The 127,366-nt window shown below is 38.7% G+C and overlaps 1 protein-coding gene across 1 annotated transcript; it reads right to left on the bottom strand.

Annotated features, from left to right (window-relative positions):
* Positions 1 to 57,203: 57,203 nt before the first annotated feature.
* Positions 57,204 to 95,775, bottom strand: SLC28A3 (solute carrier family 28 member 3). The gene is made up of 18 exons (XM_009097991.4): positions 95,503 to 95,775; positions 87,899 to 88,003; positions 83,884 to 83,966; positions 81,271 to 81,362; positions 79,690 to 79,879; positions 77,725 to 77,869; positions 76,290 to 76,403; positions 74,829 to 74,906; positions 69,725 to 69,805; positions 68,823 to 68,903; positions 67,709 to 67,834; positions 67,264 to 67,394; positions 66,314 to 66,482; positions 64,488 to 64,685; positions 61,634 to 61,715; positions 60,722 to 60,820; positions 58,825 to 58,948; positions 57,204 to 57,335 (listed from the first exon to the last, which is right to left on the bottom strand). The coding sequence occupies exons 1-18, from the start codon at positions 95,557 to 95,559 to the stop codon at positions 57,233 to 57,235; spliced, it is 2,058 nt and encodes a 685-aa protein (XP_009096239.2). The 5' UTR covers positions 95,560 to 95,775; the 3' UTR covers positions 57,204 to 57,232.
* Between the last annotated feature and the right edge of the window lie 31,591 nt (positions 95,776 to 127,366).

Genomic DNA, 127,366 nt, shown 5'->3' with positions numbered 1-127,366 from the left:
ATCTCATGCTTTTCAGGCACAGGAAGTGAACTTGTTTGGGTTTTATGCGGAACAGATTTAGTGCAATTAATTATTTGTGGTAGAATTGGCACAGACTGACAATTGTTGGACATTGTGGCATTGGTATAAAGATGTGTAAGCTGATATAGTTTGTGTAAGCTGATATCATTTTTGCAGAAAGTCATGTAATAACCCTAGATAATAAAATAATGCCCATGTTGCACCTAAAATTTTAGGCAGAATTTGGCTAACTGAAAAAATATTAAGGACCTGATCACTTCATAGCTTAGTTCTGCATTTGCTTTAGATCTGTATAAACCATACTGGCCACTACAAGAAGGTATAAAACCCTTCCTGGCCCTGTCTTCATGCTTGCATGCCATCTTCTATGTCTGCATTAAAAACAATCAAAACCATCATCATAAGCTGCTGGGTTAAAAATTCTCTGTAGTAGTTGGGCTGGATTTTAGCTTGAATTAGTTCCCTGAGGTAAAAAGGAGGAAATGCTGCAGAGGGGGGGGAAGAAGCAGGGGGAGGGATATGGAGAATGCATACCAGTGCCAGTTTTTTGTGTGTGGAACCATAGCCACTGTTCTGTTGAAGAATAGCAACAGGCATCCTTGGAGTCAGCAGCAGGAAAACAGGATGAAAATATACAAAGAAGGAAGTCAAGAACTGAAGGGAAGGAAGCTAAGAGGTAGAGCTATGAATATCAAAATGAGAAAGAGCTTACTGTATCCTTTGTTTTCTTTCACAAACCAAATAATTAAATAATCTTTATTAGGAGCTGAAAAGAATAATAAAAAAGGATGTAAAAAGGGAAAATCAAAACTTTCTGTGATGTTGAAAACTATATGTGATTGTAGAAAGCTGAATTCAACTGTGAAGCAGCCAAGAATGAAAATCATACATATTAATACTGATTAAAGCTACCAGTGAAGGTATACAAAATAATTTGAATAAATTGCTTAATTTGAGGGAGCTTAGTATCTACAGTATGTTTCTTGTTGAAATTTTCCTATCAAAAGAGAAAGAAAGGCACAGAGAATCATAATTTTCTCATAAGTATTCCACTGAACTCTAATTTCTTAGAAGTGTTAAATGAGTACATTTTACATTCTAATTTCTTAGAAGTTTGTGAATGAGTACAAAAATAAGGTAAGAGTAATAATAATATGTTTGTCTTTTTGAGAGGTGGTAACACAGAGTCATTGAATTGTTTAGGTTGGAAAATGTCTCTAACATCATCAGTCCAACTGTCAACGTAATAAAACATTATCTTTAATAAACCTTTAAACAGTGTTGAATCATGGTGGTAACTTCTTTTTTCCTGTCAGAATTCAGAGGGGCATGCAATGCAGGTATTACATAAGCAAAGGGAATTGTATGTTTAAGACTTTACTCCCAAAGAAAAACAAAATGTGATGTGTCTTGGTATATTTTGAACCCAATTCTACACCATCCTGTTCACTCACTGGACTAAACTCAATGCAGGGTCTGTTGCAGCACTTCACCCATCCTTCCATTGGTTAGGAGCATAGCTTTCTTCTAGTTACCAATGTCCCAATTCCTCTAAGCTGCATAAGTAAATAATGAACTGGTTCTAATTAGAATATAGACAAGCATACTGAATTTTGTAGCACTATTTACAACAGTGAAGGGGGGCATGGGTGAAAGTTGAGGAAAGATTCTTGATGCTGATTTTTCCCCTGATGTTTTTTAAATAATGCATTTATCTGTTCTTTAATTCTCTAAGTATCTTCTCCAGCTGTGTAGTTGTAATTCAGCAGTGTCATGTGTTGTCATTTCTGCATTAGTAAATAGGTAGGACCTATTTACTGAGTAATTATGAAATAACTTCATAATGAAATGCAGGAAAGGGTTCTAATTAAATTTTAAAGTTGCTAAACAACTATTCAACTTAATGAGAATTTGCAATCCATGTATCCTAATTAGTTCTCAGAATACATACTAAAGTATATAAATGATACGGTAAATAGAAAATTTACCGTATCAAGTGATTTTCCACACTTCCAGGTGTAGAAAACCATTTGTAAACAAATATACTCATACACAAGAATTCATATATTAACTTTTGGTGGAATAGTAGGGCAACCACATGAAATTTTTAATATTTTTAAATATATAACTAACAATAAAGAAAGCATGTAAAGATTAATGTCAATAACCTATGTAGTCCAGTATTTTGTCTGAAAATGTCTAGTACTAGGTGTGGAGGGTAGCATGGCACGGGGAGAGTGCTACCTCCTGCATTCTTTCAGCAATCTTAGGCTTGTGGGCATCCTCAGCCAGAAGTTGTATCTTTGCACTTAATAGCTGGAAATCAAGAAAATGAGACCATCAGACTAAGCCAGATAATCAGAGGTTTTAGTGAATATAAAATGTTGTTAAAATATACTTCTTGTCTGTCTGATTCAGGTACTGCAACACTTAAGTGCAAAGAAAAATTATTTTTTGGATATAAGATCTATTCCTAGTTTTCTTAAATTCTTACATTTTTCTGGGTTAATTTGTTTTTAAAAAATCTGGTATGTGTGCAGTCTAATATAAGTACAGTTAATGCCATAATCCACATATCATTAGTATTTCTTAAACTGTAAAAAAAAACCCACCAAAAAACCCAGCAAGCAAAAATCTCCACACAAGTTAATCAAAGTATGAAAACTGATTTAAAACACTAATTGAATATTTATAAATAACATTAATCATCACAGTATTAATTAATAATCATTTGGAATTTGTAGCAAAGCTCCATGAAGTGGCTATTACAGTATTGTTTGAAAGATCTTTTTGATAACTGATAAATTCAGTACGAATAGATAGAGCTAGTCAGAGGAAAATCTTCATTAGGTTAGAAAAATAAATACACAGAACTAGTTATATTGCTAAGAATGAGTATCTCAGTCACACAGAAGCCTTACCAATAATGTAATCCTATCTTCCAGTTTCTAACTTTACCATTGTGTGTACTAGTCTTTCCAGATTTTATTCTTGAATTTTAAGTTCATTATCATTTGTACTATTTTTGTAATTGCCTTTTTTCAACTGAAGTGTCTTATACTGTTTCTCTATGCTCACTTGGAACTTTTAAGTAGGTAATAGTGAAAACATAAAACAATACAAGGAAACATAAATCAAACCTAATAACCCCCAATACAAAACTGTAATATCCTAAACCAAACTCCATAATCCCTAACCCTTAATTTTAACCCCAAGATATAAAATAATGCTTTACTTAGAATAATAGACTCATTCCAGTTGGAAGAGATCCTTAAGATCTTTGGGTCCAACCATTCATCCAGCATTGCCAAATCTACCACTAAACCATGTCCCTAAGTTCCACATCTAAACATGTTTTAAATGCATCCAAGGATGGTGACTCAACCACTTATTTGGGTAACTTGTTCCAATGGTTGACAACCTGTTCAGTGAAGGAATTTTTACTGACATTCAATCTAAACTTCTCCTGGAGCAATTTGAGGCCACTACCTTTTGTTCTGTCACTGGTTGCCTGGGAGAAGAGGCTGACACCACCTGGCTGCACCTTCCTGTTCAGGGAGCTCTAGAGAGTGATAAGGTTTCTCCTGAGTCTCCTTTTCTTCAGCTAAACACCCCCAGCTCTCTCAGCCACTCCTCAAGTTCTGGACTTGTGTTCCAGACCCTTCACCAGCTCCATTGCCCTTCTCTGGACACACTCCAGCCCCTCAATGTTCTTCTTGTTGTGAGGGGCCCAAAAAAAGGCACAGCTTCATCAGGGCAAAATAAATCTCTTTCCTAGTCCTGCTGATCACACCACTGTCATACTCGTTGAACCTCATATTGTTGTTCTCAGCCTCAGTCCCTCAGATCCCTCTGCAGGGCTATGCTACATTACAGCAGATCAACACTCCCACCCAACTTAATTCATCTGCAGACTTACTAAATATGCTCAACCCCCTCATCCAGATCCTTGATCAAGATATTAAAAGGCATGGTCCCAGTACTGATCCCTGGGGAGCACCTGTAGTTACTGGCCACCAACTGGATGTAACTCCATTCAACAACACTCTCAGCCCAGTCATCCAGGCAATTTTTAACCCAGTGAGCAGTGGACCAGTCCAAGACACAGACACCCAGATTCTCCATGAGAATGCTGTGAAAAATGTTGAAAAGGCTTTATTAATGTCCCGGCAGACAATGTTCGGAGCCTTTCCCTCATTTGTTAAGTGGATCACTCCCTTCATAGGGTGATCACAGGATGAGATCAGGTTGTTCAAGCAGGACCTGCCTTTCACAAGCCCCTCCTGACTGGGCTGTCCTGCAAATGCATGCAATGACACTCAGGATGATCTGCTCTATGCCTTTCCCTGGTACCAAGGTCAGACTGACAGGCCCATGGTTTTCTGGATCCTCCTTCTGATCCTTCTGTAGACAAACATCACATTGGCCAGCCTGCAGTCATCTAAGATCCCCCATTTGACAAGGGCTAATGATAAATGATAGAATATGGCTCAGACAGCACTTTTAAGAGCTCCCTCAGTATCCTCAGGTGGATTCAATTTGGCCACATAGATTTGTCTGGTTCTAAGCGTTCTAGGAAGTCATTGACCATATCTCCTTGGACTGTGGGAGGTTCATTCTGCTCCCTGTTCCACCTCAGGGGGCTGGGTACTCCAGCAACTTATTGCTTTGTCCAACTTATTGCCCTTTCAGGATACAGGAAATCAAGTAGATTAAATTCTTTGTCCAGGAAAGGCTGGTTTTCTACTTTTTGGTTCACAATCCTGAAGACAATTTGGGGTGATTATTTTACAAGCTGAAGATTATCAGAATGCAGCAGTTTTCTATAATGTTTCCTTCTTGTTCTAGCATTTTCAGTGATGAATAAGAAGTTAATAGGAAAACAATAGCAGGAGGTATTTCTGCCCCAAGAAGCAGAAGTAACTACTTGTGTAACTACTTTTTTGTATTTCATCTCAAAAATATTATGGTTTTGCTCCTGATATGCAAGCCTGAGGAGGCATACTCTCAAAATTTTTCTCTACACTCACTTTCCTCCATAAGTCAAGGATTTTGGGTTTTATTTGATTTCAGGTAACCACATAACAGCTAGAAGAGAGGCAGCACTACCATCTTACTCTGGTATACACTATGTTATAGATAATTACTGAAAGCAGGATCTGTGTTGGTAACCACTTTACACACACAACCCCTCCCTTTAAAGGCACTCTCCTTTAGCTAGATTGCATGATGTGGACTGCCTCTTAAACTGAAATGTCTGCTGAGGACATTCCTTGTAAATGCTGCTACTGGCACCAGTGACACCCTGGTGTTTAGCATAATAGTTAAGAGGATAGGAGTTTTTCCTGCACTGCAGACCTCAACTTCTGAAAGAGAGAAATGGGCAAATAAAGTGGAGAGAACTGACTCTTCAGAAGACACAAAGTAAGGAAAAGGCAGAGAGGCTAGAGGACAAGAAATCATGAACTCTACAACAATTTTTTTTTTTTTTTTTTTTTTTTTGTAAAGGGTTGTCCAGATGCAGAGGATGAGTACCTGGACATAACGCCAGGAAGTAAAAGCTGGAGATGTAAGAGGCAGACAAGGCCCAGATAGACAAGGAAGAAGGAAATTTGGTTATGTGGAGGCCTGCAGAAGAAAAAGGAATAAGCAACAAAGGTGAGAAACTTGAACAGCTATGGGAAAAGGTCTGAAAATGAACTGTAAGATGGTGATAAATGGGCAGATGCTAAAAGTTGGAACTCTAGAACCAGGCAGGGCTGGAAATAAATGGAAGTTTGATGGTACAGCACAAAAGAACAGGCAGCCAGGCTGGACATGCGGTGCCTAAGAACTTAGAGATAAGAAAGATAAAACAAAGGTAGATCCCTTCAAATGCATTTTCCCATGACTGTAAAATTATAAACAGCCATAAAGTTTTTTTAGGGCCAAAATACAGAATGTTTTTCTTTTGAAGAATATCAACACTTGAGATATTCCTAAAGCTATCCCAGGGTGGATGCAGTTAGATCTACAAAAAGTGAGTTTATTTGAAAGGCTTTTTTTTACCCTAACAAAAGTGGACTATGACCTATAAATGTGCCAATTTTGCTTATCTACAGCTGTGTAATTTCTGTATCTATCACGTAGAATCACTAAGGCACTTTTTGCCAGTTGAGTCCTGTTTATGGTAGGAACTTCTTATGACCCATCTTCTGTCCCTTAGCAATCATATCTCAATGCATCTCTGATATAAAATGGGCTTCTTTGCATAGTTCTAATTTTAGGTCTGCAACCTGTGCAATTCATTAGCAAGAAAAGAAGATATGGTCACAGTAGCAGAAAGGGAAACTTTTATGAAATCCACAACTGAATCCACATCCATTAAGTGCTGACAACTATCTCCAGCACTAAAAAAATGAAGGTTTTGTGGTCTTTAAAGTCACCATCTAATTTTAAAATACAGTATCTTTTAGTTTGCAAAAGTTGCTTCTTTAGTAAATTTGCTTCAAGTATCAGTATATGTTGATCTATAACTATCTATGTATAGCTATCTATGTATATGTCTATGTTGTCCAAATCTGAAAATTGCTTATCATAAAGTCTTTTGAAATTAAAATTCAAGTTTGTTCTTACTTGACAGTTTTTGGGATTCCAGTTCCTGCTGTTGAAATAGGACACCATAGCCTATTTTTCACTTTTTTCTTGGTTTTCCTGGAGCAGGTAATGAACTTTGGTTTGGAGAAGTCCTTTCAAGAGCAATTTACCTACCTCATTTTATCTGAATCATCAGTAAATCCTTTATATATAGTAGGATTACCAGCACATGCAGCAGACAGATCAAAATTACTGACCCCTTTTTAAGATACTAATTACTTTTAAAAAATTACTTCCCATGTTTAGGTATGTGTAACATATGAATTAAAATGTGTCTTTGCAAAATTTATATTTACTAACTCCTTTCTTTTTCCCTATCATCCCAATCAGGTAATTATGAGGCCTATTTTAAAAACCTAGGTACTGCTGAAATATCAGCAAATACTATAACACCGATGTATCTATGCTAGTCTTGCTCTTACAGTAGCTAAATAATGAATTCAAATCAGTATTTAGACAAGTAGCTGATATTTAACACAGGTTTTGAATTACTGCAGTTAAGATTAATACAGATTTCAGAAAGTTGCAGGTTTCTCTGATGTTTTAAAACAGAGCATTGTGCAATGAGACTGTTATTAGCTATACCAATGTTTTATAAGTAGAGTCTCTGTAATTAAAAGAAATAAGCTGGCATTTCCAGTTCTTCTGTTTTCTCTGTACAGATCTTAATTACCCTACCATAAAAGCTCTAACATTTTTTCACATTTCTGGGGCCTTTCTATGTGTAATGCAGAATTCAAGCTGTTATTCCTGCATAAATTCTTTAATTTAGTCTTGCTATAACATAGAAAATATTTTAAAGTGTCACAACACATTGCATTTACTGCATACATTCATTGGGAGGATCAGAAAACAATGTATAAAAGTACTTTGGTTTCCTAGGGAACCTGACACTGCTACTGATGTTGTTTTCAATATGAAATAAAGAAGAATACTTACTTCAAATATGTTTGCATTTTACTTCTGGTTATTTTTGAAAATACCTTTCAATACAAGTTCTTATTTCAATAAAAAAACTGAAAAGCATTGCACAGAATCAACTTCTGCTCCCAGGATTGTTTTTACTGATGTTATTCTTTTTAATGCAGTCCCAGCAATTAATAGAAATGGTTCTGAGTGGAGACATCTGGAACACAAAGATAATTATTCTGTGTACTGTAACTTGATACAATGAGTGGAACTAAGGATATGCTTTCTATCTCTCCAGCAGCAAAAAGCAATCTATCATCCCATGAACAGTACTAAAAGAAAATAAATCCTATCTTGATTTAAATAGGACTCTCTATTTCCTGTTACAAAACCCAAAGCCTCAAACAATACTAAAAACAAAATTTGCAGATCCTGGGACAACCCCAGAGTAACTAGTCAGAAAAGAATAGCATCTATTTTTTGTTCCAAAGGGATTACAGAAATGTTCTTTCCTGCTCCTGAAGATGAGAATTTATTAGACCTCTTAGCAGATAATTTAGTTTTACAGTAGATTACCAGGAATTAGTGAGATTGGTTATGTCCCTAATTATGGTTTTTTTTAAATGCCCTTAGTCTACTTTGAAAAATTTTGAAGTGGAACTTTATTATGCTTACAGAATTGTTTAAAGGAGCATAGAACTCTCAAAATAAGGGTCACAGGTGGAATGCAGCAAAGCCAATATAAAAGGTAATGGAAAAATCCACTATTTCTCTTTACTGCTTAAATTATATGATTGGGTAAATGGATTTCTCTACTTTCTAGGAGTGTGCTTCTACATTAGTCCAGCAGCAATTAGAGAGAAGTTGCTCTACAAATTGTCTCCATGAATCATGTAGTTCATCTTTTTATTGTGTAAAACATAAAAAATTACTCCTAATCAATGCACTTCAATTTTCTATCTCAAAATCATTTATCATCCCTTTTTGGCCTAGAGTACTTCTGAGATGTTTTCCTGAAATTAAATAAAAGGAGTTGGTATTTGTTTCAGTGAGCAGAATATGGCTATGTGAGGTAAATCTTACTGTGGCAGCAACAGAGACTCTACATTTTTACCTAAAAGCTCTTAACAAATTGATCAATGCATTTAGAATAATTAGGCCACATTTCAGATGTAATAGTGGTCTCTTATTTAATAAATAAAGATGCATCTCTTGATTGCAATAATAGACTCATAGAATAGAATCATAAAACACCCTGAGTTGGAAGGGACCCAGAAGGTTCATTGAATTCAACTCCTGCCCTTGCACAGCACAATCCTCAAGAGTCACACCATGTACCTGAAAGCATTGTCCAAATGCTTTTTGAACTCTGCCAGGCTGATGCTATGATCCTGATACAGGCTCTCTGGGGAGCCTGTTCCAGTGCCCACCCACAATTGAGTTAAAAAACCTTTCCTAATGTTCAGCCTACATCTCCTTTGACACAACTTCAGGCTATTCCTGTGGGTACTCTCACTGACTGCAACAGAGATCAGTGCCTGCCCCTCCTCTTCCCCTCATGAGGAAGTTGTAACTGCAGTGAGGTCCATCCTCAGTCTCCTCTGGGCTGAACAGACCAAGAAGCCTCAGCTGCTACTCACACAGCTTCCCTCAAGGCTATTCACCATCTTTGTAGCCTCCTTTGGACACAGTCTAATAGGTGTAGATCCTTCTCATATTATGGCACTCCAAACTGCCCCCAGCCCTGGAGGTGAGGCTGCCCCAGCTCAGAGCAGAGCAGGACAATCCCCTCCCTTGCCCAGCTGGCCATGCTGTGCCTGGTGCACCCCAGGACAGGGCTGGCCCTCCTGGCTGCCAGGGCACTGCTAGTCCATGTTCAACTTGCCAGGATCCCCAGGTCCCTTTCCATGGCACTGCTTACAGCATCTCATTCCCAGTCTGTCCATACATCCAGGGTTGCCCCATCCCAGATGCAGAATCCAGCACTTTCCCCTGTTGAGCTTCATTTGGCTGGTGATTGCCCAGACCTCTGATTTGTGGAGGTCTCTCTGCAGGGCCTCTCACTGCCATGGAGGGAGTCAACAGCTCCTCCCAGTTTTGTATCATCTGCAAACTTGCTCAGTGTCCCTTCCAGTCCTGTGTCCAGGTCATTTATGAAGCTGTTGAAGAGCAGAGGGCTGAGGATGGGGCCCTGTGGAACCCCTCCAGTGACAGGTTCCCAGTCTGATGTCACCCCACTCACTGTAACCTTTGTGCCTGGCCCATGATGCTCCCATCCCATTATGTGTTTATCCAGCTGTGGGTTGCCCATTTTTTTTCCAGAAGAAACCTGTGAGAGACAATAATGCAGGCTTTACTGAAATCCAGAAACATCACAACAACTGGGCTTCCTTGGTCATCTCCTGGGCCCTTTCAGAGAAAATGCTTAAAAGATGACCAGCACTAATGGACTGCAGCACCTTCAAAAGCTTTTTCCCCACAAGACCTTTCTCACTATTACTCTAAGCAGCCTGACGTCTGCTCTGCCCCTGTCCAGAGTTGAAGTTTTGCTGGCACTTCTCCAATTAACAGAGATTTCAAACTTGATTGCTTTATGATTACTGTGTGGAGCTTTCTCCCTGAAGTCAGGATGCCTACTTTGTGATTATTCTCCTGAATAAGGGCTGAGAGAAACGACTATCATCACTATTGTACCCTGTCATCAATTCAGTGGTAAGTTACATTGACTCCTAATCATCCTGGCTAGGAGGTCTCTAGTAGATTCTCACACTGACATCCACATTATTTGTTTGTCCCCTAATCCTTTCCCAAAAGCTCTCAGCAGTGACAACTGCAAGCTCCATATATTCCAGTGCTCCATTACGTACAATGTCACCCACCTTCACCACCTATCCCTCCTAAAGTTCCTGTAACCATCCAACATGGCACAACACTCACAGGGCTCATCCCACTGGGATTCATTTATGCCAGTGATGTCATGTCTCTGGGACTGGACCAAGGCTTTGAGCTCCTTTTGCTCACTCTTTAAGTTGCATATATTTGTGTAGAAACATTTCAAGTGAGATTCATTGTAGCTAACACCTCCTGGAGCAGACTGAGGATGTCTCTAGCACTCAGCTCCTCAAGTTTTGGCATGCCATCCCATTCCTTACCATTGGCAAGCCTGGTTTTGTCCCTTACCTACTAAAAAACTTGTTTAAAGATCTATCAATGAATGCTGTTAGCTCCTGTGTTAGACCCTTTTCCCTCTCTGAGAAAGGTGCATCCCATCAGATGATGGTAGACCAGATGTTAAAAACACCATCCCACAGTCAAAACACTCATTTTTCCAGTTACATCAGACTCGTATCCATGTCCTGGACTGATCAGTCTGCCTATTCCTTTTGTTATTCTTTCTTGCTGCTGAAATGACCAAGAAAAATACTACCTGTGTTCCTGATCCTTGAACCAATCATCCAAGGTGATGACTCAACACTGAACTGTCTTATTTTTTTAAAGAGACTAAATTATTTTGAACTTTCTGACTTACAGATAGCAAGTTGCTTAACTAAATAAGGGTTCTTTTCAACTTATATTCCTCTGAGAATTACAGAGATTTCTTTTGTGAACAGTAGTGTTTTGTCAGCTTAATGACAGTTATTGCTCCTAGAAGATAATATTCATTGTGTTCAGGTTAAAGAACAGTTAGGAGATATGATGATAGGCTACTACTTTGTCAGGAAATTATTAAATCTCTGTATTTTCTGTAGCATGCAGGTATGATATTCATGGCTGGAATATTGCAAGGCTTCATTAATTGCTCTTGAGATGCCCTGGCAGAGGGGGTTCTAAAGAGTAGTGTTATCCGAATAAATATTTTGAGTCTAGTTTTGTAATCCTCTGGAAAACAATGATATTATTACAGCTGGTAAAAAGCTAGAATTCCATGTCATTATAACAGTCAAACTTCTGAAGTTTGTTTCTCTTCCGTGCTGGAGTAAAATCAAAACTTTTAAAGAATTTTCACAAGAAAAATTGCATTGTAATAGCATTTTCTGAAAAAATTATTCAGTTCAGTTTCATCTTCTCTCAGTGGAAATAACTGCCCAACTTAGGATGTTTAAAACCTTTCTAACAAAAACTCCATAGAGCTGACAATGTCTTATATACACGTCAGCTTGGACAATCAAGATACTGTCTCAAAAATGTGTTTTTTGAAAATGCTGCAACCAGATTTACTGATTTAAATATTTTCTGATCAATTTGATCTCACTTGTGATGTACCTGTACACAGAAACTATGATCTAAGGTTATTAAAATTTGACTTCCATATCCATTTTTAGTTTTGCTGAAAGTAGTGGTGCCACAAATAAATCATATTCAGAATGTCATAATGTTCCTATTGGTACGTAATAATGATACTTGAAAATTTATTAAGATAGCAAGAAGTCTTCTCTACTTGTTTAAGTGAATCAGTGCCATCATTCTGTACAGCACATGTGAAACTCTAATGCCCACTGCCTATTATGGCATGTGGCACCAGAGAACTGAGCAGTGAGCAGGTTCAATTCTGACTCACAGATGGATATGTGCATCCAAAATTCTCATTTCAGTGTATTCTGACTCTTGAATGGCTATGTGCAAACCAAAATCACATGGTTTAATTGGCCAACAGCATGCAAATATAGGAAAAAAACTGTTCAAACTCATAAATTCCAGGTTGAATTTTTAAGGCTAAAAGATAGACTGGAAGTCTCTTCAACCCTATCAAAGTTTGTGCTGGAAATTTTCAGGGTCAAATTTTTAATTAGAATGTTACTTTATGGTGAGTTATTCTTTTTAGGTGAAGGTGTCCTAGAACAACAGCAGGAATTTCTACATGCTTCCAAAATTACCTTCACAGCTGGTGAAAGCTGGCTTGGAAAACCAGAAAATAAATTCTTATCTCTGGGGTCCTAATATCTAATACTGATAAAACTATTATTACTAGTGCTCGACAGGATTCTCAAAGATTTGCTGTGTTAAGCAAATGTGTCTGTCTGGTTCTTCAGAACACTGGGAGGAGGGATGCAGGCTGTCTTTCAAAAAAATCTTCTCATGGTGCTTGCTTATTATATCACATAGCCCCTGAATTTGGGTTTCAAAGAGCAGATGTCCATTTACTGTCCTTTAATGACTGTGCACGCAGTTCCAGATAGGCTACTGTACTGCTTGTAAGTAAGGGAAGAGGTTTTTCAGAAATATTTGGAAAAATGTGGTGCTTCTGAGTGCAGATAAAGGGTTGGTTGGAACAGAAACAGAACTTGTAATGCAAACAATAAGGTGCAAATGCCATTACTGGCACTAAGGTGGAAGACTGTAGGTCTAATTATCTTGGACCTACTTATTATAATCTAGCTCAAGAAAAGAAGGTATGTAGGTATAAGAAATTAGAATTTTGCTCCAGCATTACAGGCATTTTGAAGGACATTACTAGATCCTTTGAAACCTCCTGTTATATAGAGATGAAGACTTTTGTTAGAGGCCACCATGCTTATCATCATTCTCAGGGGTCAGGTTTCTTTCCTTTTATTCCTTTTTGCCTAGAGATTTTTTTTCCCCAGAAGTTGCTAGGAAGCACTAACAGCTGGATATTTAAGAAAACAAGAGAAGTGGCCAAGCTCAGAGGAGGAGGGCATCCTCTGTGGTTGGACATCCCTTGTCTGGGAGTTTCTCTCCAAGGGGCAGAGATACCGCAGGAATTGGGCAGTAAGGGACAGGGCTGGGGCAGCTGCTCTCCCTCTCCCTCTCCCTCTCCCTCTCCCTCTCCCTCTCCCTCTCCCTCTCCCTCTCTCAGCGGAGGGTGGTCAGAGCTGCTGTTTGGGGAAGGGAATTCGCTGCTGCCACCAGTGCCTAGCCCGGAGCTTCTTTTTCTGCCATGGGGGGAGCCTCTGCTCGTGAGAGCAGGCACTGAACTGAGACCTTATTATCACCCACCTCACTAAAAAAGGGACCCATCCCCGACTGCTCGGCTGCCTGGGATCCTGAGCTCGCCTCTCCCCGCCCTGCTGGGAGCTGGGCTGTTGCTGTCCCGCTCTCGTGGCCTCTTCGGCATTGCTCCAAGTTTTTGCTGCACTGCAGCCCGCACCCCCTGCCTGCCGAGACTCCTGTCCCGCCTCGGTGCTCCTCAAAGTCCTGCTGGGACAGCGGGACCGGCTGTCCCAGGGTTTGTGAGGCGAAGCCTCTCCGCCATCCCTTCCCGCCACAGCGCCCCCTGCAGCCGCGGGGGAGTCACGGCGCCTGCCCCGCCCCCCGGGAGCCAGCAGCGCCCCCGCTGGCCGTGCCCGGAACTGCAGCAGAGGGAAAGGGCCCGCGGCCGAGAAGGCGGGGCCTGGGCTCCGGGCTCGGTCTGGGGTCAGCGCCCGGCCCTGCGGGTTTGTGTGCTGGGTCATACAGCCAGGAAAGAAATGCTACTCCTGCCCTCATCTCTTTGCCTGAGAGCCCCTTCGTTTCAAAAATATAATAATTCAGTGCGTAGTATGTGGTAGAGATAATTCAGGCTATATATGTGTATAAAATCCAAATTATGTCTTTGACCACCCTGGCTGGGAGCAGAGTCTTATTTCTATTCAATTAGTTCCCGGACAATGTTAATATAATAGCAAGTCCGTTAACATATGAATGAAACCTTCCTAGGCCATGATTGCTGATTTCCCTGGAATGTCTAAGCCACTCAGGACAACTTGCACCTGGGAAAAAGTTAACCAAACTTTGACCTACCAAAGTCAAGCACCAGGGCCACTCTGCTACATGTGAATGCAGGCTCTTCCGAAAAGTTCAGACAACCATCCAGACATTTGGACTGACTTTTGTATATTTCTGCATCTGTATGGTCCCAGTTCTATGTGAAGGGACACAAAAGAACCTTCTGTCATTTCTGCCTCCGGCAGAATAAACGGGATATAAGCCAGCAGCCTGAAGCAGTCGGGGTGAACCTCTGAGGAGATGCTGGCACTCTGTCAGTCGGATCCAGGTTCACACAGCGCCGACTTATGGGGTTGACACTGCCTTGGCTGTGGTGGGTTTTCGAAATTCTATTTTTGTTATTAATCTAATAAATCTTTGTTAAATTTTATTATAAATTTGGCTGCCGATTTGATCATTTATAACAAGTGGGAGGGGGTTTATATTTTCCATTCCAAGGGAGGCTCTTGCCTTCCTTAGCAGACATCTGGCTTTCAAACCAAGACAATCATGAAAATGATGGTTCTGTAGATGAAAACATGAAGGTATATAGGTGTAGAGATTTTCATATGAATACAGATATGTACTTTTTTTCATTTTTGCAGAAAACCAGGAGAGGCATGGAACTGAGTTATTTACTTGTTTATTGATATGTGACACTGAAAAGTGTGACATATTTTGTTTCTTAAAGACTGTAGTCACAACCACAGGTTAATACCCCCTTTTAAACAGAATCAATGGGTTTTTTTCCATGAACTTCAAATACTGTCCCTGAGCCCAAGCTACAGCCCATGTAGCTTCCACTCAGAAGTGACTGCAAATGTGATTCTGTGTCTCCTTATCTGTTTCCCAAGCCCCAAAACTAACCAGGCTTGCTGGAGATTCAAGTTGATGTTTGAACTGCAGCCATACATTTCTAGTCTTCTTCACTGGTCTCACAGCAGAAGTATAACAATCTTTGTCAGATATATATCTTCCTATGGATTCCTGAAAAAGTAGGAATCAAAAAGGACTGTATTTTCCAGTCTCTCACACAGAAGAGCAGAGGAGGAACAAATCGGTAAATCCTGCCTTCAGGAAATTATTGCTCCAAATAATAAAGTCAACAGACTTTTCTGAAAAAAGGTCTGGAATTCCATGTGAGCTACTCTTATACCCTAAAAAGGATAAAAAATTGAGCTTATGGTCAGGCAGCAGAAGTCTCTGGCAGATCTGTGACAAAGAATTCAGATTCTGATTATATTTGTTAGTCCTTCAAGGTCTTTTTTCTTACCAATATGAGCCCAGTAGAAAGTAACTGAGCAATCACAGCTGTCACTGGCTTATATGAGGTAGGGTGAGAAATTGAACGGAAAGGATGAAAACTGAGGAAAGCAACATGGTCCCAGGCACTGGGCTTCAGACTGAATATTGTGATGACTTACTGAAAGTAGAGGTTTATCTACTGGGAATGGAAAACTAAGGTGACCAGAATATGATCATGTGATTTTTTCTGTGCAAATAAAACTTATTAAGGCATCAGGATCTTCCTCTCTGAGGCGATCCTCAACATGGGGCTAGGAACATAGGAATTGGGATGCAGGACAAAAGACTGTTGTGGTTTAGGAATGGTACTCCCCAATTTAGTGACTGTACTAAAACCACACCACCACTCACTTCCCCTCCCTACATCCCAATAGAGTGCACAAAAGTCAGAGATCATGGGTTGAGATTAGGAACAATTTACTGGAAGGAGCAATGAGACAAAAAAATGAGCAGTAACAGCAACAATATTAATGAGAAAAATGTACAAAAAGAGGATGATTTACACGTAAAATGCTCACAAAGTCCAAGACAATGAAACATCTGCCAATGAAACATCTGTTTTTCTCCATCTGGAAACCATGCCCTTCTTCCCAGAAGCTGAAGGGCCCCTAGCCCCACTCCCAGCAATGATGTGAGGTGGCACAGAACAACCTTCTGCTTACAACAGGGCTCCACTCTGTCATGGCTACAGCAAAAATTAACTCTGTCGTAGCTGGGACTAGGACATTATCCACCCTGTATTCTAGACCATATACGTCAAGTCAGAATCCTACACCTTCCAGCTATATGCCATACATTTATATAAATACATACCAAGTCAGACATAATTCGCCCTTTTGTTGCCAGTACAGCTCCTCCTGAGATTTTAATCTTGGCAGTTCAATCCACCCATCCATTGTTGCAACGTTCTTCAGCAGCCCAACTCTTGGGCACACGAGCATCTCATGAGGTACTTTTACAGCCAACTTCCCTACCCAGTTACATTTTAATCCCTCTCTTTCATGTGATACAGAGCAAGGATGATTTCATAATTTTATTTGTATTTAAAACATACTCCTTTAGATGTCTTTCTTTTTTCTTCCTTGGTAGTCTCTAATAAGAATTTCTTTTAGTTTCCTTCTCTGCTTATTCCTTTTTGAAAAGCATTATGGGTTACTTTGACATAAATGGGTCAAAAGTTCAAAGTTCTTGATAAATATACTACTTGGTATGTAAAGGTTGCATTAGTTTTAGTAAACCATCCAGAAGTTCATTAAATGCTGAGAAAAACATACTCCTGCACACATTAAAGAAAAATAATCCACAAATTTGTGAATAATCTTCCTTTATTTCATGAATTGTAGTCTAACTAATCTTCACTAATTAGTATTTTCATCTGTGCCACTTGTTTCATTTGCAGTCTTAGATGTGAATTTATGAAGGTTCTTATGGCTGTTCTTAACATAATCTATTCCTCTTAATTCTGTTCAACATTTCATTTCTTTAAAAGTTACTGGTGATTTCCAAACATGACATGTCCATATGCTTCTTTCAAATCTCTAGCCTGCACATTAAAATGGGGAGCTGTTAAATCTGGAGGCCAAAGACACAGAACAAATCAACAGCCAACACAGGTCAAACATTATCAGGCACTCATAACTGCAATTTACAGAGGGGGCTGCTTTTGTTTTTTGGGGTTTTTTTTTTCCTAACTATATTTGAAAATCACCATGATTCAGCTCTATTGGATAATATCAGCTAGACAAAACAAAATTATTTTTATCTGGCTATATTCACCTGCAGTGTTATACCTCTTGTTATTCTGTAAACTTGAGATAAACTGACCTTTCACAATCCTTGTTAGTCTTGTTTCAAGTCCATAAAGAAATGTTGTATAAATGATACTTTAAGAAAAGGTATGTAATACACAATCTTTAAAGATAACATTTAAATCTGTATCTTAATATAAGTTATATTATTTTTGTTTCACATTTGCCTCCTTTTAACAGATGAAAGTGCTGTGCTTGTGTTGCCTGCTGGAAATCAATATTAATACAGATGGTAAGTAAATAAGCATCTCATCTTCCCTATGCCAGATGTTCAATAACTGCAGAACTGAATAATGGATAGTAACACATCCTAATGGATTTATTATTCCACGTATCTTTTTTACAATGCAAAAGAAGTCATTTGAGACTTTTGTAGGTTTTTTCAGCTCTTGTTATGTACTAACAAGGAGCTGTCTGAAAAGGCTGCTGTGTGAAAGAGAGGCCACATTACCTGGCAGCAATAACAGAGCATGATACCACATGAAATAGAAATTCACTTTGACAATGGCTGGGATAGGGTTACTATCATCATTATCACTCAGAATTAAAGTTACGCTTACAAAAAAGATATGAGGTGAGTTTGATTTAACAGTAACCAAGCTAGCTTGTTTTGCGTGAACTCCAAACCTTTGAAAGAAGAGGAGGGAAAACCAGTGAGATGGTCACCATATTTTCAACATCCCAGTTAACAGCTTTATTGCCTTTAAAAAATTGCACTGGCATTTCAGTTATCTTTAAAGGGAACAGTAACAGGATAATTTTCTTCAGAACACATAAACCACTGTATTGCTCACTAGAACTTCAAGGTTAAAACCAAAGTTACAGCACTAAAACCATTTTTTAATCCCTTCAGGAACTTCACAGTGAAAACTAGAATAATGCCTGTGAAAAATGGAATCTTCATTCTGAAGGAACTACAGTGCAGTATTACAATAACCAAAGAGGGGAGGGAGGGAGTTTAGTGTGAACGCAGTTAACAGACAGAAAGGCAGTTAAGCTATCCAGCTTTGCCATGGCAAACTAGCTGTCCATCACTGTTTGATGACTTTGCACTGCTCCTTGTCCTTGATTTTCCACTAAAGTAATAAAAATGTTCCTGTTTTTCAGCAGTAGAAAACCAGCTATTCAGCATATCCTAGAGTAAGCATTGTGCCTATTTTTAAAGATTTCTATTTAGAAACAGTAGACTCTTGGAATTGCTGGTGGGAGGCTAAGAGAGACAAGAAAATTAAACATGTTTTAGTGGAACTGTTATATCAAGTGTTATTATATTACACTTGGCATCTGTTTGTCTCTTTTGTTTCTCTTTTCCAGTCTCCTTGCCAAGTGACTGCTAATAAATAGATTTAACCTGTGCCATCTGTTGTTTTACTGTAGACCTATGTGATGTGGCCTCCTGTTTACTATAGCATTACATTTAATAATTTTTTTGCCAATGACATTTAAAATATATACACATACAGGTTAACCAGACAACCACTGTTAAGAAGCAAAGAGAACCGCCTCAAGCAAATGCTATACTTATATATATATAATATTTCATTAACAAGATCCACTTAGTCCTGGAGTGCACTTGGAGTGCATTTTGGTTGTGTTTGTTTGAAGTTTGCTATTTATTAGTGCACTGTACTGGAAAGGGCAGGGGAATCCCCATATGGTATATTGTATAGCTGATTAAGTAACTGAAAATTTGATCATTATGTGCTGGCTCTTTGGGTCTTTTCTATTATTAAAATTCTTTCTTGCCTTGCAGCATTTTTCTTTGCAAGGGGCAAAGTACTGCTGTCACTTCAGCTCCTGATAAAACAATTCTGACTTTCACGAGAGGAGGAACTGGTAGCATTGCAGTTTCTTTTGCTGAGCAGAACAGTAGATTGTAACTATATAACATTTCTATTCTCATCATAGGAGCAGAAACCCAGCTGATACAAGTGCTGTGCAAGCGCTGAAAATGGATCTGTCTTGTTGTCATATGCACAGAGATTAGGCACAAATGAGTAAATACTCAAAACCTCTTTTTTTTTTTTTTTTCTTTTCCATAGATTTTAAGAGCTATACCGCTCTGCATCATGAAACACAGCTATGTTCCTGTCTGATAAAAAGATGAAACACTTCAGATAAACCATTTGGGCAAGGTATTGCCATCATAACATTAAAAACTTTTAAATCATTTTAGTGTGGTCAATCACTTCAAGTCTGGATGTCTGGGGAGTGCTCAAATAGTTGGGTTCTTTTCCCTTCTGTAAAAGTAAAGATGGCCTGGGTTTAAGAAGTTCTAAATATGTGGAGGTATTGTATGAATGAACTGAAAAAGAGCTGCAAGTACTAAGTGTTATTAAACAGTGAAAATCAAGAGATGAAGTTGCAAACACTGTTTTCCCCACCTTTTTAATGAAAATCCATTGAAGAAGTGATGCTTCTTAATTCTTGCTCATTTCAAGGCTCAAAACTGACCATAAAGAGATTTGGCAAAGGATCTTTAAAGCAGGTGGCCAGAATGAGTAATACCCTTATGCAACAGCAGATTTTTCTGTGGCATTTCTGAGCTTATGGAAGCAGAGAGGTTAGCAAATTCTAATCCTAATTGCAAATAATAAATTTCTTTATGCAAAATGTAAGTTTATCTTAAAGATTTTGTTGCTCATCAGATGTTCTTCAAAATGATACTTCCAGCGATAATAATATCAATTCAATGTGTGAGTTGTACTTACAGCACAAAACATAAAAATATAAATTGATATTTTAAGATACCTCAAAAATATATTTACATCATTAAGTATTGGTTTAAATCAAAAATTCCACATATTGTCATATTTTTTTTAACATCACAGTTTCTTAGCATTTAAATTCAATTAGGAGTGACATAAAAACCTCATAAAACCCTCAATTTCTTTAATGTGGTAATGCACCATGAATCATTGAATTGTTAAAGTTGGAAAAGACCTCTAAGACCATTAAGTTCAACTGTCACCTCAGCAAGACCACCATGTTCACTGCTAATTTATGTCCTCAAATGCAATATCCACACACCTTTTAAACACTTCCAGCTATGGTAACTCAACACTTCCTTGAGCAGTCTGCTCCAATGCTTGACAACATTTTCTCAATACTCATTCTAAACCTCCATTGGTGCAACTTGAGGTAATTTCCTTTTGTTATGGGAGAAGATAGTAACCCCCACCTGACTATACCCTCCTTTCAGGCAGTTGTAGAGAATTGAAACATTTAATTTAATTTAATTTCTTTTCAGATCACAGAACATTCTGAGTTGGAATGATAAGGTTTCCCCTAAACTCCTTTCTCCAGGCTAAAAACAACCCCAGAAACCCCAGCCGTTCTTCCTCGCAGGATCTGTGCTCCAGACCCTTCACTAGCCTTGCTGGCCTTCTCCGGACTCACTCCAGCTTCTCAATGACCTTCCTGAAGTGACGGGCCCAGAGCACTTGAAGTGTGGCCTCACCAGTGCCAAGTACAGGGGAAAGCCTCTTCTCTGCTCTTGCTGGCCACACTGTTGCTGATCCAAGCCAAGATGACATTGGCCTTTGTGGCATTGTGTGTTTTTAGAATCAGTTATTCCTTTTGTAACTCAATAATGGTTTGGTCCTCGGTTCCCCCCATGTATTTCCCTCACAATGGTTTCTCCCTATTTCCTCCCTTTTGGAGCTGCCCCGCCCTCCCCTGCCTGTCATGGTAACCACCCCCCCCCCCCTTATCTCGAGAATTCTCTGTGTCAATCATCCCTTATTCGATGTATGATTTGCCCCTGGGGTTTTTCCCCTCCCCTGTGTGATCCTCAGTGGCTTAGCTGTAACTCACGTTCCTCCCTGAGTCCTCGTTATTGGTTAGCTTTGCATCTCCTCCCATCACACCCACTCCCTTTATCAGCGCCTCCCGCCCCACCCTGAGACCTCCCCTTTATCACCAGCCACTCCAACCGCGTGGGAAGATTAAAAGATCTTTTGTTCTTATATGGGTGTCCCTCCTCCTTCCTTTGCTTCGGTGCCTCATAGCCGAGATTCCGCCTATGCCACCCACGCTGCAGACGGTAACCAGGGTTCCGCGAGTCACACTTGCTGTGGCCATCTTCGGCCGGGCCGCGGGCACCCAGCTGGGCTCCTGTACACCCCCGCGGCCGCGGGAGAGAGGCTACAGGCCTTCTTGGCCACCTGGGCACACACACTGGATCATGCTCAGCCACTGCTGATCAGCAGCTCCGTGTCCTTTTCCATTGGGCACTGTTCAGCCACTCTGCCCCAAGCCTGTAGCCCTGCCTGGGGCTGTGTGACCCAGGGGCAGGACCCCACACCTCACCTTGTAGAACCTCAAACAACTGACCTCAGCCTATTGATCCAGTCTGTGCAGGTGCCTCTGCAGAGCCTTCCTGCCCTCCAGCAGAGCAACACTCCCACCCAGCTTGGTGTCACCTGTGAACTTGCTGAGGGTACACTCAATCCTCTCACCCATGTTGTTGATGAAGATACTAAACAGGGTTGCCCCAAGGCTGAGTCTTGGGGAAAACTGGGAGCAGGAAGGAAACTTTTTATTTATTTACTGCTTGATTAATGTATTTTATTAGTAAATAGCAACTTTACAAAGTTCAAAATACTGCACAAACTTAAAAGTGAAACCTTACAATTTTTCAATTTTAAAAATTAAAATTTTGAAAACTACTACATTTTTAAGTTTAATAAATTTTTTAAAATATGTAAAAAAGTTTAGCCAAGAACAATCAAGACTGCATCAAATTAAAAAAAAAGGAAAAAACCTCTGAAATGCAGACCTTTTTTGGTGTTTTAATAATGATATGGATAACAATTTTGCTGGTGTTCAAATGCCATGACCATTTTCTCTTTTTTCCTTTATTTAAAATGAAAAAAACCCTAATGTCTGTAACAAAAACTAACAATATGCAAGGTAACTACAACACCTATATTGGCTGATGCCCAGGGATTACCTCAAGAACATACAGGAGGAATTAAAGCATAGATGGTAGGATACCCAGAAAGAAGAGCAAAGAACTTGTTAACAGAACTTAGACATAAGGGAAGAATTCAATTCAAGAGAATGAAGAAACTGCCCAAGTGTGCAGGAATGAAATTAGGAAAGCCAAAACGCACCTGTTCCTTGGCTTTGGTCTTTACTGGTAGAGCTCATCTTCAGGAATCCCAGGCCCTGAGACCTGTGGGAAAATTGGAAGCAAGGGAGACTTACCTTTGGTGAAGAGGATCATCTTAGGGAGTGTTTGAACAGAGCAGACACGTGCAAATCCATGAGGCCCTGTGAGTTGCACCCACAAGTGTGGTGAGAGCTGGCAGATGTTATTATGAGACCACTCTTAATTCCCTTTTAGAGGGTGTGGCAAGTGGGAGAGGTTGCTGGAGACTGGAAAAGAGAAAGTGTCATTCCTGTCTTCAGAAAGGGCGGAACGGAGGACCCACGGCACTAGAGGACTCTCAGCCTCACCTCAGTCCCTGGAAACCTGATGGAGAACATAATCCTGGAAATAACTTCTATGTATGTGAAGGACAAGAAGGTGACTTGAAGTGACCATGCTGGCTTGTGAAGGGGACTCATGTGTGACCAGCCTGATAGCTTTCTAAACCAAGATGACTAGCTCAATAGGCGAGGGAGGAACAAAGAAGATTAGGGAGCAGCCTTCTCAGTGGCATCCAGAAAAAGGACAATGGCCAGGTATTTAAATACAGAAAGTTCCTTTTGAGCAAAGGAAAATGCTGCCTTTTTTTTTAGATCTTTTTTTTTACAGTAAGGGTGGTCAACACTGGAAGAGGTTTTGAGAAAAATTGTAGCATTTGTGTTACCTCATTCACAGGGGTCTCGGGATGAGGGAAGAGACGACAAAGCTGACTCCATGTATCAGAAGGCTTGATTTATTATTATATGATAGAGAATATATTAAAACCATACTAAAAGAATAGAGAGAAGGATTTCACTACCATGCTAAGCTAAGAATAGAATAGGAATGTAAACAAAAGTCTTCTCCCAGACCGAGACCGGCCGGACAGGTGAACTGTCATTGGCTCTTAATTGGAAACAGCTTGACGGGGCCAATCAGAGATTTGCCCTGTTGCATTCCACAGCAGCAGATAAGAATTGTTTACAGTTTGTTCCTGAGGCCTCTCAGCTTCCCAGGAGGGGAAAAATCCTAAGGAGAGGATTTTTCATAAAACATGTCGGTGACACATTTGCATCCCTGACCTCATTCAAATCTCAACTGGACGGAATTGTTGGGTAATCTGCTCTAGCAGTCCAGCTCTCCTCTTTCAGCAGGGGGTTAGACTGTACAGTCTGCTGAGCTGCCTGAGAGCCCCCCAGCTATGCTGTGATTATTAAAGGTATATAACATGACCTGCACTATGACCAGTGCAAGAAGAAACAACAGGAAGGTATGGTATTGGAGATGCTTTGTGGTATGGACTGGAAATACCTGTTTGCAGACCTGATCCTCTGTTGATGGCAATATGTGGCCTCCCTGGGACCACCAGACCTAGCATGACTTTCAGAGAGGGATCTGAAGACATTGGAGCACTGGGTAATTATCAATGGCATGAAATTAAACCATAACAAATCCAGATTCTGGGACGCAGTTAATCTGGGCACAGGTATAATTTGGGAGAGGAGTGTGTGTAGAGCAGCCCGGCAAAAGGGATCTGGGGGTGCTGGCTGGCAGCAGCTCAGGGTGAGCCAGCAGTGTGTGCCCAGACAGCCAGGAGGGCAAACCCCATCCCGGGGTGCAGCAGACACAGTATCACCAGCCAGCCAAAAAAGGGATGGAAGGCATGTCCTGTGAGGAGCAGCTGAGGACTCTAAGTTTGGATAGAAGGAGGCTGAGGAGTGGCCTCATTGATCTGTACAGCTTCCTAATGAGGGGATGTGGAGAGGGAGATGCTGACTTCTCCCTGGGATCTGGTGACACATGAGAAGCCATGTCAGGGTAGGTTCAGGTTCAGAGTCGTTAGTCTGAACATTAGAAAAGTGTTTATTTACCAGGAAGATAGGCAAACATTTAAATAGACTCATAAAGTGTTGGTTGACATCCCAAAACTCTCAGTGTTTAGGAGGCATTTGGGCAATGTCCTTAAAAATATGTTTTAACTGTTGGTCAGCACTGAAGTGGTCAGGCAAGGGGACTAGATGATAGCTGTAGGTCTCTTCCAACATAAATATTCTATTGTATTTTATTGGCAGATTTTGGTTCCTGTAAAATTAGCAAATCATATGCTGATATATAAGATAATAGCTGGTGATCTGTGCCTTCAAATTTCAAACTAAAGTGGATTTCCCAGCTCAAGCACGAATCTTGGAAGTTTTGTCAGCAAGACTGTTGTGTTCTTAGTGTGCTCTTTTGCTGTGGCCCCACGGATCTGACAAAAAGACACTTACCTTACAGGAAATCTTTTTTATTGTTTTGAAGACAGAGTCAAACACACTCATATTTAGCTTTGTTTTGGTGTCTTTCACCCATCCTATAATGCTGAAATCATGCCAGCTGAAGAACAATCTAAAAATAACAATAGCTATAAACTGCTTTCTGGCTTCTAGCTTCAAAATAGCACCACAACGGATGTTATGCAAGGCTTTTTTTCACCAGCTTTGGGGTGGGAATTTCATAATTTCTTGCATACATGCTAGGCTTCTAAAGAAAAGCATTATTCATGTGGTCACTCAGATATTTCAGACCAACAGAGCTGAGTTCAGAAAAGCCAGTACTCAGCCATCTGAAGTGCCCAGACTAGAAATGGCTCCTGAGCTGGTTTCCACCATGCCGTACTGTGGCGCAGTACAAATAAATTACTGTCTCGGTTTTGAACTGGGCACAATGCCAGTGCCTCCATGAAAACACATCCACGTGGTGCCTACTGTGAGATGTGACCAGAAACAGAGCAAGCAAACACCAATTTAGGAATAAAAGGAAAAAAAACTTTATTAACACACACACACACACACAAAGAACAGAATGGAAATCTTTCAAACACATTTCTCCTCCCCCTCTCAACCCACATTACAACATACAATACAAACTCCAATCTTCCTTCAGTCCCCATCTCTCAGGTGTTAATTCTCAGTCCATTATCCTTCTTCTAACAATCAATACATTCTATTAAAGAGGAAGGAGTCTTCTCCTTGTGCCATTTCTTGACTAACCCCTTTCCATATTCCATGCTCTCACCATGGAAATGGACCAGAAGATTGCTTTTGGGGTTTCTCTTTTTAAGGATACTTTGGTCAGTTCCACAAAACGACAGTCTCTCCATTTTGGGATAACAAAATCCCCCCCATTTCCCCCGGGGCAAGGGCTTCACGACAGAAATCTTCTCATTTCTGATTTCTGCCTACCACTACTCTTCACTGCCTTTCTTGGGTCTGAGCCATTGCTTTCCCCCCAAAACCGCAGTCTCTGTGTTACAATAGAAAGTTAGTCCGTCCACAGCCGAAAAAAAACCTGCTCCTCCGTTTATCTCTTCCCAAGTAAATTCTTCTCATTAACTCCACTACTCCCTACTCACACAAACCTCTCATTTCACTTGTCCATTTCTTCTTCTTCTTATCTCTGTCCTCTGGGAGGATCAATGTCTGGAAGGTTTCCATCGTGAAGGAAAAAAGTTAAAATCATCTTTAGGTGCCGGACTCTCTTCACACTCTTGGCCGACTTCCACGAGCTGCCCGGCGCATCTTATCTCTTTTCTCTCTTCTCTCTCTCTCTCTCTCTAGGAAGCGGGGTGGGGGTGGGGGGGGATTTGCTCAGTGCTTTCACTACTTCCACCCCTCCATCCTTTCACTTCCCTCCCCCCCCGGTCTCTCTCTCGCTCTCTCTCCAAGATCCAAGGCCTGCGGCCTAGCTCACGGCGCCTCGTGGCCTTTTCCCCTCCCCCACCCGGCCTACAGCCGGAGGGGGAGAGAGAACTGACCTGATCCCTTTGCTGACCGACAAGCGAGAGAGCGTCACTTCCTGGGAGTTCTACCTTTATACCCTGTGTTCTCAGAGGCGGAACCATCTCCTCATTGGTCCAAACAGGTGCCAATATTCACACCTGAGCCCCCACTGGGCTAACCACTGTCTCCAAAAAAAACCCACTTCCTTTCAAACCACGACAATTACTTAAATAAAAGCCAGGAAAGCAAGCAATTTTGTCTTCTACATTTTCTACATGAAAATGTAGAAGACAAAATTCATTTTGGGTCTCCTTTTCTGGGGATGTGCTCTTTTAAATATTAACAATATTCAGCATTTAAACATGCTACTAAACATGAAGTTCTATTTCTGCATGCATTTGAATGCATACAGACTTACTGAGCCAAAGACTGCTCCCAAAATATCACTGCCTTCAAAAATATTGGACACTCCTATTTGGACAATTTCTATCCCCTTGAAGCATCCAGCACAGTGAGGATATAGCGGATCTGGCAATTTTGACAGCAAGGTGATTTGTTACACTCAAAAATGTTTATGTGCAAAAGAAGTGGATAGATTAAATTCTCTGTGATGGGATGTAGATCTGTTGCCCTCCATATGTGTGCTGGATCTGGTACAGCCTGCCTGGAGCTGAACTTGTGGTTGGCTGTCTAATGGGAAAAACTGAGGCAGTCTTATTTGAAGTTCTAATGACAAATACACCTTTTAGAAGTAGCAAGCCATCTTCTCTAGAGATATTGGCCTGCTGCTCAAGGATTTGTTCTGCATATGGGTGGAAAGGGGAGTGAGGTGAGAGTGAGCCAGTGAAGGGACGTTTCTAAATCTCAGTGAGAAAAACCCAACATAATAAGGTATCTGCTTTGTTAAGACAGAATAAGAAGAGGATTATAGGTAGTGAGAAGCACCCTACATCCCCTGGGGTGGCGGGCACCCCACGTTTGTGCAGCATCAGGCAGGGTCCTGTGGGTCTTGCCATGGTTGCCATGGCTAGAGCAGATGCTGTCCACAGGGAGAACCTCTCCTTTTCTGTCAGTCACAGTCATGTATAATTTCCTTACAGGTAAACAAATCTGGGGATAATGATAAAAGTATTTAGCTGTGTTATGGATTCTGTCTATCATGCTGTTATCAAGCTCTCCCTGTGGGTAAGTCATTACTGATACGACAGAAAAATTCTTAATTTTTTTATTCCAAAGCTATACCACAACACTGTTAGACACTCTGAAGCACAATGTCATGTCCCAAAGCAGAAAAAGGGGGTTGTTGTTGTAAATAAACAAGATGTAATTGCTAAGCACTGTCAGCAATAAATACGCGGCTTTTCTACTTCAGGTAAACTCTAATTAATTTCTAATAATGATTTATGCTGAAAGACCACTGTGTTGACTTTGAAATTTTCATCTGTCTTACAGGTAATATATTTGTAATATATTTAGGGTAATATTTTATAGCTAAAAGAAATGAAAATCAAACTGGCTGGAAATTTTGTGCTTGAATTTGTAAGAGTAAAAGAGAGTTCTTATTAAAATGCAGGAAAAATTTACATACTATGTAAAAGACAATAATAATTTTTAATTCTGAGAGACACACTAATGGTAAGGACATGAGAATTTTGTAATTAAATTACAAATCCTGCAGCTAAAGGAGAGAAGTTGTGTAAGTCATCTTCCAAATCGATCTTTTATACAAAAAAATATCTGGGAACAGTAAGTGTCAAAATTATATATAGTTAGTTATAGCTGGAATATAGTGCTGCAACTTTGGATTTCTGAAGGTTCTGAGGTTTTGGTGGTTTTTCTAGGCTGTGAACTGTAATCCTGACAGGCCCAATAGTCCCTATACTAAGGGTGATTTGCCAGGACACCATAGCCAGGTCCTATGAGTGAAGGCAGGGATGGAGAAGGCTGGCTTCTTCTATAGACAAACAAGGTTAAGGGTCCTTGTGAAGAGTAGGGATGAGAGAAAGAATATAAATTTCACAGATATGATCCAGTGAGGTACTGCATGGCCTTGTTTTTCAGCCACTTCACAGGAGCCACTTTAAACTGGCATTAGGCCCCTCTCTGCTGGGCACAGCAAATTTACTAGGTCACTCATGCCACAGAGGAGTGGTTAGGATAGTTCACTAGAATAATACTTGATTTCCTGACAGGTTTTTGGGCAAGAAATACGTGGTCTGTGGCAGAACTGACCTGTCAGAATTTTTCTTGCATCTCTGCAGTGGTTGAAGTACAAGGACCATGCTATGCAAGCAAAATCACTTTATTACACTAATCACTAATATTTATAGTTCTCAAAATCTGTACAAAATTTTCCTCTTGGATCCCTTTGCCCCTGTTCCCTTAGCAACACAGTCTTTTTGGTTATCGAGTTGCTCTTACATTCTTTTGTGCCATCAATGTCCTTCATACGTCTTCTCTTGTCAGAGCAGTCAGAGTGACCAGACATGATGTTTTCATTTCTTGTTCTTGCCTTGAGCTTATCTCTCCCACAGTTTCTACTTCAGCAGGGCCAGGAAGTCTGCGGCGCTACCCAGCTCAGCTTCTGTAGCTGTCTGATCTCTCACACTCCTCTTAATTCTCAGTGGTCCAGTTCTCTGAAAGAATCTGTTTCCTTCTTGCACAAGTAAAACTGTAGTATTTGTAATAGTTAAAAGAAACATGATGACATGTTTCTCCCTTCTTCTTTCTCCCTTCACACACTCTTTCTGTGAGCATGCCCCCCTCCCTGGGGTAAAGAGTGAGCTCTCACCCTTGAATAGTCTCCCAGACTCCACTTAGTTGCTGTGATTGTGCTAGTGTTCATCCTTCATCCTACCTTCAGTTTCCTCTTCTCCCATGACAGGCTGTAACTCAGAGATGAGCTCTTGCTGTTTGGCATCCCCCGCCTGCATCCTGCTCTCCTGTTACCCAGAGCTGCTGCTGATGACCCTGATCGCTACAGACTTGTGTGGTCTCTGCCCTTCTTTGTCTCACCCCAGAAGAAATGGCCCAGCAGAATTAGAGGTCGTCACTGAAGACAGCTCTCCAGCTTTCTCTCCATGTGATGCCTTCTGTAGTGTCACTCTGGATCATTTTTATAAAGAATCACATGGTATCTCCTCATAGTTATTATCTTAAAAGGCTCAGTCCCAGGATCTTTAAAGCCACTATCAGTTATTCCCGTGCTTTACCAAAAGAGCCACAAGAGGTTACCAGAATCTTCTTGATTATCAGCAAAAGCCTTCCCAGGCTCTTTGAGAAGAGAGGGTCTGAGCTCCCAAAGGTTGCTGAGCTACACTATATAACCTCCTTTGTAAAAACTGGCTTTGAAGTCAGAGACAGAAAGAGAAAACATGTAGAAATGTATACTCTAGAAACTCTTTCAAGAGCCAGCTGGTGACATTTGTTGAGTTGTGCTTCATCGCACTTGGTTGCCATTGCATTATTACCATTTCTTTTTGCACCAGTGAAAGAAGGTAGGCTGCATACAAAATTGCTTTCCTAGAATTAATCTCACTCATTTTTCCTGTGTTACAGTCCTGCTGAAGATTGTACAGAGGAAGTACATGGTTACCATAACATAAAAGTAGTTAAAAATATTGAGAGTTAGTAAACTTACAAAGTCTTTGATAATGCTCTTTGCTAGAATTTTCAGAACTTTCCTAAATACTGTGACCTATACAACAAGGATCCCACTTAAAAGATAGCCAGCAGTGATTCAGAAAAAAATCCAGCAAGATGCAGACTCCCTATTCCAAAATTATTAATTAATCAATTAATTAATTCACTGCTGGAGCACTAAAGGGCTCTTTCAAAAGCTTTTATAGCTCCTATCCAAACTCAATATGATTTGAGAAATCATGTTCTGCTTTAGTTTTACCAGAAGAGTAATTTAGTAAGCCTTAAACGATTTCAGTGAGCCAGGAGGAACAGCCTTCTGCTTAAAATTTTAAACATTTGAAAAGAAAATACTTTTCTTCTCTTCCTTTTTCACAGATTACATAAAATCCAGGATTTGACTTGAATGTGTTAAAAGCTAAACAGCTATTAAGTAGTTTGTCATTGCAGTTTACTTATATAACTTTGATGTCTACAAGAGATATGAAACAAAGCTAGACTTCATAATATGGAAACAAGAACATTATGCCTCCTGGCAATAGTGCACGAAAATGATCAGAACATGCTGCCAATGTACAAGTACCTATGCAGCTAATTTTTGTCTTCCATTATAAATAAGAGAGATTAAGAGTTTATGAATGATTTCACCTTCTGTGATTAGAATGTGCAATAAAAAATTTAGATTAATTCACACTTGGGTGAACATACTGTATAAACTGTATATAGATAATTACTAAGGTATTTACTTAAAAATCACTGATTGCCTTCAACATATTTCTATTTTTAATAGTAGCCTGACTGTCAGGCTAATCAGTACTAATCAATACCGTGAGAGTGTGAGAACTCTCTTGGCTCTTAGCTTTTGCTAGTGTATGCCACACTCAGTCTGGCTTGAAACACCAATTATGTACATAAGTACAGACAAACTGATGCTGATACACCATGTCCCTGGGGACCACTTGTTCAGGTCAGAAGCAGTTTCCAAAGCATTGTTTCCTCCTCTTTGAGCCCTGACATCATTACATTCTAATGCCAGGTGGTCAGACACCTAACAGACCTTCTACCCATACGCTAGCTCTTATATTTTAATCTTTTCAGTGGTCATGGCAGAACCCTTGGTTCAAATAAATTAATTTCCTTTATGAGCAGACCCAGCACCTTTAGTCTGGGAAGCATCATCATCAAGTTACAAAAGTCACCCCACCAGTAGCTTGGTTAAATTTCATTAAGCCTGGATCTCATGTTTCTGGTCTTGATTTCCTCAGACTCACGTTCAGTTGGATGGACACATAATAAGGTTAAACATTATGCAGCTACTAGCATTGCATTAAGCAAAAGTTTCAAACCACAATTTTTTAGTAAGTATAGTGCTCAGAAAAATAACATGAGGGTTTTGATTGTAGTCTAGATGAAAATTAATCCATTACTGAAGATAAGGACTGTTGGCCAAAGCAAGGCAAGATAAACAATTGTATAAGAGCAAATAATAATCCCTGAGATACACTGAAGTGCACTTTAGAAAATCATAGTGAACATGTAATTACAGAGATATGAGTTTTTTTCCTTCTCTCTTCCTCATTTATCTAGAAAACAAATTGGTATACATTTTGTTTGAGAAGTTTGCCTTATTTCACACAGTCCAGCTTTTTTTTTTTTTTTTGACTTTAAAAAATATAGAGACAGGTTAGTTCCCTCTGGTAAAGTTGAGCAAGTTCTGATGTATGGGTCTGCTTGGAAACTGAAACAGCTAATGGTCAAAAGAAAGGTGCAATCCCAAGCAGCTAGAGTGTGGCAACCTCGCAGTATGTTTGTCTCTTGGAGAACAAGCACTTGATTATCTATGACTGAGACAATCCTTTCAAACAAAAGGCTTTTGGAGCAAATTACACAATCTTTGCCTTCAGGAAACTTGGGAGCTGAATACCTGGAACAAACTCTCTTTGGTATCAATTTCCTTTGTTTCGTGGCAAGTACTTCTTAATACAGCAAAATTTATAGCGTACCTTTGCCTTGCCCATTTGAGTTCTATTTCTATCCATGCCTGCCACCTATACAGATTCCACAATTAATAGTTTAGAACCCCAGAGTAGTCAATATTAATTAGGCACTTAAATTATTGTTTTAAAACAGCTTTTGTGATCTGGACAACAAGTTTTTCTGTCATCTGCTCAATATTTGTTTTAAGCATTTTAAACCACCTCAGGAGTATTCAGTGCACAAAAACCTTTTTATGTTTGAATGTATTAAATTTTCAAGTCCAAATTAAAGATATAGATTGCATTTACATAGTTCATTCTCCACAAAGGGGAATTTGTTTTGCATGTGTAGCTTTTAATATATGCAAATGAAGATGAAAATACAACACACATTGCTAACTTGAACCAAGCAGACTTTTTAGACCCCAGGCTGATGATCTTTCTGTCAGTAGCTGTGTTTCACAATTATGCAGCATGTACACGTGCTCTCAAATAAAAATGGTCGTACAAAGTAAACTCAAACAGACCTCACTTTAGCTCATAGGAATATAATAATGCTTCAAAAACTATTATTAGGAATTAGGTTTTTAGCATAAATAGGAAAAGGGAACTGGGGATAAGCAACACAACTAAACAGAAGGTTAGGCACTAACTGCCTTTCCTTGTCAATTTGAACATCTGCAAGAAAAACAAAACCAAGATCAGATACTAATTAGTATTGGGCTTTGATTTAAGAAACACTAAATGTTTCCTAGAGTTAATCAAAGCACTTAACCATTTTGCCATGTTTGAAACTGGTAGAATTTAAGTTTATCAACCCATCTGTCATTTTGAAGTCACAAATCCCACTATTATTTTGAAAAGATGAAGTGACTTGTACATTTTGGATAGTTGATGTTGGCAATTTTGCAAAATAGAAAAACCCTTAAAAAACCCCCAACCTTAACATCCTACTGCTCAGTTTTAGTAAAACCTGCCTTGTATCATACTAACAAGAAATAGTGTTAATAAAGTATAAAGTATGGACACTTGATAAGGTGTTTGATGGCCCAATCTTAAGTGATTTGTGTTCATTTAGATGTACTTAAGAAATCAGACTCCCATGTTTTTCCTCTTGTCAGCCAGTGCTAGTTTTTAGGTCTAGGTTTTTTCAATGTATCAATGGAAAGATTGAAATTATCCTCTTTCTTCTGTGTTTAATATGTTTTTTCTTTGATGAAGAAAAGAAACCAAATCCAAAGCTGCCTACAAGCACATACTTGGCAGTCACATAAAATAATTGATGCCTAGGCATTATTTGAGCGAATTTGAAAGCAATATTTAAGCAGCTCAAATTTTTTTTAAGTTTGCTGTCTCTTTCAGCACAATATATGTACACAAATTCAATAATTTGAAGAGAGAATTATACTACTTTTACTGATTTATGTCCTATTAACTCTCACAGACACATAAATAAAGCTTAAGATCATTGTGGACAAAAGTTCTCGAACTGTAATTATTAGTAGTCTTATTTGTTACCTGAGCACATATTTCTAGAATGAAATATGAATACTCCAGCATTGCCTTGCTTCAGTGACAGGTCAGCTTTCATTTATTAGTGCCATCTCATAATATGTAATTTCAGCTTTCATTCCAAAAACTCCCTAAATGCTCATGTCTCACTAAAATTAATGCAAATTCATACCAAATATATAAAAGAAAAGAAAATTAGACCAACACTACAGTGAGGATACCAGCTGGTACTTTGGCACATAATTTTGTATCCTTGAATGCCCTTACACAACACCTCAATGGTCCACCTTACTGAGGCCCTTCTTGCAAGGATGCTTACCCATTGGTCCTCATGGGAAACAGCTCTCATGTTTAAACACATTTCCACCCTGTGGAGGACCTCCGGTCAGCAACTATGCTCACTACTGGGTTTTGTCTTGTTTGGAGAACAGCCGTGGGGATTACACTGATAAAGTGTGCAGACATTGGCAGCTTGGAGTGATCTTAGAAAAGATACAGAAAACAGAAAGTAGATGTGCTTACTGCCTGTTAGAGACTGTTCAGCAATGTCTGCCTTATGTCAGAGCCTACCTCCTTCAGGAAATGATATAGTGCTTTCTGAATCTGTAGGAGCTATTATCAGCACAAAGCACATTTCAGTTTAATTTTTTTTGAGCTGATTGGGTGCAGGTTTATTCACTGTACTCCAATCCCTCACCCTCTGTGGAACTGTTGGTAGCTCTGGGTATGACATTGGTTTTATTGTTCATGGGCTTGGTCTTGTGGCTATTGCAGGACTTGTGCCATTCTTCTAGAGGGACCAAAGCGGTTTGTACTGCAATCCCCATAGTCACAGAACACATGATGGTGCCTACCTTTTCAGCTATGGAAAATCAGTCAAGGAAATTTGCAGTGGAGATAATGCAAAAAAAACCAAGAGTACTGAGTCTGGTTGGGATATAGTTAATGGTCTTGTAGCAGCTTGCACAGTGCTGTGTTCTAGATTTGTGGCCAATACAATACTGATAACACAGCTGTATTGGTGAACAGTGTTTTCCCAGCATCCAGGGCTTCTCTGTTTCTCCCTCTGCCACCCCAGTGAGGGGACAGGGGGTGGGCAGGATGTTGAGATGGGACACAACAAGGCGGATGAGCTGGGTTACCAAGAAGATATTCCACACTGTGTCATGCCACAGGCAGCAATGAAACAAAGAGGAGAGGGTTTTGAGACGTTGGCCATGTTTTGCTTCAGTCTGCCTGTGAGAGGCGGTGAGTGGTTTCACACAGCTTGTTTTGTTTCAATGTATTCCTTTCTTTTTCCACTTCTCTCACTGAATAATTTTTACCTGAATCTGAAATGTTTTTTGCCAATTCACTTTGCTCCTCCCCCATTCCACTGGGGGGATGTTTGTAGGGCTGAAGTTTCTGCTAGCTTTTATGCTACTGTTCAGACAGAGACAAGTGGACTTGGAAAGTACATCTAGGTCAGAAAATATGAAGTGTTGTGAGCACGTTGTCCTGAAGTCTGGCTCTGAGGGAAGTGCGACATGGGGCTAACAGTGTCACAGGCCCTCATTAGAAAGATGTGTAAGGTCTCTTTACAGCTGCCTGAAAGGAGGGTGCAGCCAGGTCAAGGTTGGTCTCTCCTCCTGGGAATCACTTACAGGATGAGAGGACACAGTCTTAAGCTGCATCAGGAGAATTTTATGTTGGACATTACAAAAAAGTTCTTCCCAGAGAGGGTGACTGGACATTGGAATAGGCTGCCTAGGGAGTGGTGGAGTCACCATCCCTGGAGGTATTTAAGGAAAGACTGGATGTGGCACTACAGTCTAGGTGACAAGGTGGTGTTGGTTCATTGAACGCAGTGATTTTCCAACCTAGTTGGTTCTGTGATTCTGTCTTCTTCCTTCACTCTTGTGTTGAAGGATTGTTTGACTGAGACTGAAGCTGTTCAAGCCCTTTTTTAATAAGCTGTAACCAACAAGCATATATTTTACATTTTTAGAGCTTAAAAATAGTCCATTGGATAAAAGATGGTTACCAACAAAATCGTGCTTTTGTTCAACTTGTACTGTCCCTCAAACTGCACAGAAAACACAGGCTGTGCTCTGAATGCCGTTTGGTTCTCTGATCCCCATGTCCTGCTGATGCACTCTCTCTCTTTCTCTGTCCTGTAATATCAGATGGCTCCCACTCCCAACAAAACTGCTAGCAGTCAGCTATTTGGAATACACAGCCACAGCATGCAGAGACAGTCTTGCTCAGCTTAGTAAATGGATTTTACTGGACAAAGAGTCATCAAAAACTGGAATTTACCTGGGAAGTGGAGAATTTGAAAGTGGTAATTTCCTCCCTTTTTTCCCTTTTATTTTTGCAAGGTACTGTTTGTTTAATAATCTATTTCTCAGTTCCTCCTCAGTTTGCAGGTTCACTAAATAGAGCTGCACCTGCACCATTATTGTTATAAAATACTTAGATTTCAGAGACAATGATCCCCCTGTTTGACAAATAAACAAATATACAAAGCTTTCAGTCTTACAGTTCTCATAAGAGGGAATGAACAATGTCAGTGTTAGTATTGGATGCAGCTTAGAGTAGTATTTGAAAAAGAAAATCAGGGAGTGTATAAACACTGGACACACAGGAGATACTTGGAGATTTGCTCTTTGTTCTGTTTGATTTACATTCTGCAGCAAATTTGCAGGAGCACAAGTACCAAAAGCAAGTAAATTCTCCTGGGAAAACTCAGTTCAGCAGATAGGCTGCAGAAATTATTGCCCTAGAAACCTCAGCAACAGATATTGGAGGATAGTTTGTATTAGGGTGAAGCAAATATATTTGAGTGCAAAAGTGTGAATTTCCTGAACATAATCACTAAGTTCAGTTTAGCAAACATCCTCATTTCTTTTATTTGCCATATCCAGGGCCGACATTTCTCAAATGCTTTCTATTCCAGATATGTTAAATCATTCAATGTAAAGAAATATGACCATGAAATAAATTATTCCAGCTGGATTTTCCAAGTCTTTCAGACTTCAAAAAGTTTTTGGTTTTGGGGTCTCTGGACCCTATTACTCATATTTTCAGCAGCTGTTTTCAAATCAAGGATTTAAACTAAAAAAAAAGAAAACATTTTCCTCCCTCTACGTTTCACTTTCATTTTTGTTTTTGGGATTTTTTCCAGCCATATCATTTTTCTTGTCATTGGATCAGCTTTCATTTGAAAGATCCCAATTAAACTTTTGGAGCTTAAATAAGTAAATAGAAATGCCAAGTAACTTGAAGCTGCATCTAAAAAAATAGTGAAAGGAGACGAGCCTTAGAAAATAACATACATATTGCATTGGTATACTATAGATATAATGAGAAAGGTCTAATCAAAGGATTCTTGCTGCAATAGTGTTGTTCAAACAAATAACAAGTTTTTTTTTACTTATAACGGCTTTTCCTTACCCTGCAACTGTTATATAACAAACCTGATCCAAAAGTCTCAGCTCTCCATCTGACCCAGGTGAATGCTTTCCCCCCTTGAATCCCACAAATGAACCTCTTCAGTCTTCCTTAGGTGCTGTTCAGGGACTGTGGACAGCCACATCTGCATTTTCTGTTCCAGTCGTCGTACTGCACCCAAAGTACGAAGACTTGCTTGTGCTGCTTTCAGTTTTCAAGTATGTTAATGTAGCCCTGCATGTGGGAGAAAATAACACACCACAGTATTACTAACATTTTCAGGGCATTCTCAGGCCTCTGGTTATGGGGGTTTTTTTAAGTGCTTTAAGTTCCTGAAATGTAGGTTGTTATAGAAATGCCAACAATTATTGATCCATCTCAAATTGTGATTTGTGAAATGTAAAACCCAAGGACAAATTATTGTAGTGGAGGAACAAATCTCCAATTTTACAGCAGGTACAGGAAAAATTGTCTCCAGACCCAATGTAGAATATGCTGTACATTAGCATTTAAAAGGGCAGCACTTAGAAAATAAAGCAACAATAATAAAGGTCCATTTAAATTCAAGATAAAAGGAAATAACTTTGAGTAATCAAAAAGATAAAATCTTTAGGCAGGTCTCTGATGATATATACTTGAAAAATCACTACTCTGATGCACATAAAAATAAAATTAATGCATTGCTTAACAGCCTCAAAGTGCCCCACATGCCTACATACACAAAGGGCTGACATATAAAAAGCATTAGTAGAGGAGACCATTAATTCACTGAATTATAGGAAAACAGCAGGATTGGATGTTTTTCCATGTAAATTCTATAAAATATTTAAAGAAACTCTGAGTTCCATTTGCTGTGCAACATTTGCCATGGTCCTGAACATGGTGACAAGCCAAGACATTTGGCACGATCCTCGTTGAGAATGTACATATCCAACATCCTGTCACCTATCTGCAAAGGCATTTCCAGAGAACTTAAATCTGTATTTCTGCATCACTGAAAACCACAAGTAGATAAAATTTTGTAACAGACATTATTAGTTTAATAATGAACATATTTATGGCTTTCCTGTATTAATCAAAGTGAGTAACAACAATCATTACTCATGGAGTCTATACTGTATTTGGTTACAAAGTTTTAACTTTGAAACAGCAGTAAATGGGTTCTACATCCATGTTAGCAAATTGCACTAGATTTTTCAAATGAGTTTTTGTTCCTTAGTATATAGAGCCTGGAATTATTCAAAGCATCCTTTTCCTCCCATAAAATGCAGATTTCTCAAACAAAAAAAATGTTTTTGAGGAAACAATAATTCCAACAAATTCTTGAGCTCAAAAAATGTTTGGAGAAGTTTCAGAAGTACCAGAAAAGTCTCTTCAAGATGCAAAATTGAGTCTTTTTCTTGGGTGTGCAAAATACTAGTTATAGTGGCAATTTTAATAGATTGTTGAAAGCGTGCCAAAGAAATACTTTAATGGACCTTAATCAATATGTCCCCAAGTTGAAGGGCAGGGCATCAAGACTGAACCCTTTCCCTGTATTTCCCAGTTAATAGTTTAGAAAGATACTCCTGTTACTCTGAGACAAGCAGCTCCTTCTGGCATTCTTACTTTGCAGATCTATGGATTGCTCATAGCAAAGAACTGAAGGTTTTCATCCACTTTGTGTAGGCCAGAACTGGCCCAGTATTTTCTTAATCTGGATCATCTGCTATCCTTTTGTCATTTTTTTTCTTCACAGGTAGATATACCATGGAAAGAGGTTTAATGCATAGGGAAAAAATTGATACCTGTGACTGTTGCTTGCATTTGCATGTTTTCCTGGGCTTTTGAATTATTTAATGTCCTAATAGGGTCTTCTCTGATTTTTATTTCTGCTCATCATCCTGGTCCTATAAATTTAATGCTCCTTTTCAATTCTACAACCTTTATTTCACTCCATCCACTTTGTTTCTTCCTTTGACCCCTTTCTTTCTAATCTCAGCCCAAATGACAGCAGACTGTTCAGTTTCTTTGGCAAGAAGAATTAAAAATGAAAGCAAGAACAAATTACAGTAAGACAAATGAATCAACCTGTGGAAATTATATCTACAAATCACATTCTCATATTAGAGGGAAGAGGGGACATGTGGTTTTAGGCCCAGCTGAAAATTAAGAACCACACAGGCACTTGCTCAACCTCCACTCTCTCCTCCTCACTCTCCCCCTGTAACATGGAGAGGAGAATCGAGGTAAGCTTTGTACACTGAGATAAAAACAGTTAAATAATGGAATAGAAATTTAATAAATTGAAAATAAAATACAGTAATAATAGTTAATAGTAATAGTAATAAAAAGGAAAAACAAAGATGTGATGCACAATGCAATTGCTCACTGACCACTGCAGGATGCCAGCACCGGTTCCCATACCCAGATCAGCTGCTCTTCTTGGTAACTCCCCCCAGTTAACACACTGGCTATGATGTTCTATGGTGTGGAATATCCCTTTTGCCAGTTTAAGTCACCTGTTCCAGCTGTGCTCCCTCACAGTTTCTTTTGTGCTCCTACTCACTATCAGAGCATGAGACACTGAATAAGTCCTTGAATCAGGATGAACCCAACTCAGTAGAAAACCAAAACATCAGTGTGTTATCTACACCAGTCTCATTCTGAATACAAAACACAGCATTGTAACAGCTACTGAGAAGAAATTAACTCTATCCCAGCTGAAACCAAAACAGAAAAGTATTTATTTTTAAAGGATGACAAAACCCATCAATCCATGAACTGCACTGCCGCTGAGGGTAGTAACAAGCATTCAGCCCTTCAGGGTTCCAATGCGGCAAGCAGTTTGAGAGTCACTTATGATTGCTATGTAATCAACTCCTCAGTATAATTTTACATTACTACAGCTCCCAGTAATGATTTTTCTCTTTCAATAAAACATAATTTTACGCTTTGAAAAAATTCCTTTTGAAAATCCTTAGATAGGCATCCCTTTACTTAAGTTTTAAAAGCTTCATTGTTCAGATATTAATGTCATTCAAGTTTCTTCAGGGAAAAAGAGGCAAAACCCATGGGTTTTATTCATTAATTGAGATGTAAATCATATAAGAGAAAATGTTAGTTGCTTAGTCCTGTATAAACACAGTTTTACTGTGGATATTTTCAATCCCACTTCAGAGTGACCTTGAAAAGACTGTGTCAAACATCTAAGCCTACACAGTATCTGTTACATGCAATCTCCTTCCCATCAGTTTCCCCTGACAGTGGCATCTCAAGAACTCACATACATTATGTTTTTTCCATTCATGTGCTTCAGGTTATAAAATGACAGATAACTCAATCAACGTTTTACATATACAGATCTATTACTTCATCATTTTACAATAACACATCACACCTCAGCTACTGTCAAACTCAAAAGTTCTCTGAAATTAGTGTGACTTCCTCTGACTCTGCTTGCATTTGAAACAGGCCCTACACTACTGTGACTCTCTCACGGAGCAGTAGATGGAAAACTTCCTAAGGCTTGGCATGGCCTTCTCCCCCTTTTATGGTCAGATATTAGTTACATGGACATTTAATTACATATATTACAGCTGTTCCCTATTCAAAAATAGACTAGAAAAACAGGAGAAGGATGAAATCCAGCAGTGAGTGAGGGAAGCCAAGAACATAGGAATGACTGTAACTGGATGGTCCTAATATGCTTAATTGTCAGAAAGGCTGAACTGTTCAACAGGTTTGTGAGAAGGGACTAGAAAATAGAATGTGGTGTAGCTGATGGTCTCAGAAAAGTATTTTTTAAAGTGGAGAACTACAGAAACAGCACACAGAACTACAGAACTACAGCTGAGTCAGTAGGACATGAGTGGATCAAAGCCAGCTTAAAACCAGCGAAAAGAAGCAAGGAAGCAATAGTTTAAAAAAAAGGAAATTTTAGAAGGTGGCAGAAGTTTCTAAAGTAGATGAAATTCCCATTTTTCTCAGAGAATGAAGAGGTTAGAGATGAGTTTTCAATCAGCCAGAGATGATGAAGTGACAAAAGAGCAAACATGCCTCTGTGAAAGTATAAACAAAATTTGAAGTGCTGGAATATTCCATTTTCACATTGAAGCTTAGATTTTTCCAGAAATGGATGCTTTAAGTAATAGGTCTCTTTGGGCTCAAGAATGATTACTGCAGACAACTCACTTGATGAAAAGTGAGTGCACTTGCTATTCTATCATCTTTTCTCAAATCTTGTGTTTGTCACTTTTCTGATGCTTTGCAAACCTGAGCTCAGAAAACTTACAATTGAATAACAGGAAGCTCAAAGTGAGATCAGTCATTCCCACAAAGTGGTTGGCCCACAGATACAAGCCAGTTTCAAGTCTTTCTTTCTAGAGTGTTTCTCATCACAGTAAATACACTCTAGCTGTGTGAAGAGATGTTGTGGTAGACAAAACAAACAGACAAACAGAAAAACACCCATCCAGGAAGTAAAGAAGTTGACAAAGTAAAAATTAATTCCAGTTCCGAAAAACATTTCCAGTCACTCCTCTGTTTTTAATTATTTAAAATTTAAAAGTTTTTTGGAAACCAGGTGACACAAGAACTACAGAAAATATCAGATAACAAAATTAAATATATACATTCACAATGAGATTCACAAATGAGAGATAGAGGAGTCAAATTTTCAGCATTGATGGGAGTTATTCCACATTTTTCTGGACATGCACATTGTTAAAATGTTGTCTGAAATCTAATTTCAAATTTAAGCCTTTGCCACTATCTGTATCAGAAAAAATACAGCTTTAAACAAATTGGTTGAATAGCAGCAATGAACCTATCACGTGTCAGTTGTGTAACACATAATAATTTTGGCAGGTTGGGAAGTCCAAACACAGAACACTAACAATAATTAGTGATGGTCTCAGACATCACATGGAAAACCAAAGTGTGTTCTGAAAAATCTGTTTTAGAAAATAATAGTTGCATGGAAAATGTAGGGAGGTTTTAATTTCCTACTATTTTGAATTTTGTATTTCAGGCCCACTTTCCAGGATTTCTTAACTGCTGTCATCTTTTACCTTTGGGTTGGTGAGAAATTTTAGGTATTTCTGCATATTTCCAGAGGCTACAGTACTGAAAATCCTTTTGGAGTATGGCAGTCCTCAGCACATGAACAGTGTTTAGGTTCTTGTTTTGCAAAGAGAGCTTTGAAATTGGGTGCTCCTCATGTGGTCAAAGCCCTGACTCCCATCCCCCCCCACCATGTGTCCCACAACTCTTCTCCCCATACCCCTTCCTCCTTGTGGCACCCCTTGCCCTCCTTCTTGTCCCCCAGAGGGAAAGCAGTCATCTAGGAGGCAGCAACGCACTCTAGCCTCTGAAAAGGAGACAAGGAAACATAGGGCACCACAGAGGTGAGAACAGAAAAGAAACAGAAAAGTGTCAGAGGGAGAATGGAGAGAAGAGCAGGGAAGTCCCCATTCCATGGATGCTGGGGAGACAAGCGAGTCCACTAACCTTTGGAAAGCTCCTTCACAAAAGGCTCAGAGCAGATATGAAGGACAGAAAAGAGGTTGAAAACCTTAAAAAGATGGCACAGACAAAGAAATATCTGCCAAAACCACAAACACTAAAGTAGGAAGAGGCATCCATGCCTTCTCAGCTTGGAGATGCATTCTTTCCTGCCTCCCCAGCTTCTTACTCCTCAGGAGAAGATTGATGCTCAGAAGCTTTCACAACATATGCTACAACATATGTCAGTATGTCAGCAATGCCATATGGATCATTACAGTCTCACAGTGTAAACAGCATGGAGGGGATTTTTCAAATCTGAGTAGTAAATGATGACGAGAAATGGCTTAAAAGCATACATATGATGAGTTGGTGGTTAGGATCCTTCAGTCTGAAGATTTCAAACTTCTTTTCAATTGTAGCATTCATCTATTGAGAGCATATAATTACAATAAACTCCATGGCATAAAGCTTTACATTGATTCCACAAATCCTGTGAATTGCTGCTTTGTCCTTGACTAGAGCTGAAATCCAGAGGAACAGGCAGTACTCTCTACCTAGAGTAGTAAGCATACTTCAGGATATTTCAGGATACTTTATTACTAATGGATGAGCCCTACAAAACTGTCACATAGACTTTACCCAGGGAACGTTTCTCATTCAATCCTGCATGCCCCATGCCATCATTGCTGGTTGTTTGCTGTTTTCTAAAATTATTTTCTTTCCTGACATATGTTTATGAAAGAATCATAGGATTCCAGTGCTCTGGCAGACTGAAGCAACCTTAAAGCCATTTTTAAGTAGAAAAATGCTGATGAGGGAGACACATTTGAAAAAAGAACCTTGGCTGATAACAGAGAGCACCACTGCTCACAAGCCTAAACCCCGTGGAAAGTCTTCTGACAAGCTTACCCAGGGAACACTGTTGGTACACAGTTTGGGAGGCGTGCAAATCCCAGGTCAGCATCAGATGTACAAGACTCTGGATTCTGACCTCTCTGGCCATTCTGGCCAGGCTGCAAAGTGCTTGATGATGAGCATGTAAAAGTTGCCTGTAAGTTAGACATGCTTGAAAAGCTGTCCCCAAACTCTCCTAACATGTTCAAGCAGCATGGCAGCTCTGAGCTTGGTCACTTCTATTGTGGTTGCACCTGGACTTCTTGGGAGTGGAACCTCAGGGCAGCCCTGGTGCCAGCATCACTGAAATGCCTAGGCAGGAGTTTTGGAGTGGGTGATCTTCAGAGGTCCCTTCCACTCCTAACAATTCTGTGATCCTGTGAGCTCTGTAGAAATATGTACAGGAAGAGAAGCAAAGCCTGCCTCTGCAGATGTCCTTTTCCTTCTTTAGACTTTACCAGGCAGGTTTTAGCTATTCAAGAACACATTGCAACTCAAGTAGCTGAAATGAAAAAAAAAATAACTTTATCCTTAAAGACCCTTAGAGTTTATATGAAAAAAATTAGCATAGATTATGATCACACTAATTAGAAGGGTCAGACTGGTTCATGTAGCCCCTTTTTTGTTAAATAATATTGTTAAACTGGCCTGTTCTGTATTTCTAGTGAGACAGAAGGGTAGCATAAAGTGTAATATTTACATTAGTTTTGTTTTTGTTATTTCTAACTCTTTATTAATAGACATCACTTGGAATTTGTTTACTGTTTTCTTTTTCATGTCCAGTCTGCTGGGGTATTCAGACCAATTTCATAACCTGAATATTTTCCATAGCTGCGCATAGACAGTCTGTGGAGGTATTTTCATATACTAAATATGTGGACTTATTTGGTGGGTCCATTTTGGAGTTTGCTGTGTCTGACATGTGGACAGCCCTTGTCTTTTCTCACAAAGGTCAAACATGCAGCCCCTCACTACCACAACCTTGCCACATAAAAAAGAATGTACCACTTCCTTTATGCTTGTGTACTGAAGTGCTCCAACAAGAGCAGCTCCATAACTTCTGACATTGATTTCAGAAGAGCTCTAATGGCAACACCTATACTGGTTTACAGTGGAGATTAGCCCAGAGCCATCTAGGCCTCATTGGCCAGTCCTAGAACTAATGTAGCACAGAACACAGAACTGAACAAAATATTGCAAAATCATTATATTCTTTCACTTTTGATCATTATCGAGCTGACTAGTTATAAATTCAGCAAACAAAACCTCAAAACAAAATTGCCTCTGTCCTCTCCCTTTACAAACACTTATGAAAAGTTTGCCTTCATTGACAGTCTTTAGGCCCCACAGATGCTGCCAGCAGCACCATGGGAGACATACGTACTCAATCCTGGTCTACCTAGACTTGTGGTGAAGTGACCAGGGCTAAGACTGTTTAAAACAAAATACTCACCCTGAGTAATCTTACTGATTCTACAGCTATGTATGAGTCTCTTCAGAAGACATAAGTATATAAAACTAAAGTTTCAACCCACTGAGAGGCAGTGTTTTTCTGTGGTGTGAGTAATGCCCCATGAGCCCATCTCTGATAATAAAAGAGATCTCTCTATCTAATGCATTGCCAGCAATGGATCTGACTGATACAGACCTAGCAGTGAGCTACTAAATGTTGTAAAAAGCAGAAGATTATCTGGTTGTAGCATATGGTTTTACCAGCAGTTGAGAACTACCCTGCACAAATAATATACAAATGTAACACATTCATACTTGTGCTTAGGAAAAGAAGCATGGTCATATTTGTGTTGTTCTCTGTATTGTATCATTACTGGCTGCTTAATTTGTACTGACTTTATGGTAGTGCTTCTGTGATTACCATTGCATGCACCACTTGTTGCCTTCAGCCCTACTCATGTTCTTCTGTTTGCTCCATAAAAATTGGATCAAAAGCTCTCTGTATTTTGGTCTATTTCTTTCCATAATGTAGACTAAAAAGGAGGGTAGTGCCTGTTTATTGTCCCTGATAAAGTAATATACTCAGAATTATACCTATTGTGTTTTAGAACGTGTTTTGCCAGAAAAAGTGCCATCAGACAGAACAGGTACCATCAACATAGTCTTATTTAGTAGCAGGTGTTTTGATTTTTGTTTTTCCCTTTTTTTCTGACGCACTGTTATAGTTTAAGCTCAGATGGAAATTAGGCGCTTGCTTGCTCAGCCCGTAATCTTTCCCTATGATGGATGCCAGACCCTGTTCCCACAGCCAGGTCAGCTGCCCTTCCTGGTGACTCCCCCAGTTTATACACTGGGCATGATGTTCTGTGGTGTGGAATATCTCTTTGGTGAGTTCAGGCCACCTGTACCAGCTGTGCTCCCTCCCAGTTTCTTTTGTGTATGTCCTGACTGGCAGAGCACAAGAGACAAGAAACAAAAAGTCCTTGACTCGGGATAAGCATGACTTAGCAGAAACAAAAACATCAGTGTGTTATCTACACCACTCTTATTCTGAATCCAAAACACAGCACTGTGACAGCTGCTGAGAACAAATTAGATCTACCATAGCAGAAACCATGTCAGGCATGTAAGCATAAGAGGATCTTCCAAAGATTCTAAATGAGATCACTTTTACAAAGACAACAATAGTAAGAGTTCCCAATGTCACCATAATAGTTCCTCAGTCACTTGTATCAGCACCTTAGGATTCAACTTTCTCTCTCTGAAATGTCTGTATTTGCAGAGATAATCTGCAAGTGGAAGATTTCTTGTATTTTGAAAACTGGTTTCTTCCATCTCCCCTACCAAAATAAACCAGGAGAAAAATTAACATTCTCCTCTGCTTTATACAGCATTATCAAGTTTAGTTCAATGGAAGCTTTCTTAGGTAAATTCATGGTTGTCAGATAATGTGGGGTTTTTGTTGTTTGGTTTTTTTTTTTTTTTAATTGACTACTAGAGCAGCTAAGTCAAATAGTTCTCAGGTATTAGGCTACCTCTCTCTTTGATGGCTAATGAGTAAACTACCTGACTGGGTTTGTGTAGAACTATGACAAATGTAACTGGGAAAGCATAAAGCATGAAAAGAATGCAGTTCACCATCTGCAGCCACCTAATGCAGCTCTGGTTGCGAGTCAAATACATTGAAAAATACTTTTTTTGCCTAAGCACATGCAAGTGAGCCTAGTGCAGAAGCCATTTTTGCCTGATTTCTGTGTTGTGGGGTTTTGGGAGATGTTTGCACAGACCAAAGATCTTGCCTCAGAGAAGAAATAAATCTAGATGCAGCTGAAAGCACCTATTGCTATTTTAGGGATTATTTAAAAAATAAGAAGGGGGTGAAGATAACTTCTAATGCAGAAACAAAATTAGTACATTTGTAGCATCCTATTGAATCCTTAAAGACCTTAAAGGACAAGGTCTTTATAGATCAGAATAGCAATGGTTAGATAAAAAAAAATTATTTTTATAGATATTGCAATATACTCAGATGTGGAAAAGAAAGTTCTTCCCTTGGCATTAATACTTTGAAGGAACTTTAGGGAGCAAGGTTTATGGAAAGTAAATCTACTTGTTTTTAAAGTCTAGAATTTCCCTGTTAAAAAAAAAAAAACAGAGAAAATGCTATGGTGGATAATATCAACATTTTAGTTTTTTCCTTTTGACCATTATTTGGCAAAGTCTTTGGAAGCATTCAAGTTGAGGTGACCAGGAAAAAAAATGGATCAAAGCTGGGTAGTGCTAGTGATACCTTAAGTTTTCTCTTTCAAATTTTTCAGATTCTCTGCTGCCCTGGTGTGTAACTCTGAACTTCATATTGAGTGTTAGAAGGTTCTCTTCACAGGGTAGGTAGACAAAACGATCCTTTTCCAGCTTGAGACCAAGGACAACTGCTACAAGCCTCAGGCCTGAAAAGCATACACAACAGCAAGTTGAAGAGACCAAATAAAGAGAATGGGACTTCATAACCTAAAGCTGCAATTGGACAATTAACCCAAATATGTTATGGACCAAAACTTATGAAAGTGTGAGACCCCATGCCCAGTCATCCATTTTGTGACCATTTTGGGTCCATCTTGGGTGTAGCCCTGGGCAGGCTCTTGTACTGCCTGAGGTGTATCCACTGAGGCCTTTTAATAAATAAATACCTACTATATTATTTAGCCCTGTCCAATCTTTGTTCCAGGTCAGCCTCTCAAGGTATCACTAGTAAGAGCAAATCTACCACCCGTCCTGTACTGCTCCCAAGGGCTTCAGTTCATTTTGTTGACAAACATACAAACCAGGCACTATAGAATGACATAAGGAAATATGAAGAAAGGCTAATGCAAGAAAGCGAAATCTATCTATCTAAGCTCTCAACAGTACATTGTTGTTGAAGGACTTTGAGCCCTTCAAAATTTTTGAGAGTGTTTTTTGGATGGTTCCTGAGGAATACATGCTCTTATCTTCTATATGCCTTTCCTGAAGTTCCCATTAACAGTCATAGATCTGACAGATGAAGAACAGTCGAAAGTCAGTAGCTGCTGTCTCATGTTGTTAGATGAAACGTTTCACAGTTGGAGTGAAAGTAATGGTGAGACCTTCTTATTTAGGAATTGAGAATACTATACCCATCCAATCTCTTTTAAGGAGCCTTTTAAATTCTGTTGAAGCTCTTGCAACTCACAGTGAACAGGTTACTGCTCTGAAAAGTGGATTACTTTGCTGTTTTTAGAAGTAAGCATTTAAGCTCATTTAAGCTCTAGTACCTCTGGAAGGCAAGGAAGGCTCATTGTTCTTCCCTCTTCCTTGTAAATAAAGAGTTTGCCAGACACTGCAACAATCAATACTCCAGAAACAAACCATTTACTTGGGTAAATGAGTACACCTCATAAGGATGTCTTGTCATTGTTTTCTCCACAATAACTTTCCCACTCCTTTCCAAGGGTACCATTTTCTAGGACTTCTGCTCAAGGGTATGTCTTTACTAGTATGTTTGTCTGAATCCTCTCTTTCACCTTACCTCTCTAAAGAAACAAGGGAAAACTTTATTGTTGCCTGGAATAAAACACCTATCTTTTCCAAATAGCATTAAAATGATTATATATAAGCAAATCCTTAATTGAAAGTTTTTCAAGGTGCACGATATGGTGGTATGCACACATAGTGTTTCTGCAATTTATTTAGGGTTAGTTGATTTGTATACCTATCAAGTATTGTCCAGTTAGAAGAACAGTTGATTAGGTAATTTCCCCCTGTGTTCTGCCACAATGGAGTTATTCCAATGGGTTTTCTTGTTATGTCTTTTAAGTTTTAGTGGAAAACAAAGTGTCCTTGCTAGTCTAAAAAGGAAGTCTAAGCAGAATTCCAAGAAGAATTCCATAATGTCTTGGAAAGTGCAGCTACTATGTTAAAGTGACAAAGAGTTAGAAACTACACAGATATATATTTAAATCTATAAAACTACAGATATACGCAAAATGCAAAAATCTTTGTGCATAATATCTCCTTGCCTTATTGTGTCCAGCAATCCTGAAGGCAGAGGACAAACTAAGAGGTGCCCTAGTGGTGGGGATTACAATAAAATAGACTTTGGAACAATTATTGCTGTTGCTATTCTAGGCCATGTATACTTTTTAGAAACTTTTAGCCCCATATTACCTGCAGGTAAAGAGAACGAGGATTTTGTAGCAGGATATACAACTGCCCTCTTCTCAAGTTCTTTCAGCATCTAAATTTCATGTATTCCATAATTCATTCTACTACTTTCTCTAATGTTACTACAGACAGGCACTAACACCCTTCCCCAGAACCTATAAGCCTGATTAGAAATGTAGGGCAATCAGTACACATCATTTTAGGAAAAGACGATCTTCAGGAATGCCTGGGAGGCACTCCAGGAAGTGGAGCTGTAAGGTGCCCAGAGTGGGCCTTAAAAGCAAAGCACCTTAGGCAAAGAATATCACACTTTTTTATATTAAAAAAAAAAAAAAATCCTGAGAACAGGGTAAAAAAGTATTTAACGCTAAATTTTGATCAACAAAAACTCCAAGTTGACCACACAATAACAAAAGGGCTACATACTTGTATCCCTACCTATTTTCTGGGGAAGAGTTTTTACTGAGTCTCTCCTGCCATCTAGTGAACCAACAAAGGAAAAATTCCAGCATTCCCGTGGTGGTGTGTGAAATCTAAATAAAGGTGATCAAAATTAACAGCTGCAGAAAGCAAGATGAGAAGTGTGCTTCTGCAAATTCATGGAATGATCAAAGTAAAAAAAGGATGAAGAGAGGGAAGCAAGATGCTTGGGAATTCAACAGTTACCTGGGAAATGAAGTCTCAGTCTGGTCTCTGCTGCAGCTCTATTATGGCAGTTAAGTAGTATAGGGGGCAAAGTGATTGTTATGGGGAGATCTCTTATTTTCCCTACCACTGGTTTCAGGTGAAGCCAGGTCCCATAATCACTAATGAATGGGAAATATGCAGAGTGCAGAGGGTACCTTAGCTGACTTCAGCTGAGCAGTCTGCAAGAATAGCACATAGCTGCAAGGATCAGTTCCTTTTTTAAAATGCCTGAGCATGATTATCCAAAAAACTGTGGAGGATGAATGTCTTCTATGTGGTATTCCTGAACTGAAAATAGAGAAAGCCTTTTTTTAATGGCTCCTTGGGGAAGTAAGTTTACAAAGTATTCCAAATAAAGAGACAAGACACTTCAGAGACTTTCCTTATGTAATAATTATTGTAATATGGCCACATAGACAGCTAGAGTCAAATGACAGTTTTATAAGATAATTTCAGTGAGCAGTTAATGAAACTTGGATTATTTAGGGCTGTGAACAATATGGAAGACAGGTGAGATTGTGTGATTGTTTGGTATGTACACCAAATTTGTGTCCCTGCTGTTGCTTGAACTGAGATGCTGCAGCAGTCTGAGAGTTTTTCTTCAGAGAGAGGAAAGAACACTGGTAAGAATCTATTCATGGTCTTGTTTCTGAACCAGAAACCAGGGTTGTTAGCTCAGGCAAAGTACCATCCTGGTGAAATTATATCTGTTCCAATCCATTTATAAGAGACAGAAACTAAGCATGCAATGTATAGTTTCTCCTTGTTTTTCTGTGCTTGTTTTCCAGCACAGAATCAGACAGATTGATTTCCCTGGTGTATAATCCCACATCTGCAAAATTCCACACATTTCTGCTAACAACTTTTGTTTTAACACAACTTCCAGCAATACACCAAGGTTACTGCTTCATTTTACAGGTCAGGAACAGAGATGAGAAACTTTCTCAAGTGAACCTGGGGTACAAAACTCACAAGTGGACACAAATTCAGATTTATTATATTATGTATAGGGCTAGCATCCCTAGCATGGGGACTCCAAATGTTGCAATGCGATTGGTGCTGAGGTAGGAACAATTTTCTCGCAAGTGGAAAAAAAAGTAAACAAGAAAACCCAAATATGATATTTCTTACCTATGTTTTATTCTGGTAACAAACAAGACTTTGCATATAAAAATTCAAAATTTTCTCATTTCATCTAGACAATGTGATCCTTAGCCGCCATCTATATTTGCTGTCAGGGAACACGCAGATTGTCATGTAGGGTGCTCCCATCTCCCTCATATTTCTAGCCACCTGACATCAAAGGTATCAATCAATACAGCAAAAATAAAATATTCACTGTGGCAACCATGGCAACATATGCATTCTGATCAGTGTGTTGTGACGTAATGCACTGGTTGCTACAGCGAATCCCTGTGCTGCAGAATACCATAGCAACAAGAAAATGCTTTGATTTCCCTCATCTAGAAAACCTAAAGACCTGAAGAGTGAACTGGTTTTCACCAGTTAGTTTTCAAGCTTTTTATTCTCATGTTTCAGATGCATAGCTTCTCAAAGCATAGCAGAAGTTTATGAACAGCTCTACACATACAATACACAATATTTTATGAAGTACTTTCATTGGGGAAACAACTCCTGTCTGATTTATATTGTCATAAGTGTGTGATAGCTCCAGCTTCAGTGAAGATCCACCAAATTTAGACTGATGCAAATGAGAAAATATTATGATTCAGCCTCTCATACATGAAAGTTTTGTGACCTGATGCTTGTTTTTATGTTGATACCAGAAAACAGCATATTGTTGCAGCAGACCTAAATATTTTGTGGGTCTGCCTGCAGAATCGAGATGGTCCCACATGGATGAGGACCATCCATGGTCCTCATCTATGTGGGATGAGGACCATGGATGGTCCGTGGCCACAATTGTCCCACACTGGCTGCTCCCAGGGCAAATCCAGCTATGCTGGTGACTGCAAAGCAGGGCTGTGCTCCCCATACCATGTACCTCACAAGGACAGGGCGCTTCCCTTGCCCTGCACCAATGCCCTTGACACACATATGTCTTCTACAACAGCTGGTGGGGCTGAGGTTCAGAGACACCTTCACACCTCTATGGCACTGCTGAGCATTTAATGCAAGCTGTTTCTAGTCAAAATTTGGAAGTCTGTCAGTGATCCACAGACTCACAGCTTTTAGGAAGAATGAATTTATGGCACTGCACAGTGAGAAGTAGACTGACCACTGCATAGCAAAACCAGTTGCAGCCTGTTGAAGAACTGGGATTAATATTCTCTATCCTTGGCATCTTGCCTCACTCTATTAATGACTTTTGTAAGAAACAGGTGGTACTTATTTTGGAGAACACTGATTTGTCTTCATAACTTGTTGTGTATGACATGCCTCTTTGACTGTGTCCTTGTTTTGGCTGGGATAGGGTTATTTCTCTTCCTAATAGGTGATAAAATGCTGTTTTCTGGAATTAGAATGAAAATGGTATTGATAACACACTGATGTTCTAATTGTTTTTGAGTAGTGCTTAGCCTAAAAGTCAAGGACTTTAACTTCTCATACCACCCCAACAGTGAATAGGCTGGGAGAAAGCACAAGAATTTGGGAGAAAACAGTCCTGGTTCCAGACAGGAGAGGGCTCATTTTTGCTGCAGCCAGGAGAGGGTGTGTCCAGGACCTGGTGGTTACTCTATACCAATTTATTATTCTGTACCACCTAATTATTTTATACCACCCCACATCACTGCTGAGGGACAGAGGCAGGGAGTCTCTGCTGAGGTGTTGAGTAAGTGTGGGAGTAAGTGAGGAGCAGTAGGGTAATGCTGATTTCCACACAGAGGGAAAATTGGGTGGTTCTGCTTCTGACATTGACAGAGCAGTTGGGGTGATGCACCTGCAGGCAGGTTGTGCTCTGTAGTGATGGCATTTTTGCATGGGAATCACTCCCTCTCTTTTGTACATTTTTGCTCTTCATATTGCTGCTCTTACTGTTTGTTTCCTTATCTCATTGCTGTTTCCAGTAAGTTGCTCTTATCTCAAGTGTGATCTTCACCTTTTGTGTCCCCAGTTCTCTGCAGCCACTCACAGTGGTAAGGGAGGGGAAATTAGTGATTTTTGTGGTTTGGAGGGTCTCAGTGAGAGCACTACATTGGGCAGTACCATTCCTAAACCACGACACACACACAGAGCCAGAACAGCTGACTCAAGCTGTTCGAAAGCATATTCCATGTCATATGGTGTTGTGCTCAGTTTATAAACTGGGGGAAGGCTGGCTGGGAGCTGAAGCCTAGGGACTGAGTAGCCAGTAGCCAGTGGATAGAAAACAATTGCCTTATGTATTATTTCTTCTGTATTTATGATGATGATGAAGACAGTTATTAGTGCCTAAAACTGTCTTTAACTCAACCTATAAATTTTACTTTTTTTTTTGCTTTGAATTCTCTTCCTTGTCCCATGTAGCAGCAGGGAATGAACAGGTGACTGGGTAGTATTTAACTGCCTGCCAGTTAAATCACAACATATAGTCAACTACTCGCTTGTTCACAAAGTTATATAGGTTCCAATGGCTGCTGTGATATGTAGAATTGGAAAAAGGTTGCTTCTAAAATGTCCTTGTTTTTTCTATCTGCCCCTTATCTTAGCCAATTAAAATAGAAATATTCCTGTTACCTGCCAGACATCCCTAATTTACATATTTCAGTACTTTTCTAAATTGGGTCGAGAGAGAATTATGTCTTACTTTAAGGGTAATTTTCATTGATCGTACATGTTCTGAGCATGATAAAGGCTATACAGTAGATTTCCTGGAACTGATGCACACAAAACTGTGTAAAAGTTTTCCTGGAATTATTACCAGTGACTTTTAGTGACTAACATCCTGTGAAAGCTACAGCACAAAGCTATTAGGTATGTACTGACATCCAGTGGGTAGCTTGTGAGGGTGAGAAATTGAGTCATGCCACTAATGCTTCATTCACTTGTCACCTTCATTAGTTCCAGCCTATTATGAACTGCCATTCTGCTAACTTTGAAGAAAGGTAAACTATCCTGTCTGCAAGACCTTTGAAACAGAGCTGCCTCCACATAGACTTTATCTGTTATTTATGAATTGACAAAATGTTCATTTACATCTTTGAGCCTATAGGTGTAGAGTGTGTACTGGATTTATGAGGCCAGGTTTTGGTGGTGGAGGGGGAGCGGGAAGTATGCTACAGGGTGGCTTCTTTGAGAAGTTACTGGAAGCTTTGTCCATGTCCAATGGAGACAATGCCAGATGGCTCAAAGGTGGACTTGCCACTGGGCAAAGCTGAGCCCATCAATGACAGTGGTAATGCCTCTATGATAACCATTTAAGGAATGGGAAAAAATGTGCTGCAGAAGGAGCAGCCAAAAGAGAAGAGTGAGAAAATGAGAGAAAAAGTGTCCCAGGTCAGTGGAGAAGAAGGACCAGGAGCTGGTCCAGGAAGAGAGCTGAGATTCCCCTGAAGCCCATGGTGCAGCCCATGGTGATGCAGCTGTGCCCCTGCAGCCCAGGGATGTCCATGTGGATGCAGAGATCCACCTACAGCATGCAGAAAAGACCCACCAAAGACGAAAAGGATGCTCAAAGGAAGCTGTGATCCTGTGGGAAGTTCACATTGGAGGGCTCCTGGCAAGACACGTGGCCCCATGGAAAGTGGAGTTTGTGATGGAGCAGGGTCCTGGTAGGCCTGTGGAGAGAGGAGTCTACACTGGAGCTGGTTTGCTGGCAGTATTTGTGATCCTGTTGGAGACTAACACTGAAAGAGCCTGTTCCTGAAGGACTGCACCCCATGGAAGGGACACATGCTGGAGTTAGAGAAAAACTGCAGCCCATGGAAGGACTCAAAGGACTCACATTGGAGAAATTTGTGGAGACTGTCTGCTATAACAGGGATGCCACAGTGGAACAGGGGAGGACTGTGAGGATTCCTCTTCCTGAGGAAGAAGGAGGGGTAAAGACAATATGTGATGAACTGACCACAACCCCAGTGCTTCATCGCTCTGGGCTGCTGGGTGGTGGGGATGGAGGTAGAGAAATCACAAGTAAAACTGATCACAAGGCACAGAGGGAGGTCAGGGAGAGGGTTTTTAAGATTTGGCTTTGTTTCTCTGAATTCTACCCTGAACTTGAATTAATCTTCCTTAAGTTGAGTTAGGTTTGCCTGTGATGGTAGTTGGTGAGTGATCTCTCCCTGTCCTTATCTCAAGCCATAAACCTTTCATTGGATCATCTCTTGCCTGTACAGCAGAAGAGAAGGATAGAGCAACTTTGGTGGCACCTGGCATCCATCTTACCACAAGGTCAACCCATCACACGTGCTAGCACACATTTGATTTAATCAAATATGTCTTTTGAGATCTGTAATACAGATTTGTTGTTGCTGGTATTGTCAGAAATGTGTCCCTGGGCACTGATAGTTCAGGGTCCAAGCTGCCAGGGTAACTCCAAGCTGGTGAAATGCACTATTCCACTTTAGTGTTGAGAGAAACACAAAGAGTTCTACACTGGACTTCTAGCACCATCACAAGGACAGAGAGAAAATAGTCACCAGAGCACATGATGGTACTTGGTAGCAATCCCCTCCTGCTTTCACTGTTTTTGCTCCATTTAAGATGTAATGTCCCACATACATTGTCTTTAGATTGAGCCATCATCAAAGCAGGTGGGCAGTCTCTTTGAGCAGGTGTAGACAAATATCATATATACTCTGCAAAAAATGCCTTCCTTCTAATCCAACTATAGAGGAGTCTTAAAAAGGAAAAGAAAACACCACATCTCTTCTGTGGGAGGAAGGCTGCCACCTTCAGCTATATGAATGGCTTTTTTAGCAGTTTATGCATGATTGTATTTACTAGCTCAAGCAGCCCTTTTACCCAGCATACCATCATGAAATGGAAAGAGCAGCCATTTCAAAAGACTGATATTAAATAGAGCATGGGAGGGAGTAGCAAAGAAGGAGAGTGTCAGTGATGATTTGTTAACAGAGCACATGGGGCGCGCTCTTCTTGACAGCAAGAACTGGTGTTTCTGATTAATTTTTCTTGAAATAATATTACTCTATTTCAGACTCCAAATTTACTTGAAATCCAAACCCTGTTATAACCAGCATGCTGGATAAAACTCGTGGATCAAATCCATGCATTTTCTTTAGGATGTATTTACATTAAATATATGAGCATATATCTGTCCTAATCAGCATTATCACCATCCTTTAAAATCACTGAAAACTGAGGATGACTTACCTAGGTGGATGAGACCAAAGAAAAATACAATAATATAAAAATAACAATATAAAACCAGAGATAAAAAAATCACAAGTAGTAGCAATACTGACATTTATAACTTTTCTGGGGATTAAGTTAATAAACTGAGCTTTACAGGAAACTAGCACTTTCACAGTAAGTTCAGAAAAATACCCTTTGGAAACAACTGTATTGGCAGCTGTCTATGTTAATGAACTTGGATTTCCTGGAAAAGGTTCTCCAGTAATTAATGGAAGCTTGAAAAATTAGTAATTGCTTTTCCTGAATAGATCATCTGCACAATTTTTATTTGCAGAATGTGTCAGAATTTTTCAATATTCCTGTATTTTAGTTCTGATCTTTTTTCCAAAGCCTTTATCATTAACAATGCCATAGACTAGTAATCACTCTCTCTTCCTATGTCTGCACAGAACTTACCAGTTTTCGGAAAGTTCTGAAGCTTAAAATCATAACACACTTTCTTCTTCAATGGGATTCCATGGAGGTCTCCTACATTAAGCTTGCTTGACAGGGAATAGTCATGGTAGGGATCTCATTTTTCCCACATATAATTGCTGTCAAATGGGTATAAAAGTTCCTTGTTGGTGACTTCATGATCAATTTTCACAATGGTTAAAAACATAGATTTAGAAGAATTAACACAGGAAACTTTACTTGGAGGCTGGACATTTTCATTCATATGAGTTAACTGTTAAGAGTGCAACTTCTTGCACTCTCCTGTGGGCAGAAGGAGAACTGTGGTAGAGTTGCTAGCCCCCAGTTTGGATGCTTCAGTGGCCAAGTTGATGAGGTAGAACAGGTTTGCAGCTGAGTTCATGGGCAGCTACAGCAACCTAGGTATTGGTAGGAATATATATATGTATATATATATCTATATATGTGTATGTATATAATTATCTCTGCAGTAAATGCAGATTTCTCTGCAGAAGAGTCATTTCACTGCATTTTCTTTTGCAGAAAAGTAATTTCTCTTCATGCAGGAAAGATTTCTTTGCCATCAAAAAGGGCAGAAATACTATTAGAAATTGATGGTAACTCTGAATATTATTTCTAGTTCATAGCTATCTGTAAGTGGCAGCCAAATCTTCTGAATCTGATTTTCTTCATGCTTATAGCAGTTTAATCTGGCAAATTAGTTAGTCTCAGGGTAGAAATAAAAGCCAAAGAAACAGGCTTAGAAATGTTGTTCTATTCTGTTTTGTAGTGGGAGAAGAGTTCTGCAGCAAGAGGTGTCTTATAAATAACTCCTAGCAAGTCAGAGGAATTGGGTTGGTAAGAGATGAAATATAAAGATTACATGGGGGACATTCACACTCATTGTAGCAAAGCAATTTTTTATTTCCATTCTTCCAAAGAACACAGTTCTTATTTATGATCAGTCCTGTCAAAAAAAAATTCAAACTTAACCTAAGTGCAATGAAAAGCAGGTTGACCCAGTATTTGGCAACACACTTGCCAGGAATTCAGACTGTAGTTTCCTCTGGGAAAGATCTCCTCCGAATGATTTGCACTGGGGGAGGAAATAAAGCAGAAATCAGATAAAACTCCTTTTCACAGAATCACAGAAATTTGTCATGGGAATCTCTCTCTGCAATATATGTATATTTACACACACACATGTACATGGCAACACATGCTTTCTCCAAAGCAACTTCAGATGTGTTTAAATTTCCATGAGAAACAAAATAGAGAGAAGACTTTCCCCATTCCAGCCAAGTGCACATCCAGATGCTCTCCCTTTTTATCAGGATAACTTCTGGTTTTCTGTAACAAGTCCTCATGCCTCTGGTACATCCCCCTAGATAACTGAAGTTATTGAGGCCTTCATTTCCCTATTCAATATTTTAACATTTTCAAAGCATCTGCTTAACATTGATTCTGCTAAAAATAAAGCGGGTTCTTGTCTTTGTAGCAATGTGGTAGAGCTGAAATTAGTGGGATGAGGAAAAGTTGGAGTAATGAAGAAATAACTATGATTGAATGTACCCGGAGATTATTTTTGCTGTGTAAGTTCTTCTATATTCAATAGCAAGAAAAAAGGATTGATTAAGAGTATTTCTTTCTAAAGTAATTCGTTTTGAAAATAGGAAAAAGGGGGAAAAAAAAAAGTAAGCACATTAGGACAAATTTGAAAGGTTCCTGCCATAACTTAACTATATTGACCTTTGGTTCTTTGTGAGATAGTATTAAGTATATCTAAATATTTTCCTTTTTTAATATCAGTATTTCTTTCTTCTCTGTCTTGGATAGAGTGAAATACAATTTATCTTGAAATATTTTTCTACTTTAAATGCATGCAAAGTTTTCAATGTAAACAGCCAGATTATTATCTTTTGTCACATTATAGACAGAAGAGGGAAGGGAGAGAAAGGCTCCTGACTTTTTTCAGCTATTGCTAACTTCAAATACTAGGTTAACTTTATATTAGTTCAAATATTTTATTTATTTTCTTGTTAGTATTTGAGATAAACCAAGAATCATCGAGGGCCAACTCCTGGCCCTGCACAGCACCATCCCCAAGAGCCACACCCTGTGCCTGAGAGCATTGTCCAAATGCTTCTTGAGCTCTGTTAGGCTGTGGCCACTTCCCTGAGGATCCTGTTCCAGCACCCAAACATCCTCTGGGGGAAGAACCTCTTTCTAATAGCCAGCCTAAACCTCCCCTGACACAGCTTCAGACCATTACCTCAGGTCCTGTCACTGGTCTCCACAGAGGAGAGATCAGTGCTTGACCCTCCTCTCATGAGGAGGTTACAACAAAGATACTTTGAATTGTCTGTTGGTTCTGTATGTGTTTGTCATGCAATGGAAAAATGCCCCAAGAAGAGGAAAACAATTCAACAGCACTAAAATTGCCATTCCTCTAAAAGACGCTAGCTCACTGAAAGCAGATGCCTAAGAAAAAAAGCCAAATACAAAGAATAAAAATAACATTAGGTTTTCAGAGAAGATATGAGTTCCCTAAATTTTACTCCCAGAGCATAAAGGGTTCTCAATACCTGGTGAAGAGTTGCTGGCAGCATTCAACTAGCTCTGTGCTGTTGGCAGGAAAATCTGTGAAGTTGGAAGCATTTCGTAATAAGATGTGGCAGGGAACTTCCACACTAGGGACAGTCAGCATTCCTGTGAAGTAAGTTACAATTTTCTTAATGAATAATGAAGAGGAAGTTTTGAGAATGTGAGTCATGAAGCCATGATCAAACAAACCATTCTGTCTGACGCAAAATCACCATTTGAGGTGGTTATGTAAAGATACAAGGTCAAAAGCTTTGAACTGTGGGACTTCTAATCTGAATAATTTTAAAAAACTGATTTAAGTAGCAACCACAACAATTTATCTACTTTTTATATGTAAGAATTAAACTACAGCAATATCTTACACTTGGATAATTTTGGTTTTCTGCCTCTTTAATAATATTAATGTTGTGTAGTAATCCTTTCTCACTTCTGGATCAGTGTGTTTTCATTAACTCAGATGAAGCTATGCTGCATTTATAGAAGTGCAAGTAAATACAGAACCTCTTATTTTGTTTTAAATTGAGTTTGCTTTGCTACATATTCTTTAAAATTTCCTACAAATACTAATGTCATCAGTCACTGGAGTAATGGAGACACAGAAGTCTGAAAGTGATAGCTCCTTCTATATGTAATGTTGTAGAAATTGAACACATTTTTAATATATTCTTTTCTTAACTGAGGTAATAGAAACTGCTTGGCTTTTCTGCTTTCTCCTGAGCATAAGGAAAGCATTTACCATGGCAGGAGTGGGTGGAATGCAATTTTCTTTCCAAAGCAGATTCTATTATTTTGGAGAGATTTTCTCAGTGGCTGTTCACAATATTATTCTTAAGATCAGTATTGTGAAATGACACATTTCAGTAAGACTTCCTGGTTCCTCAGTTATGCAGAGTAGTGTCATGTATTAAAATATTATGGATGGCTAAGAGACTAATGTTATTTCAAGTGTGCTAGTTCTGTAGCCTTCAGAAAATAGTGTGGGCTTATCTTTAAAATGTATATGTTTCTGTTGCTAGCATCAACATGTGGTAGAAATGGACATAGTGGTTTTAGCTACATGAAGCACCAAAATCTTTCTTCACTGTTGAAATATGAGTGCTTTAACTTCCATCATACAGCGTCATACCAATTTTGTATACCACATGCTCAGGAAAGAGGGTTGGAAAAGGGATTGTGAAATACTGAAGATAAATTTATAACCTACTGAAACATATAAATTAATTAATATTTTGAATAATTAATTTGTTCTTTTTAATTTACTCCCTAAAATGATTGTTGCATTGTGATTTTTCACTCAAATTGAAGCTGAAATTTTGAAAATAAGGATCAGCTGTGGAGTCCATTTTAGGACCATTTCACAAGCCTAGGCTCTCTGTAGAAATATTATCCCCTCAAAATATTGACTTAACATTATGACAAAGCGTTGTTCAGATTCTCCCTCACTTTTACACCCTTTTACAAGTCTTTTACACCCTTTTATTCAATTTTTCTCTTTTTTTTCCAAAATTAGTTCTATATTCCTATATCTAGTGGTGTTGAGGAGGGATTGCAATTCATCTAGAAATTGTTTTGTTAAGAGTCACATGTTCTGCCCAGACAAACGAACAAAAAAAAACCCAATAAAAAGACTCCCCCATTAAAACACCATACCCCTCTCCTAAAAACACAAGACATAATGGAACAACTGAAATATTTACATCTTCTCAAATTCTTGTTTCCAAGAACATTTTGTCTCATATCAACTTTTAATCCTGCCAAGCACAAAAATACTTTTGTTTGAGTGACACAGGGGGCAGCCTAGGTAGATGTCGTATGGTGCTGGTGCACTGCCCCGTGGTGGCCAATGACCGTAGGGGACACCAAACCCGAGCACTGTACCTGCCACGCAGGCTGTCATGAAACAGGCCACCGTTCCCGCAATCATCGCTCGGAATGCACCATCGGCTATTTCCTTCTTTTTTGAGGGAGCAAGGCTTGCTAGAAGAAACACAAAGTGTATGTCAAACAGAAATACGTATAAGGAAGGTGAATCTGCCAGCTTTTGCCCTCACAGGAGTAATTTCCCACTCTGCAGTTAAAACTAAAGGAAACATGGAGGAAAAAGGGACATTTTTTAATGGGTTACTTGAAGGCCAAGTGCCAGTGTTGGCTCTCCATGTTAAGAGGGTTGTTTATATTTAAAATAGTAGCTTTTGTTTTCTTTGGCAGTTTGCATGCCTGTGCTGGATGATTGTGCCCTTCAGAAGAGTCTGGCCCCATGGCTGGGTTTTGGGCCTCTATGCTGCCCCACTGCTGAGCCCACTGTGGCTTCAGGGTAAAGATGACTGCCAGCAATTCTGGCTGCCTAGTGAGGAACTCAGATGGTTTTTCAATTTTTCCACTTAGATCTGAAAACCCTTTTCAAAAATTCTTTCCTGTAAGCCTACTGCATTTATATGGTATTTTTACAGGAAATAACAAAATTCATCTTTCAAACCATCATGCTCTGGAGTCGACCTGCTCCTCCTGAAGTTCATGGGCAGTAGTAGCTCAGGTTCATGTTTGAGGTCTAAAGAGGGAAGGCTATCAGGAGGTCTTGGTTCCTTCCCCTTGTCTTCAGCATCTCTCCCAGTACTTCCACACCAAAGCCTGCACCCCTCTGGGTGCCCTTCCATTCACAATTGAGTGCTAGGCTTTGGCAGAGCAGCTGCTCAGCCCCTAATGCTGCTAAGCTTCACCCCTAGCCTGTTTCTTTCAGTGCTTTCTTTGGGATTTCTCGACACACAAACTGTCTGTGAGACTGGTTCTTACTCAGGCCTCCTATTACCAGTCCCAGGGAGCCAAAGTTGGCAAATCCACAGAGAGCATAGGTGGCGATGACTTCAGAGCGAACCTGAAAAGCAAAGACACACCCTTTGAGTGGTTTGAAACAGCTCATTGTGATTTAAAGGTCTGAAAACATGGCATTGTGGGTCTGAGTACAAAAATAACTGTTATGCTTGGTTGCTGCCCAAGGTGTGGCTTTCAGAAAGGTAGATTTGTTCCCTTTGTTGAAAGCCACAGGCTTTTAAACCCACTGCCCATGTGAGGTCTGACAAACTATGCAATGATTTTATCTTTCTATTGTGCCTTTTTGAAGTAAGTAATAGTAATTAAAGACAAAAAAAATCTTATGTTAATAATGGCAATTTAACTGCTGTTTTCTGAAACTATGAGTCAGATAGCTATAACTCAACTTGTTTTTCACCGCTGGATACCTCTATAAAACTCTTTTGAAACCTCAAGTTTTGGTATGCATCCCTGAATTTTTTGACCCTGAAGAAGCAGAGGGCTCTATATACAAAGCTACTTTGTGCATGGTCCACCCTGTGCAAAGAAGACAAATTGGTCTCCTAGGAAGTGTGTGTTGACAGGCAGAGAGGGACATTATGATTTTGGAATCCCCATTACAGCTTATTTCTGTACTGACTTCTGCAACCTTTCTCCCCTTGGGTAACACCAGCTAAGCCTGGACCTCAGAGTAGACACAAGGTTGGCCTTTGCCTCCAGGGAGAGACGGACCCCTCACAAGACACAAAATGGTCCTTAGGATGAAATCAGTCTACAAACCTTGCAAGCCTTCTGATAAATGTAATTCAAACATTTTGAGAAAGGAGGCAACATATCTCTGCAAATGGATTTTTGTTCCCCTAGCAGCACCAAATTTTTATTTACTGTGGTTTAGGTTCAGGCTGAAAATGAGTGTTCTAGCAGGTTTCCTGTTTATTAGAAGTTCCTCTGGTTTAATTCCTCTTTTATGAACATCAATTTGGAGGTACTTTCAATCAATCTGTACAAATGCAGGAAAATGTTTTTCAAGTACCCACTCTACCAGCTTTTCCTAGAAAAAGCTCTGTGTACCCTGCTTTCATTTGCACTCTCCTAGCTCTGAAAACAGGAAGCCATGTAATTAATGACTCAGGTGAAGACACTTGTTTGCTCAGTCTGAGAGAATATCTGTGTGTAGATGAATTAGAGAGCCCTGAAACTGAAGAGAAATTAAAAATGGAAGCCAAGCACACCCTCACCTGAACTATTGTACTGTAATTATAATAGTTATCAGCCAATTTTTACCAGCATTATGAATTAAGATTGTTTATGTTTCTCAGAGCTTTTCACCATGGAAATTAACACAGCTTCTTATAAGTATTAGAAGTGAATATGAAAGTTCTACATGAACTTTCTACATGACATCTTTTGAGGGAAAAAAAAAACCACATTAAATAGAGTTCCTAGGATCAGTGTTTTAAAGCTGTATTCCATACTAAAAAAATATACCCTTATTCATGCAGGATAAGGGTATATTTTTATATACCCTTAAAAATATAAAGGGTATATTTTATAACGGGTAAAATAAAATACCCTTTATAAAATAAAGGTATTTATTTTATAAAGGGTATTTTATAAATACCCTTTATAAAATAAATACCTTTATTTTATAGGTATAAATAAACTATGCAGGAATAGTTTATTTATTCCTCATGCAGGAATTCAGTGTCATATTCATGTAGTAGAAGGAAGCACAGCTATAGGGCACATCAGAGATCATTCTAGCCCAAGGTTCTATTGCCCAGAATTTCATGAACACTGGTAATGGATGCTCAGAGAAGGGTGTGAATGTTTGATCAGACCGCCTGGCTTTCTACCTCCACATGTGAAATATGTTCTGGCAATCAGAAATACAAGTGGTCAGGAATTTGTTTTTGGTTTTTAATATAAGAGGTATCCACAACATCCCATCTGATTCAAAGAAGGAAGTAAGAGCTGTACAAAATACTTTCTAGTTTAGGGTTCCTCTACAGTGACAATCTGTCTCGATTTAAGAAAAAAGGATTAGTGGAGGCATAAGGTTGGATTTCATGGTTTTTGTTGCTTGTGCTCAGGATAAATTCAGCAAGTGCTGTGTGTGTGAATGCCAGATAGTGGAGCAGTCATGTCCACAAAGGTCAACTTTGATCACTGAATGACCTTTGATCACTGAATGACACATGCAAGATCCCTTAGCATTGCCTTTCTCAGGGCACTCTAGTAGGAGCTACACATCTGTTGGGTAAACTGTGAATGAGAGGTGGGACAAGGCTGGAAAGCTTGATTGAGACAGACTGGTTGGACTCAGTGTGGTAAGAGAGGTGTATGGCATGTATTACATGTCTTTTATTACTGCCCTCTGTAGAAGGAATAGCCTACAGCAAAGGTGGGCAAGTAATGCCACCTGCTAGACCTTGCTGAATGCCTCTCTTCAAGTTTAATGCTTGGACAAACCTCTGAGGGGAGGAGGATACTCAAGTTCTTCTTCAGGTTTTTCTGGGAGAGTAGCTCATAGAGAAGTACTGAGAATTAGGCTTGCCTTGAAGACAGCCTCTGTCTTAATGTGGTGTCCTGTGGGACACTGCATGTTCCCCAAATCCACGCCCTTTTGTTTCTATGCTTGTTCAAGACAGCTAGGGCAATGAGTGTCACAGCAACTGCACAAAGCAATGCTGCACTTTCATTACTGAAGTCTGTTGTTTAAAGACACATCTTAGAGTAATATGCAACCATTTTATGCCCATATTAAAAAATAAGTCGAGTTTCAACACTGAAGTATTCAATCAAATAAATCTTTAGAACAGAAAATGTTACTTACTGTCATATACTGTTTCACACCATTAATGTACATGCTTCCACCCTTTTCTCTGTTTTGTATCAGTTTTGAAAGGCGCTCATAAGCCAAAAATTCATTGAAGAAAGTTTTGTAACCTAGTAGTCCACCAACAATAAAACTGTCTTCCCAGTCTACTCCCATCATGAAAGAGAATGGCATGAAGACATAAGCACAAATGTTCTGCAGAATGTATAAGAAAAAGCAGGTCAAAATACATGTCAAAAGACAATAGCAGACAGTAAGTTTTCTGAAGTTAAAATAAGGATAGTTTTATTTTAGCACAGTAAAATTTGCCTTCAGTTTTTGCTGCCATAAACTCTGGAAGAGTTTTTAATTGTCAGGCATGCTTGAGTACCTTTTAAAACATTAATCCAGACTCTAGATATAACAAAAAATTTATATATCCCTAATTTTATATGCAAAATAAAACAAAGGTTTCTGTGCCTTCTTTTCTCTCGATAATGGCTTCAAATTGGGCACAGTGTTTGACAAAAAGAAGGAAGATTGAACTAAAAGAGCTGATAGAATTGAGGATTCTAATTCTTCTGCTAGATTAAATCAAATGTGTTAATGAACATGCCTAATTATCAGGTTATTGGACTCCAACTGGAGTAAACAAAAGAGTTGTCTCTGCATAAAAGCTGTGCATCTGACACAATTAAAGCTGTACCTATTTTTCCTGGCAGTACAAGATTTATGCAAATTGGAAAAGAAATCCCATATCGCTGTATAGCTTATTTCTATATGAGAGAAAATAGTTCCAGCTGTGAAAGGCTTTGGTCAGATTATGCTTAGGGAACATAATGGAGGTCTTTAAGCAGTTACTATTTATGGCTGGTTTCTCTGCTCACAGAAGGTTACACATTAGTGTCTCTCCCAAGGGAAGACTGACTGCATGCACCATGTCTGTGTGTCTCAATTCCTTATGGACTATCTACCTGCCTAAATCTTACACCTCCAGCAGTTATGAAAATACCAGCCCCTGCACGAGTATGCCTAAGGCATGCATACTTGTGCCTCTCCTCAGCTACGGGTGTCTGGGGTACAGTGAGATATCTGTGAAAGCTTGGCAGGGTAATAACTTAGTGTTGCTGAAGCCATATCTCTTATGAGTGGCTATTCACTTTGGCAGTACCTTTAACACAGGTTATATCCCTGTTTCTCACAGGGCTTTTATTAGGGTCTTGCAAAACAAGGCCCAAACCACTGAAACTAGGTGACTGCTTTGAGTCAATGACAAATAGGTCTTTTGACCTAGGTTCAAACAGAAATCCTGTTTGAAACCCATTTGCTCTGTTGAGTGATTTGGGGACAGTTTTACTTTGTAATTGTATTGAGAACTAACTGATATGAGTAAGTCTGGTTTCAGGCAAGTCCAGCCTTTCCCCAGTGTCCCCATCTAAGTGAACAGTGAGTATTAAGGGTTTGATGGGACCTTTAGAAGATAAAACCACTTTCATGTTTAGCTGAAGGAGATGTTAATGGCTTGGCAAGCATGTAACTGACAGATGTGCTGTGCTGCCAAGTCAGAGGAGGCAGGTGCTAGCCTACTCTGTATAAACATACCCTGAGAGTTAGCAAGAACACCACAGAGGGAAGCAATATGCAGACTAATAGATACAGAAATACTTAAATAGCAAAAATTTTACTTTATCTATTTAGAAATTGTTCAGAACATGCAAATAAAATATGGGCTTGGATCATGTTAAGACACAAAATGAGAACAAAAACCAAGCAAACCACACTTAAATTTGAGAAAGACTAATTAGGCATGTATGACAGCTGCATGAAGAACCTGGACATCATACCTCGAAGGTTAGCTGTGGATAGTCAAACAAGTTGCCCACCCAAGAAAGGGCTGAGTCAAGGAAGCTCAGCAGGGCAAGGAAGGAGATCACATTCACGGCGATGTTTGCTACCAGCCCGATGGAGGTAGAGGCACCCTGGCTGGCTGCTTCTAGCAGATTCTTTGATTCACTTTACCAATGAAGAGAAAAACAAGATGTGAATATCTTTAAATTCAAGAACAAATAACAGACCTAAAACGTACATGCACATGATTAGAATTCTAGTACTGAAGCTGTCTGCACACTCATAGAGAAAATAATGAAGAGGAATGATGAGGTGAAGTAGGCTTTTCCTGTCAATCCTCATGGCAGACACTTGAATCATATGCTTGTGGTGCCATGAGGATGAATTCCGGTATTTTCAGGGTTGAGCAAGATATGGATCAGATCTCAAAACTGTAGCACTGCTTGGAGTGGTCACTGCTCTTCTCCCACACAGCCCTTGCAGAAATGCTTGGGCCATTCAGAAAGAGATCCTTAGAAGCCTTTTCACTTTGCCTGTCATTCTTAAGAAAAGTGTCCCTGTGGATGGGCAACAAATTTGTTGCTGTTGTGAAATGATTGCTTTGCTTTTGCTTTTTAAATGTTCAATGTTCGCATTTGCAGATTCCTTACAGAAAAAAGACAGTAACATTACAAAAGGGAATTACCTGCCTGGCAGGTCATCTCAGTCGGGCATTTCCCTCTTTCTTTGGAGAATTTACATTTTGGCCCAGTCCTTGTCATATGTTAGATTGTAAGAGGGCACACTCACCTGAATTCATAAATCAACCATTTGCAGTATTTAGTCTGTAATTAATTTATTGCTTGCAAACCTACCCTGTAATCCCCCTAAAATTTATGTGTGAGCAGTTATTTTTCCAGACTTCATATATTTGCAGTAGTATCAACTAGTACATAGATCAGTTTACCTTTTTGCCATCTGTATGCCACTCCTCAGAGTTACCAGAGGCTTTTCAGTTTCAGGCCAGAATAATTTGGAAGCAGCTAATGATGCTGGCGCTGACATGACGGAAGCAGTCAGTAGGTGGGAGGAGGAAACCTAGAATTCCAGGTGACAGAAAGTGCCCCACAATAACCACATTACGCACAAACATGTAGGAATGCAATTAATTTTTTTAGTTGTTTGTATGATTTTTCTACAGGAGGTCATTAAAAGTTCATATTGCTCATAAGGAAATGAAGAGAATGAGCTGTCAGAAAACCAGGGATGTTGGTGGCTAATGCCTTCAGAGACAAATAAAACCCAAACAGTGGGAATGATTGAGGGATACTTTCAAAGCATTGTAGCTGGGTGAAATACTTAAAAGATTTCACATAAACCATATATTTTCTAGTTCTTTTCCCCTGGCTTACCCCAAAAGAAATATATGCTCCTAAGACACTTCCAGCAATAGTTGAAAATCCTGCTGTCATGACTGCATGGAGTTCAGATTTGGTGATATATGGTAAGTAGGGCCGTACCAGGAGAGGAGACTCTGTCTGGAAGTGAAAAACAAGCTCCAAATTAAGAAATTCCTAATAAAAGCCCATCAATTTCTTTTATTAATGGCAGAAAAACGAGTGTCTGCATCATATTCTCTTAGATATCTATCTTAGACTAGTTAATTGTTGTGCTAGCAAGTGCTCAAATTTCAACAGATTGGGGCTTTTTATCCCAATAAAAGTATGTCTGAAGACAATTCTGGCTGGTTTGCTGTCTCCCTGAAAAGCACAATGAAACTGCCAAGAAATTCTATTCCAATTCTGAGTGACTTAAGGACACAGCCACAGGTTTGAGCCACAGATAAGGCTGTTAGTCAAGTGAAACACGCCCCTCTGGCATGTGTGTGAGCACATCCTGGAGGCAGTGTATCAAGTGCAATGGTATCACTCTAAATCTTGAAGCAATGTGATGTGGTGATGCACACTGCTAAATATCATGCTACTAGTGCATTTGGGCTTGGACGTGAATTGTTGAGCTTTCCACATTTGTTCTAAGCTTGGGACAGACATTACTGTAAATGTGGGTTTAATGCATTTCCCATTAAAGTGGTCTGTTAGATGCTGTCCACTCTTTTGTGAATAAGGCCTTTTACGGCTAGCCCTGGATTTTAGCTTTCTTCATTGTCACTCTCTCCTGCCCTTTGCGTGCCATCTTTACATACCGCTTGCCTTTTCAACTGAAAAAAGCCCTGAAATTGTTATTTCTTCATAGCCTTGGAGTAGTCTAGCAGGGAGATTATCATCTACATTTACCCTTGAACATCTGTAGGGAAAACATATAGCTTCTCAAATCCTTTCCACTGTGCACCACTGCCAATATATGAACATTACTGCAATTTTGGAAACCTATCATCAGTCTTGATGTAGTGGAGTCATAGCTTTGAAAGAGATTATTTTTTTAATACACAACTGTTCAATGAGCATTATTTCCCTAAATTCTGTAATATTGTTACATGTCAGCATGTTTTTGTGTGCTCCAGCTCACCTGTCCCACAAATATGTTACCCGCAGCTACCAGAGACTCAACAGGAGTTGTTCCCATGAAGACATGCATTATCCAACCAACCTAAAATGATTTTTAAAAGAGAAACAAAAATTTGTTGTCCTTCTCAAGTTAGCCATACCAATCTAGGAGTTCAGAGACATGCTACAATACTTCCTGAGTTCATGATTTCAGCTTAAAGGTATAGCATATTCATGTAATTGATACTGCTAAAATAAGACAGAGGAGAAGTAATTTAATAGAACTGAAAGTACTCCAGGCTCTTTCTGGGCATAAAAATATTAAACTAAATTAAACAAAGCAGATATTTTGATGTGTTTATATTACTTATATTCTTGTCCAAAAATACTTGGATCATATGAAGGGAAAACATGTGAAACTTAGATTCAGGCTAAAAATGCCTCATTGCAATTTTGGCACACTAATGTCAGCGAGGTGATGTTCATTGTGCCTATATAACAATCCTGTGAATGTAAAGGGCAAAGAACTTTTAATTTTAGAATATCTTCAAATTAAGTTTAACTACCACCATAAAGGAAGATTTTTTCCCTCATATGACAGGTTTATTGGACAGAGATGACAGAAAGTGGACTTGATTTCATATTAGTGGACAGTAGCACTAGACATAGATGCTGACAGAAATGAACACTTAGAGAGTGAGGTGAGGAGCCTGCTTTGATCTTATCTGGGTGTCTGTGAGCTAAAGCTAACCAGGCAAATCTAACAATTAATATGACATAAGCAATGAAACCAGACTGAGAGACGCCAATCAAAATTTTGCAATGGTACCATTTGGAACTATTTCCAGACTATAGCTCCTCTGCATGTATTCAAAACATTTCCCACACTAACCAAATGAGCATTTAATTGGCAAAAACACATACCTTTCCAACAAGCCACTGCATGAATCCAACGTGGTAGAGCATAGACATAACTGTACTGAAGAAAACCACAATTGGCAATACCTGATTTGAAGACAGAAGATCATTAAAACTTCTACAGTGGTTTCCTTCCTGACCTTCCTATTTGTGCTGTAATTAAATAATTTTTATTTATCTACATAGCTTTCTAACACAACTGCAATTGTTAAGAAACTGTTTAGCTTAGCATAATATACATAAGTTTATAGCCATGTTAAGTCAATTCAAACATTCACATCCTTTAAAAAGAACCTATTTAAAGGTATATACTTACTAATTACAAAAAATGAATATAGGTCTCTCAGAGTGGATACTGAAAAATACTTTCTTTCAACATAAGTTAAAAGAATTGTATGAATGCCTAACCCACTCTCTGATGGGCTATTAAAACCACTCTGAGTTTTACCCTGAATAAAACTAATATAAATAGAATAAAACTTGATTCTCAAGTATGTGAAATACACAGGACACCACCATTTCTATGCTAGTATACAAGAGAAAGAAAAATTTGCCCCCAAAAGGTCCAAAATTAGTGAGACAGATTATTTATAGCTAAAACAGTACCACTGTGATGTGTAAAGAGGAGGCCCCCTAGACCCTTAGCATGGAGAGACTTATTTGCCCCCTAACATTTGTCTATCAGTGTTCCAGGAAAGCCAAGAACCTTGTAGCTGACTAGTCTTTCAGCGTCCCATTAGGGAGACCTTTCATTGAAAGGTCTCTAGTCCTGCTGGATTGAAGAGTGGTTTGACTATCTTAGAGAAACACACCACCAGCATAAGGGAGTCCTCTCAGCAGGTCTTGCCCTTTACTAGAGTGTTACCTGCTACCAACTGCCAGCACCCATAAAGGATTCACACTAATAATTTCAGAAATAATACTGAATTAATATAAGATTGCGACATGTTAAGGTTAGAAGATTGTTGCTGACTGTATCTGACTGCAAAAATAGACTTGAAGCAATACACAGACAGACTCTAATTCTAAGTAAAAGTATTCAGGGCACACAGAGCCTGGTTCCTACCAGTTTACAGACGTCCCTAAGGAGAAGAAGACAGGTTCAGCCCCATGACTGATCTCAGCAGTTAAGATGGAGTTTTCCCTAACTTTCTATTGTTCTCAACTTGCTTATATACTATTTATTTATGTTTATATGGAGTTTGAGTGACTCTAGTCATACATACCTTGTTACTAATTAACATAAAATTCTCTCCCTTTGCTTTTAAAGATACAGTCAAAATTTTAAGAATGTAGAGTGCATTCCTGTGAGGGGTGTTTGTGCATCAGGAGCAGATAACTTTGGCATGGGGGTGTACATTAATATTATTATTAGGCTTTAATGAAGCAAATTTGTCTAAGGAGAGGGATATTGCCACAGTTGGTGGCTCATCAGTGGGACATCTTCCCCTCTTTCCCTGGTATGCTGTTTATCAGCTGGTATGCTGTTTCAGCTGGTATGCGGTTTATCAGCTACTAAGTACCATCGAGTTCCCTTCCCTGCAATGATTTCCACAGAGTCTGGCCATGGTGCCTCCATTCCATTGCATCCCCCTTAACAGGTGATGGGGAGTCATTCTGGAGAGGTTTCAAGTCATGCACCAACCATCCCGAAAGCAGCAATTGTGATTTACCCTACATTATAACTCCTGTTAAAATGTGAATATAACCTTTAAGTTTCCTCTAAGTGTATCACCAGTTACCAGGCCACAGGGCCCACAACCATGAAGACTAGGAAGCTTTCATGTGTGTTCACTAATGACATAATGCATTATAAATAAAATCAAATAACAGAATGAAAAACAACCACAACAAACCACTTTGTTAGCTCAGATCTTTTCAGTACGTAGACTCTATGCCTTTCTAGAGGAGAGCTGGTACTATAAACAATTTTGATAAACATTTAGAAACTCAATTTTGATGATCAGAACCTTTCACTGAAATGACAGAGTGCAATTAACCAATATTGTTGTGCTGTTCAACAAGCTAATATAATGCTGCTTTCTCTAGCTTGGTTCCTTGAACCTCTTTGCAATTCTGCAGGGACAGTTTGGCATGCAGTAGCAGCAGACAATTTAGTTTAGTAAAATTAGTATCTTTCTCCCCTGCCTTTTCTTTTGTTATTACCATACAGAGGAAGAAGTTAAAATTGTTGTCTGCTCTAAACTCCCCTCATGTTTGTGGCTTGATGTTTAACTTTTTCCCTATTTTCCTTCAAAGAAGTTGCTATTGATGTTTAAGAAACATCCTGCTTTTTCATACACTCCTAAAGTTTGACCTTGAAAGCAAAGCTTTTCTCAGGGAACCATAGTTATTCTGGTGTAAAAAAGAAGCTTAAGATTTAACAGAAGTCTAATTTCTTCCTTGTTCAAAGCAAACTTTGTCTTTTGTAATCAACAGGATAGAAAACTTAATACTAAAAGGTCTTTTCCATCTACTTAAGTACTTGGAATGCCTTATTTATGTGGGCAAGTGGGTATTTTTTCACAATTCTGAAACTCTGCATCTGCCTGCACAAATACATATTTAAAATAAACCCATGCATCCAAATATGTGCATTTTTGACTAACTAGTGCTTCCACAACCATGTGCTCAAAGACACTGTGTGACTGATGGAATGGGTCAGAACAGGTCAGAATATAAAAGAGTGCATATGCACAGCTTGGATGTATCTGCTGTGGTAATGTGTCCACTTCACCCGGCAGAAAACTCATGTGTCCCTTCATGTTGCTGAGGATGCAGTATGGATACATCCTGTCCCTTGTCTAATCTCTGAGGAGCTAAGCATTGTCTTTTGGATGATGCTTTGAAAAATCTTGGGGCAAGATTCGAAGAGCTCATCACAACACTCAAACCCCATAAAATATCTGAAAGACAAAAAAGCACTTTGGACCAACCTAATGTCTAAATAAATAACAAGTGTTTCAAGAGAGAATGGACTGGCTGTCACTCACTGTTGTTGAAAGAGAGAATTCCCAGTCTAGAGAAGCAGATGAAGCATGTTTTGATATTGCTGTACACTTGTCTCCAATTCCATTTACCATATTTCCATATATGCAGCTCTGAAAACCAATTGGTTTTCTTGTCTTTCAATATGAGAATAATCTACTTAAACCTGTAATAGAAACAAGGTCTAGAAATTCCATGATTTTACTGACTTGAACCACAGGATAAGACTGATGTATGTTTGCCTACACAGAAGCAAGTTTTTGGCCATCTAGTCCTAGTAAGCAAAGTATTTTGCATTGTCAGTGAGGACTCAGAACCACCTTGAAAGAATCATATTCATAAAGCAATGCCAATAATCAAGAGAAAAATTACAGGGTGAGGGGGGAATTAAATAATTTCATCCCTAAAACATGTAGTTGAGAATCAATATTGTTATTTGAGTGTGCAAATAAGTAGATACCTCCCAAAGTAAAGGTAGGAGGAGCCTGGAAAATGAAACAGAAGATACAAAAGCGGTGATTTTAAAATATATTTATTGATGAAGCACCTAATTTTTTTTTCCCTTTTAAGATGTTCTGACTGTTCTTAGTAGCAGGCTATTTTACAGATGGCACCTTCTCTCTCAAGCAATAAAAGAGCTAAGTTTGTAAGCCCATGGTCAGATATCTGAAAATCAAAAGTATGATCTCCAAGTAATTCCTAATACATTTCTCATACTTGTTTGAGGTTTATTTATTTGTTATTTTGGTTGGTTTGGGGTTTCTTTTGCTTTGTTTGTTCTTGATTCCAGCCTAAGCAAACATTGTGGTATGAACTGCTTCTCAGCACAAAACCAGGAAGGATGATGGTGCTGATTAGAGAGCAGAGACCAGATAAGCTGTATTCTAGCTATTTCCCAAAAAGGTCTCTTAAGAAAGAGATGTGATCTTACTAATGCAATATCATGTAATTCTTCCTGCTTATGCAGCTTCTAGCTCTTCCCCAGGCATGAATAAATACACAACTAGACTCTCCACTTCTTCAGGGGAAGTCTGTGAAGAAGGGTCTGCACAGCACTTAAAGGTGCAACAGCAGGGCACAGCAGAGCACTTTTAGTCATTGTTCCAGATTGCAAGGCAAGATGTATTCTATTGCCATCAGTATGGCAGTTGTCTTGTGTCAAGTGGGCAATTCTCCTTATCTCTCTCCCTGAGTGATCATAATCACTCCTCTCTCGGCAGGGGAATCTGCTGATAACAGGCTATTGAATGTCACTGCATGGCTCATAAGAACTATAACATCCCATTGTGAGATGCTCTGCCCCGAGGGAGGAGCCAAGCATTCCTACCCAGATACAATCTGAAACACCAGCACGGCTTCCCACTGGATTCCCCAGAGGAACAGCAGCTGCTTCTACTTCCATGGATCTCCTGAGGAAGAATACCCCCTTTTTCTACAGGACCCCCCTGCTCCAACAGAGCTACACCTGACACTGCAGGAGGACTGCAGCCACTTCTCCAACTGGACTGCTACCAACACCCTGACCAACAGGGTGTCAGGTTGAGTTCTGACTCTGTCAGTGTTGTTCTAGTGTATTGCATTGTTTTATTTTATCCTTTTATTTTCTTTTCCCTCCCCTATTAAAGAACTGTTATTTCCTGCTCCCATATTTTTTGCCTGAGAGCGCCTTTAATTTAAAATTCATAGCAATCCGGAGGGGTGGGGAGGGTTTGCATTCTCCATTTCAGGGGAGGCTCCTGCCTTCTTTAGCAGACACCTGTCTTTCCAAACCAAGACAGTCATGGAGAGGTGGGGAAGATAGGCAGGAGGTAAATATTTATGTCAGTGGCCAGGTACAAGCCTTTTAACCTATTCCTTGTAGAAAAATATTCCAAAGTTCTGTCTACATGCAATATATGTTGTTATAATTGGACTAAATAAGTGCAATCTAACTCAGTGTTTGGCAGTGAATAAAAGCGTTCCCAAATTTTCTATTCTGAATATCACATAATAGGGAATAGTTTACCTGTTGATTTCTCTGATGACTAAATAGGTATCACAAGCCACACAATTTATTTCCCAGCTATACTGGTCCTCTTACCATTGATTATCTACCACATACAGTGTATAACAACCATCTTACCTTAAAAGCAAAGAAATGATCTGTGTATTTGTCACCAAACACAAACTTGGCACCTGCATCAGAGTACTCCAGAAAAGTCTGGGGACAGAAAGCAAAGTAAATTAGCAGCCATAAGCTCTGAGTACCTGCCAAAATCATACAAAATACTTCTAGTTGTCTTGCAGAAATATGGTGAAGTCCAAGAATCTTGGGCTCTGATTTGTAGGGGTCCAAGCCTGGTTGACTGTACTTGGCTGAACTGAGGGTATCCACTCTGCTCTGTTGAGTACCTGACACAATAGAGGGCATAAGCTACACTGAAAAAAAATTTACTTTTTAATCCAATTCTGTGGTGCACTTCTATGCTCCATCTGATGCAAATATGTACAATGAATTATAGAGTTTAAAATGGAGATTTGACAGCTGAAGTAATGAGTTTTGAAAGGTGTAGCTAAGAGCTAGCCTGAGGGAATCTTCTAGTTTAAATTCTGATCCACTGCATTTTTATACTTCTGATGCATATTTATGCATTACTGATACTATTTAAAATTGAATTAAAATACAGTTTATAATAGCTACAGTAATTAGTTCTGACAGGATAGACTGTAAGACTTGAAAACATGAAGCTAGCAAAAGGGGACACTAGACCTACTTCACTCAGAGACTGAGAACCTGGTGACAAAACCCAGATGATTCCCACTGCCTGCAAATGAGACAGACATCAGATCTGTGCCTTTGCTGCTGCACAGAGACAGTACATTCTGCTCTGTCTGGTTTTACATGTCCTTAATTACCTGTGAAGAACAGCTGTGAGAAAGCATCCCTGAGGTGAAAAGTCTGAATGTCCTTCAGTGGGTATTCTCTGATGTATATTTTGGATATTGCTTATTCGTTACTTTATAGTAGCAAACTTTTTAAAAAACTTTGTGTCTGCAGAGCTACCTGGGGATAGATCCTGTCCACTTTCTAGAGATCCCTTCCAGCATGCAGATTTGGATTTTGCTACCTGTATATAGCTGAATTAATTTTCTTATATGTCATGAGGACTGTGAAATGTCTCTGATGCCAAGAAGGTTGCTTCTCTGAAGACAACTAGGGCTGTTCTCTAAATGCCAAGGCTTTTCAGCATATTGTGTTTATTGCAAGGATGATTTGGAATTGAGCCATTTCTAAGAGCTCCTATGAGTGCCTTGACACAACAGTAATTTGTGTTTCAAGAATGACAATTTATAATTTCAGCTCAATGATGGTAAAGCCATTAATAAATGGCATTACTTTGACTATTGTATTAACTGAACAAAAAAACAAAGAGAAGAAGGTTAAACTCAGGAAGTCAATTACCTTTCTAAGAATCCAGTTTTTCTCAAGAGAAGAAAAAAATCAAGGGACAAATGGATCCTTGAACAGCCTGTTTGTATAATGTAAGACTCTCAAGACAGAAAATTATTTTAAAAAAAGCAAGGATTTTGCTCAACAGCCTACCTGGATCTGAATGCCTAGCCAGTTAAATACATCAAAACCCACTTTAGTCCTCAGAATAAGAATCCCAAGAATAAACTGCATTCCTATTCCTGAAAACACTGGCCTCCAAGCAACCTAGATAGATAGAAAAATAAAAACACTGCTTGTTATTTCCATAAATAATAGTTTACTTTGGAAGTTTGTTTAAATAATGTAAAGGGATAGTCTGACTATACTGCAGAATGGGAGCAGTTGGTGAAACAGGTTGCAGGGGACTTGGATCTTCACATATCTGGACAGAGCATAAGGAAATTTTGCTACAGGGTTTGTCCTTGGGTAATTTCAACTCTGTTTATGTCCCCTAGCTTTAGAGACTTTTGATACTGGAGAACTGCTCAGTTTTATATTGTGATTAATCATATAAAGGCAGTCATAGGAGGAACTGTGGCTGCTTATGATGAGTTCCTCTTCACTACACTTATGATTTCTGTTCTGCTGCCTCAGAAAACATCCTTGTTTTGTGAAAATTGCATCAAATCACTTACAAAACAAAGAGCTATGATGGCATTCTCTAATTTAATCAGATCATATTTAAATAACACAAACCAATTAGGTATAATGAGGGCTCATGGGAGAGCACAAAGCATTTGAAGTATGAGTTTTCACCTCAGTTGGAGACAGCAGCATTTGGAAAGGATATGGCAAGTTCATTAGTCCTTGCTGAGAGGACTTCACCTGTTAAGAAAGTCTCAGCACTGATGGAAGTCATGAAAAAGTATTGGGAAAACTTGATGACCTGGACAATGTACATATGATTAATGAAAGAATGCAGAGGTATATGAGACATGCAAACAGGAGTAAAAGCTGAAGTGGTAATTGTAGTGGCTGAAGGAAGCCCTTTGTAATACCACAGCAAAACCGAGTGGACATTTCTCATAGAAAATTAAAATGGCATTTGTGAGCTTATGGAGTGGGTGAGCAAAAAGTGAGGACATCAGCTCAGCCCCAGGAGCTGAATTTGCAGTGGAAAACAAACTTGTGAGGGGTTAAGAGCTATATTAGTCTATCATATCTCTGGTTCCAGGTAATTTGTATTGATGGGGTGACAATGTCCTCAAATAAGTGACTGTGGTGTGCTGAGGACTGTGGTGAGTCCTGTGGGTGAAAGCATGGAGAAGGCCTATCTCAGTTTGAACTATATCAGGGCTGGAATAGAAGGTGGGCAGCAGTTTTCCAAATAGTGAGACAGGTGTTGGTACAGCTCCATACATGATCCCCAACAGCAAAATTACTTTCCTCAGAAATTAAACCAAATTCTTGGTCTCAGGCAGGGCTATATTCTTACTTTCCCACATTTTCTTACTCTTACTAGACTTGGTGCTAGGGTCAGGGTATAGCTTTTTTAGACACAGAATAAAAAAAATCCCAAAAGGCACATCATGGAATAAATACTCACTTGGGTTGGATATTTGGAAAAGATAAGCATCAGGACAACATACATCACAAGCCCACCAAAAGAGATTAGCTGACGGGAACCTTGTTTACTTGTGTCAAAGATGAGCCAGCAGATGATCATTATAATAAGAGCTGCACACAACACCCTAGGGAATAAAAAGCATCAAGATGTCCTAAAAAAGATGTTTGGGATACTCATTTCCCTTGCCATACCCAAAACATTTACATCTCTGTTTGTGAATATACTCTTTGCACAATGAGTTGCACTGAAACCTGTAGCTCTGCACAAGCAGGAACCTGCCTTTGCTGAAGTACCTCTGACAACAACCCTTGGTGGCATCTGGAAGAAATGCCCTCCAAGCCAGAGTATGGGAAGAAACCAAAAAAAGCATGAGTGACTCTTGTCTGGGTGCTATTTCTATTAATTGAAACGTGATATCTTCCTTTCTCACTTCATCCTTCTTTTCTTTCCCTTCCTTTCCTTTATTGAATCTTTAGTTCTGGGCAGGAGAGGATGTGGTATTTTATGTTTAGCTGGTGGGCCTATGAAGCATGCTCCTCTGAAGAGCAAGCTATAAACAGCTCATTTCTTTGTAACCATTTGTACTCTGTTAAGCTATCTCAGAAACAAGGACGTGTATTTCTGTGTTTCAGTGTTTCTATGGTTCCCACTAGCAGAACCATGTAAAGCTTGTTTATTGAAGGTAATTATTGTAACAACAGCCTGGAAGGCAACACAATACATCACCCTATATACAGAGAGGACGCATAGTCCCAAGTCTTTAATGCTAGTGTTGTCTAGCAATAAGGTTTCACTGATTTCAGTGATACCTACATACGTTAATTTAACCTTTAGAAGGAGATTAAAAACATTTCAGGAAAATCCCACAAAATACCTTGGCTGTTGCAATGCTGGGTAACCCTTTCTACACCTGAGAGACTTTCTCTCTGTCGGAAAAAAACAGTTAAGCACCTAACCTGTGATATGTACAATTTAAAGATTGCAGCCCAGGTAATATAGCACTTACTGCGCCCCTTTTTTCTATCTGTTCCTCAGGGCTCTCCTATTCCTTTTGCTTTTTCTCCCAGAGAGGCTGCCAGATCATCTAATGGAAATGCCTCTGTGTGACTGCTCTCTAATACGGCTGCTGAGCAGAAGGACCACAATCTTTGAAACACCTTTTTTAGGAAAGCCATTTATAAATCTTAAGAATAATCTGGGACATTATCCTGAGCTGAGAATTACTCCTCCTTAAAACTTTTTCTTCCTCAGCCAGGAGGTGACCTAGCTGAAATAGATGGTAGCTGGCCAATTTAGTTTTTCTTTTTAATGATATTTCATTTGTTTTTCCTTTGGTCTACAAGACTCCTTTTTCTCCTCATTTTGCCAGGGATAACTTCAAGATCACCGATCACTGCTCAGGAATACTTGAAATAAGTGTCTAACAGGTCTAATTACCTACCATTTATCTACCAGATGAATGTCTACTATGCCAAAGGATGCGTAAGGTCATGCAATCTTATTATGACATTAAATCTGGCTGGCATGTTGTGATTCCTGAAGGTCAAGTAAAAATTGCTAGGGGGATAAGTGTCTAGAAAAAAACATGTCTAGATAATATACTCCAGTCTTTAGCAGTTTGCAAATGTTAGATTTAAGGTTCTTATGAACCTAACAGCTCTGTGAGCAGTGAAGAACTTTCTGGTTTTCAGAATGAATTCAAAAGACTGCAACACATGAATTTTTGTGAACATATTCTCTTTCAACCAAAAACTTTTCCCACCTCAGTTTGTGGTATTTTTCCGATGCTTTTTGCCAAGACTAAATTATTCTGTGATTTTAATGAGATATGTGTGATTGACCCATCTCCCAGTTCTTATGGGGAAGTAAGCTGAAATAAAATCATAGGGGTAACTTGACGAGTGCATTATCCTTCAACATAAATAGAAAGTAATTCGTATTTACCATTTCAGCCAAAACCACTGTTTTTTCAGATATCGGTCTCCAGGGGAAAAGAATGCAGCAATTCTGTCTTCATACTTAGCTATAAAAAAATCCCAGCAGATGAAGAAGATGGCTAGGACAGTGATGACAAAGAGGGGCAAAGCTCTCTGAAAATTCAAAGTGCAGGCTGCAATAACTACTGCCAAGTATGCTGTCACAGAAACAAGAATATATATGTTAGTTAGGTTGGTCTTTTTAAAACAGGATCAAATTTTAAATTTATTAAGAGGTGATCAAAGTCAGGCCTATGTTTATCTTTTAGGTGCTTTTCTGACTCAGCCTAAATACGGAAAAATCTTACTTTTTTTGATAGTTTTGTTACTTATGATATGTTCATTGATATGAAAGGTGGCTTTCATTCTGTCAAAGCAGATTATATGCTTTTGCCAAGGTAAATTCATATGAAACATGTTTATCACTCAGAAAAATGAAACCCATCTACAAGAACTTCTTTTTCCTGTGTAAAAGTTATGAATTAAGAGCATGAGTCATGCTCCTTTTTTCAAAAGAGGATGAGTTTGTCCAATAAAACTAGAAACTATCACTTATAAACATATGCCATTTGACTGATTTGATGATCTGAAGTAATTATGAAGCTTAAAAGTAAATCCCATAATGTAGCTATGAAATTATTTATTTGACAGGTTCACTAAAGATAAACACTGGCCAAAAAAAAAAAAAAAATCAGTTTTTGTAAAGAATGATTGGATTTTGTCCATGGCAAATAAAGAAGGAATAGTGATTTTTGTAATACAAGTTGGTTTTTATAGAATTAATGTATGAAATCCTGACATATTTTAGAATTCACTCCCTTTCTTGAGCCAGAATATGTCTGTACTATGATAAAGAAAGACAAGATGAATTATGAAGGCAGGATACTCAGCATGCAAGCAACACTTTTATAACCAGATCCTGGTTTACTGTCTCAGACATATTTCAAGTCTCTGTGTTCCCAGTGTTCAAGTAGGAAGATCTCAAAAACAAACTTGGTGAAGTAGAAGGAAGCAAACCAACCTACTGGCTAATTAGGAAACGGAGAAAGAAGAATGTCTGAATGATTTTGCAGTGCATACTGTCATAAGTACATTTGGTCCAGAAAAAATTTGCAGTGAATATGGAGTGATATGGGTCAACAAAGAAAGCCTTCATTTCCAGCCTGATGACTTAAGTTCAGTCCTATTTGGTGCCTGACAGTTTCTAAAGTGATTTCATGGTCTTGGACAAGTTACTGAAACTGTAATTTTGGAGTCAGCTGGTAATGGAGTAGACACAAAGTCTGAACTATGCTGTTATCACAAGTGTAGTTGCTAGTCAGACTTCAAACATGCTGGAGAAGCAGTTTAGCAAGATTTGTGCTTTTGTTGTGTTTGGGAATGAGTGGAGGCTTTGAAATCTAGAATTTTCTCTGGAACTAAATTCTTAACTACTTTGAAATACTTTGTTAAAGAGAGTCAAGAGTTTTTATGCCAAAGACAATGCAACTTTAATCTCATACAGGTAAATAAATAAGACTTCATCAATCCTGTGTGTATTATACTGTACCTGTTATTAAAATTCCATAGACCACATAATGAATTCTGGTTTTATGTTTCTTGCAAAATTCACAGACTTCATCATACCTTTTTTCTATATGCCTAGGAAAAGAAAATAACAAAAGAATAGAAAAGTAAGCTTTTGCAGAAGCAAATTGTGTTAAATTGGTCAAAATTTTTCCATTGAATTTGGAGAGGATTATATTTGGATCTCAAAGTGCCAAATATAAAGTTCCTTTTGACAATGACTTCTTTGGATTGATGTTGGGCAGGTGAAAAAGAAAATATGGCAGATATCTAATGGGACAATCTATCATCTACATAAAGGACCAAAATCAGCAGGCCAGTTCTGCTACCCTCTGAAATGCAGCTCTTCTGTGAAGAGATCTGTTAACAGGGTTGGTGCAAATTGAGAAGGTAGTTCAAAGATTTAGTGTCCATTACTAGACCCACAAAATCTGTTAATACAGCCAGACCAGGATTATGATGTGGAATAGAAGGATTGCTGTAATTGTGAAGGCCTAAGGCTGCATTTGTGTGCGCATAAAATAACCAATAGCCATCTAAAACCTTATTACAGTGTGCATAGATGTTTCTGGACTTTTTAAAATTTGGTTGTTATTACACTAACTTTCCATCTCACCATCTCGTGGAAGTTAAAATGGTTTGTTATATTTGGATGTCATGCCCTAGTATCAGTTCTTCCAATTATAAAATATTTTCATTTCCTTTGTTTTCCTCACTAAAGGTAACAGCATGATTTCATGAGGGAGGTTGAAATTTAGGGAAATAGCAGTTAAGGGAGTTAATTCAACAGAGGTTTCCAATCTTAAATATGCTGGTGACGTGAACATATATATCAATTACAGAAGCAGTGGCTAAAAAAAACACCTTCATATTGTGCAAACTGGAAAAAAAAATTACAGCTACTTCTCTTTCATCTCAGAGGCACTGCTTTAGAGAGGCACATCTCTGAAGCAGTCCCTCACATCCCCAGTCCATAAAGGCAATGTTATATTTAGAGATGCTAATTACCCAGACTGTACTTGTTTGGAAACTAAATTCAGCTGGAGTTAGATGCACACTGAAATCCAACATGAATAACCTTATTTTCTGCACTCCAAAAAAAAAAATCAATTAATTTAAAATAAATTTGAGAGAAACAAGAAATATTAATTTAAATTATATCAGTACACTGAAGGACAGAGCAGGAGCACACTCCTTCACAAGTACAGAGAGTAATAGGTTCTCAGAGAAATCATGATTGCTTTAGATACTTCAATTTCAGTTCTGGGAATTCCTGTAGCTTCACAAATCATAGCACTTTTTTTTTTTCTAACTTGTAAGAACATTAGGTTATCTCTCCAATCTCAGCAGAAAGATTAGATACAACAGGAAAAGAAAAAAGGAGAAATGAGAGACAAATAGATTAAAAAGGCAGTTACTTTATCAAATTTATGGTTCATCCATCACCCAAGAAAAGGAAAAAAATACTATTACTGCTACTTATGAGCCCTTTGGGATTAAAAATTCTTACTTTCAGATTACAATTTTTGTAATTTCTTAATTTATTTAACATTTCTCTCTCTCCTTTTTATTTTATTAATAAAGGTTATTATGACTTATGTACCACAATATCTTAAAATATTTAAGCACAAAAGTCATAAATATGCAGCTCTGTTCTGAAAGGCAGCAGAAAAAATATGTTCCTTATGAAACTTGGTTAATTTACTAAGGAAAGATTGTTTTCTAAAAGCTGATCATATAGGCTTGAAATATAACTGATGTTGAAAAAACAGATCACTTTAGGACATGAATGTAAAATATTTATATACAACAAAACTATTCTTGCTTGCATTTTGTAACTCAGAAATCAATTCTCTGTTGTGCAAGCAACTCAAGAAGTGAATGTTAAAACCTTGCACTGGCAGTGAATCTGTGTTATCAAGAGACTGGTCTTTTAAAAGGGCTCTGTCTTAGTACTGAATAGCCTGCAGTCTAAGACTATCTGTTGAAAGAAATCAGTGACACACATGAACATTTAATATGATTTTAAGTATTAAAATCCTAATTTTTTTTATGTCCTTAACAGGGTTTGCAGTTTCCTAAAAATACCTAGTCCTCAAGTAAAATGAGGATGTGTGCTTTCACTCTGTGATCACTTGGAAGTAGAGCAAACACAAAGCAAAACTTTTGTTGCATTAAAATGGCTTTTTTCACAGCTATGCTGTTCTCACTTTGTGCTGGAGCAAATGGCTATGCAAACTGAAAGACACTAGTAAATCTTCAACTTCCTGAAAGTGACCACTCTTTAAGACCTTTGTGTAAAAAACACTGCTCTAGTAATATTGGAAAAGAAGCTATTGTACAAAAAAAAAAAAAAATTCCTTTAATTTGCAAGGCTTCAAAAGGTTAGTTCCACAATCACAGATGTCATTTGTAAAGTATAATAATTAAACAAGTTGTGTTTCTGTATTACAAAAATTTCTGGCAATACAAAGGTCTGTGTAGCATAGGGGTATGGCAGTGAAATTTAGAGCTGTCACTCCAGAAGCATAAACACTAGCAGCCTTTTGCTAGTCCAGGGTGGAGTGGAAGATTTACTCATGCGAAAACACATTACCCTTTCAAGCGTGGTTGCTCATCATCTATGGAGGCACATTTGTTTTCATGCAGATCACTCTCAATATTGATGTATTCATCCCCCTGGAAAGCAGATCAGTGCAGAGGTTGTCAGAGGGGTTTATGCTCCTTAGGTAGGGTCCACAAAAGCATCTTCTTCGGCCAGCATCCCCACTGGCAGCTGGCTGAAGAAGCCTCTAGAATCTCCTGTCTCCACTGCATTCATGGCTCCAGCTCTCCATCTGCCACCAAATCTGTGGTCAGTGTTTAGACCAGGAGAGGAGTTTCCCAAGCCATCCACACCATTTTCAAAAGGGAAATAAAGGGGGGAAAAATACCAGCGTTACTCAGAGCTGGAGAGGGCAGGGCCTCATAGCTGGACGCCCTGTACTTCAGTTGAAAAGGGCAAGCTGTGGCTTAGTCAGCTTGCCCAGCACCTCCTACAGACACCCCCGGGTTTTGTTGCTTGCCTCTTTGCAGAACTTTAATATGATGGAATTTTTATACATGACGATGGGTTAAACTGGGCGAGGCTCAGTATTTTTAAAATTTTGCTAGGCCAAGAATTTTATTCTGAAGAAAATTTTTTTCCTGAGTCCACATAAGCATGGCACTGTTAAAGGTTTTGTACAGCTACAGGCTGCCCTGCACCCTGTCTGAGGACTGCCTTGAGGCGGCCGGGAGGGGCACAGCCCCCCGCAGCTGCTCAGCACACCGTGGAGGCTGTCCTGCCCACGCCGCCCCTCTTCCCCTGTCCCACTCTGGTGAGGCAAAAGGACGAAGCTTGTCCCATGGCTACTTACCTCCATGCTCATGGTGGGGCCTGCAGAGCAGCCAGGGCCCAGGGCAGGAGATCATTTTGTTCAAAGACAGCAGGGTACCTGCATGTGGCACCCACGCCTCTCCCTTTGAGCGCCGTGACCGGCTGTGCGGCCTGGAGTGTCTGGCCATGACCAGGCAATGACAGACAGTCTTGGCCTGGCCTGGCGGACGTGTCCTACCCTCTTCCCTAGAGCGGCCCACAGTGCTCAGCCACTTTTGGAGCAGTGACAATCTGCAGGTGAGTTCACCTTTTGTTATTCTGTCACTTTTCTTTATGGTTAGTCAATTCCCCAGTCTGCTGTGGAAAGCAAGACCCGCTACAGACCTTGCCCTGGCCCCTGCATTCTGTCTGCCTGTCCCTGCTGCAGGTGCTGCCAGAAGCCCTGGAAAGTTCTCAGTTAGTTGCCAGGGAGAGACTTGAACCACAGAGTCACGGATTAGAAGGGACCTTAAAGATCATTAAAGAACAGAGTTGCAAACCCCTGCCATGGGCAGGGACACCGCACACTACACCAGGTTTCTCAAAGCCCCAACCAGTTTGACTTTGAACACCTTCAGGAGCATCCGCAACTTCTCTGGGCAAATTATTCCAGGGTCTCATCACCCTCACAGTAAAAAATTTCTTCCTGATATCTCATGTAGACCTACCCTTTTTCCACTTAAATCCAGTCCCCCATTTCCTATGACTACATGCCTCCAATAAAAAGTTCCTCTTCCTTGTTTTTTTGTAAGCTCCCTTTAAGTGCCGAAAGACCACAGTGGGGTCCTGGAGCTTCTCTTCTCCCAGCTGAACAGCCACATTTGTCTCAGCCTGTCAAGTATCTTCAGGCTTTAATTATCTCAAAGGCAAAACTAACACATGGTGAGACCAGGAGAGTATGTACATGGAAGCTGCTGTTTACTTTCTAGGGAAAGCTCAGCCTAAGACCAGCAGGAGTCTGTTGGTCCTCTTGACTGCAGTTTTTGGAGCAGGGTGCTGTGCAGCAATGTGGAGCTGCACTGTAACATATGACTGCATCTTCACTAAACTCAATTTCTTTGTCTCTTTGGTCTTGACTGTGAAATAAAGCAAACCTGAAAAATGCCTACAAAGTTACTATTACTTTTGGTAAATGGCAAATGGATGTACAAGGTAGACTTCTTATCTGAGGGACACTGAGTGGAGATAATATGTAAATATCATTTATTCCTGAGACTAAATTTGGAATATATCTCATACCAGTGCTTGTCACAGATTTTTTTTTAACCTACATTATAAAATTAGGAGAGCCCCAGCCCTCCGGGTGGAAGTGCCATGCTTTAACATTCGCAGGTAGCTACACTCCCTTTGGCACTGTGTCAACTCTTCTGGTTGCAGCTTGAAGCTCATGTCCTGCAGATAAATGCTTTCATCCCCACCATCATTCCCACTGCCACCACTTCTTGCACTGCCTAGGCCAGGTCATCCTCTCCTATCTCTTTTCCCCATACCACAATATATACTTCCTGTGCCTGGATCACCCACAGCTCAAATTCTGGCTCGCTGAATTTCTGAAGTATATGGTTTGCTTTGAGAATATAAACTGTTTTTTCTTTAGAGCATTTCATTACAAAAGCATCAATCTACATATTTTCACATTGTTCACAATGTACTTAATATGCTTATGTCACTCTTGCCACAAATGCTTTCCTACAATGACATTAAAACGTGAGAAAATCTCAGATTAAGAACAAGTTTGTGTGAAAGTACAAAAGGAAACTGGAGAATAGATGCAAACCCCTTTTATATTTTTTCATGGCCAAACATGGAACCAGGTCTGGCTCATGGAAAGTGTTGGCCCTTGCTGAGAGTTACCTAAGGGCAGTGTGGAGCATGTGGTCTTCTGCAAGCAAAGGGAGAGACTGCTAAGTCCATACTGTAAAGACCCTCAAATTCTTATGTCTCTGTCACGGTGTACCAGAGAAATTATTGATGTGAATATACACATCTCTGATACTCTTGCACAAAGTAGTGGCAAAATGTTTTCAGATAAACTTTTTCAGTGGGAAATTGGTTTCTCTGTTAAAATTAAAGCTTTCATAGAAGTCAGTATTTTTCTCCAATTTTCTACAGTTTTAATCAGTTTTGAAAGTCTTTTTTGAGTTTGATTTTTTTGTTTATTTGTTAGTTTTAACAATTTCCTTTTTGCCATCTTTTTTAAAGATTAAGGTATAGACACCATCTACCACCTTTCTCTCCTAGGACCTCAGATTCCAATCTGGTTTCCAGAAGTGCTTATCTGAACAGCCTAAGTGATCCTTTCCATCACTGTATATCTGAAATTAATTCAACTCTGAGAGCAGAAACATTGCTTTGCACCATGCCTTTGTTGCCTCTGGATCATATTCAAGAAAACAATAGAAGATAGAAATAAGTACCCACTGCATCAAGTATTTCTTATATGCTGCTTTGAGTACCATTACCAAGCTTGGCAAGTAGATATGATTACAACATAATAAAATTTTTAGAGTAGCAAGTTATTTCTGGAGTGAGGATGTGAAAATATTAATACCTAACAATGGTGAAATACCTGTGGTTTTTTTTAACCTGACTCTCATGTTTTCATGGTGGGATACTCAGTATGTGGGCTTAAACAAACATGCAGTCAAAAGAACTCAAAATTAATGTGTTTATTATTACAATAATCTGCATTGTGCTCTCTTCTTTTCTGGTCAGTTTTACACAGGATCTGTTACCTCAAGTTTGTGTTTAGCTGAAATTTTCCTTATTAAGGATGTTTATTTAATAATTCAATATCAATTTATTATTAGATATTAAGTAATATGAATTCTTTCTCTGACTGAAAGATTTTATCTCTAAAACAAATTATTACAGATTCTTTTTTTACCTTCTTATGAGAAAATGGGGCAATTCTAGGGCAGTTCCTTGTCCTGTCTCCCCTTTGATTACCATTTCTGATGCCTCTTTTGTATCTCATATAAAGCCATTATGACAATGGAATACATTTTTTCTGAACCCTACAAATGCAGTTTCTTTTTCTTTAATGTATTTTTTGAGAATAGAACTTCCCTGTCCATTTATACATTTTAAATTATATTCAGATTTTGTTAGAATATCTGTCTTGGATATACTAATACATTGCTGTCATTAACTTTGAGGTTTACTAATTTTCATAAGGTTATTTGGAGGAAAGAAAAAAAAAGAAAAAACATACCTGATTAATATGCACTGTTTCATTACTCTGTGAATTCATGATTCTCTGCGAATTGTCTCCAAGACCTTTCAGGTTTGTATCATCCACACCATCATCACTGTCATTCTAAGACCAGAAATTACATTGGTTCAAATTAGAAGCTGAAAGTCTTTCTCATGTACAGTAAGAACTGATTTATAATCTGATGCCTGGGCTACCATGGAAGCAAGTGAATGGGTGACAGGAAATGGCCTCAAGTTGCACCATGAGAGATTTAGATTAGATATTGAGAAAAATTTCTTTGCTGAAAGGGTGGTCAGGCATTGCAATAGCCTGCCCTGGGAAGTGATAAATTCATGCCTGAAGCATTCCAAAAACCTGTAGATGTGGCACTTTGGGGACATGGTTAATTGGTGAACATGGTGGGGCTAGATTAATGTTTGAACTCAATGATCTTACAGGTCTTTTAATATCTAAATGATTCTACAATTCTCTGTGCTGCTTTACCACAACTTTGCACACCAAGTTTTGGAAGCCCAAAGCTTGGTGCGAAAAGCTTGGCTGTTCAAGTCCCTGCACTACTGCACAAAGGTGCCTTGGTCATGATTGGCGCTTAACGTAAATCTGCTCTTTCCTCGACTAAACTCATGTGTCTCCCACAGTGAATTGTGCTGTTCATTCTCTCAGGACTGGTTCAACAAGTTTATAAAAATCCAGGCCTTCTCCTCACCAAGGGCAAAATGGACTATCTGAGACCTTCCCATTTGTTAGTACCTTTGCTCCATTATTTATGCTCCTTACACACATGGAGTAAATGTGAACATGTACTTGTATTGCTCAAAGAATAAAACACTCAGGCTTTCTTTACAGAGAGGAGTTAGCTTTACCACATTAATCCTCCAAGGTATACCTTTTATCAGAGAGATGAAGACAGCCATAACCAGCTCAATTAATTCTAATATTTTTTAATAAATCCTGAATCTCAATTTTCTTGTTTCTTAATGTTTTGAAGGATAAGTTATCTCTTTTTAATGGCCCTGGAATATCTGGTCTTGTAAGAAAGCTGCCTAAACAAAATTTCAGATAACTTACATCTGCAATTTTTGTGAATGTTTTGTATTTCAGTGGTTTCTTATGGCCGCAGTTACAGTACTGTAATTTCACTGGGTTTTACTGCATGAAGTGTCTCATTATTTACATGGTAATAAACTCAGTAAATTAGTATTTACAATGAAAACAATCACTTCCACATGAGCAATACAAAATAACCTTAATCATAGTAAATTCATAAAAATTTTCAAAGACAGGAATAAACAGTACTACTAGAAATAATTTGATTTTTGCCTTTTGGCAGAAACATGGCCTTAGAAGCAGCTAGAACAATGCTTATTAACATTTTCCTTAAAGATACTTTGCCTCTAAACTTCACAAAAAATCAGTTTCAGTCAAAGTGGTTTTGTAACTTTTTGTGTCTCGGAGAAGAGAAAGTCACAAGAGGCTGTTTATTCAAGAGCTGTGGCCTTGGTACATCAGTTTCCTCACTTCTTGGTGAAGAGTATCTTTTCCGTCCCTTAAGAAAGGTATTTCTGTTTCAGAAACACTTGTCACTTGTTTGCCTTCTAACCATACTATCATAGGGGTTTTTGGTAGCTGCCCCTGCAACCAGCAACAAACACAACTGCTGAACACTCCATATAATTAAAAAAAAAAAATCACAAGAAGCAGAGATTAACAGTAGCATTGAGATATATTAAAAATACTACAGAGAACAGCATAGCAAATTCAAAGCGCTATAGTTCTGTAATTCACATACACACACACCCACACACTCCTGAGAATGGTGTTTTTGAAGATTTCTGTACTTGTTGCTGAAGAAGAAAAAGCAGAAATTTCCTATACTTTTTTTCAGTAAATGTGTGAAGAATAAACATGCAAGTTGCTGTTCATGAAGTACACAAATAAAGAATAATCTATAATGGAAGACACCTCTAGAAGTCATTTTGGTGAACCCACTGCACAATAATTACATAAGAAGTTTCATTTATAGAATAATTAAAATATGAATGTATAAGTAATGTAAAAAAACAGTAAGAGCATTGCACAATTGCTGGAACTCAGCAGCCCATGCTGTAGAGTGATGTATTTGTGTCTTTCTCTGTAAATTTAAAAAGTTGCTTTTTCAAGAAATCATATTGCATTTCTGGATTTTTACCGATTCAGTAGAAACTGGTTAGTTACTATTGATAACAATTTTACTCTATTAAGATTTCTGTTGACTAGAATGGTCTTTGAATGAGTGCCATGAAGCTGAGTAATTTTCTTATTTCACAGTTGTTTCTTTAAGAACTGTGTCTTCATTCTCCCCTTTATATTTTTTGTTTGTTTTGATGGTGAAAACACATTATTTAACCCTACTGCTTAAAGGAAAAAGAAATCTATTTTTCATTTATAATAAGAACAGAAATATTCAAGTGACAAAACTGCCCATTCCCTTTTCCTCCTTACTTAGTGTCTGAGGTACTGAAGGAACACCCCAACAAAATGCTGAGGTCTCTGCTTGTCACCTACTGTTGCTGACTGCTACATGTAAGCAACTCAGCACAGGCAGAAAACTTCTACCTCATTTGCTTAGTATCCTTTTCAGCTCCCTGTAAATGTCTGGAGAACAAAACAGCGCAAGGGAAAATGGGAGTTCAAGCCTTAGGAATTACAGTTAGCACAACCCTGTTATAAGCACAGGCCAGTACAGCAGCATGTGAAGTCACATCTGAACCTACTCGACCTTCAGGTGACATGAGAAAAATGGAAGTTCACAGAGAAATTTTGATGGGAAAATTCTTTTTTGCTTTAGTGCACAGTTAAAGGATTACAGAATTGGCCCATCTATTTTGAATGCTTGTAATATAACAGCTGTTTTGAAGCTGTCTCTCTGCTTTCACAAACTGCTTTACTTTAAGAGTTTGGAATTCCCCTCTTGTAAAATACTTGATCAAATGACAAGGGCATAGCTGTCTCAACTGTGTATGCTCTTTCAATATCTGTTTAGTTGCCTCTTGACGAGCCGTTAATTCACCTAGCATTGTTGCACGACTACATTCGTTGATCTTCCCTGCCATCTCCTCCTTGATTTTGAAGGAGGATGGTTTTTGCAAAAGGCTAATAACTTCTACTGTACTTTTAACAATAGCAGACACTCTTGAGTAGATGGTGTTACGCTCATGCTGGTTAGGGAGGAAAATAACATGGCCAACCTTGCATTGAGGCAGCTGCCTAAACTGTTTATGGTTTAAGGGTGGGTCCTTATGCTGGAGATTAGAATCAGGATACTCAAGGAACTGACAAGAAAACAGATGCTTCAAAAGAAAATAGTTCAAGTTATAATGTTGGATTCTGTTGCATCTGAAGAGATTTTTTTATTGTATTTGCCCAGTAGAAGTGAAGCCGTATAGCTTACAGTTCAAAACTTGCTTTTCTTTTAGTATTCAGTGACCCTGAACACCATTCATCTAGGTTTTCCTTAATGTACTATCTTTTGTTAGCCAGTGCCATGATTCTGGAGTTTAAATGCGTTTTAATTATTGAGGAAGAATTTATTTAAATTAATAATCACAGCACTCATAAATACCTGTTGAATTATAAAACTCAATCTACAAGGCAGGAAGGATGAATGTTCATTATCCATGTACCAAACTACAGCAAATGAATTGTATAAACAGATAAGAAAAAGGTTCTGCCAGATATAAATTTAGCAGGCTGCATCTTCGTGGGCTGTTTTGAAAAGGACTGTAAATAAGACTCCCCACCTCTGAGTACCTTGTTGTTTTCTTAAAAAAAATTTAGGTTGTCAGGGTAGGATAGTCGGCTATTATCCTGAAATGTAGGGGGTTTTAATTAAAAAAAAAAGACCCCCCGGTATGGCTTTGGAAAGCAAGCTTTGAAAATGTGGAAAAGGATTACATAATTTTCTGTCTGGATCTGGTTAAATAATGCAATGCAACACCACCTCCATTTCCAAGGGTAAACATAACAGCGATGCTCATGAAATATAAATTCTAAATAACATCTTTAGTCCTAATTAACCAACCAGACAAGAGTATCTAGAAAGCTGTGAAAAATGGCAGTAAACAGAAATTGCATTTTTTAGGATATGTTTTAAGCTTGTTTGAATGAAATGGATGCGTGCATTGTGGTAATAAAATGTCTTATGCACTATGAGCAAAGGGCAGAATTTTAAAGGGGGTCCTTCCTCAAGTCAACTTAAGATCATTCTGTGCTCTGCTAGAGAAACAGGTACAGGTTGTTTAATGCATCATAACACTAGGAATAGGAGGCCAGTGAACAATAAATATTTATTAGCTGTTATCTTCCCATTGCACTGTATTTATGTTTGCCTCTGTGTTGCTTTTAACTGTAGGGCAGTTTATTCATCCCACCTACTGTTCCTTTTTAAGATGCAGCATTTATCATTCCTTATGGAATAAGTGTGACTTGATGTTTAATATTATCAGAGATCTGAATCATCAGAACTGATTAGATAAAAATTTTGCCTCTTTAATAAGGGCTAAAGACAAGCTAGGTAAACACAATCTCAGTTTTAGGGGTTATTGTTAGTGATAGAGAGTTTCTGAGCAGGAAACTGTGGGCAAATGTAGTGGTCCTCCAGCCAGCCAGTGTATGAGAGATTTGACTGAGAGACCTTGAAGGCAAGAGACACTGTAGCGTTTCCACACATTATGTATGACGTTATTGTAGCTATAGATACACAATCTGCTATGCTGGTACATAGACACTTAGCAGGAACAATCTTCTGAATTGAGGATAATGATCTAAGTTCCTTAAATTACATGACATTTTAAAGATGAAAAAAAATTAACAATCTGAATGTCTCATTATAAACAGTGCAGCAATCTGTTGATTCTACCTATGAGGCAGCATTCAAAGCAAGTGACTTTAGCATGTAGGTCTTAATAAATGCACTTACTTTTCTTAAGTTAAATACTTTATTACTGAAGGGTAGGAACACAGTAGGGAGGATTGGTGGTATAGGTAAAGAAAGATATGTGGCTTTTTAAAACCTATATAAAAAGCTCACTCATTGTATTACACCCAAATTGCTGTGGGTAATTGAGATATTCCTAGTATCAAAAATAGAGAGACAAAGAGAGAAACAGCAGAGATGTACAAATGGGGTTTATTGTCTCTTGTCTTTCGAGATCATTTTGAGCTGTTAATAAGGGAGAAATTTGCTTCCGAGTCTCCCAGGTGCTGGCATTATCACAAGCTAATAATGCAGGACCTGCAATTTACACGCTATGCTCAAGTGGAAACTGCATAGTGCACAGAAGAAGTAGCTGATATTTACAGAACCAGGAATTTTTAAAAATGCAGTTAATGGTATTAATATAACTTTGTGATGCATGGATGCAATACTATCTGAAAGTTAACATTTGTTAAATGAGGGTGTACTACCATTGAAAATGGTGATGCAGTGAAAATCCTACCACACTATAAATGGATGTATGTGTTTACATATCATTAGCAACCGAGAATTTGAGAAGAGCTGATAGTTATCGCCCTTTGACTGTTTGTGCGACAAATCAAAAATCAGACTATATATTATAACTTCTTCATCCCGTTAGCGTCCCTTGGCAACAGAAAGTACAGTGCTTCTCATTCTTGAGTTAATAAAGGTCTGATATATGATCCTTCATCGATCACTTGCTAGCATTGAGAGCTGTTTTACTAACTTAGTACTAACTTTACTTATTTACTTTACAAATTGTCTAACTCGGAATTACGTCGTCCGTCTCTTACTTTATCCCTATGTGCATTAATCATTAAGTGGTTCAGGTGCATCTGAAGGTACCTATGGATACTTAAAATTGTACCTATAGGGATACTTAAAATGGTTTAAAAGACACCTTTTCTGGAACACTTTTATTTTGTGGTTTAGGCAAGATACCCATTGCTTAATACATTAAAACACATTTATTTCGGAGGAATTAAAGTGTTCATTCTTTGTGCAAGAAAAACTTTAAACACAAGAAATAGCGGGACATGATGAGACTGTTCACTTTTCAGTAGCTTTTACTGTGATTTGTTTATTTACAGAATTTCACCTATTTTCTTCTGTGTCTTATTTTTTCTAGGGAGTGACTTAATTATTGAAACAGAGATAAGACAGTGTAAAAGTAAATAAAAAATGACCCGGGTAAGCAAGCTGCGTAAGGCAGAGGGTTAACCCGGGTTACACATATCTCTGAAGGAAAAGGTGATTTTCAGCTTATACCATTTAAGAGATCTCAACACCAAGCTTTTTCAGCTAGGACTCCTTCCCTTTTTGAGTTTGTAAGCACAGATTTGGGAAGCGGACGGCACTAGTTTAAACACATATTTTGTGTGAAAACACAGGATGAAACCTCTTATCTCGCTCACTTGAACTGACGGAGACTCAAGTTCAAATTGCTTATATATCTGCTCCGAAGCACAGATGAGTTGAGGGTGCTCTGATTACTCAGGAGAAAGCATTAACCTCTGGGCTATCATGTTTTAAGAGTTAACTCTCTTGCCTACATTCCGTAAATATTCCCTGATGGGCTTCTCCATCCGTATAGCGCAATGAATAAATATACAGAGCAGTTTAATGTCGGTGATGTTATGCAATAGTCCACGTGCTTAGCATCTACAAAGACCTTTCTGTGTTGATTGGATAGTGTCGGCAGATACCCACATCAGCTGCCCATTTTCTGCTAGCTGAGATCAGGAGCAGCGTAATGATCGGAGAGTGCTAACTAGAGCAAGGAGATGCTTTGTTAATATAGCCCTCTTCAGAGTATTTCACAGCCACTTATTCTACATTCAGCCAGAAGTTCAGTGAGCCAGCCAGGCTGCGGGTTCGCAAGTTTCTGTTTGTGTCTGCTTTAATTCCCGTGAAAGCGCAGGGATGCGGGGTACTGGGAAACAATAAATAAATACTTTTGGTTTTTAAAAAATTTTTTGTGGTGTTTGTTTGCCGGGGTTTGTACTTCCGCTTAGGAAATCTGCGTTTTTTAAATGGCTGTTAATATCACTTCATGCCTAGAAAATGCAAAACCTTCTCTGTTGGCTCCTTATCCTCTCTTCATGCTCTTTCGAGAGCAGAAGACAATTGCGCATACTTTATGCATGGAAGAATGCTATGCCCCACTATGATTACATTATTTTTTTTTTTCCCATATTATTGAAATACATTGCTTTGATGAGTTACGTGTCTGCTGCATAATGCTGACCTTCTCTTAAACACAACTGTAAATGACCTATCCTCAGGAAAAAACCAGCAACCGATACAGCAGTTGGGAGCCAGTTGTAAGATCCACCAGACCATGAAATATTACCAAGTCAGGACACTTTTCAAAGCTAGCTGTATACCACTGAGGAGAGCATACTCCTGAATAAGTCAATTGTGCTCAGCTTTTTTTTTTCACAAGAGCGGTGTACTTTGGCAGGGTATCAGAACGTAGAATGTTGTAAAATACCTGCAAGCAGAGGGCAGAAAATGCTTTTTCTTTGTTCGGGGTCTGAATTCAACATTGTCAATGTTTTTAACCCCTTCATCTTCCCCAGAAAGCAAAGGAAACCACGCTTACCTGGAAGGCCAAATTGTGCACTCCTGAGTGATCACTATTGGTCTCCGTCAGCTCCATGTGCCTGGTGTGGAGTTTTTGGGTGTATTTTGGAAGCTGCTTGCAGCACCGGGCAGAATCAGCCAGGACCTGGTTAATCCATCCACAGCACTTGAAGTCAAGTTAGCTGGAGGCCCTCTCAGGTTGCACTTACTCCCACTTAGCTCCACCTTCTCGCTCCACTAGCACAGCCCCTTTTGGCCAGCATGAAAAACGGTCTTCAGAGAAAAGAATGGAGGATACCTGCAGGCCAAGGATACATAGTTTACACGGTATATCTTTGGGTAGTCCTAAAGGCAAATGTGTGTATGTGACTTCTGTCTTTCCTCGGTTTTGTGAGACGAAAACTTCCACGTCCAGATTTTGAGAGACCAACAGATTTTTTGTCCTTTTTTACAGGTATTCTCAAGTCATTATTTTTCATTTTTTGTGATATTATGGTAGCTTTATTTTCATAGTAGCTGGGGGCTTCACCAAGCAGGAGAAAAAACAAGAATGTGAACAACACTCAAAACTCTGACAAGTGCTGGTAAAGCCACTTTCAGTTGGCATCCTTTATTTCATGGCACCGAGTCTTTTGGTTATCTGTCCACAGATTACTCACTTTTAACTGATGAGTATTTATGATACTTTTCAGGGTTGCTATTTGCAGTATTGAAAATATGAAAATAGATGTTCTTAAAAATGTCAGTTGGACCTCTTACCCATGTTTTTTGTTGACTATGGACTTTATGTATAAGGCTTGTTCTGTGTAAGTCCTGAAAACACTAGCACTATTACAGACACCAATGTCAGATTTTTATTCACACAGGATTTGTGTGAATAAAACTTTTTCCATGAAGAACAGCAAAAATGACAGTGTTCTGTTTCTTGGAAATACAGCAAAGTATATTTATCAATTCATTAGCTGCCTACATTCATAACTTTTTACATGCAGATGGAAAATGTCATGAGTTATGCCTCACCTTGTGAAAAGCAAAAAACTATGCCCTGTTTTACGTATAAAACCAGAATGGATTGGCATGACTGAATATATTATTCAAAATAATGAACAATTACATGAAAAATAAGATGATGAATCTTTCTGAGTAATCTTCCAACTGTTTTACAGTATTATAAATCATACTGTTGCAATATGTGCTTTCTGAATATTATAACTATTGCTCAAAAAGGAGGACTAGCTCAGGATTTTTGGCCAAGAATGCATGGTTTTTAATGATTTTTAGGTTTGCAGTGTTCAGAATATTTTTGGAGACCGAGGTTTTGAAATCAACTAGTTTATTGGTAATTGTATTTGCCCGGTGAATAGAGGACATTTTCTGACTAATTACTTCTTCTGCACAATAATCTTCAGCAAGAAATAACTGCAAATATCTTTAACAAATTTTATACAATTGCCTGCTTATTTCTGCATACCTCAGCTGCTTTCCCTTCCTTTCTTCCTTCTCTCCCCCTTCCAAGTTTGAACATGCTTTTGCCGCAAGGAGGTAGAGGAAACAATGAAATGAATAATTTTCAAATCCAGTCTCTGCAATCTTAAAATCTGTAATCTGTATATATGGATGGAAGAAAGTTCTACCCTCCTAACAGCTACAAGACTGTTCCTCCTGCCCATTAGATAATTTTTAACACAGTTTTTCTCATTTAAAAAATCTCAGAATAACACTGACTCAATAATTTCAGTGTTTCTGTTTTATGTTAGAAAACTCACAGGATATTTAAAACAAAAATACCCACACCTCCAAGAAAAATCCTGAACTCACTATAAAAACTATGAAATATTGTTATTTCTTGGTGGATAGAGGACCATATATTTAAAGAAAATTAGGTGACTCACTGATATTTTTTTGACATGATCAGTCAGAATTATATTTAATGTTTGATTCACAGCAAACACTTCCTGCTTCTGTTTAGTTTAAATATTTACTTGAAGATATGTTTTTTTATATCAAGACATGTTATGTGTCTGGGGAATATTGCATGTCACCATTTCATCTGATAACAAACCTGGAGGTCTGATTTACTCTTATGTGATTCTTTTGGCTGTGAGAAAGCATTAAAGACATACATTCTTAAATTTTAGGGTGTTTTTACAAGAATAGATTAATTGCTAGGCTGAAACAAATATGAGTTGCCAAAATTCTACTGACTAATAGCAGAGAAAAAAATTTACAATAATCTTAGAGTTGTTTCTAAAGAATAGAGATAAGGAACTTTATATCCATCCCCTTATTTCTGCATGAACTCTGGAATCTCTTTGTCTTATTTCCAGGAAGACCAATCAAAAGGCCTAATAGTCTTACTGAATTTCACATATAAGTGAGATTTATATTTTTCTTAGTGTGAAAAATACATGGAGGAAGTTTATTTTCACTTGAAGGAATAATTTTCCTGTGTGCTTCTCACTTCCATTTTTAATGGTAGAAGTTTATGAATTTATTGAAAGAATGTTGCTTTTTCAGTTGACAGGCCTGAGAAACTAGGGAAGAAGAGTATTCAATAGTATTAAAACAGCAATCTGGAAAAGCAGACACTACTTTTATATACAGACTAAAAAAAATTTTATGTCAATGTGTTGAGTATTTTTACAATATTATGTAAAGCTGACACAGCAAACTACTGTTATTTCATCACTTTTGTAATTAATGTTTTTAAAAAGGTTTCAGTATAACCAGCTATTTTCTTGAATCCTTTCCTCAAAACATGGGAAAGGTGGTTTCTCCCATTCCCCAGAAATTTTTAAAGGAAGAATAATATTATCACACCCTCAGAGTGGTTTTCCTTGTATTCTAATGCAGGTGAAGGAAACAAGAAATCTTGTTAGTAGGAGAGGCTTTCAGCTGAGCTTTTTGTTTAGAGGGCTGAGTGGGAAAGAAATGGAATACTGTGTCAAGTAAATAAAATATTTTGTTAGCAAATGAAACCTTCCCAGTGCTATATAACTCTGCCATGAAGTTCTAGTCACATGCTAAAGCATTCAGAACCTCTTTGTTCCTCAAGTAACAGCACAGCAATGCTCAATTTGCTCTGAAATTGGCACACAGACTGGTGAAAGCCAGAAAGGTTTTTTGGGTGGTATAAAAATATGGACAAACATCACAGCTTAATGTACACACAGCAGGTAAATACATAGCAACATGAGTCTTAGTAATTTGCTTGGTACATAGAGAAGATGAGCAAGAGTATGAAGAAATGAGTAAGGTCTAAAAAAGAGTAAAGACATGCTGGGTTTTTTCATTGTTGAATTGTGAGAAGCAACTTCATAGAACCAACAAAGTTCAAAAATTTTAGATTCTTAATTGATCCTAGTTATTATGTATAGTTTTGTTAATATTACTCAGCTGTGATTTCAAGAACATTTCAGTTAAAAATTTCTAAAGCATTGAGATAATAAAATCCCAGTTTTTCATACATATCCTGAGTAAACTGCACCTCAACGGAAAGGTGAATGAAAAAGACCATGGTTGTCTTTGACAACTGGTTGGCAAGTAGTTACTTTTTGCTACAAATACTAACATTTATCTAGTCAGTCCTGCTTATCCGTCCTCTGACTTCTCTGAGTGAAAAAGGTGCCTTCCATATTTGAAAAAACATGGGCCATAAAGATTATTTTGTTAATGTCTATAACCAACAAGCCTCAGGTGTGTGCAGTATGGCCTATTCAGTTTTTAGAAATGTCATACCAGTGCCAAAGATAAACTATAATCTCCACATCATCTTGAGAATAAAGGGTGAAGGGAAGAAACTACTGTCTTGGGGAAAGGAAACACAATTTTTTGTGTGTAAAATTGTCCCTCAACACAAACTTTTCTTGGAGAGTGTGACTTTGAGACTTGTTTTTATGAAAAGGGAATTTCCCCTCCAAATTCTCAGATACTGCTCTTATATTTTTAAGGGGAAAGCAGACAGTGAAAAGCTCTTAGTAAGATAAAAACAGTTTAAAAAAATAAAAATGGTGTCGTTTGATGAGATGTGGATGCAAACCCCCGGATCTCCATTTTTAAAATCCTTTATTTTGTACAAAGTGACTGTAAATGAGGTGGCTGAGTGGCCAGGTGCTGCTTCCATTTCTCCCAGGTTCTGCTCTGAGTTCTTACTTGTCATAGACTCTGGCCCAGTAAATCTCCAGCTCTTACTCTGTCTTGCAGCTTTCCCTCTGAGATCTTTTGAAATCAGTATGAATTTGAGCAGACATTCTCTTCCTTGTTTCTCTTGGTTTGGCTTTTTTTCACTTCCTCGTTTTTCTGTGACAGTAGAAATGAAACATTTGCATACTTCCCCGTTGAACTAAAGTTGCCCCTTCGCAGGATGGAAGCACTGCAAAAGAAGTGCATATTTAACAAAAGCAATGAATTTGGGGGGAAAGACTTCTCAGAGGAAAGTCAAGGGCTTTGAGGGCTATTTTGTTTGACTTTGTGGCAAATACCTGTGTAAAGTTAAAAAAAAAAAAAGAAAAAAAAGAAAAAGAAAAGAAATCCTGGGCACGAGTTTATTTTTACTTTATAATAATTTTACCTTTCTGCAATATTCCCATCCCAGTGGGATGAAATGCTACAGTGAGTCAACTAGACAACCAATCACTCCTGTTGTGAAAACTAGACCTCTGAGGAGCAAAGTGAATTACAGGTACAATTACTTTCTTGCACTTCCTGCATGGGCAAGTATGACCAACCCCGTCGGGAAATCAGTTTATAACAGTGATAAAAAGAAGAAATTAAAATTCTTTCTGTGATGTTAGTGGTAGTGTAGGTTACACCTTGTATACAAAGGTGTGCCTCTGGGTGTACCTGTTGTGCTTCACGGGAACTTCCCAGTTTATGTGCACGTGAGAGAGTGGATTCATTTGTGACAAATTACTTCACTGAGTTCCTAGCTTGCTTTGTCTCAAAGCAACTGCCTAGTTTACACTGGATCTCCCCAAGTGTTGAATTCCCAGAGCGTTATGCTGGCCGCCCCCATAGGAGGCTGAGACATGCTGATGGGTGTTACGTGCACATTGAGGTGTGTCAATGGATATCCTGGGTGGAGGAACTGAGTAATCCTGGGAGCTCCTCTGGGCCAAAATGTGCATAGATAAGAAAATTTGAATAAAGACTAGAAAATGTTCCAGTATAAGTAGGAATAGTAAGGTCTAATAGTCTTTTAGGAAATTAGAATGTTTTGTAGGTACTTAAAATTAGCCCATAAGAATTTATTGTCCCCTTATTAGGGTATTTGTCCTGCTTATAGGACTAGAATCTAGCAGGGTCACTGGGGTTGTAAAAATTTATCTCAATTACACAATTCAGGAATCTGATCTGATTCAGTGAAGATGTCACTGCAACACTTGAAATGGGTAGACCTGCACCATCTGTATAGTGACTGACGGTCCTGTTTGAGAGCTTTGGTTCTCCACGAAAGCATTATGTTATCAGTGCAAAAGATCACTGAAAGAAATAATTTTTGTAACTAGCACTCTGTCTGTGAATGTGTGTACAGGTCAGAGAGTATTCTTAAAGCTATTTGGTATAAAACAACATAAACTATTACTATTTGTTTAAAAGGGAAGTAAGAATCTGGGAAGTTGGTGGTTTGCTTTTTTCTTCAGTGCTTGTTGTGTATCTGTTTGTTGCTGTTACAATCCAAACAATGCTACTTACCTACTTCTTGAACTGTTTTCTATCTAAGTAAGTAGAGATATTCTGCCAGTGCAGTATATGCTCAAGTGTAGTGTCTATTTTTAAGTTCTAGCAGCACAAATCAACATTTTCTTGATGATAAAGAATTTTAAAAGGAGTTAAAAGAGAACAGCCATAGATCAGAAAAGACCTGAGCAAAAGTTCTGAAAGTGTTTGGATGTCTGTCTACAAGAAAAGCTATACGCATAACACTAAATTTATTCTTCTGTGATTGTTGCTTTCTTTGCACACTTTACAGGGTTTCTGGAGCTTGGAACTGCAAGAGGATGATGATAAGCAGGAGCTTAAACCAGGCAGTGGGAACCCTCACTGGCTGGGGAATGAAGAGAGAGTAAAAAAATTCTTTACTTGCATTCCTTACATTTAATGATAAATCACTCATTTTTATTGGGATCCAAGGTAATTTACTATGAATATATAGTGCTCCGTGTGGTGCCCTGTGGAGAAACTCATTATGCAGACTACAAAGATTCACTGCTGTAAAAATGGCAACCAGCACAGTTTATAGAGCTGGAACCATAGAAGTGAAGTTGAGAATTTTTATACAGAACTGTACCTTCAACTGCAGTCCAAAGTGCTTAAATTTGAAAAGCAGCAGTATTGATGAGAAATTTAACCTTGAAGTCTCTGTAAGACTGTCTTAACTGCCAGCAAATGGCCCTATTTTCCCTTTTTTAAAAACCATCACCTGGTCACACTGGCAATTCAGCAAGCTTCTATTTTTGGAATAACAGAGTTAAGGGTTATGCTCTAATTTACAGCACCTCTAGCGTCAGGGGCTCCTTAAGAACACAAAAACGTCATGGGAGGAGGAGGATGCATGCTACTCTGAGTACCTTTAGTGTACTAGTACTAGAAGTACTTTTTATCTAGGACCAGTAACAAGGCCTATCCAAGGACATGAAATGCTGTATAATACAAGCTCTTTTTGGGCAAATTTCTTACTCATTAACTTTTACTTTTCGTTTGTCTGTCTGTTTGTTTTGGTTGAGTTTTATTTTGTTTTTATGCTTGTGTGATGATAATAATTCCTCTGAGAGAATGGCAAATACACTACTCATACACTTCCACTAAACAATACTACTTTAATTACATACATAAATTCTGATGGAGTGGATCACTTGGAAGCAGTGCAAGCACACACTGAGGTTTTGATCTAATATTCCAGACGTCTACAGCAAGAGCAATTCTTCCAAAATGAGACCAGCATGGAGGATAAAGTCTTGAAGAAAAATGAGGTTGAATTCTAAGTTACTGTGCTAAATCTCTCCCTCATACCGGTTCCCTAGGTGCACTAGAGATGAAACAGCATCTCTCTGCTTGATGCAATGGGAACACCCAGCATGATTCTATTAAAGGTCATTTCTTGAGTCCTGAATGCAATTTGAAAGAAATAGAAGCATGAAAACCTTTTATAAGAAAGAATCATACCCTTTGAATATTAAGAAGTTAGTTCGTTGAAATACTTATATATAATTAAACACTCTTTTTATATTTTTTCTATCTGTGTGTTTTGCATTTGCTGACCTGATGCAGAAGTCAAAGTAAAATACGCTTCAGAATAGAAAATAGATTCCAGGGTTCTGAAATTCTACACCATCCAAGGGCAACATGTGAACTGGGTTTGAACTCCAGGGCATTTTTCAAAATTTCTGCCTCCAGGGGAGGGAGAAGTACAATTTAAAATGATCGTTTGAATTGTTAATGGATATTTAGAAGTTCAAGCCTTTGTAGCAGCTGAGAACTGTTAAGAGAAGAGGTCAACAATGGCTAAATAGCACTCTTAACATGCTGCTGTTAACACAGATAAACTGTTATCATCCTTTCAGGCAGGACCCGGCTTAGAGAACAATATGGAGACCTCTGGGTTGCCCCAGCATCACGGGAGAGCTGCCCAGACCAGTTCTTCCAGCTGAAATCTACTGGCTGTTGAAGTCCGGAGGTGTTTGTGCCCTGTGTCATCCCAGCAGGACCATTTCACCCACGCCCTGCACTGTTTGCTTTTTCTGGGAAACAGTCAAACTCATCTTGCAAGATAGCCAGCCTGGAATTATACCTAAGAATATGTGTTCTGAGCGCGGTTTAGTATAAGGAGTTGCAATCTCCCACTCCTCACTAAGAAATCTGGGATATTCATATAAGGTTCAAGAAACTCGAAACTACAGCTTGTCTGTCAAGGCAAAGAGCTTAACAAGGAAATGTTAACCATAAATTATTCCTCCTTTCACCAGTGGATCCTGTGTTTGTGCAACAAATCTGTTAGTGGAAAATCTGTATTTGTAGTCTCCTTTTTGCAGCTCTCGTCTGCCTGTGAGTAAAAAAATTCCAAAACTTATAATGTAATAATGTTTCTGGGCTGTAGGTACTGCTGGTTCATTAGTACACTTCAATCTAAATATTTCCTGACCTAATGATCTTTTGAATCTTTTAAAATATACTTGATAGAGTAACCTGTTCATAAAACCGACAAAGACATTTTTTCATTATGTTGCTGACGGAAAAAAAAGTAATCTGTCTCATTCCACCCTATCTCAGTGTAATTTTTCTTCCAGATTTTTCAACAACAGAGTGCTGTCTAGCAGATTTGTGTGACCTAGATCCAAAGAATGATGACAGTAGCTCATTGAACTAAAAACACTTTTGAAATTTGATGATACATATGCACAAAGCTTCTACACAGGGGATTCTGTTCACTTTAGTCGTCTTATTCCCCATATAGTTCCTTTTTTGGCAGACCTCATACAGATTGCAATTTCTCCACATGTCTAAATTCCACATGTTTTGTCCTGTACAGGTCTATGACATTCTTGAGTGTTACTGGCGAATAAATTAAACCTTTTTAAGAACTAGGTGAGAGTGTACCATGAAGAAAGTCAAACTCTAATCCTTCCAGGATCCATTTCCAAACCTTTGTTGAGTATCCAAACACAACACAGTGGACTGAGTCAGGCATATTCAGAATGTATGAAGAGTCAAACCTAGCTTAAAAGTAGTGAAGGGGAAAATAATTTGTTTACCATTGGACTAAAAACTACCTAATTAGTTTAAAAGCAGGAAGGAATTGCAACCTGAGGGCAAGCTGTTCCAGTTAATTATGGAACCGGGTGCAGAGCATAATGAGAGAAAAGATATTGTGTTGTAGAAAACTAGCAATTGCCAGTTGAATAGTGAATACCGCATGGGGGAAAAAAAAGTAAATACCGTGTCACATGTCCCTTTAACCACTGTAAAAATACTTGCTGCTTTTTCGACTCTTGGCGTGGACTTCTTTCAAGTTAAACAGGCTGTGCATTGACACCTTCTGGAGCTGCTAACTACCATCCAAGTCAGACCCTCTCTCAAAAAACTGACTCTTCAGGCCGTGTATAACCAGTAACATAAACACATCTGCTCCTGACTGAGTAGCCAAGCCCTCTAAGGACAGCTCTAACTATTTGTGATGGATTATTCATTTTACAAAGCATTACATTTAAGTGCTTTAAAGTATATTCGAAAACTCCACTGGAAGCAAATTGCCTTGTAGAGTTGTCTTGCACCAGCTGTATATAAGATTAATTGTTAGGCAGCACCAAACCACACTGTGTGGGAATCATATTACAGTCCTTGTAGTGATTGATGTGCAGAACTATGAAAGGTTAGGTGCACTTCCTGACCCCTTTGTTTCTTGGAAAGGGGAAACAAGCTCTAATAAATTATGCAATTTTAAGCAGAGGAGTAACATTTCTTGGTAGCAGAAATACAATATATGTATGGGGTTTACTAGATAGGCCACACACCACACTGTCAGAGCAGGAAGTCTCTGTTTATTCTAAAGTGACAGTCTTAGCAAGCATAGGTCTTTTGAGCTGTCTTTCAGGTCTGAATAGTGAATGTAAGCATTATTCTTGTTCTCGTATGTGATTATTCATATGTATACAGTGAATGTAAGCATTACTCTTCTTATTTCTCGTACGTGATTCTTCATATGTATACCCTGACTCCCTGACGAAATAATGGAAAAGTATCTGGTCCATGCATATTGACAGATGCATTCTTTAGTGTACATTCTTATCCGTTTTCCTGCCAAGAGTCAAAGTTTGACTTGAAAGAGTGGGCTAGATTCCCCTGCTGCTTGTGAGAGCTCCCAAATGGGGAGGCCATCCTTAGTCCCAGATTCTTTGTGGAGACACAGGACCAGCCAGCTCCCTGCTCACACACTCTGATGACACTGAAATCCCACCTTCTGTTTTGCTGTGGTATCTATACTACTTGGATTATCTGTAATCTTCCTTTTTTCATCACTTACATTAAATCACTCCTATCTTGTTTATATCTAGCCTTCTTAAATAAGGATTTCCTCTCTTTGGAAAGATCAAAGCTCAGCTATGGCCAGTAGTACTAATTACAATCATACTGATAATGAATACACACAGAATAATTAACCTACTGCTGCCTATAAAATTATATTCTTGTTAAGAGTCTTGGATTCCATTTAGAGACTGATTATCTGATTCTCTTCCTTTGTCATATTCAGGCTTTTAGTCTTCACCTTTTTGCCACATGAAATATTGAAGATACGTGTTCTATTTAATCTCTTCTATGTTTTTACTTTGGTTGCTCCATATAGTCATGTTTCTGCTTTAATCTACAGCCTTATTTATTGTAAATTCCCCATAAATTCAGTTGGCTTTCCTAATCCTTTAATTTCATCATTTCTTTTTTTCTTCCTTTCAACTTCCTAGACCCTACCCTGGTGCTTTCTAAGCTTCAAGCTGCACAGTTTCTGTTCACCATCAGTCTCCTTCAAGCCTCTCTGAAGACAGTTTAACCAGAAAACTTTCCTGCTCCTGCTTTTTGTACTGATTATTGTTGTTTGAACACAATTCCCTCAAAGCTTTTATTTATATTGTTCATGTAATAAGTTACACAGTGAAAATTAACATCCTCAGAGGAAACACATTTTTTTGATGACTGTGAAGAGCTCTTTGTACATTACCTGCTTAAAATAATAAACAATGAAAAATTGAAGTATAAATATTTTTAATGAGAAGGCATCTGTTCCCTGCCTTTTTTATGAATCAACCATCTCACAAGATTAATAAGAATAAAACTCAGCTAGGGTTTCTCTTTTTCACTGGAAATCACCATTTTTCAAAAACTGCATACATTCAGTTAGATTTTGTTGAAATTGAGCAGTAAGATCAAAATATAAAGAGGGGAAAAGAGTTTGTTGCCAGTGAGTCAGAAGGCCAGGCAGACAGTGTGGTTTGACCTACCCAAGTAAATAGGAGAGAAGAAGGGATAAGGCCCAGAAACTGGTTCCTGCCTTTGGGTGGGCAGTGCCCTGGAGGTGCCCTGTGGGCTGGGAGATCCTTTTGGATGTTGTAAGGTGCTGTTGCACTGTGGTCAGTGCATTGACTAAGACACCCACATTAATGGCAGCCCATGAGGGTGGCGGCCGTGATCCCACATGATTAAGTGCACTTTCTCCTGAAGCTCTTGACAGCACACCTAAGTTCTGAACCAAGAGAAAACACTTAAATTAAATTTTGAGGCATTCTAGGAAATAGAATAGGCTGTACAGCTACAGAAGCCCAGACATAGGGAGAATGATTTCCCATCCTACCTACACTTTTTAGACTCTAATGTATCTCTGCTGTTCCCAGGAGGATAGGTTTCCATTGACCTGTATGTTCAGATTTGTTAACTGTTTGACTTTGTACCAGACAGAATTGTATATGAACTTCCACCACCATGAGTTAACACCCTCTTCTTCATGTGCAGATGTAGATGGAAGAATCTGCACTGCTAGCAGGTCTGTTGGACACTTGATGGCAGTATTTGCTCTGGGTTCTTCCACCGGTAACTCCATTAACTCTGTTTAATGCAAACTCCGGAGAGCTGTAGGCATTTTGGGAAGGGGGTGCAGGACGGAAGGGAGTCACAGAAGAGGAGTGGAAGGACAATAAATATGATTTAGTCTCTTCGGTCCTAATGCCACAGCTGACAAAATCTATTTTCCTTTAACTATTTCATTTTCCTAGTTATTGTTGACTTTCTGCCTTGGGAGCTGACCCTGTCTATTTGATCTCAGGACAAAAGTTACGTAAACAGATTTGAAATCTATCACAGTGCAGCTAATAATGTTGATCTGGTTTCTATTGATTAAAAGTGAAGATAGGATTGTTATGACAGCATTAGCCTCCAATAATTATTGTCTTCAAGGGACTACAATTCTTCTGCAGTGGCTGAATTACTTGTCAACTTGCAGGTGCTAGGGAATATGTCTAAACAGTTGAGTAGGTGAGAGCAGTCCCCAGAAGTAATGAGCAGCCTCCTACACAGCTTCCTGCTGATACTTTGGGAAGAGATTAGAGAGTGGCTAGCCTGTATAGATGACCAAACTAATCCCTTCTAATACTGCCCAGAAATGGCAGAGGTAGAAAGGTATCAAGAAACCATCTAGGGGGAGTTGGCAAGTGCATCCTGGCTCAATACAAGGGCTACGGTGAGCAGGAATGCAGAAACCACCTTAGCACATATATACCAATACCTAATTTCAACGCCTTCTGTGCTCTGAAACTTGCATCAAACCTACCTTATTATCAAATAAAATTTGTGTAAATGCTTGTGTTTCAGTTTTGTTTTGGTTTTGTCTCTTTGTTTGCTTTTTGTACACATGAACAGCACATTAATGTGGTGCCACTAGTAAAAGCTACATTCCAATGCCCCAGTAAAACTGAGGAATGAAGCATTCTGAGTAGATATTTTCTTTCCTTAATGCAATCAGCTTTTACAGTTAATTAGAATGAAAATATATTGTAAGGTCTCTCTCCTCCCAGTTTCAGTTCTGCTTTTCCTGCTTATTTCAGAGGAGAGAATCTGTTGGTCTCATGAGATAGTCTTTACAGTATGCAATAAATTCATGTTACATTTTGGCTTTCTTCACGATGCACAAAACTCTGGATTTTTGTCCTAAAAAATGACATCAGGATTTTAAAAAAATCACTTTAGAAAACAGCTCAGTCTCCCTCAAATGCTATGAGAGGTCTTTAGTTGATATAAAGCAGTATATATTTAGTATTGCTTACTTTTACAAACCTGATCCAATTATTAATAATTTTAGTGATGAGGCTAGGGGATTTTCATGTCCAGTTGAGTCATCCTTCCATATGTTTTCATTTGAAAAGCAATGAACAGAAATTTTCCCCTCTTACAACATGGGAAGTTCAGTCTCCTTCTGGTAGTTGTTGTTTTTATCAAGCTGAATTAGTCCTTATCCCCTTGAAATTCTGGTAATAAAGAAATAATTTATGTTAAGTGAAGCAGTACTGCTGGGAGCTGGGAGTTGAACTAATCAGAATTCAAAAGTTACAGGGCCCATTGAAAACATTTACTGAAATCACTATGGTTCCAGAAGATATTAAGATATATATGTGTGTGTGTGTGTGTGTGTGTGTTTGGAGAGAGAGGAGAGCTTTGGCCCCTTTTTCATTTCCCAAAGGGATGACTAGCAATTGCTAGATTTAGGAAGACAGCAATGCACTGAGTAATCTTGCTCAGAGATTACTCTGACAACTGAAATTCCCCTCCATGGAAATTTCAAAAAATCTCTTCTCTTTGGAAAAAGTAAGTAAATTTTCTAGCATTTTCAGTGGGATGAGGAATTTGAGGACCTTTAGATAGCAGTGATTAAAATAATTTATTTAGGGTATAGCTATAGAGGTCTTTTATTATTACCTTTGGGAATCCTCATTCTGAACTTAATGACTTGGCTACAGGTCTCCCAGGGAGAAACTAGTTGTTCTGAAACCTACAGTTGAGGCTCTCTCCAGCTCTGGATAGGTAGGAACATGATACCATCCTGCAACTGCAGCCCATGGTTGTTCCAGTGCTTTCCCTGAGCTAGCTGTTAGAGTCTAGAAAGGATACAATCATGCCTGTTTTGTTGGACTCTGTTAATGAAATATTTCAGTTTTCACAGAGTACCATTTAAAAAAAATTTATGAAAATTCATTTCCCATGGAAACTCCTAGCCAACTATTTTCCATAGACGGATCAATATTGGGGATACTGGAAGGACAACACAGAAACAGTTGTTGCTGTTGTCTCCCAAGGTACCACTTCTGGAGAGTGGATTATTGCTTCATACTGGAACTGTAATGACTATGGCCATTGTGAGACAAACCCACATAATTTATTAAGACCCATTATATATTTATACCCTGGTATCTCATGTAATCTTTTCTTGCTGTCCTCCCAAGTGAGTCTATGTAGCCAAGCCTCTGTTGCCCTGGGTTGCATGGGTAAAAGCTGGGTTGTTACAGGTCCTGAACTGTGCATTCCAAGGTACTGATGCATTCCAAAAATGAGCTGTAAAAACCAAGATTGCTTTGTAACGTATTTGCTGTGGGTGATAGGAATATTTTTGTGAAACAGTCTTTTTTTCAATTTAGTCAGCTTCTCCATTTTCTAATAAAACAGGAACTCTCCCCCCAGCTCTGATGCCCCCACCCCCCCTTAAGACTCCAAATCATAGAAAATAGAAAGCTGCTCACTGAGAAAAAAAAAGTAATTGCTCTAGTGAATAAAGAATTATTCAGGTACCAGCAGATGGTGCTCCAGAGTATGTAATACTGTTTGTTGCTTTACCCAAACAGAAAAAATTCATTGCAATTTTATGACAAAAAGGATTTTTGAAGGGACTGTCCCATTATCTTTTTGAGGGAGTGTCCCGTTATCTTCTTGAATACACACAGGATAATGAAAAGATGTCCACTGTGCACATCTCGTAGTAATTTAAACTAAAAGTTTTAATTTTTACCCACTCATAAAAAATAGCTGCAAGTTTTTAAATGTCTTGAATAACTTACTTTACTCAAACACAGATTATCTTTAGTGCCTCTAGGAAATATAGAAATAATAACAGGCATAAATAATTGAATGCACATTGCCCAAACAATAGAAAAAAAAAAAAACCCACAAAATACAATGCAAACAAAAACAATTCAGAGAATAGAGGCTAGAATATTTGCAGTGCAAATATCAGTCTTGAACTAGTTCTTTGCTTTCCCAGTTTTACAAACAGAAAATAATCTAATAATCTACAGATTTAACATCATAGGGTTGGTTTTGGGTTTCAAATTCTTGTCAGTTTGTTTGTTTTTTTTGTGATTTTTTTTTTTTTTAATAGGTAGTTTTGGTGGTGGTGGTGATGCTGCTTTGAGTTTTGGGGGTTTTTAAATGTGCATTGGGTTCTAGTTTTGAGTTTTAGTTTTGGTTTGGGGTTTTTTTTCTTTAGAGTTTGCACTGGGGACCTAAACCAGCAGCCAGAAAGCAGAAATCTTTGTCTCCCTTGTCAATTATACACTGGTTTGGATAAGCAGAGAAGACTTGTGTTCTTGCAACCACCGTCTCACCTGTTCATCAGCATGTCTATACAAATAACAAGGGCAGGGCTTTTCTCCATATACAGACTTCACTTGACTAAAGGCACCTTTAGAAGTCTGGTTAATTTAGTTTTATAGATTCTCTTAATCTTAGATGTTAAAGGAGCTGAAATATTGTTGAAATGGTCTAAATGACTGGTCTAAATGTTGAGATAAAATATTGATCTGAAATTTAACCAGGATTTTAAACCACATGTAGTTCAAGAGATGTTCATCCTAGACTCTTTTCTAACTTTACATTGATTATTCAAAATTCTAATCTGGGTTTTGTTTCCATTCTACAACAAGAGCAATAGGCTTGATTGTTTTGATTTAGACCCATCCTCAGCTGATATTTTAATCTAATAATAACAGTTAAGACAAATAATATTTAAGGTAAGTTTAAGTCTTCTCTGCATTCATCTGCCCCATACAACATTATAATTTTTGATAATAGAAGTGTTGAAATGTTTGATATTCACAGTGTCATTTCAAAAACAAGTTCTTGAAGCAGTGCTCAATCACTGCATTACTTGCCTATGCAATCAACAATGAAACTCATAAAGATATCAGCAATAGAATTTGCTCTTGCTTTAAACCTCAAGAGAAAGCTTTTAGAATATTGAGTCTAAAGAATATAAAAATCAAAGCAATGTGCAAAAATCGCCTTGTATGAGGCTGTGGCCCTTTACCCCCTTATGAGATTTTTCTAACTTTGATCATTGTGACTCTGGTCCTAGTGATCTCACTGTGTTTAATTATCATGGGCTTACCTAAGAAATAAGGCAATATTTCATAGGAACAAGGTTGTTGCAAGTTTTTCTACAATTCATAGGAATTTCTTATAAATGGTACCCTAATTTTCCTTATGGATTCCATACTTTCATTGACACACAGGGATCACCTCTCCCTTTGTTCTATGAAATTCCCTTCCATGTAAGGGGATCTCTTCAAACCTAGGAAGCATGAATTGTTTTAAAATAAGTAAGAAAAAAACCCAAAATACCAAACCAAAAAAACCAAATTCAAACAGGTTGGAACAAGCTTCTCTCAAACTGTGATTGCATGAGATGTCATTTTGACGTGTGGTACTTGTATATAGATGAAAAAAGCTGCGCTACTATGATAAAACCTATCAAAGTAATATGTTTACCTTCCCCTCACAAAGTGGTTTTAATGTATTTTGCTTGTGGTATTGCAGGCAAATTTTATTTTGGAACAAACATAATTTACCATAACTTTCCATTTTATCAGGGATTGTTTACTATGGTTAATTTGATAAAAATGCAATTATATATCTACACCTGATTCAAATCAAATTGATAATGTCTGGTAATTCAGTAGTTTAAAGCTCCAATATTACTGACTCTGAAACTGCATTTGATATCATGGACAGATGCTCCCTTTTGAGTGCAGCAGCATCAGCTAAAGATGTTACTGTTCACTCCCTGTGGGTATCTTTCTTGGATGGTTTGAAATTTCCACCTCCCACCATTGTGTCTTGTAAACTGGTCCTGGAATACTTCCTAATTCAGATCAGGCAAAATAAACTAAGTTAATTCAAACTATTACATGAGCTGTTGAAATGAATACAGCTGATTTGTTGGCAGGGAAATAAGAATCATCCACATGCCCTGCACTACAAGGGTGGCAATGTGCAGCAAGAAAAAAGTTGCTAGCACCCAGGGTGTGGAAAAAGAGAAATCTTTAAGTAGCTCATCTGTGAAGAGCAAAGGTCTCTCTTTTATTGAAAGACTTTTCACCTAATTAAAGACAAATTGTAGGTGAGCTGAATGCTGAACCAGTATGAAATAAGGTGGCAACTGTTCACGTCAGGTTGCTCTTGAAGGATGGGCTATTTAGTGCTCTTCTGTCATATTCTAGAAGAGTACTATGAAGAGCTGACCTGATGCCACATAAAATTGAGAATTCAAACCAATAAATATGAACATCTGGAAGTCAAACATGTGGTGCAGGACTGAAATAAAATCCCTGGAGCTATAGGCCCTTCTCTTGTTTTATAGTAAGTAAAGGCACTGTATTTCAGAGTGGTGCCCCAGAAAATCTGTAACCTGAATAAGTCTATAGAAAATATCTGATGGCAGGGATGTGGTGAAACTTTATCCCTTTGAAGAAGAGTTCAGGAGTTGTTAGGGGCTATCTTAATATGTTAGAACTAATCTCAATGCTTGATCTTAAAGCACTCCTCCATGGAGGAGTACCAGGCTTGTTGGTACCTGTCTCCAACTTTTGCTCCTCAACTTTTTGCTTGTCTCCAAAAAATTCTTTTCTCTTGTGCACATATCATGATTGGGGAGAAAGAATAAAATTTCTCAGACCAAAAACAGGTAGCTTACTCTTCAAGCTGGTGGGTGAAAGGGATGCCAGTTCCTATTCCTAATTTTCTTTATGTCTCTTCTGATGATGTATGACAAGGTCAGTTGGGTGTTTTCATGGCTTGAATCCCATCAGAGGATGCTTACAAACTGATTCTCTGCTGCCTATGTGACTGCTTTATTTATTGTTTTTTACAAAAATGCGGTGGTCTCTTTTGACTGTATTTTGAGATAAAGCAGTGAACAAACTTTGGTTAGAGTCTGTGTGTAAGAAATGTACTTGCAACATTCAACTGGACAGTACTTATCAAAGAACTCTTTCTTGTAACTGCTCTAACTGCTTTTGTGGCAGTTAGACAATCCTGATGAAGTTTAGAAACAGAACCAATAATGTCTTACAAAATTTCAGGTCAAGCAGGAGAGTTAATATACCTTTCTTAGCTTCCATTTCACTATTCATATCTGAATAGATTCAGATATGGATCCATTCACCCCAGATTTTGGCTATAAATCCTGCTTAAGCATATCTGTAAGACAGATGCCCCAAGAAGGAGTTTTGATTTTACATTAGTGTTATGCACTTTGAACTGAGCAAGATGAAAAAAATTGGTGTGGGTATCTTGTCTCAATGACATATTTGCAGCTAGAATGTATATTGTACTCTTTTACTCCTCCCCCAACTCCCCATGAAGAGTCTGATATAACTTTATAATCCTTTGATTCCTTGCTTTGTATTTATAAGCTTTTTTCAAATTGGAGGTTTTCCATACCTACGCCTGCTCTCCTCTCTTAAGAAACATTAAAACACTGTATTAAAGTTCTGAATTTATGGCTGCCCATGAATTTCAAAGTTGGGGACAAATACAGTATAGCCTTAAAATATGTCACTGTAAAAATGTAATTAGAAGAAATGTTGAGAGGTTACTGATAAACCATCACAGAAAAAGATGAATTATGTTCTAAAGTATGTATAAATAATAGGAATAGAACTATATTTCAAATATTAACAGATTATTGCCATCAATAAACAAAGGTATCAATCTCACATACTCACTATAAGTTACATCCATTAGGTCTTTCTTTCTCAAGGACATAAATCCATACAATCTGAGCATGTATCAGTTTTTAAATCCATAAATATATTATGTAACAGCTCTCTTTGAGGAGATAATGCTTTGTTCAATATTCTGTTAAAATGTCTCAAATGAAGTAAATGGGCTTCTAGAGTCTTATTTATGGAGGCTCAGGAGAGCAGAACATAAAACATCCAAGTGAAAGTACTTGCAAACTCAGAGAGCACAGCACCCTATTCTTCTAACCAAAATGAGAAACTGACTGAGTTTCTAGATTCGTGGAACTCATTGGTGTCTGAGAGAATCCTGACTATATCAGAAACTTTACCCGGCCAGAAAAAAAAAAAAGTTACCTTAATAAAAATATTTTTTTACCTTTTCCTGTGGTATTCTTTTGCTGTGTCCTGGTAGCTGATATAGAAAGACCAGATCAAGGTGGCATATATTTAATTTTATATCCACGTAGGAGTCAGGGCTTCTCCCCTCTCCAAAGTGACAGGACTGATAACTTTATTGAATTGCATGTACACCCGTGCATACAGCATGGTGCAATCAGGAGTAGCTGGAAGTCATTGACATTGACATCCTGGGAACAGGGTAGGACAACTTGCACAACTGAAGTTCTGCAGTAATGCTTCAGAAGGGATAGACAACAACTGAGAATTGGTAGGGTAGCCCTGTTTGTCAGGGAGAATTTTGATATGCTAGAGCTTAATGATAGTAACAGTAAGGTCTAATGTTTATGGTTAAAGACCTGGGGGAAGGTCAACAAAGCAGATATCCTTCTGGGAGTCTGTTAGACACCATCCAGTCAGAATGAAGAAGTAGATGAAATATTCTGTAAACAACTGGCAGAAGTCTTGTGGTTTCTGGCCCTTGTTCTTGTGGGGAAATTCAACTCACCATGTGACTGCCAGAAACAGGCAGAAACAACAGATCAGAGAGGAAGCAGTCTAGGAGGTTTATGGAGTGTGTGGAAGGTAACTTTCTGATGCAGGTTGTGAGGAACCCAGCTAGGTAACCTGCTCCACTAGACCTGCTGTTGTTACTATACTGGTGGGTGATGGGGTGGCCAGCTTAAGCCAGCAACTCAAAATGATAGATTTTGATTCTCAGAGAAGAAGAGAGGTCAGCAAAGACACTGCCTTCGACTTCTGGAGGACACACTTTTGCCTGTTCAGGATGGTGGTTGAAAGAGTCCCTTGGGAGGCAGTTCTTAATAACAAAGGGTTCCAGGAAGACTGGACATTCTTCAAAAAGAAAAACTTACAGGCACAAGAGCACACTTGTCCCCATGTACTGAAAGATGAGATGCTGGAGAAGAAAACTGGCTTAAAAGAACAGAGAACTTTCATAGGAACTCAGGGGAAAAAAGAGGATCTACTAGCTACTAGGAAGAAGGGCAGGAACTCAGGAGAACTACAAGGATATAGTTAGCTTATAGAGGAAACAAATCAGAAGGCTAAAAGCACAGCTAGAAATTGATTTATCCACTGCTGTAAGAGATTACAAAAAATGTTTTTACAAATAATTAGAATGAAAGAACTGAGGAGAATCTCAATCCTTTCTTGAACACTGGGGAAACACTGCAGCAAAGAATGAGGAAAAGACTGGGGTACTTAGTGCCTTCTTTGTATCAGTTGTTAATAGTCAGACCAGTTATCCTCAGGGTACTCAGCCCTCTGAGCAGGGGTTTGTGAAAGGCAGGTCCTGCTTGACCAACCTGGTCTTTTATGACAAATGACCTGCTCGGTGGATGGGTAAAAGGTTGTGGACACTGTCTGCCTGAACTTTATTAAAGCCTTTTGTCATGGGAATGCTATTCTCCAATGTAGTCTTCCTACTAAAACCACACACTGCTTCTCCTTCCTGCACTTCCCCCCCACCCCCCCCACTCAGCTGGAGGTACCAAATGCAGAGATCATGGGTTGACATTAGAGGAATATACTGGAAATAGCAATGTGATAAGAAAATGAACAGTAACATCAACAATATTCATGACAAAATGTATAAAAAAAGAAAGGATTCACATGGAAAGCCTGCAACAGTAACCAACAACCAGATGGCTTTCCCCACCATGTTTTCCTGACCAGAAGGAACCCCTTCTCCCCAGAAGAGCACCTTTTGTCCCCACCCCTGACAATGATATGAAGTAGTGTAGAATAACCTCCCTTCTGGTTACTGTAAAAATTAATCCTGGTCAGAACCAGGACGTCTTTGGCGCATTTTTCTGGAGAAAGTGGCTGTTCATGTTTTAGACAGGTATAATCTTTGATGAGTGTGGATAAGAGGAAATTGCCTCTTGCCATGTTCCAGGGGGAGTTTAGATTGGATATTACGAAATATTTCTTTAGGGAAAGAGCTGGAGAGTTTTTGAACAGGCTGCCCAGGGACATGGTTGAGTCACCATCGCTTCAGATATTTAAAATATGTGTAGATGTGGCACTCAGGGACATGGTGGATTTGGCAGCTCTACACCTGTTTGACTCTGTAAACTTAGAGGTCTTTTCCAAGCTATATGATTCCATGATTCTTTAAGTCAATAGCTGAGCTGGAATGAAGATGCATTTTCACTGTTAATTCTTGGTGTTGTGTGAGTAGTAGAGATTCCAGTTCTGGTGCAAATGTGACTTTAAGATATACATTACCCATGATGTAGTGACGGGAGCTAGGAAATTAGTTGAGCAGAGCACAAGCTACCGATTCAAAACATAATGGATTTTTTAAACAGCCCCTTTCTTTATATAGGTCTATATAATAAAGGCTCTCTCTGGTTGCTTTTTCTCATAATAGATAAGGAATACACAGTAATTATGCACTTCCTTTATAGTATATGTGAATATTACATCAAGTGTTTTGCTTTCTGTGGCAATAACATCCGGATTTGCAGCAAGGAGATGGTCAAATGCAGGCTCCCATTGAAAGGCCTGCAATAGTTTTTTAAGAACTTACTGACAGGTTATGAAGCGTTTCTCTGACCAAATGTTACCACCTTTGTGGTTGTGTCTAGCTGCGTGGCAGCCAGACACAACCACAAACAAACAAAAACAACAAACCAACAAACAAAAAGGAATCTATTTAAAGAAGAGGTTATTTTTCTACCAGGTTTGTCTCCTGCTCTGATTTGCTGCATAGGTGCTTATGCTGGGAAAGCATATGAGGTAGTCTTGGAAGAAAACTAGAAAGCAGGTAACTGCAGTGGGGAAAAAGGAGGAAATCAGTCACCTAAGGTGGTTTATTCACTTCAGCTAAATATATAATCCTGATATAGGAGATGGGAAACACATAAGAACACAACCTCGTTGCTGGGACCATCTGCAGAATGACCAACAGCGCTGTAAGGGAACAAATTTTTCATTTGCCTTCCCAAATAATTTCGTAATGACGTATTGACTGTTCCTATGTGCCATATTAACCATATACAAAATTCAATGTTGCTAAAAGGACAAAAGTTCATAGTAATGTAGAACCATAGAATGGTTTGGGTTGGGAGGGACCTTTAAAGATCATGTAGTCCAACCTCAACATATTTCACTAAACCATGTTGTTCAAAGCCTCGTACAGCATGACCTTGAACACTTCCGGGGATGAGATATCTACAACTACTCTGGACAACCTGTTCCAGTCTCTCACCACACTCATCATAAAACAAAATTCTTCCTTATATCTAATCTAGACCCACCTCCTTCATCTTAAAGCCATTTCTCCTTGTCCTGTCTTTACAGGCAGGCCTTAGTAAAAACTGTCTGTCTTCCTTACAAGCATCCTTATTGAAAAACTTCTCCAGGCCTGCAGATTTGAACTTGATCTTTAGCAATGGGAGGGACTTCATCTCCCTCCAGTCCTTATTTAAAGACTCGGGGGCTTGAGAGTTGGGGGAGGAAAAGAGATTACCATTGAAAATTGGGGAAAAATGTTTTTGAGTTCAAATCACATTTGAGTTTACAGTGAGTTTTTTTTTCTCTGCATTGGCCTAGAGATGTTGGAACTAGAGCAGTAAAGTGCCCTTCATGCCTGTCCTGGCTCCCCTGGGGGCTGGGAAGAGCATTCATGGGGGGCTCCCAAGCTCCCAGCAGCTGATGGAGGGGAAATTGTCCCACGCACAGCTTTTATGTCAGTTGTCACAATCTCTCCTATCTTATTTTTTAGGGAGGGGACATTTCCTTTGATCATCCATTTCAGTCTAATGTACTTGTAGAAGCCATTCCTAATAATTTTTTTCACATCCTCTGTCAAATCCAGCTCCCGTACATAATGTGATCAAGTCTGTATACCTTCAGGCATCATCCCTATATTATTCCCAGCATACATGATTCCACTGCATATGTATTTCTTTCTTTTAATTTCATGAGGAGGGTCTTTCTGACCCATGCCTGCCCCCTGCCTTCCTTGCCTAATTTCTTATGCATTGGAAAGTGGGCTTTTTTACTCCAAGGTAAATGTCCTTAAAGATTCGTCAGCTCTGCTTACACTGCTTGTCATCCTTTACCCCTGAGGGCAGGTTCCCAAAGGGTCCCATTCACTAATTCATAAACCAATTTTTTATACCAAGTTTGCATCCAGCAAAGATAGAATTCACCTGCAAGTTTGGATAACATAAATAAGACATGGTTTTTCAGAGAAAAATATGGGCAGTCCTGATCAGATAGTCTGTTTTTGTCACCTTGAGATATGAGACTTCTTGCAGTCATTTTACATTCTGTGGACATAGTGTAAATTTCACTGAGCTTCAGCAATGGTGGCTGGATATCTGACTGGAAAATTGCCCAGTGCGCTGTTGTAAGCATATAATTGACCATTGAACCCCTGGGTCATATCTCTGTTGTGATAAAATTTTGATGATGCTGGATTCCTTCAGGAACTTACGTAGCTTTTTTCTGCCTTACATAAATCCATGAAATCCATGAAATCCATAAAGCCATGTAGGACGAATTCTGATTACTTTTTTAGGTATCACATTTCTTGTTGCTCACCATATACAATTCCGTCTCTAAAGCATGCTCACGAATCGGGTGCTGACATCGGAGTAAAGAAATTCTCAACATTATTCTTAAAGAATTTTAAAATTCTGGTTTCTTCATTCAATCAGTCATAGTATATCTTGGGAGTTAATGGGAATGTTGGTATGTGTTAAAGTCTTGCAGAAGCAAATTAAGTCCTGAGTTTATTCTCATTAGCAGTTATTAGTTTGACTTAGTAAAATAGATGCTAAAACAAAGAAGCAAACTGGTAGGTCAACTTCACTTATTTTGGATCTCTGAAAACATTTGAAGCACACTAAATCAGACCAAGGACTTGCATAATACGGAGGACCAAATGCTTACCATGTAGAACACAAAATATGGAGAATTATTTGATTCATAAGAAACCAGCACCAATCTGTGCTGTCTGAAATGGGAGAGGAATTATAATAAGAAATGAGGAGTAGTGAAGATCTCTGGTGCTGAACTACACTAAAATAGCTGTAGAGCTGTCGCTTGGCATCAATAAATACATGGCATCAAAATATTTTATGGATTTATGTGAGGCAGACAAAACCCATGTAAGTTCCTGAAGGAATCCAGCATCATTGAACTTTTATCACCATATATCTGTGGATGGCAATAATGCTAGATTTAGGATGAGGCAAATTTTTAAAAAGAAGCAAAATATTTGCAGATTTTAATATTTTTTATGAGTTTTCCTGCCTCTCATTTTCCCCAGTTGTAGAGGTTCAAAAGCTCAAAATGACAGAGTTATGAACAACCACTAATAGGAACAACCATCTAATCTTTAAAATGAATATAATTTCAGGAGTTTTTCATTTTGCTGTTTTAATACTGCTATCTTGGATAGAGTATTCCATTCTCTTATATACTGAAGACGGAAAATGTCCCTCACTGTCATGTTACTTCTGTAAATGCACACTAGGAAAAGCCCCTAAAACTGGAATAGCAATATAGAACTTGTGTGGGAGAAATATCAAGCCTCTGCTTGCACAGAAATCCTTACTGTCTATCATCACAAGGTACGGATAAATTATACTCGTGTCTTTGCAGATATATCACTTTATATTCCATAATATCAGTTTAATTTGATCTAAGAATGCTAACAGGATATGAATAGCCTGTAATCCATAAAGCAAGACCTTAATGTAATGCTTTTTTAGAAAACGCATATACAAAACCCTCTCTGCTTAGGAGGTTAATATGAAATATGGATAGATGTAGCTGAATTAAATGAAAGAAGACAGGAAGAGCTAGAAATCTAGTCTGTGTTTATACAAGACATTCCAGCTGTTTTCATTTCCATTCATTACTGAGCATCTGTGTAAAAATCTCCTTCTGTTTTTTAGAAAGAAAATGTTTCTATATTTGTATGTAGAGCTCACTGAAGTCTTTATTATTAATTTCAATATGTTAATTATTGTGCCATTGAAATGTTTGTGTTTTTATTAAGGGCTTTGATGAATCAACGCAAAAGTATCCTAGTGTTTTACTTTTAGAAGCAAAAATTTCTGTTACACCCTCATTAGACAGAGAGAGCACAGAGACTTCTACATAAAGTGCTTGGAATAAATTAATGCACCTTGCCTAATTTCTAGATGCTTAATAAGCTAAGGGAAAACAGTATTTTGAAACTGTACTGGGCAAAGGGTCCAGTATTTGAGTAGGGTGGGTTGAAGCAGTTGAATTCTTTCCCACTGCTGAATCTTTACTTTTCACAGCTCAGTACTTTTTTTTTGATTAGACAGACCTGTAATTTCTAGTGATTTCATTGCTGCTGTCTGAGAAGTGGTGGTCATCTTTACAATAAGGGTGGAATGTGGGAAGCTTCTGCAACACCATGGCTGAGGATTTTCCAGCCCATGGAACTGAGTTGTAAAAATACTTAGACTTTGAAATCCTATGGTCTTTCTTGGACTTGCAGAACAAAGTCTTGGTCTCTCTTCCCATCCCACAACACTGTAAATCACAGAATGAAGTGGAAAGAGACAGCTAATCTGAAAAATAATTAAATAAGTGATTCTGATGTCTTTAATCTTTGCCAGCATCAGAGTATCTCTTTCAAGGCAACTTTAATCTGTGACATCTTTGTTATATCCATTCAGAAAAGATTTAGCTACAATCACCATCAGCAGAAGATTAATTTAAAACAGCATAGAGCTTCAAATCAGGTAGGGAACTAAATGAACATTGATTGAATGAGAAAAGAAGCTCATCAGTGCTCCAAATGTTCTGTGAAGATAAGGTGCTGCTTTAATAGTTTAGTCCCCTCTTCTCTAGCAATGATTTCATACTTTGATTTTGGAAGCTTTTGAAGGTAGCAGTCTGAATATAGTATTGCTTCTGACAGACAAAGGTCAGCAGGAGGTGGACTTTGAATATTAAGATATTCTGGAATTGCACCTAGTGAAAACATACAGGCTTGAAAATTCGCTTATGCTTAGACTGCAACGGATGAAAATCTAGGGGTCAGTGAAAGGCTATAATGTTTGTAGATATGTATCATGCCACATGATGGTGTTTTTCTTGAAATTTTTTCTGTTCCCAGTTTCATTAATTGAATAGTAACTTACTAATGTACTAATGCTGGTCATTCAGCTCACTGATCCTAAAATGTCCTCGTATCTCAGGAAAGAATAAGAGGATTTCCAAGTTTGGACTGCAAGTGTACATTAATTATGATTGCATTTGTCTTTCAAATTCATAATGCAAGCTCTTACAAAGCATTTCCTTAATAACCACATTAGAAATTGAATAGAACTATCAATCAAAGCAATACTCTGGTTATTTTTTACTACATTTGAATCAATAGGGAAAGTGGTCAGACAGTAAAACATTTTAAAGAAAACATAGAAAGTTAATGTTTTAAGCACAGTCTTAATTTGTGAAATAATATGCATATATTCAACACACCATCATGAAGAGGCAATTAGTTACCAGTGGGGACAAACACTGAATATTACTGAAAACATATATTAATTTCTCTTACAGAGTCACTAATTTGCAAAAAGCATCAAAGTAACCTCAAATACATGGAATTTATTTAAAAATATATTTTCTCATGCTATAAAAGTATTTGTGATTTGGATAGGAGTCCTAGTATCAGCCAAGAACAGGGTTAATTTTCCACAGCAGCTGAGAGGGAGTGGAGCCTGGTGCTGAGACTGGATTGTTACTCTATACTACCTCATGTCCTTGCTGGGGTGAAAGTAGGGGATTCTGCCTTTTGGGAAGAAGTGGGTTGTAGCACCAGTGGGGGAAAAAAAAGGTACCAGGCGGGGAGGTCATTGCCATTTTGTTCCTTTTCTGAGGGAGCAAGCAGCTAATGGAGCAGTGGGGTGGCTCTGACAGCAGCCACATCACATCATGTTGGACTCAGCAAGAATTTTTCATATAATCACCCTCTTTTATACACTACAGTTATTAGTATTGTTGCTGTTACTTTGTGTTTTCTTATCTCATTGATGTTTCCAGTAAAGCATTTTTGTCTCAACTTGTGATATTTGCCTTTTGTCTCTCTCACCTGAGGGGCTGGAGGGACTTGAGCAGCTGCATGGGGTTTAATTTCCAGCTGGGGTTAAACCACGCAATAACTCCAGACAATTTCTCAAGCATGGGAAAAATGTCGCTCTAATGTGGTTAATGGCAAAACAACTGGATTTGACTGGCTTGTAATTTTACCACTTAGAAAACAGGCTGGTTTGACTCTTGATGACTGCAGATTGATGCAGCTCCAATAGAGCCTGTGATTTGAACCAGCTGGGGGCCTAATCTATACACTTCTGTAACAAGCTGGAGTTAGTTTGCAGGTACAGAGAGCCTCTCTATTATTAACACTGCATTACCCCAGTGTGAATAGGAAGCGAATGAACTCCTAATGTCTCCTACTCTTCTAGCTCTTGAGATCTAAAAATTGGACAATAAAAGCTTTTTTTCTTATAGCTTAAGGGAAAAAAGAACATTTACTCGGTTTTAAAACTGACTATGAACTAAATGGCTTCTCCCAATGAAGGTCTTCTCTGTGTTTTTCTTTAAATTTGTAACAGTAGCCTCAGCTAGACAGAGTGGTGATGAGGGCCTCTGCTGCATTAGTGTGAAAATTACAGAGCTATAATTTCCTCTTAAGTTTGATATTTTTTGGTTTTTTTTCCTCCAGAGGAAAACTAAGGGACAAGGTTTGTTATTGTTCCTAACCAATAAAAACAATGGTGCAACAATTCTTCCATTTGAATAGGAAATTAGTTTTTGAGTATATACAAAGATGAGTCAAGCAAAGAAATCATGAAATTTCTGCAATGTATTTTTTTACCATATGGAAATAAGTTATGTTGAAACAGCTGAGGCCAGCCAGTTTCATTCTTGTACTCTACAGAATACATTCAAAGCCAAGCCTCCCTTCCTTTGCTTTTATCCTACTCAATTTTTTTGAATCCTGTTGTTCCTGTGCTTCTAATCTGCATAGAGATGTATACACAGCTTAGCCTATGTGTGCAAGATATCTTATTTTGAGTTTTGGAAATTTTCTATTTGCACATAAAGACAGTCATCCTCAGGCTGTCTTTTCAGATGTTTCTAATGTATTTTTCTTAGGTGATGCCTAAATCCTTCAAAGTTACATATACAACTTCTAAACCAGTTCCTACGTCAGTGTGTGGAATAATTGAATATAGGTCCTAATTTCTATGTTTTACACAAGCAGCATTCCTCTGTCTTTTCAGCAGCTGTCCAACACAGTCACATGCATGCACTGGGAAAACAGATGGAGTCTATATGCTGGTTAATCAAAGCAATGATGACATCTTGATAAACAGGACCCCAAATAATAAATTAATCAGAGTAGAAACAAATAGGCAGACTCTTAACAGAAATACCAGAATGCCAGTAAATACCAGAATAACAGTAAATACCAGAATACTACCTATATGATAAACTCTAGATTTCATTTTGTTACTTAAGGAGCAGAATTACTGTAACCCCAACTGCAATGTACAAAATAGCACACATGTACCAAAAAAAAAAGGGATACACTTTTGTTAAGAAAGCTTCCTAAAATCCATATTAGAAAATGTTGTATTCAGGGTCCACTGGCATTGTGCAGTCCATTCTCTTTGTTGGTAGTCCTAAGCATAGTTGAATGTGCATTTGTAAATCCCATTAATTTCAGTCTTGATGCCATAAACACATAACTAAAATAACCCAAAGCATGGCACTTTAATGTAGTGATTTTTCTGACAAAAGAAGGAGAAAAATCTGTTTCCAAAAGTGGAGGCCTGAGGTATTTATTGTTGAGGCCATTGCCAAACACATCAACATTTTCTATAAAGCTGTGTTGGTGAAGTTCAAATCCCAGAGTTGTGGGCACACAGTTCTTTCAAATGGAAAGCTGAACCCTTTCCTCATCCAAGAGTTCAGGTAAACGGTGACAGCATTTAGCTCCCAGGGTCAAAAAGAGCAAGCCCTTCTTTCAAAACTTGACAGAAATAGCAAACTATTCTGGAAGGTGAGTGTATCAATTAGATGTATGGGAGAAATTAAGGATTCAATTCTGTCGTACTCTAACAATAATCCATAGATGACCGAGATGTAGGCAGTAGGTTAACCAGCTCTTGAAACTGACTGGGACTGAACTTTGATTGTCTTGGTACTGATTATTAACAATTCTGGAGTTTGATAAGTGGAAACCAAACCTTCAGAAAAGGATGTATTTTTACTTTACAAAATGTTCACACTGGGTTTTCTGATGGGAAGAAAATGTGTCAAAACATGACAGCTGAAACCTGAACCCATGCTAGAAATGAAAAATATGTTCAGGGTCCCATTCAGGGTCCCTGATATGCCTGTATACCAGCTTCTGCGTTGGTCTCTGTAGATTAAAACTGGCTTGGAAATTCTTCTGTATTAGGAGTCACACTTATACTTCCATTCCAGAGACACAGAATTGTGAAATGCTTTCAGTTGGATGGATCATCTTGTTCCAATCCCCATGCCATTGGCAGGGACGTCTTCCACTAGGTCAGGTTGTTCAAGGTCCCATCCAACCTGGCCTTAAACATTGCCAGGGATGGGACACCCACAATTTTTCTGGACTGTGACTCAACAACCTGTGACTCAACAACCCTCACAAAAAATAATTTTTTCCTAATATCTATTCTAATCTCTGCTCTTTTAGTTTAAAACTGTCCCACCTTGTCCTATCATTATCTGCCTGTGCATAAAATTTGTCTACCTCTTTTTTTTATAAACTCCACTTAGCTGCTGAAAACTGCAGTCGGGGTTCCCTGGAGCCTTCTCCAGGCTGAAAAACTGCTCTCTCAGTCTTCCCTTGTAGGAGAGGTGCCATCTAAACATCTTAGTAACCCTCCTTTGGACCTGTTCTAACAGGTTGATATTCCTATGTTGGGACCCCAGAGCTGGATGCAGGGTTCCAGGTGGAGTTTCACCAGTGCAGAGCAGAGGGGCAGAATGTCTTCTCTTGCCCTGCTGCCCACGCTGCTTTGGATGCAGCCCAGGATGAGGTTGATCTAGGCTGCATCCATACATTGCCAGCTCATATTAAATTTTTCATTGATCAGTACACCCAGGTCCCTCTTCACAAAGGACTTATCCCATATAAATTGTATAGACATATACCATACAAACCCCTTGATACAGCCAGATATGACTATGTTGTAAGCATATGCCAGAGACTGTTTGGTGTGATTACTCTTTTGTTTGTTTCTGTACCTAGTATGAGACTAGAGCTTAGACTAAAATAGCTTTTTGTTTTGAGAGCAGACCAGTTAAGTAGTTTTCTCTGTCAAAAAATCTTTCATAGACTGCTCCTCAGGTGAAGTTGAGCTGAGCAGGGAGAGAGTGTTCTCTGCTTCTCTCTGAAGACACAAATGTGGCCTCAAACCACATCACTGGAACAGCACAGACTCTGATTCAGTAATAGGCAAAGGTACTGAAGCCATTGAAATAAAAAAGAATTAGGAAAGCTAATATTATTTACAACTCTACCTTCTGCAGAAAATAAGGAAAGAGTCAGTGAATCTGGCTGGTTTACTGTTTAGAAGAGTATCACTCTTCTAAAGTATGAAGGAACTTGATATGTGGTTTATATAGAGCCAAGTGCACCTGATGTAGTTATTCATATTGTGAGGTATCAAGAGGTCTCAAGATGCTGTCTTTACCAGATGAAAACACTTGTCAGGCTTTTCACAGCTGGAAATTAATTTTTATTTTGCATACTGCTATTTATGTGTATTATTTGCACAGTCTGCCTGTTACATTGCTTCAGAGTGTTTATGAATACTTTTTCATCTCCTAATGAACACAATACAGTGTGAGAGACCATTTTGTGCATATTGGTCAGCTGTCTTTTTTCCCCCCAGATATGACAGGAACAATGCCTCCTTGCACTCCAGCCTTTGACTGGAGGTCAGCGACCTCCAAACACAAAACCTGCTCTTGAGGTGCTCTTGTCTTCATCCAAGTGGAAAAAATCAATGCTTTAACTGCTAAGGCCAGTTGAATTACAATACAAAATCTTGCTGAATCTGCAAGTCTCAGAATTGTATTGAATTAATGAAAACCAAAGGGAATTCCCATATTACAGCTTTTCTGTAGCAAGGGATCCTAGCTAAAAAACTGTGAAGTAAAATTATTGGTTGATAAGGCATAAGGGATGAAATAAGTGCACCTCTGTGTAATTCTCTGCAATTTATATGCAATATTCTAAGTGTAAAATTGCCATTTTTAGACTCCAAAGGAGATCCTCTGAGGGCACTGGTGGGATTTAGGAGGCCAATCATGGTTAGATTTTGGATAGAAATCAAACTTCTGAGGCTCAGATGCCTATTAAAAAATATAATTAAAAATATAATTCCTACTGATGATGAACAGTAGCTAGGTCTCCAAATACTGTGTATGTTGGTAGGAACCTTTTTCTGCAGAAGTACACAATCAATAGGGACAACACATCTCTTGTTAGATCACTCATTCATTTCATCCTCATCCTCATCACTTGATCACTGATAAAAAGCCAAGTCCCAAAGTGTGACTGCCTTCCTCCTGCAAATTGAATCCCAGGTGCATTCATTGTTAAATAAGGAAAGACTAAAAGTATTCATGCTTCTGGTTATTTGCAGTGCTTTTTTAGAATTATTGACTGTTGAGCTACCTGTAATTTGTATCTTTAGCAAGTAGTCATAAATTGTAAGGAGTGATTATCTTTCATTACTGGCTTGTCTCACTCATGGCAGTTCTGCTTCTAGAGCAGGTCTGAGATATATTCATATGGGAAAAAACTCACCTCGTTCCCTTAGTAAGTAAGGGTGACTTCAGTTGCAATTAAGTTCAATGCGGTTC

The sequence above is a fragment of the Serinus canaria genome, chromosome Z (genome assembly GCF_022539315.1).
Source record: "Serinus canaria isolate serCan28SL12 chromosome Z, serCan2020, whole genome shotgun sequence".
In the NCBI taxonomy this organism is placed as follows: Eukaryota; Metazoa; Chordata; class Aves; order Passeriformes; family Fringillidae; genus Serinus; species Serinus canaria.
The sequence above is the reverse complement of the archived record's forward strand: the minus strand, read 5'-3'. Positions and strand labels throughout refer to the sequence as shown.

Bases quoted from the DNA above. Each gene is read 5' to 3' on its own strand.
- SLC28A3 (XM_009097991.4), bottom strand. From the start codon at position 95,559: ATGGAGCTGACGGAGACCAATAGTGATCACTCAGGAGTGCACAATTTG. The intron at 77,870-79,689 runs GTAAATACGAAT...TTTATTCCCTAG, and splicing joins CAGTGGTTTTGGCTGAAATG to GGTGTTGTGTGCAGCTCTTA. The intron at 67,395-67,708 runs GTAAGCCAGGGG...CTGGAATTCTAG, and splicing joins GAGCATATATTTCTTTTGGG to GTTTCCTCCTCCCACCTACT.